The sequence below is a fragment of the Gallinula chloropus genome, assembly GCF_964237585.1.
Source record: "Gallinula chloropus genome assembly, chromosome: 5".
NCBI classification, from domain to species: Eukaryota; Metazoa; Chordata; class Aves; order Gruiformes; family Rallidae; genus Gallinula; species Gallinula chloropus.
Window position 1 is genome coordinate 40290605 of NC_140090.1, and position 143590 is coordinate 40434194.

Here is a 143590-nt window from a genome sequence, read left to right on the forward strand (position 1 = left end):
GGAGACTGCGGCGGGGGGGGCTGGGTGCAGCTGAAAGGAGGCTGCGGCGGGGCTCTGGGGCGGACTGGGCCAAGACGGGGAGCCCCCGGCGCGGGGAGCGGTGCCCGCCGGGCGGCGCTGCGGGGACGGACGGGCGCTGCCGGGGGCCGGCGGGCGGCGGCGCCTCCTCCCCTCGCAGGGCGGGGAGAGGCCGGGGTGCGCCCCGCTCCGCTCCGCCGCCGCGGCTTCGGCAAGGCAGCGTCCGCCGGCTCGGGGCGGGAGGCGTCGGGCTGCCGCGGGACGGCGGGCAGTGCCCTTGGGCGGCAGAGGTACGGCTCTCCCCGGGATCCCCCCCTGCCCTTTGTTGTGCGGGACCGGGAGGGCGGCGGGGCGCGGAGCCCTGTGCCCCGCGAGGGTCCGGCACCGGCAGCCCGGTGGGACAGGATGCAGACGGGACCAGTGCTGCAGAGGTTTGGGGTATGGGGGGGGATTCGGAGCCGGGTCCTTCGCGAGGAGGGGGCGGCGGTGCTGGGGTCTGCCGGCGCCTCCCGGGCGTCTCTTGCCGGGGCAAAACTGCGGCTTTGGGACGTTTTACAGGCGCTGTGGCGTTCGTTAGCATCTGGTGGATGGCTGTGGGCTTTGGGCAGCTTAATTTAGGCACGAATGCTGGCGTGTACACACGCAGAGATGGTCCGGATCTTGCCCTTTAGTGTAAGAATGTGTGTATGTGCTTTTTCTGGAAAGAGATCATGGCATCTGTTTCTTCTTGTCTTAGATAATTACCCTGTGTGCGCGGCTTTGCTTAATTCAAAAGAGCGGGATCTAGTATGAGGAGCAGAGGGGAGGACCGTGGGAAGAGTGTTGGTAACTTGGAGCGGGATGCTAAATGGGGTAACTTTTGGAGAAGACTCTTAGGGACGGGCTGTTCAGGGCAGGGTCCTTGTCTCAAAGAGCTGGCCTGAGGGCATGGCTTGGTGAAGCCTCCCGACTAAGATCATCTGTCTGCACCCATGGAGGCTGTGGCTGTCGGGGTTCAGTGTAGGACATCTGCTGCTGTTGTGTTTTGGGAAGGGCATCCCTTTGTTTCCTCGGAGCAGACAGACTCCCTCGTGCAAAACAATGGCCATCCTAGCAGGGCCTGCGGCGAGTGGGGCTGGCAGTGCCATCACGAAGTGCATAGGTGCAGCGCTGGCTTGTTTTGCCAGCAGTATCTATGTGCACGTCCAGCTGTGTGTGTGCATGCTCGTTGCTTTTATGAGTGTGTTAAACCTTTGCAATTTCAGATGATGTGATTTAAGTCAATTGCTATGTGTTTAATTAGGACCACTATCCTAAAGGGTAAATGTAACAGTAATGAGATAAAAGCTGAACTGCTTTTAAAACATATGTTGGAGAAACCATTTAAAATATATCCAGATTAGAAATTACCACTGGAAAATGTAAAGGTCAGGTAAAATGGCTGACTCTGCAATTTTCTGTGTTGAATTGTGGCTTTCCCATATCCGGCTGTTCTATTGTTAATTGTGAATTACGGCTGGCAACAAGCTGCCCATCCTTCCCTGTATGAATCATCACTTTGTCAAGCCCTGTGTCAAAAACAAGGCTTTCCCCCCAAGCGCACGGTGTTAGGGAACAGAAATAGTCCGACCCATCTGTTAAAGTTGAGTTCAGTGCTTGGCTGCTTCTGAACATATTAAAGGTAATGATGATGTTCTCTTCGTGAGTTTTTTTTTTCCAGTTGTCCTGGGCCTGAGTTTAAGAATGACTTTAATTTAGCGCTTAAGCGCAGTGTGCTGCCTCTGGCTTGAAGGCCTGGAGGTGTAATAGTTGCAGCATTCCTGTTATTCCCAGAGTAGCATACAGCGATCACCGTTCAGGTCGGTGTTCGCCATTGAGTAGCGATTACTGATGCGTTAGGTTACCACGAGTCTCTCCGAGTCTGTACAGAAAGAAGATGTTTCTGGAAACACTGAGGTGGTGTTAGGTGGTGTATTTGATGGACATCTTAAAAGCTCTGGTTCCATATGAGCACCATGAACAGATGGAATGCTCTTGAAGGTGAAGGTGACAGAACACATGAAAGCAGCTTAGATCACAGAAACTTGCCTTTTTTTCTTTCCGTAAGAGACCTTGTTAAATCACGTCTGTGGGGAGGAACTCCGTGAGGGAGCCATGCCAGGGGACGGTAGTTTAATTGAGCTATGTGTGTTAGCCCTTTCAAACGTTGTGCAAGACTTGATGTAATTCCCTTCAGAAGGGCAAACGTACATTGCAAGCTTACTGGTGCTTCTAGGGGAAGGGAAAATAAAACTCTGGCGAAAGAGGAGGAAGCGGGAGAGAGAAATTGGAAACATAAGCAAAGCCATTAATTTTTCCCACTGTGCATTTTTAAGAAACTGCTGGCAATGTACTAGAGATACTCTGCCTCATGGAAGTGTCATGGACTTGCTTCACATGATTCTCTGAGATCATCCGTTTTCTCTGAGCTCTGTGGGAACCGAAATTCCTTGTGTTGGAGCCTGATCTCATCTTCCTTCAGCAGCAGTAATAGCAGTGGCTTGGGAATTGAAGAGGAAGGTGAAGAAAGAGCAAGTGGGACAGTTTGGAGAACAGCTCAGTGCTTGTGAAGGCCAATTTGGACGCTCCGCGCTTGCCTGCTGTGGTCAGAGCTGGGTCAAATGCTAACAAACTGGCCAGAGTTAAGCGCTCTTGTAGGTGTTCTAAGCTTGTTTAGTGCAGCTCATGTGTTGGACTGTCCGGTAAATCTTACCTTATATTTCATTCATCCTCTTCATTGTGCTAATGAAGAGCAAACTGAAACGGAAAATGGTGACTTGAGTGATTGTATGTGTCAAGCTTTGGGAATTTCCTGAGTTTGATGAAAGGCAAAAGTAGAGGCTTCCCTCCCCCCCTCCCACCCCGCCTCTTCCCAGCAGCTATGTACTTAGTCTTTTAAACTCTTAGAGCCTTCTTACTTTGAAATAAAAGGTATATAAGTAGCTTCTCCTGTGTGGGGGGCTACTGGCAAAAACTTTTGGAAGGCTGCAATAGTGATGGCCAGCCCTCGAGTCTGTAACCTGATCCACAGCTTTTTCTCCTCAACTGGGAAAGGAAGTAACAGCTCCTATTACACCCTTATGTAACCTCCCCATTCAGATCCTCCAAAAAGAAGGAAACCAGAGCACGATATCCGATGTATAAACGGACATCAAGGCAGGCTTTGTCATAAAGAAGCAGTAAAGAATAACATTAATTTGCTTTTCATTTGCAATTAATAAAATGGGGGGGGGGGGAAGAGTAAAAGTAAAGATTTTTCCTTCTCATTGATGTGGTAGTGGAAAGGGTTGCAACTCTGTTGTGTGCTGTGAAGTAGATGTTAAACAGAATGCTTGAACTGCAACAAGGATCTTTTTGTGAGTTTCTTCTGGTGGGTTTGAGCACTGCTCTCAAAACATTCACCCTTTACAGTTATGCCCCACTTTGCTTGTAGATTTTGAAAATTTGCTCTTTCTGGTTTTATGACTCCAGACTTTGGGGTCTGAACTGAATGCAGAGACTGGGATCTGTTTCTTTTTTTTTTCCTGTTGGACATAAGCCCCATCTCGGAGAAGAGTGATGGGCAAAGAGAGATGGAGTTCTTAAAACCATTTCATGTGTTTTCACGCGTATAAAAAAGTATGAAAGTAGGTGTTTCTCCCTTTGACTCTCACCTATTCTCTGCTCACTGAGCAAACAAAGGTAGTCTTTCTCTGGGGTTCCCATCTTCCGTACCTCTTTGCCATGCTTCCTCATCATTTTTGTCAGTCGTCTCCTGCCAAGCTGTTTTTTCTCTAACCAAGCAGCCTCTACTCTGATGCCTGTCCCCCATCCTCCCAAAGCTGCTGGCATATCCTGCTTGTTGCAATCCGACCTTGTGTCTGGGGGGCGGGTAACTGTGAAATCTGTGACTTGATCCTTGGGGACCAGCCTGGCATGTGACAGGCTCTTCTTTTGGTAGAGCTGGAGTGTGCTTTTGGGTATGCATGGCTGTTTTCAGCAGCCCCTGCCGTTTGTGATCCTGTGCTCTGTGTATCTCCGTGTTTATCTCACCCTTTGCTTACCTTTGTTTAAGTAACTGTAGAGTCTTCTGAGTTTCCTGCAGGCTTGAGTTTTTAGACTAATGCATCATCCAGCCACAGGGCTAGAACCATCCAAGTTGTCTTTTTGCATGTGAAGAGATAGCAGCGTAGATTTTTTGGAGAAAACCATCCAGACACTTACTCTTTCCCAACTCCTTGTTACTGGGTAATTTCCCACATGGTATCAGAAGTCAACTTGTGTTAGTTTCTTGATCTATTGTAATTCCACTAGCAAAGTCACTGTGATGATAAAAGTGTTTCGATGAGACTGAAGTTTCAAAATAGGGTTTCAGAGATGGAGCAGACTTATGAAGTCCCCTTCTCAGATCCAGATTGGGGAATCATTCTGTGCAGACAGTGTAGCAGCAGTAATGGCTCCCAGAGGCAAGGGTAGCATCCTTTTTCTCCAGTGGAAAACATAGGATCATAGAATCCTTTTGGTTGGAAAAGACCTTTAATATCATCAAGTCCTATCACTAACCTAGCACTGCTAAGTCCACCACTAAGCCACACACACTAACGTTTGAGCCTTTGGGACGAAAGCAATCAAGAAGTGGCCTTTAGCCTAAGCAGCCAGACTTAGCATTTCAGCAGACCAGCTCAAGTCCCATGATAAGGAATCCAAATATGCAAAGTTGCAAGGCGAGAGGGTGAGGAACATTCACTGTCAAGAGATTTTCTCCCATGCAGGAGGTGGGGAGTGGGTACATCTTGGGCTTTGGCCCTGACTGTGCAGTGCTGCCACTGAATTCCATGGTGTGGGTGAACTAAGTTTGTAAGTTTTGCCTTGTTCTCCCTCTCTTGCAGATATGCAACAGTCCTTACGAGGGTCTTGCATTAGCAGAAATCCTTACGCTGTTGGGCAAGAGAACCATGAAAAGCAAAGATATCAGGAAGAAGCAGCATGTAGGAAGGAGAAAAAGAGATATTTATGAGGAATAGGTGCTAAGTAACAGAAGGGTTGGTGGGTACTGTTCCATCAGAATTGCTTGCTGTAGATGTCTTTATTTTCTAAATACAGGCAACAAGGAAAGAGTGGTTTATTTTTTTCCCTACTGTCAGCAGAAAGCAGCTTTTAAAAGTTTGTGACCGCAGCCTGGTCAGCATTGGTTCTTGGGCTCACAAATATGCTCTGTATGCAAGCTCTCTTGCTTTTCTCTCTCTGCTCCTTTTTCTGTAACTTTCCATACTTTTCATAGTTTGTACACTCTAAAGTGCTACTGGGGGTACTTTGAATTAGAAATAAGTTAAACTACAGGACTTACTGCAAAGGAAATTGAAACAGGTACAGAGTGGTCACATGCTGAAATGTTTCTATTCAATACATGTTTTCTTTATGGAGTCTGTTCTTCCTCGTGTTTGTGGGAGCACACTAGTGTTTGGATATCTTTGTAAAGGTAACCATGCTTTGCATATAATAGAGCATATGTAATGTCCTGAGACTGTGCTCTAACTTTTGCAGCGACCTTTGAGAATCCTGCACCTCAGACATGAAACAAGGAAACTACTTTATGTTGAATTCTGTATCTCAGGGAAGCACCAGCAAAGGAAGTGGTGCCTACTCTCTGTATGCCTTTGTGTTAAAACAATTTGCAGGAGAGTTAATGGTGCCTTTTTAGATCAAAGAGGTATCCTTAAAGTCCTTATTGCAGAAGGACTCTTTGGATGGCACTGTAATGATAAGATAGTTCTGCTTTTCAGAGAAGCTGTTGAAGGAAGTGATGTTGGTATTAATCCTCTGCATTGTTCCATTGCAGAAGCAAATAAGCAGCTTAACAGTGAGATCCAATTCTGGCTGCGAGATGAAGAGGTGCCATTTTTTTCTGGGACTCCAGGGACCAGTTAACTGTTCGCCAAGTAGTTTTGCTAGAGCTTGTTTCAGGGTGGAGAAATAAAGCTTGTTCTAGTGGGGCTCATGCTCAGATGTGAAAGAGGGAATACCCAGGTTGTCTAAGTTGTGGCTGGAGCAGCCCTTCCCCTTCTCATCGAGAAAGGCTTGGAGAAATGTCAGAAGATGGTAGGGGCTGAGAGGCAGATCAGTTTTGGGAGTATTTAAACCTACAAGCTAAACAAGTTAAACCCTACAGCTAAACCAGTAACCGATTAGTTACGGAGTGTCTGGAGACCCTTCCTAGTTTCTCCTGTGAGAGCAGGTCTGTGACTGATGGAGAAGTTGAGCTTGGTCACACAGGCTAAGCCTGGCAAGTGCTGATTCCAAGTGAAACATCAAAGGAAAGAGTTGTTGAGAGGGTGAAAATGAATCCCTCTCTCTTTGAAGGGATATTCCTGGTTGTGGGGAGGAAATATTGCTGCCACAATGTACTAGCAATTCTCTGTACAGCCTTGGTTAGCCCAGTTCCGCAAAGACAGGCTCAAATGGGAGTGGGAGCAGAACAGCTCTGCCAGAACGATGGAGAAGCTGTTGAGAGGAAAATGAGTAGTCCTGGCTATGCTTTATTCAAAATGAGGGCTGTGAGAAGATCTTCTCTAAATATTTTCCTGGGAGGAAGAAAACACATTTAAAATTAAAATCAAAACAAGCTCCCCCCCCTCCCCCCCCCATGGCATTAGCCCAAGCAAGAAGAAGTAGGTATTAGCTGACCATGAATAAATTTAGGCTAGAAGTTAGGCCCGTTGTGGTAACTATCTCTCAGGAAACATTAGAAGGCTGAAAAATCATGCTCTGGAGTAGAGCAGTGTAGTAATCATGATTGGATGATACAGTGGTTTTGGCACTGGCCTACAACCTGTGGAGCTGATAGAGCTGCTGCTGCCATTGTTCGGTTCGCAGGCTCAGGCTGCGGGAGTTAAAAGGGCCCTGGAGATTACCTTCAGCGATCAAAGAGTGCAAAGCTGCGTTAAAGCAAAGTTCAGTCGAGGAGAAACCCGGGAAAATCCTTTTGCATGCGAGGATAGAGCTGGAAATGCTCATACCTCCTAACAGATTTCTGCCACAGGGGAAGCTGCGTGTACACCCTATGAATGGATCTTGTCCTTCCTAAAGCTGTCAGGTGATCGTCCTTGCTGAAGCAGAGCAAGGGAAATTGCAGTTCCTGGGGGTGTGTGAGTTTCTCTGCCCCGAGACGGGCTGTTTCCCTTTTGTGAGAAGGAGGTGCTTTCTCTTGATGTTTTAGGAAGGTGACTCTCTCTAAATCTGTGAAGTGTTACGTTTCATTTGGAAATGCCTTTGTTTATCACTCTAGATGTTAATAAAACCACTTTGTGTGCTGGCTTCTAACATCACGGCTCTCTGGACAAGAGTGATTACTGTGCATTGACAAGGAGCCCCTTGAGCTGCCCCCATTGTTCCAGATATCTCTTGATAAGGCACACACAGCAGCAGCTGGAGCTATCTTGATTTAAAAATTGATGACACTTATCCTGTGATTCCAGGGAAGTGGTTGTTGGGAATGAAAATGACCTAACTGTGGATATCTAACACTTGAGAAAAGCAAATATGTCTAACAGTATGTGTAACATGTCTAAGCTTCCTCTGCCATTAAACAGATGCTTTTTTAGCTTGGGTTTAAGCAATTATTACTTCCATTTCCTGCACCACTTGCTTCTATTTTTTTAAAAATAATTTTCTTCCCTCCTGCTTTTTATTATAAATAGTGTTTTGCTGAAGAGAAATTGATGTGCAGAATAGATGGCTGTGGCAAGTTGTAGGTTGAACCCCTGCACTGTTCCGTTACCTTGGCAGCTAGTCCTGGGAGAAATAGGACTAATCGAGTCTGGCTTCCTATAGGCTTTTCTCTTGTGACAGATTGACTTGCAAAGAAGCAATAATTTCCATCTGAAGCTCTTCTACAGCTAGGGAATCCTGTGAAAACACCTTTGCAGTGGCTCAGTGGTACTTAACAAGGTGTTTGATTTCTTTGCAACCCACATCTCTGATGGGATGCTGCTGCTGAAATCTTCTCCCCTGCTTGCTGTTACAAATGTGCAGCTATTCTGTTGTCCTTCACTCCTCTCCCCTTGGAATGCAATTCAGCATAAGGCACGTATGACAGTAGATGCATAGACTGAGACATGTACAGCTTGCGTGAGTTGTCTTAATTTTATAAAATCCTAGGTTAAAAAAATTCCAAATAGTTTACAAATATTGGAAAAAGAACCTGTCACGTGAGGTTTCCGAGGGGAGTGGGGGAGAAATTGCAGTGGGCAAGAGTAAGATCTCTGGGGTGGTGTTTGAGTGGGCTTTCCTTGTGTTTTAAATTGAATAGGGACATGAATGGTGTGGCAATACACTGTGCTTTCAGCCATGTAAATTTGAGCTTTACTCAGACTTTGGGTGCTTGGAAGAGAATGTGGTGCATGGAAACTTGGACTTTGCTCTCTGTGTAACTGTGAGCATGATAGTGTCTGTCAGCTGCTCTAGGAGTTTTAAGTGCGCTTAGTTATCATGGGTGTGTTGGTGGTGGGTAGATGAGGGCACTAGCCTGTCTTCTGGGATCCAAATTTTCTAAAGCTCTTGATTAGCTTTGTGTTTGTTCCCGGTTCTAAGTCTGGTGTCTGGTTCAGTGACTGCTGTGATGACTTTCCTGTGGCTGCTTTTCCGTCTGTGCTGGGCAGCTGAGTGAAGCTGTTGTGTTACCTGTTCTGTTATTTCATAGCCTGCATATCTTCAAGGCTTATCACCAACTGCTTAACTGGGATCTCACACAAGCATTTGAGGAGCAAGATTAGCATGTGCTCTGGTATTTTAACCCTGTAGTATTAGGACATCTAATATCCATGTTACCGACACTGCGGTTGCCCTGCCATGAGTAGATTTCTTTTGCCTGTATCAGGGATGCGTGATTCATGTGCTGGCTGGAGGAAAGCAAGGCTCTCTGCCTGCAACCTTGTGTGGAAGGAAAAGTAAAAACCCTATTGTAATAGAAGTATAAATAAAATACATAGACTACAGTTGATTGCTGGAACACTCCCAAAGGAGTGAAACCTCAATTGAAAGAAATGTTTTGACTGCGTGAGAGCTGGGTGGTTTTAAGTACTATTTCATGACGATCTGCTAATAGAGGATCTTTTGAATGTGAGCTCTGGTGGGGTAGCAAGCTACCCCTGTGTCACATACAACAAACAAAGAAGATTCCCCCAAAATAAATAAGTGCTACCTTGGTTTTCCTGCCCCTGTTCTGCAACAGCCATGCAAACATAACCTTTAGATTGGGCAGGATCCCAAAAAATTGGCAGAAAACTTTAAGCGGCAGCTTGAAAGATGAAGATAACCAGTTTAAAATGGCACCCCCTACTTAGTGGAGTTCAGAGATCCAGGAGTAAAAGCAAATTTTTGTGGATTTTTTTTTTTTTTTTAAGGAATAAGGGCATTTTCTTTGTGTTCATGTTCCTTACTTTAAAAAAATAAATCATGTTGTCGGAAGAATGCTGTTAATCTGAAATCTAGTCTTTGGTTTAGGGGAAGAAGGCAGGACCTTTGACAACTTCTGTTTTTGCAGTCACGTTTTGCTCCTTATTTTGAAAAAGATCCAAAAAATCTTAGCAAGGTATGTGCCAGAAAGAGTCACCCTCTACCTTTCTGTGTTTTATCCCTTTCTGTAGATGTGGACCTGGAACGGTTATAAAACTCTGTGTTTAGACAGTGACTAAGAAAATCTTAAATGTAAGAAACCACCATGGATCCTGTTTCTGCTGAAGTCAGTGGGAATTTAAACAGAAATTTGGACTCAATCAGCCATGTTAGTGAAGATCTATTTCCACATGCATTCCGTGTTGCAAATGTCCAAGGTGTTCTCCCTGTCAAACCAAAATAATTTAAAAAACCAAAACAAACCCCCCCCAAAACCTCCCAAATTCAGGCTCCAGAATAACCATTTATGGAAAAGGCTTCTCCACATCTATAACCATGGAAATCTGTTGATACAATCCAAAATGTAAAGGGACTTTTGCAGGGTGAAAACAGAGCACCAAACACCTTTTGATTACTTTAAGGCTGGATTTTAGCAGGTGAAGGGCTGCATGATTCTCCTCAAGCCTAGCCTGACTATATGAACCATCCCCATGAGTTGAAGTCGCAGATTGGCTTAGGAAACATACCAGTGCCTGAGTGCAATTATTGTGGCAGTTGTGTTGTGGCTGCAAAATGATGATTAGAAGTAATTTGAAAACCCTATGCTTCCGGGAGCATAAAGGAGAACTAGGAGAATAGATACACCCTGCGGTCTGTTACGGCAGGTGGTACCTGTGGTGTCATTCAAACTAGTATGCAAAGGGACCAGAAAGCAACCTTAGAGAAATGCAGACAGAGCCCCTCACTCCTTCTGGCGTTATGAATCAGGCTTTTATAAGGGAAGAGCAGGAGAGCAAAGCTGTATCTTCTGCATACGTGGCTCAGGTTATTTTGGTTTTGTGGTGAGGTACTGTGCGCCTGTGATGTGATATCAGTGTAGCGTACGGTCTTGTGATGAAGCATGTGAACAGAGGCACGAAAGAGGCATCTCTTGCACTTTTGGGGCATTGATAACAATTCATTGCTGCTTAACGTTGATTGCAACTAAGCTGATGTAAAAATAAAGACCCTAAACTCACAACAAATGTTAAATAACTTCGACAACAGCAACCAAACCTCATCTCTCTGCATTTATAAAGGACCTGAGCCCTGTTAGTTAAGACAATTTCAGCCGCTGTGATGTCAGTAGGAGCTAATGTCCCAGCAGATATTTTGTACACTTCCTAATAAGCTCTAATTATTTCACTGCGGGTTTTTCTAAACTGCATTTCTCCATTGTTCAACTTCTAGAGGATGATACTGCTTCACCTGGTTGCTGCTATTTGTTCAGCAGTACTTTCAGTGGCCTGTTTCTTTCCTGAAAATTGCCCAGTCTTTCCCAGATGCTACACATTTAGCTAGCAGGAGCCATCGGGCCATTCCTTCCTCCGAAGGAATTCTGCTGGGCATAGCTTCTGCCATCTACATCGCAAGCACTGACGAGCAACCTAAGCTGATGTTGCTCAAGACCCGTTCCCATTCAGCTAAAACTGAATGCAAACAGTCCTGCAGTCCTAATACAAACAGAGTCTGTAATGCTGCATTGTACGTTTGCAGTTCACCAGAGCTGTTTGTTGTTAGGTACTCAAGGCATCTGGTATGGCTCTGAATTGTTCAATGCCTGCAGAAAATACAGGGAAGTTGCACAAAGCTTTCAAATAATAACTCTTGCTTGGTAGGTAAGACATGAGAAACGTTCGCTAATTCAGAAGCCCCAAAGCACAGACTTTTCAGTTTGGAAAACACTGATTTGTTCAGTAGGGCTGCGGGCAGAAAAGGAGTTCAGAAGATACTTGGACATTGGCCAAAACACAAGGAAAGATGGAGAGTCAGGGGAAGAGTTTCTAGTTCTTTTAGAGTGCTCGTACTGCTGCTGTGATACCTATTAACGTTGTGATATCTATTGACATTCCTGCCGGCAATCTGTCTGTCCACTTTCCTGAAGGAAGAAATGGTGGGTTGCAACATCATGATGTTTTATGCGTGCTCTTTTCTGCACCATGTTGATGGTGATGGAGCAATATCCATGAGCAGTCCCAGCTGGGTAGGAGGCTTATTATGAGCAGTATGAGATCGCTTTAGGCCCTTTTGGTTTTGTTTTGCTCAGGTAGTGACACCGTGCCTCTAGCTGTTTTCTGCAGTGTCCCCACTCTATGCGGGCTGATTGCTCCCTGACAGCAAAGTGAAGAAAAATAACGAGTGGGCAAGTATAATTACAGCCTGACAGGGGCTCAGGATCAGACCTGGGACATAAAATCAGTTTGAATGCCATTACTGAAGTACTGATGTTGCAGGTTGTCCCTGTTAACTTTTCTAAAACAGAAGGAAGTATGTTCTGCAGGAAGTGGTGGTAGTGAAACCGAAGGCTATTTTCCCCCCAGAACTTTCAGCATATCTGAGTGCATCTTTTGTGACAATTTTGATGGTAGGGAACTTCTCCTCCTTCTACAGTGCCACAAAAGAACAACACCAAGCAAGCCACCTCTGCAGTCAGTGATAATTCCAGTGCAGCAACTGCAACTGTGTGCCAAGAACTGCACACCTGCTGCAGCAGCAGCAGGAATCTGCTGACTATTGTTGCTGTTTTACTGTCTGGAGGTGATGTGGAAAACCTTGAACAATTCCATAGCATGCTGTATGCCAATAATGGGGTATTTCTTCATTTCCCCCTTGGAGGATGTGTGAATTTAATTGTAAAAGGCTTTTGGGGTTTTGCCTATTCTCCATATCATCTTCTATTTATAGTTTTCATTAGCTCTCATTTCAGACTGGCTGATGATAGGGCTGCTGGGGAACATTGTAATTGTTAATTTGCCATCCTTGTAGCCAAGAGGGACAGGAAGGTTTTAGATGCCACTGACCTAGCTGGATGGCAAGCCCAGGCATTGCGTGTAGTAGGTGCAGCAGTCTGTGTTGTGAAAAGGCTTCGTGTAACTGGGAGCATGTGGACAAAAGCATTATACACGTATTGTGCTCAGCACTTCTCCTCACAAGCATGTTGTCCAACATAAAACAGATCAAGCTATGAAGGATTATGGAATAATCTTTTTTTTATTTTTCTCAGAATGGAAATGTGTGTTGAAAGTTCTCTCGCTTGGTTTCATTAAGGCCTAGATATGAGACCACTGTGAGGAAGAACAGCTTCAACAAATGACTAGAGAGCAGGGAGATGTTCAGAAATGCTGCTGATGTTTGCTTTTAGAAAGGTAAATTAGGGAGAAGACCCAAGTGGTAAGTGGGTGTGGGGGAGATCAGGGAATGTTTAAAGAACAGTCGGATTTGCAGACTGCAAGTATTAGATGAATTTGTGGGGGTTTTTGTGAGCTAGTTTGCTGCTGTAGTCAAAGTTCAATAATTTGCAGCTGTAATCTTTATACAATAAATACTCTTGTTTTTCTTATGTCAGCAGAAAGACTTTGCAGTCACAAAGGCAATCTACTTGATAAACTGAGGCAGCACTACTTAGATTCTTAGGTTGCTTCTTATTGAACTTCCAGTTTGAAATAGAGCGAGCCTCTGTACACTGTCTCCCATCAGCAGCCTTCATTTCAAAATACCTCAGCGTGTCCTTGTATTAAAGCACTTGCCCATTCTGGTTCTTTCCTCCAACTGGATTCTGTTTACAGGTGGGTGCTCTCCTGCGCAGCCCTGGTTTGGGTCATTACTGATCTCTTGGGCTCTAGGAGCCCGTTTGGGTCCCATTCCTCTCATAGTTCTGGTTCTTGAAAACAGTTCTTGAGAAATGCTCATCTCTTTAGAGGTGTGTGATTACAGAAACATGTAGAAGATGCTTACTTAGCTGTACTCTTCCCCAAATTGCGGTGAGCATGTTGTCACAAGCACCGATGAAAAGATTTCCAGCTGCAAGGCACCTTTGAATATATGGTATATATACACATTTGGACATGGACTTGGATTGACTTTCTGAGCTTAGTGACTGAAGTTTACTCTTGCCGTGTAGCAAGGTGTTTGGTTTTATTTTTCTCTCCATGTGGTGAATTTTGTGGTGGTTTTTTTTAAAAGCTACTTTAACAATAACTATTTGGTATTTTGGCATTTCGAAATAAACATATTGATCTTCTATTAACTTCATCTAGTAGGTTAAATTAAATTACCAATTAAATCTAATGGTTTATGTTTAAGCATTGTTCTTTTCTTAGCAGTGCTTTCCCCCCACACACCCCCGTTACCTCAGATAGGCAACCAAATGATCCCACAAGCTGCTGGATTTTAGTTTGTCGTTTGCTAAACCAGAGCAGGGACTGTGATTGGATTCCACCAACGTGGGGGCTGATGACATTGCCGTGGCGGAATGCTCGAGTCATAGTACTCATATACAGTGTATGAGGCAATCTTTACTGAGTATTTTGCAAAGTATACGCTATTGCAAATGATTTTGAGAATTCAGTGTTAAACAAGATGGCTAGGCACGTTGACCAATTTTTTCACCACCTATGTTTCTAATATTTTCTAGCTCTCAAGTTAATGGAAATATTTTAACTATAGTATGATTAACCTTTGACCCTAAAATTGCACTTTTCTATTATATTGATATATGTTAATTAATATTGCCAGACAATTTTCTGATCCAGCTTTTAGTAGTAGATCTGGTGTCTTTGTGCACCTCTTCTGCAAACTGTGCCTATGAGCTTGGGAATACATGAATGTTCTTGATGGGTTTGGCTGCTCTTGGTCTTGAAATTCCCAAGCAGTGATGCATGAAGTGTGGTAGGTGGTATGTAATTTCACAATGGTAGATGAGGTATACTACTTAGAACTTAAATTTTAGGTTGAAATTGCCCATATTAGGATTTTTATGTTGGCTTTTTTTTTGGCTACAAACCCAATATTTAATAAGTTCCATACTTGTGAAGTACATTTTCTTTCTTTTCAGCTTTCAGAAATTATTCGAGCATTAGTTGACGTATGGGAAGTAATTAGGTCATTGAAACAAGAATGGTAGTTGAAAGAATTTGTCTTAATGGGATACAGAAGTTGAAGTGATACCTCTGAAAAGATTTTGTGAATGTTTAAATATTTTTTGGTGATTCAGAGAGATGAACTTTAAAGAGGAAAACTATGTTTCTCTACAAAAATATTTGTCCAATGCTTTTGTTTAAAATAAATACTCTTTTGTTTGTTTAGCAGAGTTGACTCAGCTTTGGTTGGTTACCATAGTTCAGCACTGTTTTTGCATTTCCATGTGAATTTCTAGTAATTCCCAGGCTTGGTTCAGGTTTTTGGGGTTCTTGTTGTATCACTTCTGTTAGCTGCCTGTGGAGCTGCGCTTCTCTTGGTTGAATTTGGAAAAGCATCAAAGACAAGTTAAGGCTTGATATAATACCCCTAAAATGTCACTCACTGCTCGGAAATCAAATAGCATGCAGTAGTAACACAGTGGCTGTGGACAGAAGCAAGAGATAAAAGGCTTTGCTTCTCTTAAGTCTGTTTGCTGATGGGTAGCTACTTCAGCAAATTAACGCTGATTGCAATAAGCTAATAGGCCTCTGAAAGATGTTTTGAAAAATGAGAAATTTAGAATTAAAATGTGCTGCAGTGACAGGGGGAGCAGGGACAGGTTGCTAGCATTTTCTAGCTGAGAGGTTACAGCTGACGAGGGAAGTTCAGCCGTTGTGTGTAGCTGCGTGGTAATCGGTTCTAGGTTTATATTATCAGCAGAGTTTTCTCACCTCTAGTTTCCAGTTTGTGGGCCACACTGCTAGTACTGATGACTCTTCAGTCTCATCATGAGAGCTGAAAGCAGTAACTCTGTGCCTGGGGTTCTTGAAGAGGTCTGTTAATCTTCTGTAGGGTTTGGATTGGAAGGATAAAAGGCTATGAGGATCAAATAGGTTTTGAGTTTTGGCCTGACCCTGACATCTTTATCTGAATTACTTCCTTTATCAGACTTTGTTACTTCGATCCCGGTCCCCTGCTTAATCCCAGCTTCTGCCTTTTGCCACTCCGGTTAGATAGATGTGGTCTCCACTTGTAGGCTGGACTGTTGCTGCCCAACAAAAATGTCCTCTTAAGTAATAAAATTACAAATCCGTGACTTAATTGATTCTGGTGAGGAAATGAAGTTATTCGGTAGCCTCACGTAACCAAGAGCAGCACTGTACAGGAATATAGGCACTCCAGAGTACTGGGTTTGTAGATCAATATAAAATAGTGTGGTTTGAGTCTCTGAGTGAGTTCCCTTGGTTGGTTTCCATGTGAAAGTTGATGGAGTTGGAGAAATACAAGTAAGGGTGCGAATGAACTTCAGATTAGGGTATTGACAAATTTAAACCCTAATTTGATACACTGAAGATGGTGATGAAGTTTTTGATAAAACTTGGGTTTGTGTACACTTGGGCTCAGTGTTGAAATCCTCCATAAAATCTGAATGTGATGCCCACTGGAATCTTCTTTGGTGTTTCTTGCAGTTTCGTAGTTTATGTATAGACATTGACAGTTAGAAGCTAATTTTTCAGAGTTGTGTGGGCAACCTGTGTAGATAGCATGACTTAGAGAATGTACCTTGGAAAAAATATTTTAAAGCAGTGTCATTCAACAGATGTTTAGCTTGGGTTCCATTCGATAGGTGTTTAAATTGTGTTCCTTCAATAGTGTTACTGGATAATGCCTGTGAATTATTAGATGAATTTGGACCTAAATTTGTTCTTTGGTTTTTTTCTCTCTTTCTCTCTTTTTTTTTTTTTTCACTTGGCAGGAGAAAATGGCCAAAATGGAGGTCAAGACGTCACTTTTAGATGACATGATAGGGGTTGGAGATATGGTTCTTCTGGAGCCGCTTAATGAAGATTCATTCATCAATAATCTGAAAAAGCGCTTTGATCACAATGAAGTATATGTGAGTATACTTGAACAAATAGCATCCTGCGAGGAGCTACGTTCTCATTTTTAAAATGCGTTTTTGTATGCCTGCACATCATCTGTTGTATTTGGGTTGTTTTAAACCTTACTTGTGCTGTAGTCTTCCCTGTACTGCATTGTTTGCATTTGATCTTTTCCAGCTGGGGTATATTTCCTTTTTCTTTTTTTCCTGTTGCACAGCATCGTGGACCTCTTACTTACATAAAAGACAGTTCCAGAAACTGGTGATGACTGTAACTTGAATAATTCTGTTGTCAGAGGACGTTGCAGTTAGAAATAATTCACTTAAGATGCTTCCAGGACGTTAAAGCAGGTTGATATAGAAACAGTATATGCATGGAGTATTCTAGGGTTAGCTTAAATGTTGCCCTCTATCTTTCTTTTGCAAAAGAATTGTATTTATTATAATGGCTGGATTTCAAACTAGAGACAGTGAGCTTGGCTGTATGTGGAAGTAATCAAAATCTTCAGGCATATTGATCTCAGTAGGAGAGATGTTGTGAACTGACAGTTGAAACACAGGCTGGGGATGAAGAGGCAAATTGGGAGTCTAGTTAAGCCTTTAATTTCCTGCTTCATCTCTCCTTGTTCCATTTTTGTTAAAATGTGCACGGTATTGTATCTGTTGCACTGCTGAGGCTGTGTGAACTTAATGATTTGTAAAGACTTTCCAAGACCACTAGTGAAAGATAAGTCTTTTATAAGAATGAAGCTGAAATGTTTAAGCCAAAGTATAACTATGGTCTGCAAACAGTTGTATTTGCAGCTTATTCTAATCAGATAGATGTGTTCTGTACTTAATTAAAACTTGGCCTTTTCCCCCATTTAATTTTTAGTGTTAATGTATTTTTCCTCCTTTACTAAGCATTTGCACCTTCGTACTTTTCCCTTCCCATCCTCCAGTGTGTGAGGATCTGTGTTGTTTCCGTTTGCATCTTTTATCCCTTGGTTACAGGCCGTGCTTTTGACCTCCACTATTCATTATCTACTGCATCTTTCATCTGGAGTAATTTTCCTGTTCAGCTATGCCTGTTCCCCTTTCTGTAGGCATTTACTTGGCAATATGCCGTTGCACCTATCTGCTATTCTATCACCTCCACCTATTTACTCCTTAAGTTAGGACTGACAAGTTACCCAGAAAATTGAAACAAGATGAGGACTCTCAGTATCTGTTAAAACCTTGTTGGAGAAGAAACCAAAACAATCCATACATCTCTAATTGTGGAAAGATTTCTTACACAGTGGCTAAAAAAAAAAAAAATATCTTCCTGACACTTTTGAAAGTTACATTTTAAAAAATGTGTGTCTTAAATTCTTGTTCCTTGAAGGTGTAATCTCTTCCTTCTTGATAGCCCTTAGTTGACACCAGCATGTAGCTATCAGACTCCTCCCGGCTGCTCTTTGATCCTACCTCTGCAAATCCTCCATATTCAACAGCTGCATTGGCTGCCTTTGCTGAGACTCAGAGGTTTTTTCAGTCAATGGCTTGGATAATTAACCTGTTTCACATCAGTTTTAGGGTGAAGTCTATATTTGTGATACTAACAGTAAAAGTGGATGATGCTGAGTCATCTCATTCTCCTTTAGCTTGAGAAAATAAGGAGAAGAGAATGAAAGGGAGCTATTTGCCTAAAGATTGAAGTACTGCCTTGCTCCATCCTTGGGTCATATTTGAAAGTGTTAAAACATTAAGGGATGAAACCTATTCTGTGCGAGTACCCTAAACTAAGCAGTCTCTCAAGAAGGAAAGCTCTAAGTCATATAGGAGTGGATTTCTAAAGACTTTTAAAATTGTTTTTTTTAATGTAAACTACTATGAATTGCAAAGTATTTAATAACATGTTTCTACTCAATTTAGACTGGGTAGCTTTTTCTTGAAAGAAATCAGTGTGAATGACAAATGAGCAATCTGTTTTGTTTTTATCTGCTATTACATGCTAGTTGACAAGCCTGTTCAAACACACGGTTCTCTGAGACAGTGACAAAAGCATGTATTCCCCCCAGTGTCTGATTCGTATGGGCCTGGCACTGACATGCAAAGTAATTAGCTACATTATGTGCTTTGGCAGGTAATAGGAGGTGTCACTTTTCTCTAGCGACCTGGGCTTATTTGCCTTGCAGGTGGGAAAGCCTAATACTTAAACACCTTCTGTTGAGAAGTGTGAACCGCTGTCAAAACCAGGGGATTTTTGTTTCATTGTTGTTGTGTCATGTTTTGTTGGTTTGTTTTTTTTCCCCTGAATCATTCCCCTGTAGTTTGCTGCATATCATTTACCCTTTTTATCTCTTGTTGAGGTCTTAAAGTACAGCTTGTGAATACACGCTATGGGGGTAAAACATTGCAAATCGTTGTAAGTATTAAAACATTCACTGCATCATAGATGGTTACATCTGTGCCACGTGCTCTTAGCAAGTGTGTCAGTTACCAAGTTTGTGACTGCATGGCTTTATTTACCAAGTCATTCCAGGAATAATAGCTCCTTTCTTTATCAGTTGAGTTCTGCTTGCTGCCCTGCAGATTTCATGCGAATTTAGAAAACTTTTATCACAGTAACAGATGCAAGGGTGCTCACAGTAACAACCACACTCGTTTTCAAGTGCAAGCTTTTCCCTTCTCCTTTTGCCCCCCACTTTCTTCTCACCAAACTTCTCTCATGAAAACTACACTTTGCATTTCTGTTTTTGGACTCAGGTGAGAACAGTGAAGCCTTTGTTAAGTCTGGAAGTAATGTTTGTTTTGCCATGTAAAATCCGTAGTTTGCATGCTATCCTGAGGAAACCAAATTGGATTGTTAAAGAGCTACTGTTGGTGCTGAGGGAAGCTGCGGATTTCTTCAGCTCCAACAAGCTCCACACGTTGACCTCTCGGGATCCTTTCAGAAGGCAGTAGGAATGGATTTGTCTTTTCACAGCTCAGTTGTGGGGTTAAGTTCACTCTCATGTCAGTGCCCCCTTGTAGATATTACCAGAAGTTGTGGCCAAGTTGAAACCAACCAAGTCAGACTGAAGCCATATGAGCAGATAAAACCGTTTCTATGAGCTCTTACCCAAGATCAGTTCTGAAGCAGTTTTCTGTAGACTGACGGCTGTCTGCCTTACACATGTTAGTTTTAAAATGGAGTTGCAGTTATAAGCTTTGAAAGGGTTTGTTGTGAGGAATGAGACTTGTAACTCCACTTGGAAAATTCTATAAAGTTGGCTGGACATTGCATAATTGTGTTAGCCTGTCTTGATAGGTCAGTGTGAGAGTCATTGGTGAGTTATTGAGCCATTGCTGAGGAATGCCAAATCTCTCCTCGTAGACAAGATGACAAGATAAATAGGTTCATTCCACTGGAAGAGAGCAAATTTTTGCCTTTTCCAGTCTCTTTCACAGTAGTTACATTTGACATTGAGTGGTTGATATTGGAGATACTAGTGCTAACTCCATTTACCCATTTGAACTCCCAGATCTTGTCCATAAGAGCTCCCCTTGCAAGAGCATTCATATCTGGATCCCCTGACTGTCCTCTTGTACCATCCTGGGCACGGCCACTGTAAACCTTTCAAGAACATGATCCTGTTTTCATGCCATGGTGCAAACAGGGCAGTAAGAGGACTCCTAACAGAGAACAGACTGCAGCTTGATTACCTGTTGTTCAGTTTTATGTGTATTTGATGGAAAGTTTAATGGACTTGGGTGTTAGGTTGCATACCAGAGTGCAAAGCTGGAGGCTGTGCCTATAAAAATAAGCATGAAGGCTGGTGGAGCTGGAGTTTGGCCAAGTATTCTACTAAAGACCATCGGATTCCGCAGCAATCTCATGCTGAGTGGCTTTGGGGGGAAGGGCTCATTGGGTAACACACACGTGTTAATTGGAAATGGGAATCTTGGAGTTTAGTCATGTCTGGAAATGTCTGGGGTATGTCTGACTAAGAAAAATCTCATTAAAAAGCTGCAATTGTTTATTATATTCTTCTTGCAACTCTGGAACTCTTCACTGATAAAGTTTACATTGCTTTTTTGCAGAAGGTCTTTTCTGTAAATACCAGTAACAAAAGCCAGTGAGAGGTTGTCTGTAGCTTCACAGAGTGAAATGAGGCTCGCAGGCAATGCAGTTAGCAAGTAGGAAAAAAACCCAACAATGGTGATTATTTGAAGGTTCCAGGGAGCCGGTTGTGTGGTTAAAATGTGTGACCTAGAGACTGCGTGGAAAACTTAGATGCATTAATAAAATTCAGTTTGTGTGTCACTGATGAATTCGACTCGTTCTGCTGAACTCACTTTGTGGACTTTTTGGTTTGAATTATTATTTTTTTAAAGTTGGCTGAAATATGCTCACCAAATCCAGCTCAGGAATTGTTTTTCCTCTGTATTTTTGGATGGTGACAAATGGCGGGGGAGGGCATCTCTCTATGTGTATTTGCAGTGACTCATGAACAGTAGAGATTTGGGTTAAATAGTAGCATATGTACTGGGGCTGAAACTTATTTTTGTATGGGTTTGATGCTTTGTGAGGTGTGTGGAAGTGGCCGGCGAGGTGTGAGGAGTCTGGAGGGGAGCACAGCTGCGTAGGCTCACAGGAGTCAGCCTTTAGAGGCCTGCTACAGCTTTATTTTGCTGCCCTGCACATTTTTCCCCACAGTTATGTTGTTTCTTGAAGTCTTCCCAAGTTTCTAGAGGTCAACATTTTGTTCCTTACAACAAAATGTTTGTTTGCTTTTTGTTCTCACAACAAAACAGAATCTTTCTCTGATGTCAGCGTTTAATTTGTATTTTCTGCACGTGGAGTTTGTGGGCTGCTTTGGGCAGAAGCAGTCTCATGGTGCTGAACACATGTTGTTTTATCACTGTGGTATTAAATATTTGGCATTCCAGTATAATAGTTCAGCGCTGGCTGTTTGAGGTAGCATCCCTGTGGCTGCCTGCTGATGGTGGGGCTATTGCAGTGTGCTTGTTTGCAAATGGTTGTTTCCTGTTCTGTTTTTTTGCTATTGTAGGGGTAGCCTTCTTGTTTCTGGCTTGGCTTTACTCTGCTTTGCCTGCCTGTATTATTGCTTAACTCCTTTTCGAGCTACCCTATGGTATTTAGGAGTTCACTGAGTTGCTGTCAGACATGATGTCTTTGTTCCCACTGCACTCATACCTGATTTTCCAGGTGGAAGAAGAGAGAGGAGGACAGAATTATGTGAATGAGACCAATTGTTTGGTCTGCACTGACCTCGTGTAACCATCCTTCCACATAACCATCCTTCCATGTAATTCTGTGGCTGTTGTGAATAACTGAGCTTTGTGGTATTGGGAACTATAAATGCAGCTTGCTGGGAAAGTCTTCCTCCTAGTACGACTTAGTGCACGTTGAAGTTCAGTTTTGTTCTCAATTTCCTTACCTTCTGATGTCATGCTGGTCTTTAGTTGTTTCTGAGTCTATCTGTGGCTCTTTTGAAGAGGATTGTTGTTTCCCATGGGTTTAGGTACGTGCTAGCTGTATGCATGGCTGTTGGTAGCAAGTCTGTGGCTTTGCTGCTCCTGCAGCAACAGGCAGAAGAGTCTGTGCCCCTGCCAGACCCGGCCCTGCTCTCTTGTACCTTGATGTGTTTACTTGTGTTTGTCCGCTGGTCTTCCTTTGGGAGTTGGAGCGGTGGCAGGTGTGGTGACTGAGTCATTTCTTAAAAGGCAGGAGGGTTTGAGAGCCGGAGTGAAGCAGCCATCCATCTGCCTGTGATGGGAGCCCAGGGGACCTGAGTTTCCTCAGATCTCCTTCTCTTCCTCCCTTGGGAGACGCCTGCGTTGATTTGAGCAATTTTCCCAGCAGTGCCTCAACCGTCTCCGTCTTTGAGGGAAGTCACTGAGTTGTAGTAATAATATTGTTGTAGCTGCCACAGGCTAGGACCTTGAAGCCTGCCTGCTTCTCCTTAAGATGTGAAGAATGGTTTGTGTGCCCAAGGCACTTCTTTTCCCGTGATAGCTTGTGGTCTAGGAAGTAGTGTGGTCTAAGTATTGTGCCTCCCCGTGAATCTTGTTTAGCTTGTTATCTAGATAGGAATCCCATTGGTCCTCTGTTCCTTTGCATCAGTCTGCTCTGGTAAAAAAAACTTAATACCTGCCCTGGAGTTGGGAGTAAAGATTTTTGCAGCCTGCAGGTTGGTTACTTTTAACCTTGAAGTGCTTTGTGGGAGGAGAGTTACTTATCTCAAGGCATTGCTTTGTTTCCTTTCCTTTTTGTGCGGCTCCCCTGAGTGCAGTGTTTGAGGCACTTACTTGTAGGGCTGTGTGCAGTATCTGCATGAAGGAGTAAGGAAACATGAGTAAGGACCACAGAGAATTAAATGCGTGCTGTGGGCTGTGTGTCTTCTTCTTCGCCACACATTCTTTCTTCTCTGCCTCTGATGTGACGCTTTCAAAAAAGAGAGAAAGGGTAGGAAATGCCTCCTGTAGGGCACTGGGGACTGCCACGGGGCTGGCTCTGCCCAAAATGTAGGGTGCTTCTGAGCTAAGGTGGTGATGCTTTTTGGGCATTTACTAGTGTTTTCAGTGTGTGGTATATGAAATAAAAACCCAAAGTGAAGATTAATGAAAGACTGGCAAATAGAAGTAGAAGCAAAACCGTCTAGGGACTGCAAGAACTAGGGTTCTCACCCTGAAGATCATAGGTTAGCCTTGGCTGTGGCAGGGCAGGAGACTCTTCTTCCCCCCACTGTGTGTTATTCATACAGAAATAATGAAACATTTTGGGATGAGGGCTCTCACGAATGTTTCCACAAGTAGTTTCTTGGCACAGACACTATCCAATCTCCAGCTACTGTTTGCCTACGAAAACAAGTCTTTATCTTTTGAAATGTGAGCAAGCATTGATGTTCTGAGGTATTTAAATACTCTCTTTAAAATTTCTTGTGTCTGATTTGGGTTCACTTCCTCATCGCTTACTTTACAGGCTTTGGCTGTAATTGTACCCTGTGCAGGAATTTTGTTTGTATAAAAACATCCCACTGCAGTCGGAGAGGCGGATGGCTGAGGTGATTAATTTGCTCTGTTGATAATAACATAAGAGCCTGTCATAATGATTGTGGGGTTAGCAGCAGTGTTCACAGAGCAGTGGAGACGTTTCTGCCCCCTCAAGAAACTCCGAAGAGACACCTGATAATCCATGCACGTGCGTCCCCTTTGAGTACTCGCTTCAACTTGCCAAATGGGTCTTTCTTGGCAAATGCTCTGCTCCTACTTCAGGGCTCGGATCTAAACCCAACTGCAGTATGATTTGGGGCTTGATCCTGATCAGTGCAGGTTACCTGTAGCTTGTTCAGACCGCTGCTGTTTGCGCAGTGACGTTAAGGCTCAAGCCCCTAACGAAGAGTATTTTAGCAGTGCTGTTATGCTTTTTGACATAGGTTGCCCAGGTCATGATTGTTTGATTTGGGATAGAGATGCGTGCTGCTACCTGTTGAGCTTTGTTTCTTGAGCTGTCATATCAGCCTTCAACATGTTTAGTACACGACTGTGATACATACTGATGTTGAATTTTGTTTCTTCTAGCCATAAAATGGTTTTGCCTGAACTGTGGATACTGTTGCTCTGTTTCTTCTTTAGCTTGATTTCCCCTCCCTCCTGGAAATTTCAGGAACTCATCCAGTGCTCCTCTCTATGTAGTTTTCTTTACAATCTTTACTCTTTTGTCCGGGTTTTACAAGGCTGCCTGTTAGGATTAATATCTGCATTAAGCACATATGATAGCTTACTGGGTATGTGGTTTATTTTGGGTTTTTTTACTGTTATAATGGACAAAGTTTCTAGGTTGTATTTCTGGGGCGACAATGCCATGTCCAAGAGGGTAGTCTTGAGCACGAGTTTTAATCACCATGGGGAGTAGCCTATGTTTGTTCAGAAAAGCCAGTATTATATTTCTTCATTCAGACAGATGTAATTAGAAAGGACTCCAAACTACAGTGAAAAATATTCATTAGTCTCAAGGAGAAGGGGAAGAGAAAGACATGGCGTATGAGGGTCTGGCTTGTATTTTCAGCTTACTGCAGACTAGGCTTTGGAAAAGGAAGTTTTTTAGCATTGACTTCCCTTCCAGTGAGGATGTAGAAGCAGGCATTTGCGTCTGTAGCATCTCACTGATTATTGCAGCCTGCAGATGAGGAGCTTTGGAGAGATTCTGTATTTCCTGGGAAAGACTAATGAGAGGGCTGTGTGATGCTGTGTGAGTCCAAACCAACCTCTACTGGATACAGGAAAATCCACACAGCAGCTCCTGTTCAAGGAAATAACATTTTGTTAGTTTCTGTTCTTTCCACTTATCGTTGCTCTTTGGGATGCTGGGGTTGTTCCTGCGTAACTGCTCACAGATGATACCTGGAGGCTGTTCTTGTGCTCCAAGCTTCCTGAGGCAGGAGGCATTGGCTGAATGCAAAATGCGGCTGTGTGGCCTGATCACAGGCAGAATTTATTTTGTATGTGTTGACATGAAACAGTGCAGGTAAACCCTGGGGTATTATGGGATGAAATCCTGGTTTGTTTGGGCTTTTCAATTACCCAGCCCATCCCTCTCCACCAAACAATAAAACACCTACATTGTAATACACAGTAATACAGTAAATCAAAGCCGCAGAAGCACTAATAATGATCTTTCAGTGGTTTTACTTTTAGTCTTGATGTTATTCTTTTCCTCATTCTTTTAAAATGTAGCCTTCTGCAACTTTGTGAGTGTTTCCAACCTGAAAAAACACGATGGACCAGAAGCAGGGTGCATTTAGCTGTTTTGTTGTGGTCAACCACAATGAAAAAGAAATTTGAGCTCACAGCGTGACAGTTCAAATGAGAGGTGATATTTTAATAAGGTACTGATCTGGTTGCTAATATTTATTAAAATGAGAAGCTTCATTCATAGAATCAGTGAATCATAGAATGGCATGAGTTGGAAGGGACACCAAGGATCATAGAACTCCAACCCCCCTGCCACAGGCAGGGCCACCAACCTCAGGCCTGGATCTATACAAGGTTGCCCAGGGCCCCATCCAACCTGGCCTTGAACACTTCCAGGGATGGGGCATCATTATTGAGTAACATCGTGGTATTAAATTTGCCAGGTTCTGTTTGAGTTTGAGACTGTTCAGGAAGTGGAACATGCAAGTACAGGCTTTCGCTGTGCCTGCCACCTCCTTGGCCTCAGCTGTTCTGAGCATGAAGAGACATGTATGGTTATGAGCTGGCAAGATCCAGAACCATAGTACTTCAGGCAAATACAAATGAAAATTAGTATTATGTTAGAAATATAATTTTGCATATATCATATTAAAGAACAAAACCCCAAAATAACTCTTCCCCTCCCCCTAAAACACTGCTGCTCAAGCCTTCGTTCTGGATTTATTCCAATGAAATCTCGTCACACTTCCCTTTGATCTTACTTCTTTAATGTCTCTCATTTCAGTGAATTCTTTCAGTGGTGTGATCTGAAACTCTTCAGAATCATAGGATACTCTTCAGAGTCATAGGAACCTGATACACTTGAGCTTAATCAATACTGAAGAAATGTGCGATATGTGTATCTGGGGTATTAAAAACGGTCTGCATAAGTGGAAGAATGAGTATGCACACTGGTGCTATTGTTTTACTAGAATTTCTTCATTTTCTATTTCTGTGCTCCAGCGTTTAAAAACTAAAGAAGTAGAGCAGCTTTACTGCAAGTAGGGAGTTTAGTGCACTGGCAAGGTGTGTTAGCAGCGGAGCTTTTTACAGCCAGAGCGACCTGTGTGCAGCAGCAACTTCTCTGGGTTCGTTAGAGGCTACCACAGGTAAGAAGCAGTGGGCTTGTTTGTAATCGGGCTGACAAAAGTGATGTCAAGTATGCTTCCAGAGGGTCTGCAGCAAATGGTGTAGATATTTAATCATATTTTAAGCTCCAGAAGGCTGCTTTGCAGAGGGTGCCATGGATCCAGAAAAGCTTCCGAGGGCATGAAGCAGGCTGTTACGATACCCTAGCTCCACAGCTCCAGTGCTGCAACCTCAGCTGCTGCCGCGATAACGTTGTCTGGCTTCTGCAGCTGCAGTCCTCTCTTCTGGGCCCTTGGTGCATTGCAAGACTAATTTCGCAAGGAGGAAAAGTAGCGTTATTAATATACCGTGTCCCGAGATGTAAAATACTCTACCATAAGCTCTACTAGTGGTCTTCTGAAAGCTCCTCCTTTTGAATTGGTCTGTGCTGCCTCTTCCCTGTGTATCAGGTTTCACCGCAGTGCTTGTGCGTCCTGGCTGCAGAGGTGTATGGGCACCTTTCCCTGGGCTCTCTGTAAGGTTTTTTGCAACCTCTCAGCTGAAAAGGTCCACAAGCATTTTGGGCAGTTTGCTAGCAATAGCTTTCCCCAGCCCTTGGCTGGGAAGAGGCTGCTGCTGGTAGGTTTCTTCTGTACAATGGGAGCTTCATGTTGTCTTGCTCTTTCAGGCCTCTTCTGAAGCCAGTCTTAGAGCTGCTTGGGTCAGGAAGGCCCAGGGAGCCTTGCAAGACGGATACAAGCTAGAAGAGGCAGTTAACATCTTGCCCCAAGCAGTTATATTTGCTTTCAGGCATCAACGTGTCTTGCATGTTGCATGTCCAAGAGTTCTTCGAAGTGATGTAACAAATACTCTTGGCTTTTCCAGTTGAGTTGTGATTTAGAATTTTCTTCCAACTCAGGGTCTTAAACCCTTTTCTGAACAGGAAGGAGCTGTCTGCACTGTTTGGGTAGAGAATGCAGGATGTGTTGTCACTTGACCCAATGGAAGTTTGAATGCTCTTTTCTGCGGATGAAATGTTTGTATGTCACAGTGTTGCTGTGCTGATAAATGACCAAGGAGAGTTCTTTTAGTTTGGGTTCTGGACAGACACTCCAAGGAGGCAGAATTTGCCTTTGTGAGTTGTAACAATAAACTAGAAGTTTGGGGGAAGGAATATTATCAAGAGTTTCTAGTTAGCAGAACTTGAGGAGACAGCAGATCTTGTCCGAACTCGCATAACAAGATCATGTCAAAGCCAGGAAAGAAATCAAATCCCCTGACCACATTCTGTCTGTTCATCATCATGAGGCCATTCCCCTGGGGTTTCACTTCTTTTTCCTTAAACAGGGAAAATGAAGGATTTCTTTAGTCCCTGGAGTGCCACGGTATGATTCTCTACTACTCTTGGGCATTCTTCTTTCAGCACTGGAATGTTTCTGTGCTTGTCGCTTCCTCAAGGATTTCAGCCATTTATTTTGTTTGTTTATAATAGAGTTCTGATGGGAAGGCAGATGTTATGTGGGAAAGCTATTTTCCAGATTTGTTTATCACCATTATGTGGAATCTCACAGACCACCAGTAGCAAGGAACTGCTAGGCATCATCTTTGAGATAGTGGCATTTTTAGAAGAGGAAATGGATCAGTTCGTGTAAGGAGCTTTGCAGCAGAACCAGTGATTTCTTGGCATGCTTTGGCTTGGTGTTTGAAATGGACATGAGTAGGACTTTGTTTCTGTATAGACATTTGACCTTCTGAAATATTGGTATTTTAGGAAATGGTCTGTATTTGTTCATGTCTTGACAATAAACAGCTGACTTGAATGCCCAAAATACATTGCCTAAGCAATACTTAGCTATGAAGAGATGGTTCTAAAAAAATCCCATTTGAATGCCTGTATTCAAAATTAAAATCAGGGTCTTTGCTTTCACTCATCTTCCTGTACCTTGGCATCTCAGGGCACTTCAAGGAACTTAGCAATTAAAGTGCATGCTCTTATGGTAGCAGAATAACTGAAAAGGGCAAGTCTTCAAGTTCAAAAGAATTCATGTTTCAGAATATGATCTTGAAGATCTGGCCTTTGTCTCTCTTCTGCTGACACTTCCCAGTACCGATTTCACAACAGGCTGAATCCACAAATTCCTAAGATTTAGGAGGAAACGATGTAACTTATTAATGTTTTATCAGGAAAGAGTCCTAATTGGGGTATGCATGCACTTGTGAAGACCAAAAAGCTTCTTACTCTTGGGTAGCTTTTATTCTCACCAGGAATCTGTGCAAACTGCCAAAGCCGCATGTGTTGAGAGCGCAAAGTAAGCACTATAGGAAGGCAGGTCTTGTATTTTCTTCTTCAGCTGAAGAGGTTGGACATAGATGGAAAAAACTTTCCTCCTTATGGGGAGGATGACCACAAGAACTAGAGCTTTTTCTAATTTAAAGAAAATATTTTTAAATGCACACTGTGGTGTGTATTTAAAAGAAGCAAAAATCTTAATTATTTGGGGATTTTCTCCACCCTTGGGGGTGCTTCCCTCAAGGTGTGCTGTGGGCCGGATGGGAGTTGTTCCTCTCGGGTGGCAGCCTGGCTGCCAAAATGCGAGGCACCTTCAGGCTTGCTCCCCCTTGCAGCACTATGCCTAGACTCTTACCTAGGTTATCTGGCCTGTCCTGGCCTCGAATGTGTAGGGGGAGGTGTTTGCAGAAAATTTCTGGCCAATTCCGAAGGAGAGGAGAAAGTGTGTGGGTTTAGAAAGGGTGAGTCTGGAGTCCAATTAGTGAGGTATTGTATTTCATCGTAGCAGCAGTTGTATGAAGGGTTGTCAGCAGCGGCTGCTTCTGTTTCATCCTGCGGGTAATAAACACTGCTAGGATGAACTATGAGAGTCTCTAGAAGCCTCATACTACTTGTTTTATCACTGAAGTTTAGTTTGTTCAACTCTTTTAAAAGGGACAGAAAATGCTGTGCGAGTTCACAGCTTGCCTGTGTGTGCACATGCTGTGGAAATGGGAAATCTTGCTCTCCCAGCTCTCTGCTTAGGACCAAATTTGGGTAGTATTTAGCAGAAAACTGCTTTAGATGTGAAAGGCAGGGAAGGGTAGCTGCACTTTGTATTGTTAATTTTTGGCTGCAGCTCTGGAGGTAATTCAGTGCTCTGCTGAATACGTTGGTGAGTAACTTGGGCTTCTTGTTGTCTCCGTTCCCATCTGAAAATGTGTATTCCAGCACTTCCCTGTAAGAAAAATTGTGGGGATAAGTCCAGGTAGTGATTGCCGTGTGCTAAGGTGTCACAGGGAGGGAGCCATTTAAAAAGCACACATCTGTGTAAAAAACATTGTTTTTCTTCAGCAGTTACAAGCAAGTGTAATCCAAGTAACAGGAACCTGTGGCTTTTGTGTGCAGCCTTTCTGCCTTCCGGGACTCCCTGCTTGTTGGAAGGCTGTGTTTCACCAGGTGTTACTTCTCTATTTTGTGGTTGTGGAAGGAGATACCAAACTCTCGGGATTTAATTGTTCTTTGATCGGTATCTGCAGGCAGGGTGGGATGGGGTTGTGGCATTTCTTGCCACTCGGGTGTATTTGAATACAGCCCCTGCAGCTGGAGGGGGGTGTAGAGAGCTGCGGGACATCTGGCAGTAGGCTTGATGAAGGCAGGTTGATTGTGTCATGTGCCGATGTGGTAATTGGGATCTATGGTGTCAGTCTTTATTCAGCTTGGGGGTGACTGGGACCTGACAGAGTAAAACAATGCATTGCTTTGTCTGCTCTCTACAGGTAATGGCAAGTATTTTAAGAATCGGGAAATAAAGACTGTGCTTCGTATCTTTTGAGGAGGAATCACTGTAGGACTGACTTGAAACCTGACCATAAACCTCTCTGTTGACAGAAACCTATCAGAGGATATTAGCCTTTGTGTGTCTTTGCTGTGAAGCTCTTCTGTGCCCAAGTGTTAGAGGACATGGCACAGAGTTCCTCCTGGGATGAGGGAGCGCAGTCCAACTCCAGCTTTGCCCTTATGTAGTTTTGTATGAGTGCAGGAGGGCCGCAGCAAAGCTCTTGTGACTTTTGCTGTGCAGAGGCAGTTCTTTGTGGACATCTGTGTCCTTTTCCCTTTCCCTTCCTCAACTGAATTGGTCACAGAAATATTGTACAATTGGGCTTTCTTTTAAAAAATGTTCATAAGAAGCTTTTGGTTATGTAGAAATAGCAATTTGGTGAACCATGGTGATTGCTGGGAGAGATCTAAAAGGTGCTTCAGGATGGATGTACATATTTATTCATCAGTACAATAAGACTTTCTGTTTTCTTTTGCATAGGTATTAAATGGGAGAATAATATATAAGCAGCAAAAGTATGTTAAAAAGAAAAATTCACAACATTTTGTTTTCCTTTGACAGACATACATTGGCAGTGTGGTGATATCAATAAACCCCTACAGATCTCTGCCTATTTATACTCCAGAGAAAGTGGAAGAATACAGAAACCGAAACTTCTATGAACTCAGTCCTCACATGTAAGTACAGCGAAGTTGTTTTGGCTTTCATTTTGTCCTGAAACAGATGGTGCCAGCTGTCTCTTCTCATCAAAAGGTCTCTGTTGATTAAAGCAAACAAAAAAAGTCACACTCCAAAATGAATCTTGATTAGTTCACCCTTACTTTTAAGAGAAGTCAGGATGAGTTGTTCTGTTTCATGTATTTAGATCCTGGTATGTGCATTTCAGAACATTTTCCTGTAATACCAGTAGCCTTTATTCCTGCATTGTAAAGTTAAGTAGTCAGTTTTTGAATAAATCTGTTTCTTTCAATGTCCAGATTGCCTTGTGAAAACCTCTAGGTGTTACAAGTGTTTGAGTCCAAGTTTTACCTTTGATATCTGAAAGAAACTCTTACTGGTTGCACGTGATGCAAAAAATGAACAGCCCTCATGATGAGTGCAGAAACGTATCGGATGTGTCTGAATGGTAACTGTAGGAAAAGAAAAGCTTGGTCTCCTCTCTTTTATACTGGGCAGAAATAAGCCTGTCGCAAGAGGGCAGTCAGAGTGCCACAAATATGACACCAATTTTAAGGCTAAAATATGTTGCATATATAGAGACGTATAATATTGCAAAATGTGATTTGCACGTGATGCCAATTCTGAGTCTAAACTTCAGAACAGAAGGCTGGGAAGTAGGCATAGTCTCTTACTCTTTCATTCACCTTCTGTCCTTCTTCTACAGGCTTACACATTTCAGAGAAGTCAGAGGCCATGCCACGGGGCTCTAGAGGGCTGACACAGCCCATACTGTTTGGGCCTGGGCAGAATTATTTGGAGCAATGGAATATGGTTAAACCCTGTTCATAACGGGTTCAGACTTGGGTCACGGGTGTGGGTGGTATGGCTAAAGACAAGGGTATCTCCTCTTTACAGTCTGTATGTTGCGGTTTTATCGTGTTAGATGTGACAGTGATAAACGTGAAGCCACCTGTTCCTCTTCTCTGCATAATGCTGAGATAGAGAAATGTTTCCAGTGTATTGTGAGGTTGCCACTTGACTTGGCAGTCACATGTTCAGGAGGCTGTCTTGAGTGAGCAGCGACTGGATGAGTGTCCATACGTGGCCATACATTTTTGTATCTTCACAGTTAGCTTTTAGGTTAAAAGGAAATGATGTCTGGAAAGTTTTTTTGGGGATTGGACCCAATGATCTCTTGAGGTCCCTTCCAACCCCTACAATTCTGTGATTTTGTTCCAATAGTTTTTTGCCTTCCCACTAAATCTGTAAAATATCCAGATGCATCAGCTGAAATGCAAACAGCCAGTTAATCAGATTGAATAAGCTTCTGACAGTTCTTGGCCCTCTTGGATCTGAAAGCTGGCTATGTTCAGGTTTCGTTCTTCACCGTTTTGTTTAGCAAGTTGGCTAAGTTGGCACAGTTGCTTGCTGAAAGAACTTTATGCTCTGCTAACTTTGTTCGGCTGCATAAAATTTGCTGTCATATGATTTTAAAAATAAAATCTGGGAGTTGCAGTTTGTCTGACGATCCAAAAGTCAAGGCCATCTACTTGGTTACGTGTTGAGTCAAGTACATAGTGATACATTGATCTCCACATTTTTCCATCTCACTGGAGAGAGATTTTTTTTTTTCCAAAATAGAAATAATCAAAAGTAATTCCTGTGTATGTATTATGAGAGTCTTAACTTGGTAGAAAAATGTTTCTTAAACATCATTCATAACTAATGACAATAATTGTATGGTCAGGCTGCCGTCTCAGAGAAAAGAACTTCTGGAGTCCACTTTAAGATCAGGAGTTTAGAGTGAAAAAATGTTGAATTCTAACTTATTTCAGGACTTCTTAACTGCGTGATAGTAATAGATTTCCCTTGCAAGTTTGGATAGAGTGCAAAGTCAGGGAAAGTGTAAGACTCATTTGTGTTGGGCAGAGATGATCTCTCCACAAATTTTATTTATTTATTTATTATTGCCTCTCTATGAAAATTTTGTCTTCTAGAAATATAGGGCTGTGAAACAACTTTTGTTATGGCTTTTACAGATACAGGGTTTTCTTTTCAAACCAGAAATATCAAATGATCATGTTTTATGGTGACCTTGTTTCCTTTCCCACCTGTTTGTAGATGCTTATGAGAACCACAGAACCAAGAGAATCACTTTTTGCCTCTGCCAAAATTGTTAAACTTCTCACCATTTTTAAAAGCTACTTTTAAAATGTAGTAGGTATCTAAAATAAGGGCTACGTAGGCTGCCTGACAAGCCTGAACAACTTTTCATCCCCTTTAATATATGTAGTGCCTTCTGCTGTAGCCTAAGGATTCATGCCAGTCCACTTATTCACTCTGTGAACATGGAGCTGGTACTTGAATGATGGATAATAGACCATGAGGTGAGCTTCTGGGGGACTGTACTGTCCAGCTGCAGGCAAGCTCAGAGTGATCACCAGTGGTGTGCTTGCCTATCTTGCTGGTCAATACAAGCCAAGGACTGGGTTTAGGGTGGAGCCAGCGTCATCCCAGCCTCGGGGCTTGCACCTAATTCTAGGGTTAACTGACCTTCAGAGTAGGAGGCCACCGTTAAAAGTAGGGTTGGGGCACATCTGGGGAGGTCACTACACTTCCAAAATTGTAATTTGTGGTAGTTCTTCTGACCTGGGGGTAAAAAAACCCATAGTGATTTGTGGAGATACACATACTTGTTTTTCTTTGATGTGTAAATCTCTGTTGTGCCATGGCCTCTTCAGAAGAATTGACTGTGGGTAAGCCCACTGTACCATTCATGTGTGCTTTGGGAGAAGACTCTGGATCCTATTGCATAATCCTGAGCAAAGCAAAACTCCTGACTGTTAATAGGAAAACTAATACATATGACCTAGAAAGTGTGTCTAGAAATAAAATGATATACAGTGTGTTTCTTGTTTCAGTGTCTCTTATGTACATGTAAATCAAGTAGTGTTACTAGTGCTAGCTAGAAAAATGTAAACAACTCATTGCAAGAGAAATTCTAGCAGTGGTTTGGTTTGAAATTCCTATAGAAACCATATCTGCATGGTACCAAACCTCCTCCAGGAAAAAAAGCACTGTCAGCTGGTAACAAGGTAGCCCATATTCTCCAGGGTCTGTCATTTTGTAGAGAACCTTCAAGTTTAGGAATCACAGGTTTGAAGTGTCAGCGTCTCTGAAGCAGACTGCCACGGGATCCTGAGAGCTCCATCTCTGTGTGGGAGCTCCTGGGAAATAAGGAACCTAAATTATGATTTTGCTTATTTTCCAGTAGTTTTGTATGTCTGTGGTCGAGGTAGGTGCAAGTTGTTTGGATGTGATAGATTGGGATGGGGAGGATATGCCAGTCTCAGTAAAATAGCAGGCTTGGTGAGCAGATAAACCGGAAGGAAAGAAAAGTACGTAATGACATGAAGATCAACCTGGGGAGGTTTTTTCCCATGTATGGACACCGAAGGAAATGAACCCCATGGGAGTGAAATATCTGTTCATGTGTTTTCTTAGCCCTACTCTGGAAGCGAACACCTTGTCATCTGCACTGTGCTTCATCACAAGCGTCTGCAAGAGTGACTGACGCCTTCAGTGACGCCAGTTAATACTTAATTGCAGGCTTGTGTTTTTTAAAAGGTTCCTTGGAAACTAAAGAGTTCGGGCCATGGAACTAAAGAGTAGGGCCTCGGGCGCACTTTGAATTTCTAGGATAAAGTTTCTGTTCAGGTGATTTTTGGGTAGTGTTAGACCTGATAAGGCTTGATAGAACAGATTTTATTTTAGTGGTTCATTCCTCTTTAAATACACTGCTGTTGTTGTGACACCGTGTAATAAAGCGTTAGTTTTCTAGGCCTCCTGAATGCTTGTTTTCACAGTATTTGCATAGCTGTAATAGGAAGTGAACCAAGCTTTTTAATTGTTTCTTTCAATGTTTTGTTAATCTCTCTGGTTTTATCTTTATCTGCAAGACAGGATCAAACTTGTCTCTGACTTGACAGGGCAGAGTATGACATTTCAGTATTCAGTTTGCTGCTTGATTTCTGCAGTCCTTACACTTCTGTTCTCCTCTTTCAGTCGATGTAATTACTATTTCAATTGATGTAATTGCTGTTTTGCTTACCTTGTGGGTAATGTAGACATGAGAAAGGACCAAGCTGTCTATCTTGCTAATTTACATTGGCTTCTGCCACTGACAAAGGCAACCGCAGGCATCTTCAAAGTGAAGTCGGTAGGAAATTAATGGCTTATTGTGCCATTTATTTGAGGGATCATGCTGTGCCACTGTCCCACCAGCAACAGCTTTGCTTTAAGGGTTTGCAGAGTTCGGCACTTCCTTGCATTTACTATCTTAACGTCAGCTCCAGGCCACTTGCAGCTCTCCGTCTCTGGGACTTGGGGGGGCAGGTGACTGTTTGCTCCCCTTCACATTCTGAAATGCTTTACCTGCTCGATTTAGAGGAATCGTGGAATATTTTCAATTTAAGTACAAAATAGGAAGTGGCAACTGTACTGCTGATGACAAGCTACAAGCAAGTAAGAGCTCAGAAATAGTGTGGCTTGCTGCTTTTTTAAGCTGTGCACTGAAGTATTCATGGTGAATAACTGGGACAGCATGAAAATATATGAAGGCTTTTGTCACAACTGAAGCATTCCATTCAGGCAATTTTGCTGTACATTTATGTACTTGTTATTCTTTAAGTTCAGTTATTTCTGAAAGGGGCAGTAGTTTTTCATTGAAAACTTTCAAGTTTAGAGAGACTTAAACTTTTGCAGGCAACTCCTGAAAACCGTCTTGCCTTTATATAGGATACAAGCACAAAGATCCCAACCTGAAGCCTGTTTAAATGCAAGAATGAGGAACTTAATGTTCACCATTTCGATGATCATCCCATTAATAATTATCAGGACAAACCATTATCCTGTGGACATCTGCAATTGCTCTGACAATAGACACAATTTTCTGTTTCCTTTTCACTTTTTGAGCCAATGAAAACAGGGAATACAGAAGTTGTATTTTCACTTCTGGGGTTTTTTTGGCTGATATCCTCAGATTGTGCGTGTCTTTGGAAGCACCAAGGTTACAGTAATGCTTTTTTCTCCTTGATTTAAAGCAAATATTTCTGTCTGAATTGCATGATAAAGTCCCAGCTGTGAGGGAAAGTTTTTGCCTATTTGTAAAACTAAGCTTTTCCCACAGGTACACAGTACCTGTCTTTATTTACTGAAGAAGGTTTACTGAAGAAGGGGGCAGTGGGTGAGACCCTGTGCCTTAATTGAGTGTCCATTGCTCCAGTGTGTTTATTTTACCATTTCCTTTTCAGTTTGTCCTGTCCTCATCTTCATTTGCTTTTTGTTGGGGGATTTATTTTAATGTTTGTTTTGATTTTTTTTTTTTATTTCTCCCCTTATGATTTGTTCACCTTGCAGTATCCACATTTTACAGGCCTTATGTTCTTATTCCTGACTCCTCCAGAAGCTCAGTCTCTGGACCTGTTCGTGTGGCTCAGCAGAGTGCCTCTTTCAGAAGAGATTTATAGTTGAGGGAAGGTGATCACTTTAGAGGTTACTCAGCAAAATGAACTGCTGGGGAGGGAGGGAACATCTATGGTGGACAGAAATCATTAATAACAATTAGGGAAAACCACCAGTACCTGATTGCTACCCTGCTGCTACGAATGGGTTGAAAGAAGTGAGGGGGAAAAAAACCCTACAGACGCTACTGAAGTCTTATTTTTGAAAGGGTCGGGCTTGTTACTCTGTTAACCTCTATAGTGAGGCAGTGCTTAATATGATGTATCTGTGAATGTACATCCCTGCAGCATGTAGATGAAAAGGGGATGAAGCATCATCATTCTTGCTTCAAGGACTTCATGCCTGGGAAGAGCCTCTTCTCTTGCAGGCTGCTGGCACAGCACACATGGGATGCAGATTTTCCTAAATTTTATACTTGGTAGGACAGCTCAGAAGTCCTTCAGAGAAAACAAGAGTTTGAGGAAGGCAGTTGTGATGTGGCCGCATTGAAATGGCCATCTGATTCCCTGAAGAGCATTTTGAAAGTGATTTGTGAACTTGAAGGCTTAGGCTCATAAAGCAACGTTTCTCTCGTGTGCAACAGTAACTGTACCTTTCTTCCAAAATTGGAGTAGGGATCTCTTAGTTGGTTTGGGTGGCACAGAATGCAGCCATCTCACCCTAGTGCTTCGGAGGTAAATAGAGCCTTAACGAAAAGAATGATGGTTGCTTGTTTGCTGCCAGTATTAGATTGCTTGAAATTTTGTAATAATGCAGAATAATAATACAGGAACTGGTTTGCAGCAGGACATCCAGTGGTAAGGAGGCTCAAAAAATGCACCTGACACCCAAGATGTAGCATAAAGGCGAATGTTGGGCTTTCTTTTAATTTTTAAATGGTCTGGAGTGACATTTAGATTGGATTCCCAAGTTCTCTGGAATGAGCCTTTCCCTCAGTTCCCTAAGTAGCCTTGCCCTAAATTAAGAAATGAAAAGGCCCTTTAAATTCTTTATGAATGGCACTGGTGCTGTATGTGTCTGGGACAGAGGATTTCCAGTTTGAAAACCCGCGAAGCTGTGTGCAGCCACAGAGTGTATGTAGACTACAGGGGATATAAAAAGTATCAAGACAAAACTCTTTCCCAAAATACCCCAGGGATTTTAATCTCTGGCTGTTTTGTCAGTTGCAGCTCCTCAAGTCCTGCTGCTGGAACCCCCCCCTCCCTGGGCAGGACCCACCTGGCTCTGGTGGAGCTGCTCATCCATCAGTCTCCCACTTGGAGAGCCATGTGACGGCCAAGTGATTTAAAAAAAAACCAGAAAAGGTAAAAAAAGAAACATTTGTGTGTCCAGTGGACTTCTTCAAGAAGCTTGCAAAGAGTGCAAGAATTGGGTACCTTTAAAACACAGTGAGTTTGTAAGGGAAACACTTCAATTCTATTCCAGATGCTTCTATAACTCTATAATTGTTGTCATGATGTAGGAAGGAAAATAATCTTGAGGCATCCTTCATGAATTAACTGCTGGCTTAGAGCCTCAATATAACTTTGTTTTCAGAACTGTTTTCAAATATTTACTTGTGCCTCTGTACACGGCATACTTTCACGTTTGAGTTCAGTCAAATGCTTTTACTTATCTGTGACAATCTTGTTTCATGTGTGTGTATTTGTTAGAGTCTGTGTTTACTTGTAAGCATAGAAAATTCAGGGTTTGGCGATATTGTTAGAGCAGGGATAATTTAATTTAAAAAGCAAAAAAAGCTTTAATATACGTTGGATAGTTGGAGATGTGTGTTAATGCTCCAATAGTCTAAATGGTTAACTTTTTTGTCAGATCCCATTTCTCCTGCTTTCCTGGAACGGGAATGTTGTGGCTAGTGTCCGTATTATGCCGTGGATATTTCTAGGACATGAAATGCTGAGGTGTTTTATTTTTAATTAATTCACACTATCACATAAAGTAGAACCCCTCTAATTGCCACAAAAGGCTTGGGAATCCATTCTGTATGTCTGACTGGATTTTGTGAATGAAGTGGTCACTCGGTTCAATAAAGGGAAGGACCTGCAGTGCTTGTTCAGTTCTGTAATGCAGCTCTACGGATTTGTCAACACGTAACTGCACTTTGTCTCTTCTCAACATTTCTCAACTGTTCTTCCAGCTCTTCATTTGTACGTCTAGGACAGAAATAAGATTAACCGCTTTTGTGCTGCTTAACAAAATGGTGTTCTTTGGATTAGAAGACTGGCTGATGTTATGAGAGCGCTTGGAAATAAAATCTTTTTAAAAAGCTTTATGTGGCCTTAAATTTAACTTGACTTTTTAAAGAAAGGATACAATAGCTTAATTTTTCTTTTCATTAGAGTTTTTGGACTTTTTGCACGCTGGGAAGCACTGAAAGGAAGGCACATCTATGTTTCACTGCTTAAACGCAGTCGGGGTAGGTAGAAGCCCTGTCGGAAGAGCCAGCAGTCCCGTTTTGTGCATTGAGTGTGTATGGACCAGACCGGCCATTGCGCTGTTCCCGTTTGGCAGTGGGGTACTCTCTCCAGAACTGGGATTTCAAATTGCATTTAAGAACAGCTGTCATCCTTTCATTGGAAGTGTGTCATTGTGGTTAATGGTTGTCTTTTTTCTTTTCTTTTTTTAAGCAATTTATAGCACACCAGGAAATGACCATCCGCTGTGCTAGAAGCCTTTGTCATGATTTTTAGTACAGCGTAAACAAAGCTTATGCTTAAAGCCATAAAGAAACTTCAGTACCATTCCAGGTCTTTTACCACCTTTTAGAGGGAGAACTTTTCCCATTCAGCTTTATGCAAAAGGCTCTGATTTCTTGAACTCTGGGTCCACCATGATTAATTTAGTTTGGGTTATTAAAGATAAACTTTTTCATGTTTGAATCAGGAAATGCAGTCTTAATATTTACTGTCTAGCACATTGAATAATCTTTTACTTATGCTTTGAATAGATAAGAGAGTTGGGACTGGGGTTTACAAAGAGAGATCTGAACTATAAAGACAGTTTAATTGTGGTCATTTCAGCAAGTTCAAATCTGCATTTTTCTTGTATTGACAATTTTTTGTTATGTAATACAGAAATTATTTTTAGTTGTTAAAGCTTGTAGAGTTCAAATTACAACTGATAATAATTACTCCAACATGATTCTTAATGAGGCTCTATCCACTGGACAGAAGATGTGTGCAGTTCACATTCTCCTTGAGTATCAGCAGACCAACAAGGGATGTAGATGAAGTACATTGTCCCTGGAAATAGTCCATGTGGGTTGAAACAAAGCCTAGTGTTTGAGGAATCAGAAGGCGGCTTTTTGTTTCTTGCTTTGACCATTCATAGAAGGAATATTTTTGATCTATAACCACAAATGTCACACACAAACTTAAGCAAAAACCATTTTGTAGACCGAATGGACATGTTAGCTTGATGTTGTACCCGAGCTAACAAGCTCTCAGAAGCTGAGATGAGCTCTAATACCTACTTTGTCCAGGGATTCATGAGTAGTACTTTATTTGGAAACGAGAGCTAGGAGGCAAAAAGAAGTTGTGTAAGGCTTCTTAACAACTTAACAACCTCACTGGTTTGTTAAGAGGGCTTAAGAGTTGCTTGCAAAATTAAAAAAAAGATCAGTAACTCCTCAGTGAGTCACAACATACCTCTGTAATTACATAGTGTTGATGTTGCCCATCAGATGCTTTCCAGATAACTGAATTACTTTTATTTGCAGTTTTGTCACTGCTGTCTCTAAACTTGGGCAGCTGTGTGATAGCTTTTGTGTTGCTGAGCCTAGATTTCAAATCTGATGATTAGCAACTTCCTTTAGCTTACACATAGCTATGAGGATGTGATGATGTGCCATCTCTGCAGCACTGTAATTTGACTTTGGCAATGTGCTCAGCTTTTATTCTGATGGCAAACTGTTGCCTTCCATTTCAGTCTCTTGCCTTAATGCATGGCTGATGTTTCTTTACCCTGTTTCTTCACCGGCCAGAGATACAGAGTCATTCCAGGATCTGGTTTTTAATGTGAGATGCTATAGCTGTTAGGTATGTGCAGGATATTGGAGTTTAGTTGTGCTGCAACACATTATTGTCCTGAGTTGAGACCTTTGAAGGCGTGTCCCTTTCTATGAAGTATGTGAAACTGGGCACCTCACTTCACTGTTTGTCCTCCCCTGAACACTTGAACATGTTTAATTGCTTTAGAATAAAGGCATAAATTTCTTTTTCATTCTCCGGTTAACAGAGCAGAGGCAGCCTGTCTTGACAGTATTGATGCTTCTGCAGTAAAATTATTTGCCACAAGAGAAGTCGCTGCATGAGCACATGGTAGCAGTGCACGCCTGTCGTGGAAGCCAAAGCTTGGTTTGCTGTCTCTCTTCTCTCATTGAAATGACTTATTTCTGCCCTCTCAATTCAGGGTGAGGCTTCCTAGGGCTGCAAATAAAAGCAGGGTTTTCTTTTTGCTAGGCAGGAATATGTTTTTTGAGGCCGCAGCATGGAGCGCTGCCTGTTTGCTAATCACTTTTCCATGTGAAATCATAAGAGCAGCACTGCTCTCCCCTCTGCTGCAGGAAAACCCTACCAACAGTACAGCCCTATCATGGTTTCACTGGAGAGATCAAAAAGTCACTGGCCTTTGTACAGGGAGCGTCTGTGCTCTGCTGCTGGTTTTTGCAAACTGAAACTAGAAGATACATTTTGTCAAAACTAAAGATATCTACATATTTTAAAGATAAAGAAAAGGAAAAAAGTGGCTAACAGTCTATTCCCATCTGTACTGGAAAAGCCAAGCTGCAAGGATTGCAGTTCCTCCAATAGCATTGTGCAGTCTTTCCTTGGAAGTATTTCACTTCACCTGCGCTCTGGGCCTGGTTTTCTGGAATAGCTATGGGTAAGTGTAGAGAGCTGTGTTCAGCCACAATCAGTGTTTTGAAAAATAAGGGATAATTGCTACTCAGGGTTTTGCTTCGAGGGAATATGCGTTATGCTGAGCCCCCTAGGTCAAGGTGGTTTTACTGGGGGAGCTGACTTCGAGCACGCTATTCACGCAGAGCAGCAGCGTGCTTTAAGCACACCTTGTTCTGTAGAAAAAGATTTCTTTTATGTAAAATTTTGTTGAAGCTGACGTGAACTTTCAGACACGTGCTGTATTAGGTACAGAAACTGATCTAATTTTTCTGTGAAATATTGAGAGTCTGGATGTTTCGGCACAGAAAGGGAATGACTCTTTTCCCCTTCCCTTTTTCCTCCCTGTTCCACTAGCCCTTTGATTCCACAGAGACGCAGGAGCTCAGAGGCGCAGTTGAAATCTGCCAGTAAGGAGATGAAACAGTAAACTGGGATTTTAAAACATGTTGTCTCCTCTAGTTAAACTCTCACAGAAGCCAAGCAAGGAAAATCAGTTTGCGTCTCTCTTTCGTTACCATCCCATTCAGCTGTCTGACCCCTTGCTGCTCCATTTGAACTGGGGACTGTGTTTGCTAATGGAAGAAACCTGAATTTTTACGAGCCTGACCTCGGGGACTGCAAAGCTTCAGAAGGCCCGTGGAGAAACACGAGTCTCTTGCTTCTGGCATTTCTGGTGTGCTGTGAAACTGCTTCCCTTGCAGGCTTGTTTAGTGCGGGCAGGCTGGTGGTTCAAGTGTGTAGCTTTGAACCCAGAAAATAACCACCAGAAAGGTTCAGTGTATACCACTGAGTGTAAGGGCTTGGCTGGTTTTAGGCAGTCAGTTGATTAAATATGGCAAGTGCTGATTTATCATAGGAAATAAGCTACATGTAATTAAATACACTTTTTAAAATAAAACAACAGGAAACGCTTCCTGTACTTCCCCTTGAAGATATTCTGGCCAAGTAAAATTACTATTTATTTGTAATCCCTTTCCCCTGAGAAAGTCCTTACAATGCACGGTACAGCAGACTGACCTGCTGTATGTCTGCAGGAGGCCCAGCCAGCTGCATCCTCCAGTGTGACGGTGTAGGAGCTGGTTGGCTGCTGTGGGGTGAGAGAGGTTGCTGCCGGGTGTGTGGGGTGAGAGAGATTGCTTTGGTGACAAACTCATCTGGTTAGTGCTGTGCCTTGGAAATAAATGTTACCCCTTCCTGCTAGATCTACGGGCTGAGTGAGCAGGTGAAGGTTACATGGCGTCCCCTGGCTGACGTCCTGTCAAGGAATGGCGGTAGTCAAGGCAGAAGCCAAGCCACGCTGCTCTTCTGAAAAACTCAGGACATGGAGACATTTGCTTCCCACCTGCCTTGCTTTATGCATATATTCACTTCAGTAGACAACGAAATGGGAGTTCACTATTTTAATTCCCTTTCTTAGGCAAACCAAGTCACAAGTGATGCCTGTTGTTTGCCTGCAGCTGCAGGTGTTTATGGTGTGTACAGCTGGCACTGGTCCATGTTAGTCCCAGTTGGTATACCCTGGTGGATTTTCCTTGGTTAAGCTGTTACCAGGATAGGAGGCTGACCTGTCTGCTTGGTTTTTGGCAGCACCAAAGCTCCGCCTGCTGCTCCTCTCTGCCCCCCAAGCTGGGGCCCACACTCAGGTTGTTCTCCTGACAGCCTTCTGCTGCCACCTTACAGGACTGAGCTGTGATGGAAACACGTTTCTTGGGGCGACAGTGTTTGCTAAAATTTAGAGGGAGGAGTTATTTTGTGGTCTGGATTAGAAAGGGGCACAGTCATCTGCAGCATCAGAGATCCAGTTTGGCACCAGTCGAAGGAGAATAATGCAACAGCTGGGTCATAGGCTCCTGGTAAAAGGCATTTGTTGTTTTTCCCTCATACTAATGTGCATCTCTAAAGAGATGCCTTGGAGGTTGTTGGAATAGGCAGAAAATCGTAGTCTGTGTTTTTGGCTTTTGTGTGCAGTGCTAGGGAAAGGTGCTGGAGCACCTCCTCTACAAAGAGAGGCTGGGCGAGTTGGGCTTGTTCATCCTGGAGAAGAGAAGGCTGCGAGGGGACCTCATTGCAGCCTTCCAGTACCTGAAGGGAGCAGAGAAACAGGAGGGGAATCAACTTTTTAAAGTTTAGACAATGGCAGGACAAAAGGGAATTGATTGAAGCTAACAGAGGGAAGGTTTAAATTAGATATTAGGGGGAAGTTTTTTACAGAGAGAGTGGTGAGGTGCTGGAACAGGCTGCCCATAGAGGTTGTGGATGCCCTGTCCCTGGAGGTGTTCAAGGCCAGGTTGGATGAGGCCCTGGGCAACCTTCTGTAGATCCAGGCCTGGAGGTTGGTGTCCCTACCTGTGGCAGGGTGGTTGGAGCTCTATGGTCCTTGGGGTCCCCTCCAACCTGTGCCATTTTATGATGTTGGTTTTCAAAAAATCACATTTTTTTGACCACCATTCAGTAAAGATAAAGGCATCAAAACTGATAAAGTCCCCCACTTGCTTGGAGGGGAAATATGTGCCATCCTGCGAGAGGGAGGAGGATCAGGGACAGACTGGGCTGTGCTGAGCGGTGAGGTTGTGCAGGCACTGTATTTGGGGAGAAGCACTGGCTGGGCCTCTCTGTTGGAAGATTTTCGAGGCAAAGTCAATTGAACACATCTGAAATCTGCTTCATCGTGAGAAAGACAAGATTTTCAGAAAGAACATTTTCTTCTTTTTATCCAGACCTCAGGTTATTGGCCTGAATCACTATTCTGCTCAACCTGCAGTTGAGCATCGACGGGTATATTATTTTCCCAGTCTACTGAACAGAAAATAAAATATCTCTGGCTTAATAATAAGCTGTGTTTTAAAGTGTCTTGCTCTTGAAAATCAACAGTGGCTTTGTCTGTCCTTTTCCCCCTCCCTTTGCCTCTCTCCTTTCCCTTCCATACATTATGGCTGCTTCTTAAAAATCAGATGGGCTCATTTACACAGCTTTGAGCTTTATTCTGCATCTAATAACCTCACTGTTGCTAATTCGAATAACAAAGTGGGGGAGCAGCAGGAGGCACCCTTCTGCTTCGCATATTAGCCACAACATTATATAGTGTTGTTGATAAGACAGGTTTCTTTGCTCACCAGGAAAATAAAATGGGAGAATGTGAATGGGAGCAAAGGCTTTCCATCTGTCTTAGCACATCTCTTTATCCTGGTGTTTAAGCATGTTTTATTTTTTCCTGATTGGCATTTTTCAGACAGCAGCTGCTTGCCTGTGAAGGTCTATCCTAGCTGATGCTCCATCAATTTAGCTTTTACTTCATTCACTCCAATGGCAGGCTAATCAACCTTTTCTTTTCAAGTGTGTCAAAGTGCCGAACATGAGACAGTTTGTAATTATGGAAAATGGGAATACACTTTTTATCCCTAGGGCAGTGAGATTAAATGATTCTGCACTATGAGCTAATACTATAAATAATCTCTTATGGTTGTTTTTCCTGAATGGTGAATTTTCCACTGAGTTTCAGTGCGTGGGGAGAACATACATAGCAAATAGTGATGATTTGCAATGTGAAACCTTCAATGCACTTTGTAAAATGTGTTTCCACTGTTCCTAGCTCAAGTTGTCAGGAGTTTTTATACCAAACAAACTGTGGTTCTGATCTGTTCCTACTTGGTATTGTGAGAGGAGGAAATAGTTTGTTTGCTCTTACTTGGTCACAGAGCACTTCTGTGCATTCAGAAAAGAAATTAACTGAAACTGTGCTTTTAATTGAACTTGAAAGAATTAATATAAATGACATATTGTATATACAATGTACATTTTACTGCTGTCCTTTTCAGTCTGTCATGGTGTGCAGTCTTTGGTAAGTGCTAACTTCTAGTACCCTACCAGTGTGTTTAAACTCAGTTGAGCAGAAACAAGCCAGGGATCTACTATGTGAAGAGCTGGAATGGTCAAGAAGAGCAGTTTTCTTAATTTCTAATCAAAGTAGCAAATCAGCCAGCAGTTCGCAAGCAAAAATGAAGCAGTAGGTGCTTTTAAATGGGGAGCAGGGCTCTCAGAAGCAAAGCAAAAGTCAGTGAAGATGGGATGAAGGGAATTGACTCTAGTGCGTGAGAAGAGCAATTGGAGGGAGTTTAAGATATTGTTAATTAATTCCAGCTAATTGTGAATGCTGAGGGAAATGAGAGGAAAAATGAAAATGGCAGGGGCAAGAAATGCTAATAGTTGGCAAATACTGATCCTTCTGATTTGGGCTGAAAGGAAAAAAGTGGTAGAAGAGCAGAGCTGCTCTCATGAACTGTATTTATGATGATGAGAGCAAGTTTTTTACTCTGGTGTAATTGTGGGTGCGATCTTGAGCGTTCAAATGAAGTGCTAGCAGTTGGTCCTCATTTTGGGGTGAGTGGGTGGGAACCTTGCTCCTGTCTCTCCCTGACCCTGATGTGTTAGAGCAGAGAGATGCTGTTGTGCAGCAGAAAATTGCTGGAGCGCTTTGGAAATCCCCCTTGGAGGCCAATTTGCTGTTTCCCTTTGCTAGAAGTTTTTGGGTTAGGACTCTGTGAGAGCTGTGGCCATCTGGAGCTGTGTGGCTGAAAAAGCCGTGCTATAAAAAAGCAGAGCCTTCTTACTGAGCAAGGTGTGGGTGGCGTTTTGATTTCAAATTGCTTCTATACTTAAGTCACGGCTAAAAGAGAACTCCAATAAATATTTCAGTGTTTGTTGTGGTAGGAGAACGTCATCTTCTTTCATGAAAACCTAAAAATCAAAGCAGAGTTTATTATAAGGTATGGTAAATGACACTGCTGACACACTCACCAGCTAATTCAAAACTCATGGTTTATAACTGCTTTTTAAACTACAGACTGTTCTAAAATTTTACTTAGGCTCTGTAATTGGGAGGTGGCTCAGAGTGGTATGCGGTTTAAACCTATTGTCTCAAATGGTGACTTTACAGAGCCATGCCTCTCAATGTATTCCTAAAAGGAGAAGAATGGAAGGGTTCTTTGTGGTCTACAGATCGCTAAAATGTGTTAAACTACAATGACCTTAAATGAAATTATTTTATATGTTTATTACAAAATGGGAATAGCATGATATTTTATTTTTGGAAGCAAAGGACAAAACCAAACTGAAGTTTGTTTCTATTTTTATCGAGGTAATAGCTAGGAAGGACTGTGAGGTGCAGTGGTATTCCATGAAAGTCAAAGTTGCCAATCAATGGATCTGCCTTTTTCTCTGAGTTATAAATATATTTGTTCAGTCATGGGCATAAATGTGTCTAATGCTGGTTATTCAATGCCAGAAAGACAAAGAAGTCTTAGTTATTTGAATACGCTCTTTGTTATGTTTTTCCCAGTTGAATGGTTGGAGCAGTGGTTGAAATGTCAGAGGTAAATTTTAAAACACTTTTGATGATTACATACACAAAACTTCTTTTGAAATGAATAATTTTTTTTTTCTTTTGTCTGAGGTAGATAACATTTGATGTACTTGTGAAGTATAATTCTTTGCTGGTTTGTGTAGGCTGGAGGCAAGGGTAATGTATGCTAAGCGTCTCTGACTAGATTGGCTAAACCCAGAACTGGATGAAATCCCACTCTCCTCCAGCTTCAGAGGTCTCGTTGCAATATTAGGCTCTCAATTTCTCTGCTCCGGGAGGAGAAAAAAAACATGAGTTGGTGTTCTTAACTATGCAGCACAGGCAGAGTTAATAAATACATCAGGCAGTAAAATATATTTTGATGGGCTGTTGGGGAAACCAGAATTCACTGTATTAGAAAAGATGAATGGTTACTAAGCTGATTAACTCGTAACTCAGTATATCAACAGACAGAATACTTTCTCTGTGCTTGATGCTGACTTCATTTTCTGGCGTGAAACTACTGCCCAGAGAGTTGTTTCAGCAGTGAAATACTAGCTAGTTGATTGCTGGGACTGTTTGAAGGACAGCAGGCGTGGAATCAGCCATCCAGTCTGTAGGTTTGAAAAGCACCTCAGAGTCTTGCCTCCCTGCTGAAAGCCAGTTCCATGAATTGAACCTGTGGAAACCATGGCATTAGTACGAATGTGCTCTCACATGGCCCGTGAATGCTCAGTGCAGTTTTTATTTCTTTCCTCTTCAATCTAATGCTTTTTTTTTTTCGTTTCCCCTTGCAAAAAGAAGCACGGTGTGTGCTGGAATAATCTTTCCTGAGCGTTGCGCGTTGTACTCTTCGATTTACAAGTATATCTGTAGCAGTGTTCAACAAATACTATTCATTTCCTAAATATGTCCTGTAAGAGAGTCTGGTAAAGTGTTATTGCTACTGTGGTTTGGATTCCAGACAGCGAAGTGGATGCCAGAAATTGTGTCATGGTCTCTCAGAAGCAGCAGAATATTTTTTTCCTAGTTCTCCAGCATGTTGGCCACATCACAAATTGACTTTGTTGTAATGCTAAAAACATTACAGTCTGCTACTTTCTCGTAAACACATTTTCACCTCCGGTTGAACTACTGAGTTCAAGTGCTTCAATCACCATAGCAGTATTAAGTTTTGAGAGATCAGTCTTAATTCAGGTTCAGTGGTATGTGTATCAAAAGGAGTTGATGACCTTTGGCGGGGTGTTGTTAAGCGGATGGCCCAACCATCTGTGCAGAGAGAATTGTAACCCAGTGCCTTAGACAGTGTAAGCTGGTGAGAAAAGCGGAGCCCTGGGCTGGACATGCAACTAGACAGGCAGATGTGTTAGGGAAGAGGACAGGAGGGAGAGAAGAAGACAGGAGGGACACACAGGCATCATTGGCAGGAACCTGCGACAGCAATGCATTTTATGTTGACTTGAGAGTTCGTTTCTATTTTTCATACATGGTTTGCTTGCTGTAAGTAACAAACAATATCCACTTCTGAGCACATACAAACACTAAGTATTTAATTCGGTGTGGTAACCTAACTCTCTATTGAATGGATCTTTATTTCACGAAAAAATATGCCGTGTTTGGCGCTCTAATTTTTTAAGTTGTGTGATGCAAGTGTGCCTTGTTATTTGGATTTTGCTTTTTTGTCCTTTTTTAGATACTGCTTGCTTAAGTTTTTCCGAGGGGTTCTAATGCTCAGTTTCCATAGTTCGTCCTTCCATGAAGTGTTAAATGCCATTGAAACAAAATCAATATTACTCTTTCCTGTCTCAAAATTGCTACCACAGAAAACTAAATATAACTAACACATCTGCATTTCTCCAAAATATATATTGCTGCATAGCAACAAAGCACATCTGGATTCAAATTGCAGCCCTGTAGTTTCAGGATGATGATGTTCTGAGGTCTGTGGAAAGACATTTTTGGTACAGGAAAGCTGTTGATTTTTGCCGTATTCTTTCATTTTGCTACATGACATGTTCTTGAGTTAAGAACACACTGGGAAACACTTCTGCATGTTTAATGCAAAAGCTCATCAGTACCTGAATGCTTAAATTGCTTGATGTTTTATAAGGCTCTGAGATGTCTTCATACTTTTCAGAGTAGAAATTGCAGCTTGTGGTGTTGCTAGTGCTAGTTTGTTCCGTTGATGCATTGACTTTTTTGCTCAGTGAAGAGTGTAATTTTGCTCAATGAAGAACACTACCTGAATTTCCCTGAAATTTTGTAAATTTGCTTTGAGTGTACTGCCTTTAGAGAAATGTAGAGATTATGCTTTGCTTGTTCCTGGAGAAAGTCTAAGCAAGCCACAGAGAAAAAGAATCCATTTTGCTTCTGTGGGTCTTTATGTTCTGAAAACTGAATGCTTCACCACTTACAGAACACCAGCACTTGGGCTTTGGGGTTTTTTACTCCCCTGACTAGATGTGAAGGACAGATTGTAATTATTGTTGGTATTTGTTTTATCTAATTCTCTATTGACTCTCCATTTGCAGCTTTGCTCTGTCAGATGAAGCATACAGATCTTTAAGGGACCAGGACAAAGACCAATGTATCCTTATTACAGGAGAGAGTGGAGCTGGAAAAACAGGTAATAAGCGGTTTTGATCTTATTAAAAAACGTTCATGAACTTACACAAGCTAGTATTTTTTTCACTTTGTCACTAAGATGCATGTTTAATACAGCATCTTCATCGGTATGTGAAGCCTTACTGAAGTAATGATGGTTTGTGATAGAGCATCCCAAGGGCCTGAAGGAGAACTTTTAGACTGTCCCCGTGGGAAACATGAAGACAGAGAAAACAAAATGCTCTTAGTCTTCTAGACTGAAAGACAAGCCTTTCATACTTCTGCATGTCTTTTAATAAATATATACACTGCAAGTGGATTATGTCATTTATCCAAGGAAAATAAATAACAGTAGCTGATCACTTTGGATATTTCTTTTGCGTGCTGTGCTCAGCTGCAATTCTAAGATTGGCTTGTGTACCAAAACGCTGTGTTTTGCAGGCAAAGCTGAAATTGCCTTCAAAATGACTGCTGATTTTTAAACTGGAATGGTAGAAATCAAGGGAGGATTGCATAACTGCAGAATATTTTAGGTAGACCTTAAAAAAGAAAGAAGCCAGTCATTTTCTGAAATAACAATTTAAGACTGAGGTGACTTGCAAAAGACACAGTGAGTAGGAACACATACATCTGTTTCTATGTAATTTAAAACGTTTTTCCTTTGAGTCTGAGAAAATGTGGAGCTTTCTATGCTTATACTGAGCAAGACTTAAAGTGAGTAGCAAGAAGTTGATTTCAAAGACTTTTGTCAAAATGTAAAGTGTAGGTTTCATCTTTGTTTCTCTTTGTCCAATTAGTAGTGTCTAATTGAAAGGTCTTGAAATCTTATAATCCTTTTATTCAGTTCAGTAACCTAAAACCATGTATTTATCCAGTAAATATAAATAAATAAATCCAGTAAATTCATATTAAAACAATCAAGTCCTTATTTATATGGCTGCTAGGGATGCTCTCTGGGAATTGAGACTTTAGAAAGGAGTTCTGTACTGGTACTGGTTAATGTCTTAATGTCCACAGGAACTGTGAATTACCAAGCACCTCATACAACTGAGGTCCACCTTTTATTCATTTCTTTATTCAATGGAGAGGTGTAGTGGTGGTTCGAGTCTCTGACCTTCTCTGTTTCTAGAAAATAATATTCTGGTAAATTTGTATAGAGATTTTGACTGTTCTGTAATTTTCGTAGCCACAGAAATAATTAGTACAGAATAATACAGGGTTTGAAATTCGAATTCATATTCAACCCTGAATCTGTGCTATTCTCTTTCTAATATTTGATAGAACTACTGTTGCTGAAATGATGCCTTTAGGTGGGAAGTTGGGTTTCCATGACCAAAATAAGGGGGGGTGAGGGGGTGGGTGGGTGGAAACAGGGAGGAAGTTAAGGAAGCAGACTTGTTAGTACAGATTCTATATAGCTCTGGTTTAGATTTTTGATAGCCAGAACATTTGGCATGTTTAGGCAAGAAGAATTGAAACTGGACTGCCATCAGTTTTCGGATTTGCTTCCAATTTTGTTCTTGTTTCACAGCATCATCTTGTTCTTGCATCATCGTGCAAGAAAACATGGTATGTTAGCAGCACGAGTGCTGTATTTGAATGTTTTTTTGAGGTTAAGGTGATGATGATTCTTTTCCTGGTGTCTTCATTGGACCAAACAGAGCAACGTTCCTAGTAAAAGAAAGGGCTTTTAATTTTTTTTCCCGCTGGCGACCAATGCCTATCTTCAAGTCATTGTGCATATTCTTAATGCCTTTTATTTTATGATACCTTATTTACTGCTTCAGTGCTTTCTTCTCTCATTGATTGAGTGGCTCTTCTTAAAGATGTTGACTGTTTCAGGAAATACTTCCAATCAAATAATTTCATAATTTCATGCTCTGAAGTAAACAGATTTTTTTTAAGATGAGCACTGGGTTCAAGGCACAGTTAAAGTGGATGGGAGGCAGTATGTGGATACACCCATAGTTCTTGTTCTTACGTTCCTCTGCTGTTGCAGGTTTACTCAGGTTTCTCTGCAGTATGGGATAGAAATTTAATGCTAGCAAAACAAATTGATCAAATTGGAGTCAAAATCCAAGAGAAATCTTACTGTTTGTCACTATTTTCCTGAAATGAAACCATTAACTTTGTAATAGATCTCTGAAGGACAAGTAATGGGTTTTTTATGACTTGTCTTGAGTTGATAGGGATTCCAGCTGTTGGTAATTACATTGTATATCAGCTGATATTGCATCAAATTTCACTATCTTTCATCACACTAAACATCATAGACTGTTTATAAGCAGAATCCTTCTCAGCTGCTCTTTGTACTGACCAGGAAAAACAGAAGGGTTGGATGGATTATTTAATATTCATCTCTGCATATGGGTGACTGACACCCATATGAACCCAGCTTTGAGAGTCCACAAATTGTTACAGACTTTTTGTTAGAAGGTTGTACCTTCAGATGAGTTTCATTTGAGTTTAAACAAATGCTTTGCTTTCTTTCTGATGCACTTTGAAACAGACTGCACAGCGTTACGTGAGGTTGAATTGCAGTTACTGCCTTACTTGTAGCGTAATTTAGAGTTGCAGTTGCATTTGTATAGTGTTGGATGTTTACACTTGTGTTATTGTGTATCTGCTGACATCAGCTGATGGAATTTTGTGTCTCAAAACTGCTCAGGCCTATTGTTTCAGGCTAGATTAAAGCATTTCTAACATGTCAGCTAGGGATAATGTGCTTTTCTTACTGAGGCTAAATGAGAAAGTAGAGAGTGGGTAATGTGCCATATCCAGTGGTGGTTTAGCCTGGGGGAGGGCTCTTTGTATTTAAGGCAATAGGGCTGCTGATGTAATGGCGTGGGCCGGATGAGCTCCTTCCCATTTCCAGATGGTACAGCAGTGTGGAAGAAAACTGAAATGAAGTGTGCTCACAGTTCCTGTCTGGCATGGTGCAAATGTGATGGAGATCAAGCCTGCAAATCAGTTTATGACCTGTTTGCCAATACTTATCACTTGTTTATTTTGCTTTTCTCCCAACAGAGGCAAGCAAACTAGTCATGTCATATGTAGCTGCTGTGTGTGGAAAAGGGGCAGAGGTTAATCAAGTAAAAGAACAACTTTTGCAGTCAAATCCAGTTCTTGAAGGTGAGAATCTCATAGAGCATGTACAAGAGTATTTCCTCTGTGTGTATCGGTGTTTCTTCTGAGCTGGTTATTTCCTTGTTTTCCTTCCATAGGAGGTGTTTTCTCTGCAGAGAGAGCGGCAAGATTTTATTCAGTTACAGAAGGGTTTTCTTGAGGAGAAAACTGTTTCTCTCGTGAAGGGAGAGCTTAGGAAGTTAGGTCATATTTCCCAGACTACTCCTGCTGCTCTCTGGTGTACCCCTTCTTAACCCTGCCTTCATGATGCTTGGCTGTATTAAAAGACTTCAGTCCCTCTGATTCATTTCCTTCCAAATTATTTTGTTAGAGTCTCTAGTAAACAAACAAGCTCTGCAAAGCATTATTTTTCTTCTTGGGAAAAAAAAAAAAGGCGGGGTGAACAGACAACAGATGTAAAGAAATGGCTCTTAGAGGAAATAAAGCCAATACATAGGCATGCTTCTTGTTCCCTGAGAGTTATTGTCACCTGGTCTGGTGGCTCTGTTATCCTGTCTTCCTGACAACTGCATTTCCTGCTCTCCCATGAAAGACTTTTTTTTCTTAATTAGTCATTTTAATTTAAACATGTTGGCTGCCAGAAACAGGATCTTCATTTTTTCCTGAAGGTACACGATCCTCAAAGCTTGCAGTTTTGTCCCATTGTCTAATAATTGCCTTCACAAGTGCCTCAGTTGGCACTGACTTATTTTGGTCTATTAGGCTGAGCCAGGAATCAGCACTTCTGCAGTTCTCGAAGCTGTTACAGTGCTGAGACAAATCTTATGGCTGCTGCTGTACCACAGGTTTGCATTATGGATGGATGATAGGCAGTGTCTGTAAGGCTGTTGAGTATCAACATCTTATTTATTGCCTTAGATACCTAGATGTATATATGATGATTTGGAATCTGCAGGAAGCAAGGGCTCTACAAGTCAGAACAAGTAAGGGGAGGAATTAAAAAGGGGAAGGGAATGCAAAAGCAGGCTGATAGCAGTGGTGAACTGGATGGGTAAAATGTCATTGGTCACAAATCAAAAATTGTAGGCAAAGAAAAGATAAAATGTTAAAATTTAAGAATACTAAAAATGGTGGGTAAGCTTTTCTTTGATCGGATATGTTCCACTTAAAGCTGAATGGGGGGACCGCAACCTTCCATTGGTTTGGATGCACAGCGAAGAGCTGTATCGCTTTTACCACTGTTTGGGGAGGCAGATTTCAGATGTAGACAGGAATAGTATGGGAAGGATGGAGGCTTTTCTTGCCAGAGCTATGTTGTCCCCGAGGGACTGCCAAACCTACCAGATTTCTTGTCGGTTTGTGAATCTTTGTTTTAATGCAAGAGGAATTGACTAAGCCTACAGAAGAGTGCCTTATCATTTAAAGGTGTTATTTGTTCTCCTCGCTGTGCTGGTAACTGCCTATTTAACTTTTGGAAGGTAGGACACTGGATTATTCCTTGAGGCCACTGAGCAAACCTGGCTGTTTATATAGATTTAGACAGAAATTAACCATTTAGACAGAACTTAAGCATTTTGTGGTTAGATTTATTTTTCTTTGGTTATGTAGTCCTGTTTCAGTCGAGCTGCAGTGCAAGAAAATGACATAAATGTTACACATACATAATTTATCTTAGGGGAATTATTTTTTTTAACTACAGTTGCTACTGTAAATTAACTTTTAGAAACAATGAATTTAAGGGAAAACTGAGGAATGCGTTTCATGCTTTATAATGGAACGTTTGTGCTTGACTCTGCGTGGTTATAAATGACTCTACTGTTCAGCACTGCATTTAAGAAAATGCAGCTCTGAGATTTGGTTGTTGAAAAGATGATTTATTGCAGGGCATAAAGATTTTAAAAACAATTCTTTCACTTATCCTTGGCCTTCAGGAGCAACAAACTTTTCCTTTTGGCTTCAGTTCTCTGATCAAGAAAAAGGCTACTCATGCAAGTTTGTTGAAGTCTAAAAGCATGTATTTATGTCGTCCAAAAAACATTGACTTGACTTGATCTTTGAAAACATATATGTCATATAAACAAACACTGGCATAAATAAAGTCTCCTGTTGTTGGAGTAGGAGCGCTGTACTTCATAACGTTGGGGACACTGCTGTTTGTCTTGATGTGCTTTGAAAATGTGTGATGTTTAGAGCTTGAATTGTCCTCCAGTCCGGGAGGACTGCCCATCTGAATGTGCCTCTGGGAAGTCATTCTCGGAGAGTTTTCATTGTTGGAAAACTTCAGCTAAAGAAATGAAAGCGAAACTATTAAAAAAACTAGTTTAGGTCAAGGTTTTGTTGTAAATCAAACTTAATGACACAGATTAATATTCACTTTGAGCTAGGATATATGTGTGGGAATAGCGTAAATAAATCTGTTTCAAGGCATCGATTGAACTGTCCCATGCAAACAGTTCTTAAGGTAATTCTCTAATTTCCCCAGTTCTGGCCTCAATCTTTGACTGCCTTCAGTTCTGGGCACCAAGGTTCATTTATTCCTCTGAATTGAAGAGGAAGAAGTATTTCCTACAATTATAGTTATCTGGTTAATAGCGTTTTAAATCTGATAATTCAAACCCCAAAGATATATACTCGATCCACGTGCAATTTTGTTTTGGAACCATTTCTATTGTATTTTTTTCTTTCACTTTGTCAAACAAAGGAAGCATTGAGATGAAACTTTTTTGGGCTTCCATAGGTGGTTTTCTCGGTTTTGATCAAGTCTGTCATACTCCATCAGTCCCCAGTAACTGATAACCATACAGTGAACAGGGTATTTTTTCTCAGAAGTCTGTGATTCCTTTAAATACATAAACAGTCTTAGATATTTTAGCATTTAAATATTTTTTCACTGATGGATTTGGTTGTCATATTTGTTTTTCTGCAGCTTTTGGAAATGCCAAAACTGTGAGGAATGACAACTCCTCTAGATTTGTAAGTATATTCTTCAAGACTGAATTTGCTTTCCTTTTAGGGGAGCATGTTCCATCATTGGTTGTTTCCGTGCTACCTTGTATCAGCCATTCAATAATCTGTAAGAAAGGAATGAATAATTTGGAGAAAGAACTTTCTGAAGACCATCGAGTTTGGAGAGGGCAAATACTTTCAGCAGCAATCAATATAGTTCATTTTGTGCATTCAATCATGTTCTCCTTTCCCAACGTGTTAGTAGTGCGTTATTAGAGGTCACAGAACTGTAAGGGTTGGAAGGGACCTCTGGAGATCATCTAGTCCAACCCCCCTGTCAGAGAAGGATCGCCTCAAGCAGACTGCACAGGACAGCATGCAGGGTTTTGAATACCTCCAGAGAAGGAGGCTCCACAACCTCTCTGGGCAGCCTCTTCTACCCCTCTTTTAAAAACATGTTTCATCTCCGTATCAGAAATCCCCTCGGTTTCTGATGTGGGCAGAGTTGAAAGTAAAGGAAGGGAAAAAAAAGAAGAGAAGTTGGGATGTGACAATCTGTGACTGTCTGAAAATACAATTGCAGTGCAGCTGGATTCTTTAATTTTCTGGCACTGGCGGCTTTAATGTCAGCAATTGTGTGCCTAGTAACTGGTCTGCTTAGCAGGTCAGTAGTTCTGAGTGATTTTGTCTTTCATGAAAATGCATACTTTTTTTTGGTTAAAATTGCTACTTCAGGTTCTCATTTTCTTTCTGTGGTGTTTTAAACTGTGTTCACAATGGGTTTGGGTTTCTTTTTTTGCTTATATTCTTTATAATGAACTGGTTGAATTGACGCTTTTTAGCATGAAACTGAATGTGAAATTACAGGAACTGGGAGTTGGCTCCCCTCAAATTAATAAGTGAGGCTAGAGTTGGGAAATGCAAGAGTGTGGGTACTCATCACAGTTTCCCCTGCTAAAATCAGAAGACTGAATGTCACTTCTTAGTTTGCTCGCTTGTGTGCAGAGTAATGTTGTGAGATGTGTAGACAACAGAAGACAAATTAATACACTGGGGAAGCACTGCTTTGTGAATAAAGTGAACAGAGAAAAGCCTGGGATGTCGTGGCATGAGAGAGCAGCCTTTTTTCCACATGGGTTGCTTCTCTCCCCTTCCCTTCTCATTCTCGAGGTCTGAAGTTATTGTTCCACATGGCTATGAACGCTCCTTCGACTGCTGTCATTGCCCCCACTTGTTAACAGAGCGAAAGTTCTTCATCCCAAAGTCAGGGTCAAAATTTGAGGCACTGTAGAAGATGTTTTTGATAGAAATGGTAGGAAAAAAAAAACGCAACAGCTGTCAGAGATGACGTACTACAGAAAGAAGGAGACAGCAAAGAGGTGCCAGTTGCAAACAGAAGTCTTTCCAGGACAAAGTGCAACCAACTACTATTTTGCCTTTCAAGTCCTTGCTTATAAACACAAAACTAAAAATACTTCTGGAAACATCCAGCTGGCCCACTCCTTGGGAAATTAAAATTTAATTATCCGATTTAATTCTTTATCTCAGAAATGTGAATCAGCTCAGAATTAACTTCAAACAAGAACGTACAAGTACTGTCCTGTCTAGCCTGCTTCAGCTGCCAGTGAGAAGAATAGAGCTGACATAATAGTCAAGCCAATCTTGACAAAATGCTCAGTAAATTAGAAAACATCTTTGAGGCAGTCAGTTTAAAGTGCTTGGGTCTTTTTTTTGTGTTCTGTAATGAAAATCGAGAGAGAAAGAAAACAAGAAAACTCTTCCTAAACAAGGAGGAAGAAGGAAGTATAAACATAAGGATTCTCTTTTCAATAGGTTGTTTTTGCCCTCTGCTAAGCGAGTACCAGAGCGGGGTGAGATCATTCTGTTCATGGTTTGCAGAATTTGGTTGAATTATTACTAGAAGTTTTAATCTTTCTAAACCTCCTTGCAATGTGAATTGCACTGCTTTTGCCTTTTCTGCACAGAACGACTCTCGATTTCTGTCACCGTTAAATGTAGCTGTTCCTGCACTAAATGCCTCTCATATGAATTAAAATGATGCAAAGGGCAGAGCGACCACCTGCAATGTGGAACAGAAATCAAGGAAGCACACTGCGTCAGTACAGCTAGAAACCACACTGCTTCTGCGGTGACAGTCTGTTAATTGTTGCCTCTGGTCTCCTGAGTTACGAAGCAAAGAGTTCAGTGGGAAAAATCCATCACTTTTACAAGGCAGGCACGTGCTTAGGGACAGCCACCCCATGATAACTAACAGTAATCATTGCCAGCCAGTCCTTAAAGCCTGTCTGCTTCAAGAGCGGCTGTCCTTCAACTGCCCCAAATCATGCTCTGAGATGAATTTACACCGAGACAATAAGTCTGCATGGAGGAGAATGTTCTTCCTGCGTTCTCCCATTAATGAGCAAGGCAGCAAATCTGTGGCCATGAGCATTGGTGTTCTGTTGAAGCTGTGTGTAATGCCTTTTTTCATCATATAACCTTAGAAACTGAGAAAACTGCTGGGTTGTGTTACAAACCTGATTAAGACTGTCCTCGTGCGAGTTTCTGGCTGTGATAACACAGTTGTCTTGGAAGCTCTGAATCATTTTCTGTTTTTATCAAAATTTGATGGAGTATTTTGTAGATTGCCAGACTGCTCTTTTAGCCTGTAAAAACAACCAACTAACTTCTTAAAAAATGTCTTGAGCAGTTTTTCTTAAACAGAACTTACAATCTTAAAATATGTTGCTTTCACAGGGAAAATACATGGATATTGAGTTTGATTTCAAGGGTGACCCACTTGGAGGAGTTATAAGCAACTGTAAGTATTGGTTGATTACTAGCATATTAACTTCTTAAAAAAAGGAAGATGGTTAAATAATTTAAAAGATCTGTTTGTTGTGTTTGTCTAATTGAATCTTTCTCCATTATGTGATAAATTCTGCTTTTTAATTTTACTGTTTTGGAGCTGAATAGTGTACCTTAGAGTAAGTGAACACAGGCTTGAAGAAGTAAACATGAATAATGAGAGTACTGTACTGTTTAAAAGGCACAGAGTAATGTTGTGTGGGTTCTTGTATTGTCTCTGAAGCTGGTAGCAGACGAATAAGGGCATCTGAGGGTATTTTTCTACCTGAATCCTGGGATCAGTTGTTACTTGATGGGTCATGGAATTATGGTTCTTGATGCCTGAGGTACGCTGTTTATAATTCATAAGTGATACAGAGTCTGCTGGAGATCGATATGAGGTGGGTAGGTTTATTTGGAATGAAAGTGTTCTGTCCTAATTTCAACACACCTCACAATGTAGGAAACAGTTTATCATGAGAGAAGATGAACAGCTAATGAGTTAGGGAGGCAAAGGTGGTCTCGGAGGTTATTACTTGACATGAGGATGCTGCTCTGAAATTGATAACAATTTAGGTATTTAACCAGCTCCCTGTTTGGAAGACGGAGGCTGGGAACAGAACGCCAGCCCAGGATGCTTTGACTTGTTTTCCTTTTGAGAGTTTAAATGCAGCTTTTGAAAGAAATTGCTCTTCCGTGCTATATAAAGTTGTATTTGTTTTTCTTATTTTTAAAAAAGGATGGAGGAGAGCACTAAGAAGCTATACTAGGTGTCACTGACCTAGCCTTGACTTCTCTTCCCACTCAGTCAAATTTGTTGCTGTTTCTAAAGACTGACTTTTGACTCCATTGGTATTTTACTGGTTGTGAAACAATTAGAATCATCCAAGGTGAACTGAACTCTCCTTATAGAATACAAACATTTAAAAATATGTGAACAATTTTACACATAAATACAGTTTTGGGGTTTTTTTCACAGGGCAAGCATTATTTCTGAATTAGGTCACCTTTTGGAGCAGGGCCTGAAAGAGCATGATTTTTGTGACTGAGTAGATCTTCAAACTCAAAGCAGTCACCATTTATTTCAGTGCATGTGGGTATCTATAAACTTTGACGTTTGGCAGTTGACAAAATTAGAGGACAAACGTACTGGGTGTGTTCGTTGGTAATTAAATGTGAACAAAAAGGTTCTAGTAAGCCAGCAGTGGTGTTTGTGTCTTTTTCTTTCACATTCAAACTAGACACAAAAATGAACCCTCCCCTTGTAGAGTGGGCATTCAACAGCTTGTCTTTGAAAGTAGTGCTGAGTCACCTAATTAAAGTATTGTGTCATATCAGAAGGCAATCCAAATAGTTACTCTGTAGTTTACCTGCCTTCTAAATCTTTGCATGCTGTAATTATAACATTACATGTAATTATAATGATGTGTTGACATAGGTAATCAAAGGCAGAGATATTTTTAGGTCTTCCTAAAAGATGCCTATTTTAGGCATTCTCCCTATCTTCTGACATTTAATAAGTATCTAATAGGAAAAAGATTAATTTAAATTTAAAAAAAAAATTAAATTTAAAAAAGACCCCGTTGTGGAAAAGATGTTACTCGTTGAACTATTAAACCCACCCTACTTGACAGGGTACGTCACAGGTAAATACCGAGTTCCTGTAGTTACATGTTAATATATCTCACCTTTGATTTGGTGTACACGAAATTTGATAGCCAGTGCATTTCTCTTTAAAAGAGCAATTGAATTCTGTACAGTTTTACAGCAGGTTTGCTGTCCTGCCTTAGAACTTCTTCACATGTCTGCAGCATTACACTGCAACAGAAATTCTTCTCTTGGGAGTTACCCTTCTGGAGAAACCGGGGGCTTTAATTCTTTTACACCGCTTACATTTACTCTGGTTTTAGTCAAATTTAGGATTTGTTATCTTAATTCATCAAGTAGTGCTGAAGTTTCCTATCCTTAAAAGGGAAAGTATGGTTAGTTTGTTCATAAATATTCTGTGCTTTCTGACCATCTGTTGGTTCGGTGTTAACATGATGTGAAGATGGTATCATAATATTTTGTTTGCACTTTAATAGTTGTATCTGATGAGCTCAGTTTCCAAACACCTACGAAGCTAGTGGTCTTTTTGGATCACAGCCTGTGTCACCAGGCTGTGTTTCATACTGTGAGTGGCTGGAAGCGGAGATGGTGAACATCTAGTTTATATGGGAGGCAAGAAAGGTAATGAAAACAAGCTACTAATTTTATCAGACTGGTAAAGATAAGCAGAAATCCATTATGCTAAAAGCTCGTGTTTGAAAAGGTCTGGTCTGTCCTACTCTGAAATGCTGTGAAGCTCTGGGAAAGGCGAGTCAGTCTTGCCTCTGACCCTTCACGTAGGGGCTGATGCGCTGCTGACCTTCCATTGGGCCATTCACTGTTGCCCTTCACTGAGCTCTTACTTCCTGATGACAGGGGTTAACCTACAAGTGAACCTTTCACAGGGTGGAGTTAGAGGGTGGAATTCCCCTGACAATGCAGGTCTGTCCTGTCTAGTTTGCAGTGAATGGATGTGTCCGTGGGACATAGCAGGAACTGAGAGATCTGAAAATGCATCATAAATGGAAGGGTAAAATTTGCACAGGAATAATAGAATGGAAGGGATTGTAATAGAAGAGGTTTGTATCACCTATTAAGTCCGAACTGGTATGCTCTCAAACTGAAGATAATTTGATGCTTGTCCAGTGTACAGTACATGCAGACTCCTGTACGTTACACAGCTGCTCAGAGCTTCTGTGTGCACTGATTTGTTAGGCGTTTGACATATTGCTGTATCATCATGTTCAGTCATAAAAGAAACTGAGCGTGGAAAAATTGAGATTGATGGGATTTGTGCTATCTTTAACTATACTATGTCAGTCAGGATTTTTTTCCCCTTACACTACAAAAGAGAGCTGATTTTAGGTAGCATGTGTGGTACTTGTTTGATCTTATGTCGGCAGCCACTGAGACGTGGAGGGGAACAGGAGGGTGAAGAAGGGCTGAGCTATGTGGTAAATTTGTGTTGTTCAAATCTTCCCTATATATAAGTTTTCTGTGAAGCTCCCAGCTGGTTTTCCTAAATGATGGGAGATGCTTCCTAAAGTGAGGCACACAGCCCTAAAGCTAGCTGACAACCAGCCTATCTGTTCACAAGCTGACCTGATTCATGTCTGTGGGGTTAGGAAGCCCAAATTACTCTTGTGAGCTCTTCTGATCACTAACCCCTTGCTGTATTGTCACCTGTGACTGGAGATATCCCATCCCTGTTTTGTTACAAAACCACCAGGCCTTGTCTAAAGTTACGCTGTGTATCTAAAATGCATTTACATGTGGGTAATTTGCATTTATGTTTTCTCTCACTGAATTGAATTTGAGGTGTATCCACTCATTCTGTCCTCCCACGGGGGTTTTATGGTCGCTGCTGTTGCAGTGAACACTTGTCAGTGCTTATGCGCTCAGAGAGGCTTTTTTTCAGAGCACTTGTGAAGAAAGGCGGTTGGAATGTTGGCTAATTAACTTTTTTCACCTGGGCATAATATTGCAGTAATAAATTACAGAAATCATCAGTGCTATTCTTAGTTTTCCATTTATTATATCTACCATGGTATTGGAAACGGGAACATGAGAAAGGTAGAAAAGAAACTATTTTTTTCCTGTAACTACAAAATACTATGTATTTTATGTACATTATGGGTTTTTTTTTTTTTTAAAGTAGTAAGCGCTAACTGCTGTAGTTTGTACAGCTCTAAAATTGGACTTTTTATCCACTGAGGCTGTGTCTGTCCCATATGCCAGGTGATGTTTGTGTGCACACTTGGTTCATTCGTTTTGTGTACACCACACTTTATGGTTGAAATGGTTTTGCATAATATGGTCCTAATGTTTCACACGGGCAGTTGTTTAGGCCTTTTCAAAAGCAGGGATCTCAGGATATCTTTCCTAGTTTCTCAAGTTCTCAGGTTTCACCTGTGATTTCCAGCTGAAACATAGGTAGCTTTTAGCATTAGCTGATATTTCCTCGTTTGCCGAAGCCCTTCAGGGATTTAATGATTAACGAGAAGACAGTGGTGGTGCAGGTGAAGTACAGTTTATGTAATGCCTGCTTTCGAAAAGCCATTTTTAACTGGCACAGTGTACTTAAAGTCCAAATAACAAGTGATCAAGGAAGGGCCCTGTTTCACCACCTTTTTCACAACAACATGAAACAAACCTATAAGGACTTTTGAACGCAACAACTTTTTTAAGGTACCAAACTGATGGTGATAACTTTACAACTTGTTCTTTACCACTTGTTTCTTCGTCTTAAAAGTAATTGCCTGTGTACTGAGAAATCAACAGCTTGGGCTGTTATCTTTAGTTATGTTATTAGTGTTAGTAATTTTACAGTTAGACATTATAGAAAGAGATACTAATGTTGGGGTTTTTTTAATCTTAACTTGTTCCAACATCTCCCTTGGTGTTTAACCCCCATTGCCACCATTTAAGCAATGGCCTTGACTAAATTAGGAAGTGTTAAAACAAGCAACCAACAAACAATACTAAACATTTTGATTCGCTCATTTTTAAATATCCCTTATCACTTGAGTAATCAGGATTTCACACTCGTAAAATTGTGCATTTTCACTGCATGTACTGCCCAGGTAGTCGTTTTTGTTTGATGCAATTATGGACCATTTAATTCAAAAGCATATTATTATAAACTTGATGGGGAAAATGAGAAAAAACTCCTGAGAAACCACTGCTGTATTTTCTTTTTCATCAGTGACTGGTTTTGATGACAGCTGAACAATCCAGGTACGAAAACAGATGATACAATTTAACATAATGTGGGTGTAGAGACAACCTTCCATGACTAGAAAATGTTTTGCAACTTTCGCTGAATAACTAAAGATGTCCTTGGTCGTGGCCTGGTGAAGAGAATATAAAATAAACTTTTCCAGGATTATTGAGAATGTACCAAGGTAGCATTGTGTCTGTAGTGTTTGTTTGTTTCCTTCTTGAATGTCAATTCAACTTCTAGTATACTTAGAGAAACAGAAAGATCCTGAAGTTTTCTGTGTCAGTTAAGTATGTGGGGTCAAGTAACCAAAAAGAGGTCCTGTAAATGGGTACATTTAAAGTTTGCAGAAGTATTCAGCATCAGTTTCTTTCTTTAATTATTTTTTTTGTCCTTTCATACTGAATTCAGTCAAGTGGTTTAATGGGCTGCTTACCCAGTTCTCTTGCACTTAAACCAGGGTTGTCTAGGAATAACAAATAGCTTTCAGATCCCGAGGAATGCAGATGGATTTTAAGTCATCTGAATCAATGGATATTCAAACAGTGTGATTTAAGAAGTGTTTCCAGGTTGGACCTTTCCAAAGTAATTTAATTTTTACAGTTGCTTTTATACACGTGACATGTGAAATGCTTCAGTTCAAGCAGAAACATTGTTAGATAATGCAGAAAGAGTACCTAATCCATAAATACACCATGTGTGGTTCTGTGTGTTCTCTCTAAATAATCCTGTATAGTGTCTATCTATAATTTATAAAGGCTGTATAACAAAACGTCATGTGTATCGAGTTTGGGTTTTTTTGCTTGTGTGGGTTTTCCTCAGGATGTACACCATCTGTCCACACGTACCACTGTAACCAGAATTGCCAAGTAGATGTGTGCAGAAATCTGCTGTGCCTTCTTTTTTTACTGCTCAGTCCACACAATTTGTAACTTGTACACGATCTGAGAGCGAGCACCAAAGTCGCTGGTTGTGCAGTAGTTGCTTTAAGGAAAATGTCTTTGGTCGACATGAAAATGCTAATTAGGGCAAACAAAGGGAAGAAGTTTTCTTAAGAGTAGGGCAGATGGTCTGGATCTTTTGTACCCGTCTGAGTTGAGTCTGCTTGTGGGCATAAAAGAAAAAAAGCAGAGAATGAATGCAGCTTTGAAAAGAATTGGTAACAGCTGCTTTGCTAAGGTAAATACCTGCTTTTCTGTCAGCAACTGCTTTCTGGAGCCTTTTTCCTCAACTATGAAGGCTGACAGAATATGGAATAGACTTCGGAAAGCTGACTGTTAGTTAAACTCCTGGATTCTAAAAACATATAAATAAAATAAATGGAGTAAAATCATAGAATCATAGAATTATAGGGGTTGGAAGGGACCTTGAGAGATCATCAGGTCCAACCCCCCTGCCAGAGCAGCTCCCTAGCTCATATTGCACAGATAGGCGTCCAGACGGGTCTGGAATATCTCCAGAGAAGGAGACTCCACCACCTCCCTGGGCAGCCTATTCCAGGGTTCTGTCACCCTCACTGTGAAAAAGTTCTTCCGCATGTTGGTGCAGAACTTCCTGTGCTCCAACTTGCAGCCATTGCCCCTTGTCCTGTCTCCACAGACCACTGAAAAGGGGCTGGCCAATTCCCCCTGCGTCCCATACTTCAGATATTTATAAACATTAATGAGGTCCCCCCTTAGTCTTCTTTTCTCTAGGTTGAACAGTCCCAGCTCACTCAGCCTTTCCTCATAGGGGAGATGCTCCAGGCCCTTAATCATCTTTGTAGCCCTCCTCTGGACTGTCTCCAGGAGATCCCTGTCTTTTTTATACCAGGGAGCCCAGAACTGGACACAATAGTCCAGGTGGGGCCTGACCAGGGCAGAGTAGAGGGGGAGGATCACCTCCTTCAACCTGCTGGCCACAGTCCTCCTGATGCACCCCAGGATCCCATTGGCTCTCTTAGCCACCAGGGCACACTGCTGGCTCATGGCCAACCTGTCATCAACCAGGACCCCCAGGTCCTCCTCCACAGAGCTCTTCTCCAGCAGGTCATCCCCCAGCCTGTACTGATACAAGTGGTTATTCCTTCCCAGGTGCAAGACTCTACACTTGCTTTTCTTGAACCTCATCTGGTTTCTCTCTGCCCAGCTTTCCAGCCTGTCCAGGTCTCTCTGGATGGCAGCGCAGTGTTCCTGCGTGTCAGCCACTCCTCCCAGCTTTGTATCATCAGGTACTTGCTGAGTGTGGATGCTATTCCCTCATCAAGGTCATCGATGAAGATATTGAACAGGACTGGACCCAACACCGAGCCCTGGGGAACACCGCTAGTCACAGGTCTCCAGTCAGATTCTGCTCCACTGATCTGCACCACTCTCTGAGCTCAGTCTGACAGCCAATTCTCAACCCACCTCACTGTCCACTCATCTATCCCATGTTCTCTCAGCTTTGCTATCAGGATGTCATGGGAGACAGTATCAAAAGCCTTGCTGAAGTCAAGGTAGATGACATCCACTGCTCTCCCTCCATCTACCGAGCCGGTGATGATATCATAGAAGGCTATGAAATTTGTCGAGCACGATCTCCCCTCGGTGAATCCATGCTGACTACTCCTCATGACCTTCTTCTCTTCCAACTGCTTGGAGATGGCATCCAGAACAAGCTGTTCTATCACCTTTCCAGGTGAGGCTGAGTGGCCCATAGTTACTGGGATCCTCCTTCTTGCCCTTTTTAAAGACCGGAGTGACATTGGCTATCCTCCAGTCTTCAGGCACTTCTGTTCTCCAAGACCTGTTGAAGATGATAGAGAGTGGCTCAGCAATCACTTCTGCCAGCTCCCTCAGGACACGTGGATACATCCCATACGGGCCCATGGATTTATGTGTGTTAATCCCTTTGAGACGCTCCTGGACCAGCCCCACCTCAACCAGAGGGAAGGTCTTCATTTCCCAAACTCTATTACTTTCTTCCAGTGTCTGTGGGTCCCGAGGGACCTTTGAAGTGAAGACCGAGGCAAAGAAGGCATTCAGTATCTCCATCTTCTCAGGATCCCCGTTACCGGGACACCTGCCTCATTCAGCAAGGGACCCACATTATCCCTGGTCATCCTCTTACTATTCACATATCTAAAAAAACCCTTTTTATTATCCTTTATGTCTCTTGCCAGTTTCAATGCCTTTAGCCTTCCTAGTTGCACCCCTACAGTCCCTGACAACATTCCTATATTCTTCCCAGGTGCTCAGACCCTTTTTCCACAGTTCATCAACCTTCTGCTTCCCTTTGAGTTCACTCATTAGCTCCCTGCTCATCCACACAGGTCTTCTGCCTTTCTTTCCTGATTTCTTGCTCAAAGGGATGCACCGGTCCTGGGCTTGGAAGAAGCACTGTTTAAACGCTACCCAGCTCCCACAGGCTCCCTTACCTTCTAACAGTGTAGCCCACAGAATAGTTCCTATTAGGCTGCAGAAGAGATCAAAGTTTGCTCTTCTAAAATTCAGGGTAGCTATCCTACGTTTTGGCTTGCTTCTTCTACTCAGGATCTTGAACTCTACCATTTCATGGTCACTTTGTCCCAAGCTGCCCCCGACCTTCACTTTCCCAATGAGTCCCTCCTTGTTGGTAAAAACAAGGTCCAGTACCCGCCGTCCCCTTGTAGGTTCCTGCACCATCTGTAGCAGGAAATTGTCTTCTACACACTGCAGAAATTGTCTAGACTGCATACGAATGGCCCTGTTGCTTGTCTCCTAAGACAGTTATTCTTCTAACTTAACTGATTTCACATATGCTCAAGAAACTGTTTGTTAGATGTGCTGAAGGCATGCATGTAATTAGAAGAAGGCTTACATATAGTATTTTTGCCACGATATGTAAGCTCAGCTTTTATGACAGCATTTGAGTAAATTTATATATACAAACTGCATTGCCTCAATATCCTTTGAAAATACAGCCGCTTCCTGAAGTGTGTGTAGCCACCACAGGAGCCAAAGCTGTTTGTTTCTTTAGGATTAAATCTGGTTCCAACACTTCACTGGAGAACCTTCACAGCCAGTGTGCCTCTCAACTGCACGGTGCTCACCTTGTCTTTCTCAGGCCATATTTTTGCTTGTATGGCCAACTGGCCTCTCCCTTGGAGTTAGGAGTTTAAAATGAGGGAGGATCAGGTGTCTGTTAGGTACAGGGTGATGCCGAGTTTGGACCACAGCTCAAGGTGAAGTCAGAGGTAGAGAGGTTGCATGCTAGGGTGATGGTGAGAATGGTGCCTTCTTACCTGTGCCTTTCTGACTTAGCATCAAATGTCAGGTGTTAGTCATCTGTCATCTAAAACAAAACCGAAAAAAGGTAATAAAATGGAAAAAGAGTGAGATTCCCTAACCTGCTCCATCCCAGCATAATGTGAGCTGCTGGTGAATGGGGCAGCCACTTGTTTGGGTGTATCTGTACTTGTCATCTGGCATGTGCAAAACTTCCTGGTGCTGAAACAGAGCCGCTGTGGAAGGACAGAGGCTGTGGGGTTATGGAGTTATGAAAACACAATTGTATGTTCAAATACAAAGTTCTGATGGGATCACACATTGTGTTTGATGGTGAGGAGGTATTCGTCTTCATGCAGTCTTCACTGGCCCTCTCAGAGGCTCTGCTTGGTGGGAGCTGTGTGTGCTGTCACAAGCTGCGCTGGTTACAGTTCTTCTCTTGGGCAGTTGCATGTTTGTGGAATAACATAGTTCAGCTGGTCTGTCAATGATTTGAAGCTTGCTCTGCTATAAGCTAAGCAGAATATTAATAATACTGTTGGAATTCTGTTACTGTTGTCACTGACTAATTATTAGAGCAGAACTCCATTTTTGAATCTGACTTGCTGTAGCTGGTTTGGAGGAGGGCCTTCTCAGGCTTATATAACATTGTGGGTTGAAGTTTGCTCTTTGGCTTCTGATCCACGAGAAGGGGTGTAAGCTTAGGAAATTACAGTGAGTAAGGCAGGCGCAGCGTGCTGCCTGTAGCTAGTGAAAATATGAGTACCTTCTGTTGTGTTCCTCCGTGCTCCTGGGTTGGTGGAGCCAACCCCAGGGCAAACACTCCCTCTTGGGCTAAGCCCTGGCGTACCAGGAGGCCAGTGAAGCCCGGGGGGCTGCAACCTGGCATGCTGGCATCCACTCCCCAGCTGCCTCCCTGTGGTGGGCCTGGAGCGGGCTTTGCAGCACGAGGGTGGCAGGAAAGTTGGAGCTGTTTACAAGGGTGTAAAGGGATAGGGCGAGAGGGCACAGCGCTAAACTAAAAGAGGGAAGATTTAGATTTGATATTAGGAAAAAATCCTTCCCTGCAAGGGTGTGAGGCCCTGGCACAGGGTGCCCAGAGAAACTGTGGCTGCCCCTGAATCCCTGCCAGGGATCAAGGCCAGGTTGGATGGGGCTTTGGGCAGCCTGGGCTAGCAGAGGGTGTCCCTGTCTGTGGCTGGGGAACTAGATGGGCTTTGAGGTCTCTGCCCACCCAAATTGATCTGTGATTCTGTGATTGTAATTCATCTCACTGAATATAATTAGCTTAAGAGAAACTGGATACTGGGAACTGTGGGTGCTGCTATCTGGAAAAATGGTGTGGAGCAATCGTGTGTAACCGAGAAAAGAGGGAAAAACTTTTTTTTACAAAACCAGCGAGTGACACTGATACCTGTTCAGAGGTTCTCTTATCCCTCTGCACACTCCCAGTGCACTGGGAACCACAGCCTTTCAGTGGACCACAGGCTGAACAACCTTTGCATTGTCACCTCCATAGGAAATAATGATGTAGAGTCTGAAGTGTTGCAGTGTACTGTATGTCAGTCTGCCCAGATACCTACCTTTATTCTTAAGGCTTAGAAATGTGCCCAACACTAATGGCTGTGGATGAAGCAATCTTCCTGCTACATCAGTGCAGTGATACTTTCAAAGCGTTGTATTTTATTTCACTTAAAATGTCTTATGATGGTGCTTCTGTCAGTCCCATTAGGAATTATTTCATAGTCTGATGCATGTGAGGATCACAAAGGGCTACATGATTATTCAGCTTGAATTCTTTATCTGACATCCCCCTCTCATTTACCTATCTCTGATGTGCTTAGTCTTATAACATTTCAGTTCTTTTCAAAACTTCAGCCACTCAATCGTTCTCACAAAATCTTCATTTTGTGGTGGTACCGTGAATCAGTCGATGCCTTTCGAGCACATTGCCTCCCTGGTCTGAGTTTTCTTTGTAACTCATAGACTGTGGTGTTTAGAAATCTGCCAGGCTTATTTGAGAAACCTGTGGTAGCTTGATATCACAGAATTGTAGGAGTTGGAAGGGACCTCAAGAGATCATCGGGTCCAACCCCCCTGCCAGAGCAGGCTCCTTAGCACATATTGCACAGATAGGCGTCCAGACGGGTTGAGATAAGGTTTGTGCCTGCCATTTATCATGTAATTTGCTGATGATAATATAAAGCAATGAAGTAGAAAACAATTGGGGATCATATTCATATTAATGTGTTTTGCCTCAACAATCTTTTCCTGACCTGTGAGATATTGTGTGTTTGTTTAGATCTGCTGGAGAAGTCTCGTGTCGTTAAGCAGCCAAGAGGTGAAAGAAACTTCCACATTTTCTACCAGATACTGTCTGGTGCATCAGAAGACTTCCTCTGTAAGCATTACCCTTCTGCCATTTTCGTTTTATGTTGAATGTACTGTTCCCTGCATATCTTCTTTTATTGGAAATGTGACATTGACTTGTTCTGTAAATTACTGGTGGTAGCGGCATTAGTAATACCTGAAGTAAAGATATTCTTACTCAGGAGGTTTATAATTAAAAGATCTTTAAAGGAAACTTAATTCTACTAATAATGACAGCTCTTGACAATACTGGTTCTGGGATAAAAGAGCTACTAACAAGCATGCTGTTACTAATGATATTTTTATGTGATTTATTAGGCAAACTCAAACTGGAGCGGGACTTCAGCAGATACAACTACCTGGGCCTTGATTCTGCCAAAGTGAATGGAGTGGATGATGCTGCCAACTTCAGGACAGTTAGGGTGAGAAGTAACAGGGCTTGGGCATAAGCAGCGAAAGGGCTCGATGTTGCTGCTGAGCTCCTGTGCCCTGCACCTGGCTGTTTGCGCTGGGCTGGGAAGGCCATCTTTTCAGAGTCATTTTCAGAGCGCTATGTATGCAGTCTTCATGCAAAGGTATAGTTGGTTTGCACAGGCAAGCTTAGGTACCAATGGAAAATACGAGGAATCAGCTTTCTGGAGTGTTCCAGTGGGAATGTAGAAAAGGCATCAAAAATTAAAAGAGGAAGAAGGGGCAGGTGGAAGCCCAGACCCCTTGATCAGCCTACGGGAAGGTTTATATTGTGCAGCTGCCTATGACAGCAAGGGCTGAGGTTCATGACCCAGGTGATGGTGACCAAGTCAAAAGGAAGACAGGGCTGGGATGGTTCTCAAGATGATTCAGTGTAGTGGTTTTGCCTGATTGCTTTCAGGGACAAGAAGAATAGAGTTACCCAGTGTCCGCAGCTTTGGATTCTAAAAGTTACTGGCTTATAGAGTAACAGCATGAACTGAGAAGACAGCAGTACCTGGTCATTTGACTGTGAAAAATTGGGTTGGGTTATGAACTAAATTAAGTGGCTAAAAAAAGAAAGTACTGCATTTCAGAAAGCCATAAACTGAAGCCCAAGAAGGGGACTGGACTAACATGTCAGCTCAGTTACCAGATCTTTGTTAACTCTTACTTATCTAAGCATAGTAATTACATCATATTCTTTTCTGTAGCAAAACATTTTTAGTTTATGCTAACAGAGATGAATAGGGAATTTTGCAAGTATCATCTGTTTAAATGTATATCCTCTTGTCTCATCATTTTATTCCCTTTCCAGAATGCAATGCAGATTGTTGGGTTTATGGATCATGAAACACAGTCTGTTTTTGAAGTGGTGGCAGCCGTTCTGAAATTGGGCAATATTGAATTTAAGCCTGAATCTCGCGTGAATGGCCTTGATGAAAGTAAAATCAAAGATAAAAATGGTAAGATGAGAGTAGTAATGGGAAAAAAAAAAAAGACTAATTTGTCTGAAGTCATTCTTAATGCAGTATCCTTACAGATGAACTAAATTAGATTATTTCCAAAACTCACCCACAGGCAAATATGGGTTGCATTTGGTGCAATTTCAATTGCTCTGATTGAAATTTTATAAAAAGATTATTTTCTTTTTTCCACTTTATTAACACTTTCTTCTGAAATGGCAAATGGTGCTGTGCATTTCTATAATTGCTTGGTTATTCTGCAGGGGAAGCTTTTTGTTCTTTTGTAGTAGGGTGTCTCTGCCTGTAATGTCAGATGTGTTTGGTCCTGGTTTTGCAGTTGATATGTTTTGAAAATTCATTTATTTTTGTCGTGAAAAGTAGTCTGCGATGAATGGAAGAAAAATTTCCTTACAAAACTAACCAAATAGAAAGTGCTTTAGAAATCAATAACGTTGTGCGTATTTTTAACAACTTTGCTTAGCAGAGTAAGGGTGAGAGTGTGGATGGGGATGTTTCTGTTGAAGATAACCTGCTTTGGGAGGGTACTAAACTACTTAAAAGGTAGTAGTTCAGAGGAAGAAAAAGCAATGATGTGAAAGGTGAAATTATATTTGTACTCTCCTTTTTCATGCTAGAACTCAAGGAAATCTGCGAGTTGACGGGTATAGACCAGTCTGTATTGGAAAGAGCTTTCAGCTTCCGAACTGTTGAAGCCAAGCAAGAGAAAGTTTCTACAACACTAAACGTGGCTCAGGTAAAAAAAAAAAAAGGTGTCCTGGTTTTACAGGAAAGAATTGTTTTCAATGATAATTTATTCTCCATGACTAAAACAGGAATGACCAAATAAAACCTGCAATTAATAGGCTATGCTGAATGAAACGCATCACTAGAATAAGTGTGGGTTTTCTTCGGTGGTTTCGAAGTGTTTAAATATACTGGATGTTTTAATGTGTGAATTATCTCAAATGGGGAATAGGGAAAAAGCCAAAAAGTTGCAGAGAATGCAAAAATAAACCAGTTCTGCCCAAAATACATGTTGAAAGTATTGTAACAGACTGTTTTCATTTAGAGCAGCTGGTGTAATTTCATTTGAGTCTTATGCCCTGGGCTGCAGAAAAAGTTTTGCTGCCAGTGTAACTTTATGTTTCTGTAACGCTGCAGAGCCAGTGTGATTGCTACCTGTGTCCCATCAGCTCAGGCTAGCAGGAATGTTGTTTCCCTAACCGCAGCTGTTTAAGTCCCTTTTCTTAGGATTAGGACAGGGGATGTGAGTCTTTAGAGGATATCCAGATGAGCAGGAAGGGAGTTGAAGTGTCTTGGTTGTGGCTGCGGTTCCAGCCAGGCTGCAGCCAGGAAGGCAGAGGGGTGCACCCGCAAGTTGATGCTGCTGCCAGTGTCCTGGCACCCCTGGTCTGGCTTGGGTGCCTGCTTAGACAGAGGCGTTGCTGCCTGAGCTGGTCTCATTCTGGTCGTAGCACCCGTAAAATACATCCATAACATAAAAAGTTTGGGATTAGCCCATTATGTATAACATAATTCTTTTTTTTTTTTCCTGTTTAGGCTTATTACGCCCGTGATGCTCTGGCCAAAAATTTATACAGTCGACTGTTCTCTTGGCTCGTTACCAGAATCAACGAGAGCATTAAGGTATTGTTTTGTGGCTGTAAAAAAACCCCACCAAAAATAGAAATCTTTTTGATTAAAGTAGACAGTAAAACTGTGTTTGATGGTTTCATTTTTCTGGTTATACAGTTACACTTGTTATAGGTGAATAACTATCACAGATCCACAGATCGCTGTCTGCTCTGGGTTTAAGCTTATGAAAATATTTGTTTTAAGTACATTTTGGGAAACCAAACTTAACAGTTGACAGAATTTGACATTCTGCTTTTGAGATACATTAGCTGTCTTAATTCCCAAGTATGAAATGTACAGATGACTACCTCAGTGTTTTTTGTTTTGTTTTTTTAAGGCACAAACAAAAGTGAGAAAGAAGGTAATGGGGGTGCTGGACATCTATGGCTTTGAAATTTTTGAGGTAAGACCTTTATGGTGGTAAACATTTCATGTGAGAGCTGTTATTAAAGCTTAATAGAGTAGTTCATGAATTTGTAATCTGAAATTTGAATCAAGTGTGTTATTCCTGACAAAACCACTATAAATGTAACACAAAGAGAAATGTCTTAGCATGTCTGGCAACTGAAACAAAAAATTACGAACTGAAACAAAAAATTACGAAAAACTTGTGTTTTTGCACGATAGGTAAATAAATATTTATGATGAGTAAACTAAATGTATTTTGTTGTGACACACACACTGAGCATAAGAAAAGCTCTGGCAGTGTCACTTCTGCCTTGAGGCATTTTGTGGATGTCTTTGAACAATCTTTGCAGCCTTTAAAAACCACAACAAAACTATACATCTTTTTCCTGTTGAAATTAAACAAGGAATTATATTCCGTTTCATCTTGTTTCTCTTAAATAATCTGTATTGATTCCTAGCTAACAATCTGTGGCTCCCTGCTGTTTGTTTTTGGTAGTATTTTTAGACTGGTGGTATTTTGAAAGAAAAACTATTGTCGAGGAATTTTTAATTGGATTAGAGAACACCAGGGAGAGGGAGTTTTCATAAATCTTATTCTGACAGTTTATTTGAAGAGATTTATAGATCTTGGTTGGAATCTGTATAGTGTTTAAACTAGAAATGCAACTGGGGAGAAAAATCAGTAGAAAGTGTGTGCTCCTTACCCACTTCCCCCTAGAAAATCCAGGGAGTTTGTTTAAACTGTGTAGAAGATGGAAATAATCCAGCAGGGAGTAATTACACGTGGGAGGGTGGTGTAAGTCTTGTTTCAGAAGCACAACATCAAAGTATGTGCAAATCATAATACTTCTCGGAAGAGGAAAACAAAGCTGATACTTGCTTCAGGGTGTCACGAAGCTGGGTTGTACTGTTTGCATTAAACATAAGAGCATATTTATGAAAATATATTGTGAGCAGTCAGGTGGCTCAATGAAGTGACAGATCTCTTTGGAGCTGGTCCCTGGCCTACCTTCAGAAAGCTGGACACTGGGATGGTACTGCTGGCATCTTCAGGCAGGACTCTAGTTTTCACTAGCTCTTTCTATTATGTAAAGAGTAAAGAAACCCAGATTTATGATTCTGAAAGATCCCACGCTTCACCTTCTGATGACAATAGCAGTCTTGATCTATTACATGTGATTTGAAACTTAGATAAATGAGATTTTTTAATCTGTTTTTTGAAAGATTATTTACTGTCCACTGCAATTTCTACAATTTTCTCTAATATAAGATGAGGTTAATTTGCAAAGCGACTGGAGGTTTCTTGACAGTTAACAAAGGAAAGATACTGGAGTATTGATAATGCTGGCATATGCTCTTTTGGGTTTCCACTAGTATTTTTGTCAAGGACAAACCCCGCTTTTCAGTCAAACCCAAAATCTATCCAAGGAAGCAGATTTAAGGACTGGGCTGTCCAAAAATTCAGATTAGGGAATTTAAATCTATCGATAATCCTCAGCCTCTGTGGGTTTGGCAGATGTCAACAGCAAGCTTGGCTAAACAAACCCCAAAATAGGTGCTGTAAAGCTGTGTTTATTTTTGAATCCTGCCATGCCCTTTGTGGTAAGCTGTGTGCTGGGACTGAATGTTTTGAAAATGAAACACTGAAATTTTGGGTGTCTCTGTGTGGATTGCTTATGGGCAAGGATTTAGGGACTAGGATTAGTGTGAAAATGCAGTCTAAAGGATCAGGTTAGATGTGTAATGCAGCTGGAGCCCGAGCGATGGGTTGAAGCCCGACACTAATTGCTCCAAGTATGTTTATCCACATTTTTGAAAAGATGCATGCATAGTCAGTTTGCAGTCTAGCCTGTGATTTGAGATGGGGCAGGGATGGTGATTGGTGGCACTGGGAATTTCAGAACCAGCTCTATTGCAGACCTCCTGGGGTAGGTTTAGGGCTGGTCCCATTTTATTCCATGTTTGATTCTGTATTTTTGGGCAAAAGTGGTTTCTGCGTCTCTGCTAAATGTTGGGGTAGGGTTGTGGATGGACTGGGGTTTATGGCAAAGAAATGAAGGCTGTATGAAGCAGATGGCTGAGGGCCTGGCAGGTTTCAACAGAGGTGAGCAGAAGACTCATTATGTTTAGTTTGGACATTCGATGTTGCCGTGTATGTTTCCTGTGCAGAGGAGGGCTTAGGTATGTAAAAATCAATGTCATGGAGCAGGTGTGAGCGTTTCATCCTGCCTAGCCTTCAGAGATAAAAATGCCTGTCTCTGCTAGTTGTCTTTAAGGCTCTATTCTGAATTTTCAGGCACCACTGTGTAGGGTTGTCCATATGAGGAAGCTAATGATTTGGAGTGCAGTTTTACAAAAGTTAAGGCTGCCAAACAAGGCTTATTCTTGAAGTTTGCCAGGCCTGGAGAAGACAGTTTGTAGTGTGAATGCTTTCTGTTCCGTCCCTTGGCGGAGCAGTTCGTTCCATGTGCTGTAGCCTGATGAGAAGTGCAGATGCACAAGGGAGAGAGCTGCAAAAGTAAAGGCTGCAGAAAGAGAGGGACCATCTCTGGCCCTCAGGCATCTACTCAGGGTTGATCCAAGGTGATGTGAACGCCTTGTCTTTGGGGACAGCATCTCACCAACTCTTTTTGCTTCATACACGAGAGCGTGCAAAGACGTGACAGCATCCATCACATTCTGCATAATATGTGCAGTAAATAAAAATGCCACCAGCAAAAGAGACAAGCCACCCAACAGTCTACCCAGGTCCCTTTCTCACAGTCTGTGATGCACTTTGGTAGTGCTTTTATTTATATATGGCAATTAGCTTGTCTGTTGTGTGTAGAAGTCCCTTGCGGTGATGGAAAGAAGCTTGGTCATATGATATGATTAAACTGTCACCTGGACATTGATAAAATGCAGTTTTGTTATATTAACATTTATAGTTGTGGTAATTATCTGGTTTTAGAGGGAGGAATCCCAGTAGGGCGGAGTAAACGCTGAAAATACATTTCTGAGATGTTTAAGGCATGAAAAAATTGCAGAGATATTTCCACTTTTACCGTAAACGTATAGTACAGCTTGGTCCAGGTGCTGAGTAGTTGCTTTGCCTTTTTCAATTGTGTTTGTTGGATAAAGGAAATTACAGTTGCAGAGTATGCTGAGCTTTTAGAGACTGGTGCTGGCCCAGAGGCTTCTTCTTCCTCCCAAGGGTGATTTTACTGGAGAAGGGACTAGTTATTTGCTAGAAATAAGATTTAATAGAGAGGAAAAAAAAAAGCATATGGAGAAAATGGGCTTCTTAGGATCTTTTATCTTTATCATTTAATATTTTTTTCATCCTTTGACGCTCTAGGGACCCCTTCTTCATGTCTTGACTTCAGCTCAGACTCAGCCATGGATTTCTGTTCTTGTGGTAGTTGCCTTAATCTCCTAGGCTGTAATTTCTAGACACCTTTTCTACACACTACCTTGCAATAGATTTCCTTTTCAAAATTGTTCAACTCTTTTCTGATACCCTTCAATATATCATATAGGAGGGCAGTGCCCAAATGCGCACACCCCACCCTCTCTTCAGTCAGCTTGCATAGGGTAAAGCACAATCTAGCGTGAAAGAGAACTGAATTCTTAAACTATAATTGGTCAACTACATCTGCTGGCAGCCATTGCAGAAGAGTGGAGCTTTACAGAGGGGGACCCTTGGTTGTGCTCCTAGGTGCTGTGGAGATTTTAACATACAGTTAAAGCAATAATTTCCTTAAGTGCTAGAGCACTCAGGAGCAGACGTGCATCCAAGGAAGTTAATCACCATTTAATTAATCACATTATAATGTAAGCATTTAGAGAGGCTTATTTTGCGAAAGGCGGGTTTATGAATTAAATCCCTTTGGCTGGCTGTTTCCAGCAGAGGAAATGTTTGAAAAGCTGCAGCAAATAGATACAGATGCACCGCTTTGGCTTGTGAGGGGAACGCGTTGCCCTACAGCAGCTGCTCTGTCTCCTTAGAGGAGTGGATATGATTACATAGTAGGTTTTTGCCTGTTTGTAACTCCTGTTGCTCTGGGACTGTAATTTATCAGGTTGAGTTAGTTGAAGTGATTCTACCTGGGTTTCCCCATGGATCACACATGCATGGGGTGCACTGAGTTCACCGAAGTTTTCTTGCCCTTTTTACCTCCAAATTTGTTTGGACCCATGTGCCTGGACACCACAGCTGAGAACAGGATGGATTTCAGGGTGGCCGTAGCATAAGTAAGGGCTGAAGTTGGGTGTGGATTATCCCTGAAGCTTTGGCATATAATATTTCTTGCTTCCATTCAGTACCCTGAAACACAGTTTGATTACATGTGCATGCAATACCTATAGTTAAACTATGCGCTTCTCTAGTTCCTTGCCTATAGAGATATTTGGACAAAAGCACAGAGCTTATTCTAGTTTACATGAGATATTTTTCATTTAAGTTTGATTACTTGAATGTTTTTATATGTGAACAGAAAAGTAAAAGAAATATTGGTAACATCTTCATTAACTTTTCAGAAAAATTCAAAGATCTTTATCACATGTATCACATCACTTTCTAGGCTAAAAATAGTGTCTTAAAATTTTCTTTAAACACATTTTCCCCATTTTGCTGGTTTTCATTTACTAGCATTTATATTTCTTAGTTTCATCTCATAAACTCGTATGCTCTGATAGTCATACATAAAAATCCCTATCCCCAGACACCACAGTAGGATATAAATCAAATTTGCTGGTTGGTTTCATCATTCATACCACCACTCATCTCAGTGAAGCGACTATGATGGTCTTCTATCATCGTTATTTTTGCCATCTGGCTTTTTCTTTAGGAGCCTCAGTAGTAGTCTAGGGACCTGATGGAACTATCTGGCATTGCCTGCCAGAGACTTCTGATGCTTGGAGCTGCATTGATATTAGAAAAAGTTGCTTTCTGGGTCTATATATGTTTGAGCCGCAGCATCAGTCTCCCAATATTGATCAAAAAGTTCATTTTGATGGCATCAGTTCTGTTGATTTCAATAGACAGTCTTGTGATTTGAAATGTTTAGGGTTTGGTTTAAATTATGCCTTTTCTTTAAATGCTTCTCCTGTAGTTTATTAGTTGTATGTGTGCATATCAGGAATTTGAAAAGGTGTTGCTGAAGCCTTTTTTGTAAGCGTGGTTCTGGACTGAGCAATATGCAGATCTTTGAAGTGGCACTCAGCCAGAACTAATGTGATGAAAGATAAAGAAAGAGGAAATAGGGGGAAACTCCTTGTATATAGGTGTGATACTGATGATACAACTACTTCTGCAGATTTGGATCAACAACATACACTTGATTTGGGGAAAACAGTGAAGCAGAGAGGACACAAGGAAATGGAGTGCCAAAACTAGGACTTTATTAGACAGGTGGAAGAGAAGAATTTATTCCTACTTGTATGGAAAAGTATTCAGTTTTCAGTACATATCTTAGTTGCCTCAGTATCTTTGGAAATCCCTGGAATCTGAGTACTCAAAAGTGAATATGAATTCTCTGTGGGGAGGGAAGGTTAGAAGATAACTAGTTTGCACAGGAAAACACCCTGGGTTAAATATTTTGTGTTTGTAAATCTAATGCAAGAAATGACACTCTGCATCAACGTGTGGAGACACATCTGCCTGAGACCAGTAGGAGACTTTTAGCCTAAATGTGTGGGTAGGAGGGGGTCTTTGGACAAAAATAGTCTGTTTGCTGTTAGTATTTTACTGGTGTAACACCTTACAAGCTCAGGAACATCCATGGCTGTTTTTTTCATATGATTTCATGATATGAGTAATCAGGCAAAATATTAAGGAACAAAAAATATCTTCCTTAGACTTTCAAGCACCTATCTGTAGATCATGTAGCAGCAGTAGTTCAAAACTAGAACTTTTTATCATTTCACAGTGCAGCATTGTGACCTATTTGTTTAAGCACAGTATTTTTGCATGGACAGAATTTTTTAGAGTACAAAAACTTGCCGCTGCTGAAATGCCACCCTGATGCCCAGTAAGTTGAAGGTTGGTAAAGAATAAAACTGTATGAGCAAGGCCTCATTATTTGTGAAGTAAAAAACATGGTGAAATAGGTTTTGATTTTTGTCAGTGATTTTTTTTTCTACTTGTCTAAATTTATTGTTAACCTGATAAAAGATGGAGAGGGTGAGCTGAGTGTGATCAGTTGGTCTGTATCTATAAATTTGACATGATTTTAAGCCTCGCTCAGGTGACATTCTGTTTCACAGCACTTTTCATTTAATTTGAGAGACTGAGAGGTTTTTTCTTCCCCAAAGGTTACGTTTTGTATTCCAGTAATTTCAAACATTTTTCCTCATTTTCTTTGCTGTAATTAGCTGTTAGCCTTTTGCTCTGTATTGAACGTAAAGACCACAATCGGTACTGCTCTTCAATGACTTTTTCCTGGAATAGCAATTTTCAGTGGCTTGGCAGTGCCAAATAGAATTTCATAGCTTAAAGTGAGTGATTTGTGAAGAACTCTGTGGGTTTGGTTCGCCTTCCTTTGGCGAACCATAAATATCACAGATACGTAGCAAATCGGGAAAGCATCTAGCAATTACTTTAATGTATTGTTAATGACATTTTAGTTGGATGGCTTACCTGGATTTGCCGTCCAGTTTCCATCCTCTTTTGAAGACTAAGACTGAATAATATGTGAGCAAAAAGTCCGGCAGTCTCTGTAATCAAAATAACACTCTCTTTGGGAGAAACAAGCTTTCTGCACTGCATGGATGTGCGGGGCCAAAGGATGCAGTGTGTGTTTTACCCTTCCTCTGTGCTGGGGTTCTGTGTCAGTTGGGGTCCTTGTACTTCATTTTCGTATGTCTGTGGTGATGGGCTTATCTGAACATGTCAAAATTTTGATCGTTCTTCCTCCAGTATCTCTCTTCCATTCTCCTCTCCCTTTACTGAGATTTGTCTGCTGGGGGCTATATAGACAGCTTTGAGACAAAAGAGATGTGGTGATTTAGAAACGTTGACGATGCAAGAATGCTGCTCTGTGTTAGACTCTGATGTGTCTCAGTCCCTTAGTTTGTTTGATAATCTTTGGGTAGTACCTGAAGATGTGCTCAGCTACAAAGAAGTAACACACAACTTCCGCGCAGTACCGAGTATTTTCAGCGACGTACAAATATGAGTCAGATAAAAATGCTGATGTACTTTGTATGCAAAGTAAATGCTAATGAATATGGTCTGGGTTGTTACGGAAGTAGTATGAATACTGACTGCAGTTTATGTAACTTCTTTTTGCAACAGAATGCAGTAAGTATGACTTGTTTGCAGTGCTGATTTTGATGCATGCCAAATCTCATCTAGAGCTATGCAAGTTTTGCAATCTCTGACAATTGCAGTTGGTGTGAGGGGCAGAGTTTGATGTGGCTGAGAAAGTTTGGTGATCAGCTATGATTTTTGCTTTATCTAAAACTAAAATGATACAAGTAATCTGTGCTACTTTGATATTTCCTAATCTGCTTGTGTGTTCTTAATCTCATTTTAGCAACCAGATCCTTAATTTGAACTGTTTAAATGATTGCAGTTGCCCTTAGTCATAAAAATTCAGTCACCATAACTAGAGCTTCACAAATACCGTACAGCAGACTTCTTTGATATAAAAAGGCACAGTGGCTTATTCTGCAAAATTTCAGGCTTCCTAAATAACCAAAATATTATTGATGACTAGTAATTAAGAAAGAATAAAAGGACAAGGGGGTGGGAAACCTACAGCCACAAAGCTGAGAAGGCCAGCAGCAGATAGCCACAATCACTCATGATTACAGTTCTTTCTGCAGACACATGTATGGAATCCTTCAGTATTAACAACTCTTTCAAGCACTGGATTAAACGCAGTGAAGCTGCTGTTTTCTTTTTCTTTGAAAGCAGTGCTTTAAGTTGGCCCTTAGAACTGGGCACCTGCCCTCCAAACTGCACTCATTTAAGATAATGAAGTGGGGAACCAGAGCTTTTACGCCACAGTCATGGCCCTGGTGATGTTAGCAGTAAAGCTTCAGTTGATGTGAGCACAAGGGCTTTGCCTCTGGCATTTCGGGGCTCGCTGCAGCCATCGTTTCAGTGCTGACAAGCATCCTTCTGGAAGTGTCACAGCCCTGCAGTGCACTCTGCTATGCAGCTGGGATGGAGCGGGCTGTCATGGCTGCAGTCACCAAGCAGCCTTCCCACTGCTCACCCCTCCTCCTCCTGGGGTCTGCTCCATTCCCTGTCCCTTCCGCAGAGGGTCACGTGCGTGCTTGCTCCCTAACCCAGTTTAACGAGTTAGCCTTTTAAAGGATTTCTGGTTGATACAGTTTTTAAATTCCCATCATTTCAAGGGGAAATTGCACAAGCAGTTCATTGGAAGGGAGGAGGTGGGTTGACCTTTGGAGTCAATAATCTCTTAACCCAGGCTCTGCTGCAACCAGAATAGCAGCTTGGGCCTTTGTCTATAGTGAAATAGGAGACTACTCAGTGATCCTGCTTGGAAAACAGCTAATGCTACCTTCATAATTTTATTTATCAGAACCTGCAGGGGAGTACATTTTACTCATGAAGACAGATCAGTGCAGGCAAAACTTTAGTTCTTTATTCCCTGACACCACAGGCCTCCTTATGGCTCATCCCAGGGAATCAAGACAGCGGCATTATGAGTGTAAACCTACAGAGTATCTGTCCCTCACAATGTAGAAAGTCTAAGGGAAGGATTTGGTTTAAAATTTCCAAACTAATCTCATTCTCCATAAAATAGCACTGAAACCATCCCATTGTAAAGCTGTATGGAGTAGTTAGTAAAGCAGCTTGTTGACTTGCAGCTGCTGCAGTAACTTACTCCAGCTGAGGTCCAGGGTGTTTACACAACAGCAAATACAAACATGTTTTCTGTGGCAGGACAACAGCTTTGAACAATTCATTATCAACTACTGTAATGAGAAGTTGCAGCAGATCTTCATTGAACTGACCCTCAAAGAAGAACAGGAGGAATACATCCGAGAGGTAATGCTTAACCAAGTCACTTTTTGACTACAGGCCTAGCACTGGGCATATTTTGTAAGATGCTGTGGTAGTTCCATTAAGCAAAGGGTTGGTTTGGGTTTTCTATCACATTATGAGTTCTCCATGTAAAAAACAGACCCAGCTCTCAATCATTGCCAACGATGACTGGCAGTTCTGAGTAATGACTGATTAACTTATTAGAAGACTAATACTACATTACTGTGGAGCCTGTGTTCTGGTAGCATCTGGGATACACTCCAACATTGGCCACAGCTAATCCCGGTTCAAAAGGACTTGGGTGGGTAAAACAATAGCATGCAAGATGAAAGAAACTGCAAATAGGTTTTGGCTCTAGTTTTCTGTCAGGTATTGAAGGGACCTGCATGAGCTTTACAGGTAAATTTGAAGATGCACTTTGAGACCCAGACTCTGATGTTTGATGTTACTCTGTGAGCGTACCTCGAGTTAAAATTTTATTAGGTTCAGACCAAATACCAGCTTGCAGATGCAGAAACAGGTATATGCTGTCTGTAATCAAATTGGATGGTACCATTTTGCTGGGTAACCAATTTTAAAAGGTGAATAAAAGTCCTGCCTTATAATCCAGAGGATAATATGAAGCTTTAGTGTGTCTTTTCTTTTTGCATTCAGTGGTGAAACTTTTGAAACACTATTACTGCAATTTTAAAAACTTTGGAAAAACTGAACTGTAAGGTATTCCACAGAATGCAAATTAAGAATGAAATTAATATTTTCTATTCCAGTCCTTTGCCCTACCCCTGTTACCTCCTGATGCATTGGCATCTCATCCTGGAAATTTGAGAAAATTAGGATATTAGGAATGTCTGAACAGCAGCCAGACTCTGGATTTTTCAGATGGACTCATCTAAATTTATCCCTCTTTCTTCTTCCCATTAAAAATAAAAATAAATTAAAAAAAAAAGAAACAACAAACAACTAACAACTGAGAGCTTAGAAATTTTGATCTCAGATGCTTGCAGAGAAATGGGCTCATTTCCTTCCACCGAGTGGGAGCGTGGGCAGAGCGGAGCTGGGTCGGGAGCAGCCTGGCCGGGTGCCAGGGAAGTGCATGGGAAGCTGACACGGGTGGGGGAAAGGAATGGAGACGGGGTTTGGCAGCCGCTCGGGGACAGTCATTTTGCATGGATAATGTTAGTAGGAGATGATTTCATCTCTTAATAAATAAAATGTTGGTAAGCATATGGAATTGGATTTGGATTTAATATCTTAGTTAGCTGGAATGTAATTTTGGTTGCCTGGAGGAAAAGCTCCCTTGTTTGTTTCCCTACTCATGTATTTGTTCTTTTTTTTTTTTCTAATAGGGGATTGAATGGACTCATATTGAGTATTTCAACAATGCTATAATTTGTGACCTAATAGAAAACGTAAGTTATATTCAATAATGTTTCTGAATGATGTTTTAATGCACATATTGAATTGAGCTGTAAAGTCTGTACGCATCCTCATGCACTTTGACTTCATAAAACAAGCCACTCGTCGTATTAGTCATCTTATTTCGTATGGTAAAAGTTTATTTGACTTAAAAGATTTCTGATAGGACTGTATGTTACCTGGTTAGAAATGTTCAACAGCACCTATGCAAAAAAACCCCAACCACTAAACAACTCTTAAATGTTTACATTTGATGTTGTTTTCAATAGATAGCATGTGCGCATCTTAAATAATATCTCTTCTTATACAGAAACTAGAAACCTCAACAACTTGCTACTGAGTTCTTTAAATACATAAAGTACTTGTATCTACTAAGGTGACTTCTTATGGACTTAGTGCAGCAAGAAAGATAAAACTCCTTAACAATTAGAAAAGAACAGTTTTTAAACTGTTAACATAAAATGTGTGCTGGTTTAATGCATACACTGGCTACTTCTGGTTAAGTTGGAGTTCCTACAGTCTGAGTAAATGATGCAAAATTCCAACATAAAGTTCAAGATTCAGATCTCAACAGCAGACCTTCAGAAACACAGATGATGATAATCTGTTGGAAATGAGGATTGGGCAAAGAGCCAAACTTTGAGATGGTCTGAAGGATGTTTTCCTGGGTAGAGAAAGTCAAACAGGAGAGGTTGGTCTCCTTTTTATGCCTTGATGGAAATGGGATGGAAGCAAACACTTAAACTCTTGTCTGTAACCTAGAACCAAACTGGAATCTTGGCCATGCTAGATGAGGAATGCCTGAGACCGGGAACTGTTACTGATGACACCTTTTTAGAAAAACTGAACCAAGTCTGTGCCACTCACCAGCATTTTGAGAGCAGGATGAGCAAGTGCTCGCGGTTCCTCAACGATACCTCCTTGCCTCACAGCTGCTTCAGGATTCAGCATTACGCTGGCAAGGTACCTGGTGAAGCGGGGAGTACATGGTGTTTGGAGGGTGTTGTACCTCTGTGAAGCCTGGGTTTGGTACAGGCAGAAGGCTCTTCATCTCTTAAATGATTTTACAGTGGTGGAGGAGAACAGCTTGAGTCAGTAGTTGATCAAAAAGTCCACAACTGTCTTAATCTTTTCCATTTTAAGTCTAAGATTTGGGATTTGGGCTGGAAGGTTTTCAGAGATTGTGATGCTCTAGTTGAAATCAAGCAAAGGAAATGGTGTCCCATGTGTTTTGGTGGTGAACTGCTTGTGCTGCTAAAGTCTGGAAATAAAAATGTTGTTTAGAATGATAGAAATCAGCATACATCTACAGGTAAGGTATTTTGGAAAACTATATTCTTTGTCACTGAGCTAGTTTAGTGCTTTAGTCACAGTGATCAGAAAGTGGAAGTTTTGTACATTTGAAGGAACTGAGTTTATTTTGACAGCCTGAGTGTTTAAACAGATGGAAAAGATAGCTATACAGAGGGCTGGCATGTGTGTTTGATTTTAACAACATAAGCGGTATGAATAAGTACAAATCTCAGAGTTTTTGATGTATAATTCAGTGTGATTTTTTTAATTAATGAAAATCACAGTAATAAATTTATTTAAGAGAGGACAAATTATTTTAAAATTAAAAGTAAGCATAGGGGTTGAAACTATACCTCCTGTTTGACTCTGCCAAGTCATGAATATTTGGGAAGTGTTTCATTTTGCTGGGACTGTTCAGTGCTTCGTGTTTTGGTTTGGGTTTTTTTTCTTTTATTCTTTGTTCTTAATCTTAAAATTCAGAATAGGTTGATAACCTCCTCATTGAAAATAGTGCTAGAAATGTCATACCTCCTGCATTTGTGGCAGCCATTCATTGCCTTTAGTTATGTTTTCCATACAAATATTTTGTAATTGTAAATAATCTATCAGGAATTAATACTCAAACACTTCTTTGCTTGTCCAAATTCCAAGTGAATTGAAAACACCCCAGTGCTTTGTGAAGGACTGCAAAGACCCTCTGCCTTAGCAGACAGTGGAGGGTCTTCAATTGTTATTGGCATTCACTCACCCAGTAGAGCTGTCAGAAAATTCCTCCTATTTTGGGAGGAATGTGGTTTTTTCCATCCTCAGCTGAGAACATTTTGACCTCGTCACTGGACAACAAAAGTTTGATTCTCCTTATATGAAGTATAAGCTACTGAATTCATATGAACAGGTCTCCTTGCAGTAGTGGCATTTACCACACCTGTCAGAAACAGGAATGTGTGCTCCGCACTAAAATGCCGCCTTGAGTTCCCAGTCACTCAGCACTGTATGAAATACAGCTCTGTCAGTTTTACTCCATATTCTGTGTGCATAGTACATATCTACATACAACTGAGAACTCATGAAGCTGAAGAATCTGTAGTACCAGCCAGCTGGCTTGTCACAAATAATCAAACTAATTTCCCTACCCTCAAAAATTATAAAAGCCAGTAGCAATCCGAGATCTACATGAAGTTCCCCTGGATGCCTCCTGGGTCTCCCGCTGCAGGTCAGAGCTTTGCATTCATGCTTGTTGTCGTTGGACTGTTTTCCCTGCAAAAGTCCTTTAAAATAACAGTTCCCTGGGGGGGCTGCATGGATAGCTGCTGCCTGCTGCGATATCAAGAGGCGATATTTCATATCTTGTTTTAGTTAGGCAAATAATGGAAGCATTAGTATTTTGAAGGGAAAGGGTATTTTTGCGATTGCAATTCAAAAGCAAAGGGATAAAATCTTTCAGCTAACAAAGGAGTGTATTGAAGTATTGGCAACTGGTAGTGTATTGGAGTTATCAGTGAAGAAGGGGTTTTTTTCCATTTCAGATACCAGAATTAATCAGCACATGGAACTGTCAGCAATGTGAGAAAATGCATTTTTCCCAGGAAATGTGTTCAAGGAAATTTTACCCAACAAAAAAGTCTTCCAAATGTAAAATTTAAAAGGAAAGCTGAAATGCCTTTTGTTTATTTTTGGATAGTGAGGAAGGAGAAATCAATTTCTTGGTTGCAGTTCAAAGCATGATCTGATGAGACTCTTCTGTATTGTTCAGGTTATGTACCAGGTGGAAGGATTTGTTGACAAAAATAATGATCTTCTGTACCGGGACCTCTCCCAGGCCATGTGGAAGGCCAGTCACTCTCTTATCAAAGCGCTGTTCCCAGAAGGCAACCCAGCTAAGATCAATCTAAAGAGACCACCGACAGCAGGTTCACAGTTCAAGGCTTCAGTTGCTACCCTGATGAAAAATCTTCAGACAAAAAATCCTAACTACATTAGGTAAATGAGCCCGTGACAAAGCTCTGGTGAATTTATGTTTGAAGAAGTTACAACAACAACAACAAAAAAATAAACCCAATGTTGATATCTTAGAATGAGCTATTGAAATCTATGGTTTGAACTCACAGTATTAGGTGTTGATATATACAGTGCTGCAAACAAGTGTCCCTCTTCATTTCCCTCTCCAGGTGCATCAAACCCAACGACAAGAAGGCCGCACACATTTTCAATGATGCCCTGGTGTGCCATCAGATCCGCTACCTTGGGCTTCTGGAGAATGTCAGGGTCAGGAGGGCAGGTTATGCCTTCAGGCAGGCGTACGAGCCTTGCCTGGAAAGGTACAAAATGCTGTGTAAGCAGACGTGGCCCCACTGGAGAGGGCCAGCCAGGTAGGACAACATCGCTGTTCTTACCTGTCCTGTTTCCATGACTGAAATTACTATATCCCACATGTTCTCATCTTTATTTATTTTCTTTATTTGTAACTTAATGAACTTGCAAAAATTTAAAAAATAAACTTAAAAAGCCAGTGTGGCTCAAATGTTTTGCATTTTCCTTAGAGTTTTGTTCCAGATTTTGGATTAGTTTATTCACTGGGAAATGTATACTTTCCAGTAGGGTAAAAATTACAGTTTCGTGGCAAAGGAGAGGATTTTAATCATTAACTGTGCTACTAATGGAAAACATTTTGAATGTGAGCAAGGAGGGCATGTCATTTTAGGGTATATTTCAGCCTCTATACTGATTCGGGCCTGAAAGAAAGGAGGAGGGGGAGAGAGAGATAATGGAGTGGAATCAAAATGCCAAGGAGGTGTGGCATGATCAGAAGGGCGCTTATCTTTAATAGCCAACTTTCAGTGTAGGAAAACCCATTTCTTTGAAGATGGCCGTGCAATCTTCCTCTGCCCTTTCAAGAATAATTTTACGTAAGGATTGGTGAACAGCTATGAGATAATACCTCTTGCAAATCAGTTGTATTAAATATGTAATTTTAAATTGCGTAGTGTTCACATGTATTTTTACAGGTGACGCCTTGCGTAGACAAATGAGCTTCCTTTAATTATTCTTACACATGGCCACCAATATTTCAGAATAGATTAATATCTTTAGCTAAAATTTAAATCTTTAGGCTATCAGTGTAACAGTGGAAATGCAATATTGGTAACGACAGCAGTGGTACAATCCTCACAGCATTCTGTGCAATTCCCCTCCCTTCTCTTTCATTGACATTTATAAATGCAGTTGGTAGAGGGTGGAACATTAGCATTTGTCAAACTCATCAGTCTTTGTTTCACATTTTCATGTTAGCATGTGAGCCCTTCCTTTTTTCTTTCTTTTTTTTAAAGTAAATTCATTATATATGCAAGAGGAAAAATAGGCCATTGCGGCTGCTGATAAATGAAAATTACTCTCTTTTCACCAAACTATTCTGAATCTTTACAGTGGTTATTCTTGCCTTTAGCTAAATAACCAGTGAGTAAATGAGTTAGATTTTCAATCTTCTTATGTCAAGCACTATTTAAGAATTTAAAATAAGCTTTCATATGTTTTCCATAAATTAATCTGTGAATATGTAAACTAAAAAGTTTTAGAGCTGGGGGTCATGTTTGTTAAGCTCATTTACTTCTTATTAGGGCTGGAGTAGAGGTACTGTTTAATGAATTGGAAATCCCTGAAGAAGAGTTTTCATTTGGAAGATCAAAGATATTCATCCGCAACCCAAGAACGGTAAGCGAAAAATGTCCTTCCTGCAAAATCAGCCCACATAACCTGCATAATTCACTAGCTGCTTACTACAGATTTTTCTAGATACAGTGCATTGATGAATTGCTGTGGAATATAGCATTAAAAAGGCACTTTTTAATGTTTGACCCACTAAAATTGGTGTGAATCAAGACTTTGCAATAGCTGTCAGCCTGGATTTAATTCAGCTTTCATACATTGATCTGTGGCAACATATCTGTCACAAACCCTGTTGCTGCATCTGCCCACAACTCTGAAGATGAATAAATCAAATATGTCTGAAGGGGGACTTGAATAAAGGAGAGATTGCTCTTACAGTAGTTGTGCTTACGAGTTTTTTGTTCTTTTCGTCCCTACTGTTTTTCTTCCAACATCAAACAAACCATAAAAAACTCCACACCCAGCTCTTCAAACTAGAAGATCTGAGAAAGCAGCGGTTGGAGGATTTGGCTACTCTAATTGAGAAGATTTACAGAGGTTGGAAGTGCCGCACACGCTTCCTGCTGATGAAGAAAAGCCAGATTGTGATTGCTTCCTGGTACAGGAGATATGCAGTAAGATAATACCTTTGCTAAATATGATTGGGTGGAAGGCAGGGGGATGTCGTCTTACTGTTGAATATGTTTTTTCATAACAGCTTGATATGGTATTTCATAAACCCACCATATTTATGGGATGAAATACCCTCATCTGGTTATTCCTTGATATGTATGGAGGAGTATCGATAGAATTCAATCTTATGGTAGTATTTAAATACCAAAACCATGAATAACAGAAAATTGAGTTTCTAGAGACCACTGTTAAGTATTTACTTCATGCTTGTGCTTTAGTAATTAAAAAGCTCACTGGAGTCCTTTAGCTCTGCGAGAGCAGGATTTTGTGGGCCAGCTGGGAAGACTCTTTTTCATTCAGCTAAAATGTTCTGCTTCCTGGCACTTAGAACGCTCTCAAAGCATATGGTTAACGTGTAAAAAAATGTTCAGTGATATACATGTGTAATTCTGTGGAATTCAGTCATTCCTAAGGCTTCTTGTATTTTTGCCTTATTTGGAACCTTTGCATTTGGAGCTCAGGAATGCTGCTTGGGAGGATCCCAAGGATTTATTTTAATTATAGCTCCTAAGATTCCTAGTTGATAGTTGTTACCGATAGAGTTCTGAAACAATTTCAAGCCTTTTTTTAGGCTGGGCGTTCTGTGTCATGAATTGAGCAGTGCTGGTTTATGACTCTTCCATGTCATTTTGTCAGCTAGTAAACAGCGATGACCTAGATGATAGAAAAATGTTTTATTGTTTTTAAGTTGTAAAACAATTCGTAAACATCTCAGCTGCCTTTTGTTATGATGTGCGTATCAGAAAGCTTGATATATTATGTGGAAAGAAAGCATCTGAAACTGGAATTTGCAGACTTGACAATCACCGTTTTTCAGTTGACAAGCGCTTCTGTTTATCATCTTGAAAGCCATTAGTGCTTTGTTTGGTTATCATGGATAATTAGAGAGAAGTATAGATCATTTGGAAGAATATGAATAAATGCTTTTTCACTGTAAAAACTCCCCTCTCTATGAACTTCTGTGATAGAATGCACCATTTCTGCATACAGCATCAGTACAGAACTGCATTGTGACCTCATACAATCTCAGTGAATTAAAAATTTAGTTACCACAACTAGATTGTCACAACTTTTAATTATGAAGAAATGCAAAAAAACCCAATTGTATGACCAAGTTCACATCATTGTTGATTTCTTAACTGTAGACCTTGACTGGTGTGCTGGTGAAACACAGCATCAATTGCCTGTGAATGCAGGATGAATTCAGATTTAGGAGTGATAATAGTGCTATTTCCTCAGCCCCTTTGTGTAGACTGAGGGCAGCGTTCTCCTCACTGTTGGGCATCATGATTTGGAGTCCCTTGCATGAGCAAAGCTTTTTGACATCTCCTTCTGCTGGAGGCTTGGCTAAAGGATCTGCAGACACTTGCCTGTCTGTTTCTTTGCGAGGCATGATGGACATCAGTCATGGCATGACTGTGGCCTAAAGGAGATTCTCTCTAGCGTGCTGGCAGAGATGTTCATTGTAATTGAGTGGGCTGAGTGTGAAGTCTAAAAGCCTTGTTGCACATTCTGTCAGCTGCTGTTCACTGGGTATTAAAGTAACCACTGATGTACTCAAGAGCTGAGCTTTTAAGAATGAAAATGTCCAGGAAATTTATTGTTCAAACTGGCATACTTGGATAATATTCCAGCATGTCATTCGGGAATCCATGGGTTTTCTTTTTTCCTGTTCCAAAGTTACCATCAACTTTTGTTATTATAAAGGGGCTGTAGGTAATAGGAACAGTACAAGTCTTATGAAAAGATGGTAAAAAGCTTAGCTGACAAACCTGAGCATTTGTGATGGTTTGTATGCTACTTTGTTGATGGGAAAGACAAATAAAGCTGTCACTGTTAGTATTTAATCCATGTCACTTTTGTGCTGCCGACCGTGTTCCTGTAAACAGAGTGACATTGTCCATGCAGCATTGTTGATGTGCTTTTGTTTCCCCTCGAGTTAAACACAGAATCTATGCTGTGATCTGCTTGGTCAGAAGTTGTTGGCTTTTTACGTTTTGTGCTTGTATCCTTAACCATGTTTTCAGATGTTGGTACTGGAATTTTATTATACAGTACTTCGCAGTTTCAATATTCTATTCTAAGCATCACATCTTTATTTCCAATACAGCAACAAAAAAAATACCAGAAGATAAAGAGTTCGGCTATTACAGTACAGTCTTACATCAGAGGATGGAAGGTGAGTTCCCTGTCACTGCAGCTATGTCTGCATGGTGAGGTAAGAAGTGGGGAAAATAACACTTTCCAGGTGCACTGAGCCTTCTGACTACCATGCCTTCTGCGCATTGAACTGTGGCTGTGCTGTAGCTGTTGTTTAAACACTCATATTTGCTATAGAAGAGGTGAGTTGGGGACATCTGCATGCAGCCTTGGCCCATAAATCCCTGCAAACGATGCACATGGAAGGCTGCAGCTGTACTAAACTACTTGGTTATCATTGGGGTGTCTTCTGCCAAAGAATTTGGAGAGAGGTGCCCTCTTTACATGGGCTGCGGTGTGAATGAATGAGTCTGGCATTCAGAGCTGACCTAGGTACCAGCTAACCAGGCACCCAGCAGCTCCAGAATGGTCTGTGACTGCCACGGGCTCATGAAAAATGTAACATTGGACTGATTTGGAAAGAAAAAAGTTGTGGTTGGTGGGTATTTTACAGTTAACAGGATTCTCAAAGAATGAAATTGAAAGCAGGCTTAAAATAAAAGAGTTTGGGTCACTTAAGCAGTATGTTGCTTGGGTTGAATCTTCATTTCTCCTCTGTGAGCTAAGCAGAGGGGTGAATGTTGTACAGTATTCAATTTGCATTGAGCAAGTACTTTATTGCTGTTTGCTCATCCTCTGCCTCAGTTTGCTGTAATTCTGCTGCTTCTCCAAGATATTTGTCCTTTGTGAAGGGATAAGCCTGCAGCCATGGTAGAGGCTTCAGGAATGATGCTCTAATAAGAAGTAAAAGTGAGGTTAACAGCTCACATGAAACCAGCCACAGTGCTTAAAGCAACTACTTCTGTCCAGCTTCAGAAAAAATGTCTCTGGGCACCTCTGTTTTCTTATTAACCTTTCTCTACCCTGCTAAATGTGTCTCTTCTATCCAGGGAAGAGAGAACTGCCTTTAATTCTGGAGCCAGTTCCCTTCTTGTCAGACAGGAAAGGAAGGGGCTGCAGTTACTAGCTATAGGTGTAAGCAGCCCTCTCCTGCCCAGAAGGTTTTAAAGTTTGCCAGCAATAAGTTAGCATAATTTGATTTTACTGGGTTTTTTTGATTTTTCACTTTGTCTTTATTATTTTGCTTAAATGAGTTAAAAATACACTTTCAGTCTAACTATTGACATGCTGTCTTTTCCCATGAGTGCTATTTGAAGAAAACTCGGTAAAAGCATCATTTCATCTTGAGTTAGGGTTTTCTGTTTGTTGCTGGAGAAACATGCTCTCCTGCAGTAGCACTGCGGCGGGTAAGAGCTGAGTATGACAGCAGCCTTTATTTAGCGTGACCTACAGCCAGGCAATTTACTTGTGATTCATCCTTCATTGCCGTCTAAATGGGTAAGACACATATCCTGTGGAGGAAACATATTGTTCCTGGATGTATAGATATCTCAGGTGATGCAGGAAATCTGGGAGGGAACTAAACATTGAACTAAGGTGCCCTGACCCACCTGTCCCAAGCTCTCGCTTGTGCACAGAATCCTCCCTGGGACAACAGATTTCTGGCTGCATAGCATTTATGAATTGGTTTGCTTGGGGATTTGGAGGCATTGAGTTTGGTTTTGTCTAGATTTTACAGGTTGCAGTGCCTTAGTATAAAGTTGTGAAGGAATTTATAATTGTTATTTTGAATAAAACAATGTTTTGAATTGTTTACAGGCTCGGAAACTTCTTCGGGAACTTAAGCATCAGAAGCGTTGTAATGAGGCTGCTACAGTAATTGCTGCCTATTGGCATGGTACCCAGGTAAGAAATGGCAACAAATTATGTACTTCATTGTCTCTACATAAAACAAAGGTGGCCTCTCAGGATAAGGTTATCTAGAAATATTTTAAGTAGCTTAAACTGCTAGTTTTTATTTATTTTATTTTTTCTTTTAGTTTCTCTTTGCTGCTAACATGTTTTAGCTGGTGCAGTCTGGGGAGCCGGGACACGCTTTGATATTTGCTGTTCGTAGTGACTGGTTTCTTTCTTTCTTTCTCGCACCGTTGGGAACTTGCAGTAACCTTTTCTTTCCTAAGCTTTTCTATATCCCATTTTCAAATGCATCACAGGCGCGAAGGGAACTGAGACGGCTGAAGGAGGAGGCTAGAAATAAACATGCTATTGCTGTTATTTGGGCTTACTGGCTTGGATATAAGGTACTTCATGCACATATCACATGCCCCCCTTCATTACCCAAAAATATCAACAATTAATCAGTAGTAAATAGTGAGAATTAATGACTAATACAATTGACTTAAAAATAATAGAGCATGATCATTGATTCCTTCCATTTCCATTCATGCCACATTTAATAAACCTGACAACATTCTGTGTGTCAGTTTTTCAGTAGGGTAGGAAATCCTTTGCATGGCAACCAATTAGTGATTTGCACTAACAAGCCGTTAGACTGGATTAAAAATTACTAGACTACTGTATTTTCAAATTAGGAAATGCATTTAACTACATGTAAATATGCAAAGCATGGTTTGCAGGGGGAGAGAAGGTTGGGGTATTTTGGTGTGGGTTTTTTTCCCCTAAAAAGTGCTTACAGTGACGCCGTGTCAGTGATGCAATTGGGATTTTCACCAGGCTGTATATTCTGCGCCCTGGACAGCCTTCATTTACAACTTCAAACCAACGGTATTAAGCTTTACTGTATTTTAATTCAAATTGGTTTAATTGAGTCTCTGTCTGTGGTTTGAACTGGTAAGAACATTTCAGTAAGTACAAGTAAAGCACAGCTTTATGACCTGTTCCTTTAGTAGCAAACTATGTTAGTTTGCAATTCTAAACTTACAGCCCTAGAAAAATCCCAGGAATTCCAGCATCAGCTGTTTGTTTTCAGAAGCAAAGTCCCACTGAAAGATTCTTGCTAATCCCCAGCCTGCAGTTGTGGGTTATATGAACATTTGAAATGCCGTTCATGAGAGGTCGAAAATTTACTGGTTTCAATTACTGAATCCATAGTTCAGTTGAAAATCATTTTCAGTAAATAAAATTAAGTTTAAAACATTTTCCAGCTATTATTTAGGTTGGAGGGGCAGTGTGGGGATGTTGTCAGAACACCTTGCCAGTTAGATGGAGAAACGCACTCAAATTACATCTGGAGTATAATGCTGAGTTTGACCTTTGCTATTTTGGTATAAATCTATTAGATTTCTAATGAAGTGGCAGCCCTGGGAATGCAAACAAACACGTACAGTGTTTCCCTCAGACTAGAGAGACTTCGGAAGTTTGCAGTTCTGCCTGATATTTAGGAAGCTGTGTATTTTGACAGGTGTGCTGTTTCATCTACATTTGTTAAATACAATACTTCGATAATTTATTTTTAACCAGTGTTCCTCTCACCAAAAAAATTGCTCTGTCCTGCAGAAGTGATAGTTACTTTCCTAGGTTTAAGATGTTCTTTAGAATTAAAAAGGACACATCCAGAGAGTGGATGCAATACTCTTAACTGTATTGGAGCTCCTCATTTAAATACTTAGTAGATTTGGATAATTTTAACATGTTTTAACATATTGTATATTTTTTAACATATTTTTAACATATTTTTAATCAGTTGGCTCACGGGAATTTAAGGAAAATTGCCTTCTTATTTGTTAACTAGAAATAATCTAAATAATACCTATATGTCTCTGAGGATAATAAATTGAGGTAAGATTAGAAAAAGAATTACAGTTTCTGATAAGAGGTAAAGCTTGCTGTTGGAGCAATGGTTTATCATGCCCCAGGGGAATATTTAAAACAAAATTTTCTGAATGTTACCATCAGAGATCCCTTGTTTTTACAAAACCAAAACAAACAAAAAAAAGAAGCACCTATAAAAAATGTTCTAAACCTCAAGTATGCAGTTTCCTTCTGTTTCACACGGCAGAGAAAACCTCAGCTTTCCAGAGTCCTTGTTCTTACAGTGCTCTATGGTAGGGGCTTTTGTTCCCAGCAGATGAATGAAGCCATATTCTTTACAAGGGACTGCATCTAACGCAAATTAACCTTTCTAGCTACATCAGGCAAGTGTAGCTGGCACAGGCTGGGACTGCTCTTGCACAAGTCTGTTTGACAACATGTAACTTGAACACTGCAGATCTATCGCTACAGCTGCTGTGGCTGACCCTATAATACTGGAACTCTTTGTTTTACTTGACTTTTATCGTCAGTTATTGTCAGTTAACCGAGTATCAAACATCCCGGTCCTCTCCTAAAATGTGAGATTCCGTTGAGTTGTCTACATACGCCTCTGTGTTTAGAATACTTTGTAAATTGCTTTTGCAAAATGGGCCTGATGAATCAAGTGTAGCTAGGTGCCTATTTCTTTGTATATGAGGAAGGCACTAGGTTTGGATGGGGGTGGGAGGGGGCTAACGCCTTCATTCTGTAAAGACACACATAGTTTACTGGGCTGGAGGATTTTTTTAGAAGTATATAAACATGAAAATAAAACCTCCAGAACAAAAGCCCTCAACAGAGTGCCAGTAGTTCGTCATTGCACACATAGCTTCAGAGTTGATTCTGTTCTGCCCAGGCACCTGCCAGTGGAAGAAGTGACTAGACAGTGAAATTTTAGCAAGTTTCATTTTTCCTAGGCATCATTCTGATCATGCCACTGCTGGCAAAGTTCTCTATTAGAATCAAGTTGCAAGATACTTGCCACTGATTGTGAGGTATGCACGGAGGAGAAGATGGAAACACTGATAGCAAATAAAGAGCCAAACAAAATTCTTATTTGTATGTGCCACTTGAGTAGCAGTGGAGGCTTTTTTGACCTCCTGTGTGTCTTTACACCCATGCACACTGACACGTTGGGTTTTAAAGGTCAAATGCTGTTCTTCCATCTCTCTGTGTCTTGATTGTAAGTTGGCTGTTCTGTTTGGGAGAAGCCTTTTCCCGGTCGTTCTGCTGTCTGCATCGGGCTGTCTCTTTTGTTCACTATCTAAACCTTTTAGGCTCGAAGGGAATTGAAACGCTTGAAGGAGGAGGCTAGGCGTAAGCATGCTGTTGCAGTCATTTGGGCTTACTGGCTTGGACTGAAGGTACTTTCTCAATCACTCCTGTCTGTCAATATGAACTCAATAAAGCGTGGCATCTTACTAACACTTAATAAACAAGCTCAACGAGCAGGGGTGATTTTTGCACATAATTATGGTGCTTAATTTTGTCATGGGCTTAACTGAAAAATTCATAAGGTAAAAATGCCTCATTTACAGCAATATTTAGGTATCAGGTGTTTTTTGTCATATGAGGAATATCAGTTTGAGTGAAAGACAAATGCCAGATTAAAGGGACCCTACTATGGCTACTTTAAAAACCTGACCTACATTGGCAAAAATGCTATCTGGAAAGATTACAAGGATGTATTTTCTTATTGCAACCTCTGCTTGTTTGAATGGGAAGTAGGGTAAAGCTGTTTGACTCTCACTTGCTGCTCAGGTTAGAACCCTAACCTCAAGGTTGAGAGCATGACATAAAGCTAATGATAACGTTCTGTTGCTTCCATCAAGCCTTTTCAGGCTTGTGGTTACCTATGGCTCATGGCAGCCATGAATTCCCCCCAAAACTAAGATGTAATGAGTCTTTTGTTTTCTGCCCCTTGCTTTCAAGGACTGGTTGGCAAAAGAAAGCACATTTGTAATCTGGAAGAATGTAGTTCTGCTCTGTAAATAGACTATGAAAATGGCATCTTGAGGTGTTTCAGGTCTGTGCCCAAATTATTTACATAGTACAGTTTTCAGACATGGTTTTACAGATGCAGTCCTGAAGAGCTGCGAGAATCTGAACCAGTTTTGTTTGGCTGGCTGTCACTTTTGCCAGTAGGGCTATTTGGGCTGCAGAAGTGTAGAAGGGAACAATTTATTTGATAATGCAGAGTAAAGTCTCGCACTCTTGTTCTCATTCTAACAATGATGGAATGGAAAAAATTGATAGAAAACATATAATTATGCATAATGTATTTTTAATATATCTTAAAAAACCCCACATTACAGTACATATGTTGAAACCAGAGCTCGAAATACAAAGGCGCCATTTGAAGAAGTCATTCTGCAGATCAGAATCATGCTTAGGTGCCACTGCCAAAGTGGGTCTGGTTTAGTGGTTTTAAAATAAGAATATATCCCTCCTGAGAACTCAGAGGCTGTCTTATATCGAACAGCAGCATTTAAATGACAACCCTTAAGGCATGTTACAGCAGGAATATGCGTCTGCCTGTCTGTGGTGTTGCTTTTCAGTGTGCTTTTTAAATAGTGTAAGCAGCACTTGGTCTCACCCGAAACATGCAGGTTTTTCTGAATAACAGCAAAGTCTGTTTTATATATTTATAAATGCACACACACAGAGAGCACTGTTACCACGGACAGTTCTTACTCATCTGATGACATTTTCACCCATGGCATAGGGAAGTGAAGATTTAAACTTGGTATGACTGATCAAGATTAAACCATTAATTGCCGAGTCCTTTTTCATAAGTAGATTTTAATAGCCTTGGTGGTAGTTTCCAGATGTAGGCTTTTCTGGAATGGCTTGCATTTCTCAGTGCTTGCTTTGCAGCTTCCCTGCAGTGCAAATAGGATGTGTGGGTGTATATTAGTCCCTCTGTTCCACATTAATTTGCACACCTTGCAGCTCACAAAGAATAATATAAAGCAACATCGCTAAAGAGAGTCCATGAGAGCATGGTGAGACTTGGGTTGATTGAGGTTGAAGTAGCTCTGAGTGTGTTAATTTCCATCCCTGAACAATAAATAAAGGATGTACAGTAATTACAGAGCTCTATACCTTACAGAAAATCAGTGAATAAGAACTCCAGTATTTTTTCTTACACTGTGAGGAGGAAAAAATCGTGCTACATTTGCATAGAATGAAGACAGCTGAATGCTGTTGGTTTTATTGAGGCATCTTAATGTGTAATTAAACAAAGCCTGCTTATCTCTGGAGTTTTTTTTTAATCCCATGATGGTGACAGATTCTTGTTTTCAAAATGCTGGCTTATCTTAAAATGCATGACACTCAGCATGGGGCGGAAGGTGTGCCAGGATAAGCCAAGAGAATGTTTTTTGTGTAAGTTGATGTAGGTTTTTTCCTGCCTGGATTTCCCTTTATTTTCTGCACCACAGAGTGAGTTAGGAAAAACCACGAAATTGGCTCTGGGGTAAATTATGCAAAGCCACGATGTTTTCCCTGGTTTTTGCCCAAAGCTTTTAACAGGTGTATTGCAGGCTGTGCCAAAGTTAGGAAGAAGCTGGGGGGCGGCGGGGGGGGAAGTGGTTCAGCTAACTTGGTGTGAGCCTGGGCTTCCCATAAAACCCCCAGTCAGTTCTGTGCTCTCACATGGAGTTTTCTAAAGAGACCAATTTAGATACTAATTTGCACTGACAAAAATATCAGGGGCAAACAAGTATTCTGCAACTTGCATTTACAATCATGTATTAAAATTTAGTATCACCTGTAAAAATGCTTCTCAGTGCTCACTTTGGAATGTTTGGGGGGTTTTTAAAATTCTAGTAGCAAATATCAAGCTTGCTGACATTAAGCAACTGCTGGTTTTATCAAACACACAAAACATATTCTCCTTTTTGAAAGAAGGCTGTTCTTGTGAATAGTTTTCTCATGCATAAGGCTGCACTGGAAAAAGAAGATACAAAAATCCCTTTTAATTACAACAAACTCTATGTATTAAGAATCTTAAAGGTGAAAAACCAGATACAGTCTGTGAGTTAACTATGTAATTAGCATCAGGTCAGCCTCTCTTCTGAGCCAACAAAAATGTGTATTACTGATGACAGCTCACTTCTTCCAGTCAAGTTTTATGCAAAAGCCCATGAAAATGGATTCGTGCTGTAATTTCAAGAATATTTTAATATTTTGCTTTTGCAGAGGAAAGTTATTAAAATTGTGTGTTAAATTTGCAAATGACTCTACCCGAGGTCGACTAAGGTAGCTCTCTGACCTCTCGGTCCATGGTCTGGTTCATATATTTGAATGTAGCAGGTTTTCAGGGAACACTTTGCATGTGTGTATGCTTTTTTCACCTTATTTTCTGCCATTGAGCTATATAAAAGGCTACCTGTGAAAACAAATTAATTCCCCGTGTTCACTTTGAGGGTTTGTTTAACTTTCAGGTCCGTAGGGAGTACAGGAAATTCTTCAGAGCCAATGCTGGAAGAAAAATCTATGAATTTACCCTTCAGAGACTTGTATGTATATATCTGTACAAAGCACGTTGTACATTTTCTGTGTTTCATACCTTTGTTTTCTAGCAAAAGTGACAGCTGTATAACAGCCATGATGGTCCTTGTAAGGAAGTGCGTAAGCTAGCCCCTATAAAATTGACAACTAGAATTCCAATGTTGTAATGAAAGGATTGTAATAGTATTTTGAAGGTGTGGGAATGGCACTAACTGAGCATGTGCAGTGCTTGTAAGATACCTAAATCTTCATTTCTCGGTATACCTGGATTTTTAAAATCCATATTCAGGTTTGTTAGATCTGAGAGTTGCAGTTTAGTAACTGTGCTTCTAATCACAGAGCATCTGCTTTTCCTTGCTTATTTCAATAACTCTGGTATTTGAACGTTAATAAAACATCTTGCTTCAATTTTCTCACAGATGCAGAAGTATTTTCTGGAAATGAAGAATAAGATGCCTTCTTTATCACCAATAGATAAAAACTGGCCAGTGAGACCTTACCTTTTCTTGGATTCAACTCACAAGGAACTAAAGAGAATTTTCCATTTGTGGAGGGTAGGATACACTGTGGTCCGATCTGTACACAACTTCATCACATGATTTTCAGTGGTTTTGTGTTGTTCGTGGAGGGGCTGGTTTTAGGATGTATTTATTCCCATTCCAGACAGGATATTTTGTGCAGTATTTCTTTTGATCATTGTCTTTGGCCTGCGAGGGGTATAACTATCCTGCCCCCTCCTTTCTTGGGCTAGAGAGAGAGGATCACTTCTTGCCATCACCTTTTAACTAAGCAGTAAAGCAGTATGCCTGTTGCCTGTTAATTGGTAGCTTGTAATACTTGTGTCCGTGGCCAGGACTGGGACTAGCTCTTAGACCAACATTGGAAGTACTAGATGGAATTTTTTACTTATGAACTGTGGTTAGCTGAAATTTGTTTTGGATCTTTGGATGGAGAGAGCAGCAAGAATCTGTAGAATTGCTGATGAGGCACTTTACTGATCTTACAGGCTATGTTTTCTGTGAATTGTCAAGGAACAGTTTTTCTTTCTGAGCCTGCAAAACTCATCCTCTGAGATGTGTTTTGTTCTTGCTTTCTGTGGGGCTAGATATATAGATACAGATTTTTATGTATGTATGTGTTTTGGTGAGCCATTTTAGCACAGTCTTTCAGTGACTGACATCAAATAGATTAAACTCATGTTCAAATGCAACATGCTTAAATGAGATGTTTTAGATACTGTTTTGGGTGTAATTCAGAAGTATTTAGAATAGGTGAGGAGAAAAAATACCTCTGCTGTTTGTTACTGTGCTAGAGTGGTGCGTAGGATGGAGCTGAGTCACTTCAGAAGTATACAAAGAATGTGCATCTTGAGCAATAAGCAAACATTAGCCTGTGCTGCTGCGGCTGCTTCAAATCTGATCAGGAAGGATAATTTGTTTGTTTAATGTATCATGTTTTGCAGTGTAAAAAGTACAGAGACCAGTTCACAGATCAGCAGAAGCTTATATATGAAGAAAAACTGGAAGCGAGTGAACTTTTTAAGGACAAGAAGGCTTTATATCCAGCCAGGTAACAACTGCTGTTTTTAGTGCACAATAAAGTCAATATCCTTACATAGGTTTAGGAAACCAAGTAAGATTTTGCTTTTTATCTTAATCAGGAAAGTGCATGTTCCTTGTTTGACAGTGTCCCTCCATCATTTCAGTTTACAGTCCTGGAGGTTTTGCTTCATAACTTAGATGTTCATCTTAGATGTTTAACTTAGATGCTTCATAACTTAGCTGAGAGAGCATGGGATAGAGGAGTGGACGGTGAGGTGCGTTGAGAATTGACTTTTGGACCAAGCTCAGAGGGTGGGGGTGATCAGTGGAGCACAATCTGACTGGGGACCTGTGACTAGCGGTGTTTCCCAGGGCTCGGTGTTGGGTCCAGTCCTGTTTAATATCTTCATCGATGACCTTGATGAGGGAATAGCATCCACCCTCAGCAAGTACCCGATGATACAAAGCTGGGAGGAGTGGCTGACACGCAGGAACACTGCGCTGCCATTCAGTGAGACTTGGACAGGCTGGAAAGCTGGGCAGGGAGAAACCAGATGAGGTTCAAGAAAAGCAAGTGTAGAGTCTTGCACCTGGGAAAGAATAACCGCTTGTATCAGTACAGGCTGGGGGATGACCTGCTGGAGAAGAGCTCTGTGGAGGAGGACCTGGGGGTCCTGGTTGATGACAGGGTGGCCATGAGCCAGCAGTGTGCCCTGGTGACTAAGAGAGCCAATGGGATCCTGGGGTGCATCAGGAGGAGTGTAGCCAGCAGGTTGAAGGAGGTGATCCTCCCCCTCTACTCTGCCCTGGTCAGGCCCCACCTGGACTATTGTGTCCAGTTCTGGGCTCCCTGGTATAAGAAAGACAGGGATCTCCTGGAGACAGTCCAGAGGAGGGCTACAAAGATGATTAAAGGCCTGGAGCATCTCCCCTGTGAGGAAAGGCTGAGTGAGCTGGGACTGTTCAGCCTAGAGAAAAGAAGACTAAGGGGGGACCTCATTAATGTTTATAAATATCTTAAGTATGGGATGCAGGGGGAGTTGGCCAGCCCTTTTCAGTGCTCTGTGGAAATAGGACAAGGAGCAATGGCTGCAAGTTGGAGCACAGGAAGTTCCACACCAACATGCGGAAGAACTTTTTCACAGTGAGGGTGACAGAGCCCTGGAATAGGCTGCCCAGGGAGGTGGTGGAGTCTCCATCTCTGGAGATACTCAAGACCCGTCTGGACGCCTATCTGTGCAATATGAGCTAGGGAGCTGCTTTGGCAGGAGGGGGTGGACCTGATGATCTCTCAAGGTCCCTTCCAACCCCTATAATTGTATGATTCTATGTTGTTGCAGCCCACTAATGCTGAGATTCTGAGCACTTCTTCCACAAGTCATGATGTCTTCTTGTTGTAACCCCTCGGATCCTGTTCACATCGTAAAAGTTTGGGATAAGTTGTAATAGGGAGTGACTCTCACCCTTTCCTCTAGTTTCCATCACGCTACTGCTATCTGCAGAGCTAACGTTACTTAAGAAAGTGCAGTAGTATGTGAGTTTACTTAAGGGATGCACTCTTTTTTGCATGCACTAAAGCTGCCAAACGAGATCTAGATGAAAATAAGTTCAAAATAAATTGAATTGGATTTTTGAGAGTGAATGTGAGATTAGAAATTGCATTTTTTCTCCTCTATCTCAGTCAAGTTTTCTTTTAGAAGCCACAGTCAGTGCTGAGCAGGAACAAGGCACTGTAAAGCAAGAAGCGAGGTTCAGTAGAGGAGAGGAGTGGGAATCTGCAAGAGTTGATGATGGCAGTTCTGTGCACGGACAAGATCTGCTTATCTGCTTAGAATCACAGAACATTAGGAGTTGGAAGAGACCTCGAAAGATCATCTAGTCCAAAGATGATTGTTTGTATGTTTTATTTGGGGCTTTTTATGTCTTTTTTTCTTTTTATTGAAGCACTTCCTTTTTTTTTTAGTGGGCTTAGTATGTGTTTCTCTTTCTTCCCTTCCATAAATCAGTTATTTATTGGCTGTATATGTTAGGTTGTGGTTTGTTCCTTATTTGCTTTGGGCTATCTTTTTATGGCACTGAGAAAAGAGAAGGACACTGCCTTTGGACTTCTCTGGAAGCAAGCAGGGTTGCTTTGCTTTGAGTCAGTATATATCTGATAAGCATAGAGCTCCTTGGGAAGGAAGGAATTTTATTTATATCCCTGCCTAGGTGCTTTTTATACCAAGACCGAAAAATGAAATACAGGAAAATATGTATCTGAGCTACTTTTATGCAAGTGGTGCATGTGATAAAGGGTAGCTGTGATTTATTTCAGTTTTAGCGTGCAAGTCGCCATTGTTTGATTTAAGGACAGAGTCTGCAGAGAATCTACTGGTTTGGTGACTATGGTTTCATAATGCTAATTAATAAAACGAAAAAAAAAAGCTCCAACATGGTAGAAAGTCAGAATGCTTTCCCCACTCTGCTCTCATTTAGAAATGTTTCCATCTCATTTTTGTCTTGTCTTCAGAGCTGATTAGTTCCTATTAGAGTTTTTTATTGACCTAAGGGTGGAGGAAATTACTGTATCAAGTTTCTGATTAGTTAGTATAATGATTCATAGGATGTGGCTAATCTTCTGTGTGTAATAGAATTATTTAAGAACAGAGAGGGAATTCTTGTGAGTCTAAAATACCAGTACCCTTCCCATTCTCCCCCATCTGCCTGTGGGCCAGAGATGCAATTGCAAAGGTGCTATTGCGCATAATACATTGGCTCCTCTTGGGCTCTAATCTTGGCAGAGCTTTGCATTAGGACTTGGGCTGTAATTTAATTGAAGTGATTAGTTAAAGTGACTTCTGAACAAAGCAAGCAGCAGCTGTATTCACCAGTTCTTAATTGATAGCACAGCTCTTACCATGTAACCCTGAGGTGGGTAAGATGGGGCGATTTGCAAGTCTTGACGCCTTGCTGTGGTACACACTTAAAAAGCAGCAGATCTGGAAGGCAGATTCCTGTCTGTCACACTGAAATGCTGTGAGAGAGCAGAGGAATCAGTCCTACTCATGTTTTATTTCCTCTCTTTCCACAGAGACTGCTAACTGTGATCTTGAATCAAAATTGATTGCATATGCAAGGATGTACTTGTGTCTGATACCTATAGCAATTTGGCCCATTTAATTGGAAAGCGTCTCCAGAGCAAAGGGGAAAAAAATAATCCTATTACTGTCTTTGGTGATAAATTCCTTTATTCACCATCCCTGTGCCGTTTGTGTACATGATTCCGTGCCTAATACGCATACTGTTTATCACCTCCTGCTCCTTCCCTCTTTCCCCTAGGATAATGTGCCAGGAGATATATCCACAATACTCTGTAGCACTTCCCTAGTTATTTTCAGCTGATGTAGTATGCCTGCAGAGATTAATGCCACCACCACCACACTGTGCAAATGGGGGTACCAACCTGAAGAGCCTCAGGGCAGAGGTTGGGGGCAGGCTCTAGTTTTCGGCCTCTCAGAGGATGGAGGACAGTTACCCACTGTACGACTTCCCTGCAATTCAGATGTAACTCGTGTTTCTCTTGTCTTTTTGTTGGGCAGTGTTGGGCAGCCATTCCAAGGGGCTTACTTGGAAATCAGCAAGAACCCCAAGTACAAAAAACTTAAAGATGCCGTGGATGAGAAGATAATTATTGCGGAAGTTGTCAATAAGATCAACAGAGCTAATGGGAAGGTAATAAAATGGCATTGCTTTATCTGGAAGGGTAGATCATTTTTGGTAGAAACAAACTGTGGGAGACTTCGTTTCTGTCACATAATAGTCTGAGGATTTTAAAAACTGCCTTTTTTAGCAAGACTGGAAATGCTGGTGTTATGTAAACTGGTGATTTTAAGCACCCTTTTTAAATTTACATAAAGGTTCCTAAAATCTTGCTTGTGTTGTAGTTTGCAGTGACTTTCCCAAACAAAAATGGCATCTCATCAACTGGTAACAGGATGTGTTGCTTCACAACTAGATGCAGTCTCTGTACCAACCTTAGATCTTCTGTGTGCCAATCAAAGAAAATTAAATATTTAGCAAACACTGTTCTTGTTCAAGTATGTAGAACACTTAACCTTCCAAGGTTCCTGCTGTTGTTCAAGCTCCCAATCATCACATTTTGCTGTGTTTTAAAATAGTGAGTACTCTGCTTGCTTTGCGTGTCTTCTGACTCATACCAAAAGCTTTTTGGAATAAAGAGGAGAGTTTGTTGTATCATTTGAATAAAGCTGTTAAATATCCTGGGTACTTTTTTATTCTGCCAACACAGAACTTGTTTTGCATTTAAATTATACTTATTAAATCAGGAAGTATTATCCTCCCTTCGTAAATGTAATTTTTTTCAGCATATCTGTTTGAATCCTAGCAGTAGTAGATCTCAGCATCTCAGATGTAAATGTCATTGATGCGTTTGTAGGAGTGAAATTAGGTTGCCTGTTGTTGGCGTCAAGTTAATTTTCCAGTTTAGAAGAAACTAATTAAATTAAGACAATAGCTTTCCTGTACTTGCATAGGCTACAGCTCTTGAGATTAAAATAAGTTAATAATGAGCTATGGATCTGTATGCTTAAGACAGCTGCTTCTTAATTAGTAACAGTTAAAATTTTATTCTTCAGATTTTTACAGAAGAAAAAGATACATGTAGATTAAGTTCTCGTTTCTCTTTCTTACCATTTTCTAAGACAAATTTAAGAACACACATTCATGCTTTAAAAGTATTTGTCACTTGAAAATATGAATGTGTATCCTCCCAAAGAATAATTCCAACAGAAAAAGAGGGGAGAACATTACACTGAAAATACCTACATGGTTTGTGTTGTTTTGCAACATAGTTTTGGTGAATAACAGTGAGGCTCAGTCCTGGATTAGCTGTCACTGCAAAGGTACGTTGGCTTTCCTGGAGATAGACAGAGCATGAGGAATGAGGTTATCCTGATTTGCGTAGCTTCTAAGTTTGTTTCTGAAATTTTTAACTGTGAGCCGGTAATTGAAGGAACTGTTTACATCTAAGCATATGTGCCAAAATGAGCTAAGCTTTTCTAATCTATAATTAGGCACATAAATAAATTTGACCTGATTTTAACCGATCTGCAGCTTTTACCGAACATGAAATGTTTGTGTTTCCTGATGTGGGCCAAGCTCATTAACTCTCTGAACTGCTTGCAGCCTTCGTGGGTGCTCAGTAAAGACCATTTCTCTCTCTGGGTAGGTAATGGGTTGCATTTCTCTATTTTCACAGGCCACATCCAGGATTTTCTTACTAACGAAAAACAACGTTCTTCTGGCGGATCAAAAATCTGGAAATATTAAGTCAGAGGTTCCACTGGGAGATGTTACCAAAGTGTCCATGAGCTCCCAAAATGACGGCTTCTTTGCAGTGCACCTCAAGGAGGTTGGTTACCACTTTATAATTTAGCAATTATAAATTTACCAATTTATAATGTGACCTTCTTACATGCAGTGATTATAAAGATTGTTTGGTAATTACCTTGTAGTGGTTAGCCTTTGGGTTTACAAGTTTCCGGAACTTTGGCATATTTGCAAAAATTTTCATTTAAAACTACTGAATCCAAATGAGAACAGTTTTTTACATTATGAAGAGTCATTTAATTGTGAAAATCAGACTTTATTTCACTGTGACCTCTTCAGTATTGGAGTTTTCCATTTGCAGTATGGGTCTTTAATCCAGTTCAGGTACCTTGTGGCAGTGTTTTCCTTTTTAGCTGCTTGTATAGTTCTTCCTGACCCACTGGCAAAATGTCTCTCTTCTTTGTGGGATACTAAGGAAGTTGATTACTCAATTCTAAAGAAAACATTGCAGTGCTGTATTTCCTTCGTTGCACTGACACCGTTGCTCTGCTGAAATCGTTAAGCTGGCATTTGTGTTCTAACTTAAATAGATTGGAAGAGCATCATATAGAGCGTCTCTTCATACTGACCACCTACATCCTAATACTGGCATTGGTTCCTTTCTGAAAACGGTGTGAGTTTGCTGTGGTGTAGCCAGAAGAGGGATACAGAAACAGTGCCATTTTGTAGGACAAATGGAGATGATCCTCCATTAGAGGCAGGAGCGTGTGTGTGTGTGTGTGTGTGTGTTTAACCTTCTCAGCAGGTTTGTGGTTTATTTGAGAGGGAATTGCATTTTGATCCTATAGACTTCCCTGCCTCCCTAATTAATTTAAAAGATGAAAGACTGTTGTTTCATTGTGCTGGGAAGAGGAGACTCCTTGTAAAGCCTCCTGCTTGGCTGGCATTTCATGTTCTTCGTATTCTAGGTTTTGGTAGTCCTAATAAATACTTCCCTTTCTGTTTCAGGGTTCGGGAGCGGCTGGTAAAGGAGATTTCCTGCTCAGCAGCGATCACCTTATTGAAATGGCCACTAAGCTTTACCGCACTACTCTCAGCCAGACCAAACAGAAGCTCAACATTGAGATATCTGATGAGTATGTTTCTTTTTTGCTTAAAAGTACAAGTACGTCAAGGACCTAATGTTAGGAAAACAAAATGCTGCTGTCTAATGAATGTTTCTTTTCTCTTGAAAGAGTAGTTGTAAATAAGGATCCAATTTTCAGTGTGTGCTCATTTCTAGAAATCATTTTGGCTCTTACATCCTTGAAAGTCATTAGAGAAAATGTGCTTTTCTTAAAGTAGCTTCAGACAGGGCTGTGGAGCAGAATTGCTGCTGTAGGAATAATTAGAAGACATTACATTTGTGGGAATCGTTTTGTGTGTGGCTGGAAAGTTCACACATTCCTATGAAACGTTTATAGGTTGGAGTGAACAGTATGTGCTGAATTTTAGTGAAAACAACCAAAACAGAGCGAAGATCTCCTTCCCAAACACACTTAATGATGGTGCTAGTAATTCAGGTCCATACAGCCCTGTCTTCTGAAGATTCCTGCAGATGATTTTTGAACAACGTATTGTTATCCTGGGTTTTTTTGGTTGTTAAAAAGCTTTGTTTGACAAAACCCTTGCATCTCAAATTAGTATTTCTTTGTGCTTGGTGCAATTTTGGATTTTGGCCTTAAGTAAGGACTGCTCTTGCAGTGTTTATAGTCACAGGATAAAAATGTGGTTTTGTGTGTGTGTGGGAACTCCTAAAGCCTGATGAATAAGAGCCCCTGGCTCAGTCCATTGCTGTGCGCTCAGTTTGTGGTGTGAAGTGCCCCCTGATTTCCGTAGTGTTGGCCTGGTGGGTGTGTTCGTTGTGAATAAAGAAGAAGATTTGGAAATCTCCTAAGAATAGTGTAATAAAGTTTCTGTAGGTGAAAACAGAACCTTTTATCTGACGGCACAGCACTGCTTCTATTCTAGAGTCATGATGGAGAGTACAGTTTGTATCTGGTCAGATTTGAGGGTTTATTCAAAGGCTAATTTTGCTCTTTCCTTGAAAATTATGTCTGCCATTTCCCTTTGTTCTGTTACCAGATGTGATTTCATCTACTCGATTTTAGCCTCTACAAGAGCGTGGCTATCCCCAGCAAGTTTCTAGTTTAATGATGGCGACAAAGGAATAAACTTCTGAAAGTTTAAACATGCTTTGCACTAGCCTGGGCTGCCTGCCTGCCTTAGGTCTGTCTGTAAAGCAGTCTGCTTTCTGGGAGTCTTGTATTTTGGGATGTGGTTTTGTTTCTCATCCTGCAGATTAAAAACACTGAAGTATGTGTTGCTGTTGGGTTTAGCCGGGCTAAATAGTTTTTAAGTTGTCTGCTTCTTCTTTAGCAGTTCCATTGCTGCTGATGGTGAAGCAGTACTCTCTTCTCTCTGGTAGAGTTCAGATGTGAGCACAACGAGGAACCGAGGAGAAAATGTGTCCTTGCTTTGGCTGCTGTACACTCCTTTTTGGGAAGAGAGTTTATATAAGTAAAAATGCTGTTGATCCAGGGGTATGTCTGATAGGAGACATACTGTTTATCTATAGTAGTGGAGCAGTGGGTCTAGGAAAATGCAGGCTTGGTTGTAAGAGATGATGACTGTAAGACCTACTCATGCTTTCTCAATGCTTGCATGGCTGGGAGCACTGAACAAGTTAAACTTCTGAGTGTCTGGGCTGTTCAGCAGGGAAGTGGGACCAAAGGGCATCTCAGCGCAGGAGAGGCCGCTTCCTCCCCTGAGTTCTGCCGTCAGCTTGATTTGTGTTTTCCGGCTGGAGAACAAATTCTTTGAAGTTTTTGGCCTCTGCTGGAGGACTTTTTAAGGATGCTAAAAGGGAAAATCTGCTGTGTTACAAGGGACTTTTTAGGTCAGCAGCTGCTGCATGTGAGCCAAAAGGCAGCACTGCCTCTTTATGGCTTTTAATCTTGCTGTCCAGATCAGTGAGAAGTTTGAGGCTCTGCAGGAGCCTGTTGGGCTGGGGTTTGTTAAAAGCAATACTCCACATTCAATGAAATTTCTCTTGCAATAGAAAGTGCAAAGTCAAACCCAGATTAATTTATCCTGGACTGCAGGAAATATGGGGATGTGGAGATTGCTGGGAAGAGGTGAATTTTCCCAGTTGCTCAGCAGGGGGACTGTAAAGGTTAACGAAGACCTTAGACGTATGCGAACTGCTAAAGTACCAGATATACTAAATTAAGCATAAACCAGAAGTGCAGCACTTCCAATGTTGCCATAGAAGAATCTAGCTTCCTTCCATGAAAAAGAAAACAGAAAAGTCGCTTTGGAGGACGATGGTGAAGCAGCTGGAAATAAGTCTTTGCAGCGTTCCTGGTACATTAGAAATTCTGTTTTAAATTGCCATCTTCCTAAAGGAATAGCAAATTAACTATTGTACAAGGTCCACGGTTACAGGCGAAAGGCAGTAATTAAGAGGTGCTACCTGAAGGCCACAAAAGCCACACCATAACCTATGCTGTCTTTTTTATTACTCCCCAAGTCTTACTGTTAACACGGACCTGAAAACAACATCTTTTGGAGTAATGCTCAAAACCAACAGGAAAAGTCTTCTGTTCCTCATGTAGTTTTCCCCAGCTGTTACTAAAATGTATCTTTCTTCCTCTCCTAGGTTTCTGGTCCAGTTCAGACAGGACAAAGTGTGCGTGAAGTTCATACAAGGCAGCCAGAAAAATGGCAACATCCCAACTTGCAAGCGAAAAAACAATCGGCTTCTTGAAGTGGCTGTCCCCTAACTGCAGCTGGTGACTCTAACCTTTCACGGACTTGTTTCTTTGTAATAGTGCAATTTTAGTTGTCTGGTTTTGCTATTTTTATGCCTTTCTGGAGCTGTTGACAGCTAATAGCTTTAGAAACCCTTGGCAAAACATTGGATCAATCAACTTTCTAATTTCTTTTTCTTCAAGCCAGAGTTTTAACCCTCAAAATGCAGATTTTTGCCCAGCTGGCAGGTATCTGTCATACACAAATTGTTCTCTTTGTTTAGCAGTCAATATTGTAGCGCAGCATACCATAAACCCACACATTAACCAGAAAATTACTCATATGCCTTAGTCTAGAGATCTGCTTTATGGGAACTATACATGGCCTTGATGCCTTTGATGGCCATGTGTGCCCAGTGTCTTTTTCTGCCAACATGCTGTGTGGTTTGGGCGAGTTGCTTGCTTGCCACGGCCCAGAACGCCAACAGGACAGCGACTGATACACTAACTCCTGTACTTAATGCTAGGACCTATGTAGCTCAATCTTTTACTCAGTACAGCACAGGAACATGTAACTCTGCTAGCCAGAAGGAATATATGATTATACAAGCAGCATATATGCATAATTTTATAGTAAAAAAATAAAAAAGAAGACATTTTGAAACAGGATTTTAATTAGGTCAGATGTTTTTAATGACTTTATACAGTAGAAATCAGTTAAAATTCAAAAGCTCGTTTCTTTCACAAAAGCTATATGGCTGGAGGCATATTTTCTGTTCTTTTTTTTTCTTTTAAATTATCAGTTAAGTCTGGAGCCTGAAAAACACAATAGCATTCATAACATAAGCAAATGCTAGGTATTTAAACAGTTAGCTATCAAACGGAAGGTGTGAGTGAGCCTTTCTTTTAGATATTGGCATGTACAATGTGCAATAAAGCATACATGACATTTTGGGAAGAATTATTTATAATACATTTTTGTGTGCGAGAGACAAGATTTGGTGCAGCCTGCATAGACAGCGTGGGGGTTAAAATAGATTTGTGTTGTTAACTTGCAGTTTTTTAGCGTGTACACTACAGTTGTCAATTTGGGAGGAATACTTAGAATTAAAAAAAAAAAAATCCTTGATTTGGGATCTGTATATAAATTGGTGGGATGGTAATAAAACCCTTCTAATTCTGTGCTCTTTGGTACTCCTATGTTATAACCGTATTTTTGTACTCCGGACTATTTTATATAACTTGCGTGCCTGATGTAAATGTGTGCACTGGAGATACAATCAGGAGCTGCATTGTCAACTTTCAGTGTAACTCATTGCACTTAATCTTTTATAAGCCAGAAGCATTAGCTGGAATCCTGAGGAGAAGAGACTCCTTTTTAGGTAGAAGTAACTACTCAAGTGAAGGGTTGTTGGATGTGATGCGTTTGATTTGCTGATGCAAGGACAGTTGAGAAAGCATTGTATTTCTGCAGTCTGATGTAGGACAGCTTGAAGAGCCTGGGTATCTGATGTGTGGTGCTGGAAGTCCAAGCATAAATAAAGGAAAGATAAAGCAAAGTTCAGAGTCTCATTACTCTCCTGGCGGTAAAGCGATGTAGTGCTCCTGGCTTTGAAGGCTTCTCTGGGTAGTTCTTGTTCACGTCGGCTCTCCACGTTGAAACTCTGTGTACTGCAATGGCAGTTCTAGTGCTAATGGTCACCTCTTGTCGGTCTGATAAAACAGCTGGTGGTGTGGGTTTCACCACCTTTTGCTCTGGGGTTAAAGTAAATGATTTTGCTAAGATTTGGGCACGAAGCGTTTGTTCTAACTGGTTGCTTAGTGTTGCTGTTAAAAGACCCTGCAAGTGACCTTGCCAGGGTGGGAGTAATCAACAGAGGTATCTTCTAAACTGTGACCGAGAGTTGCCTCTTCCTTATTGTCTTAGCTTGAACCTTCCTTTTAATTACTGAGTCAGGTTTAATATTTAGTGGTGTTGTACATGTATTAGTTAGAGATGCTTACAAGGGAAATCGTAGTATCGATCTGTAAAGCAAAATTGGGATTTTCCCATTGCCTTAAGAAGACAACACACAGCAATGTGGTGTTCAAGGCTCCTAAATCCTCTGTCAGAGTTGCTGCTTCGTAAATACTGGAGGGTTTGTGCAACCGTTCGGTATCATGGAAGCCTTACTGTAAGTAACACGAGGGGCAATTTTTAAAAATTAATACAGAAGTAAGGAAAGCAAACATTTGAAGTCTAATATAACCCTGCAGTTGCTTGCAGATTGGAAATGGGGGAGTTTGGATTCAGTGCACATGGACATGTAGCCCATTATTATAGGATAATACTAGGATATTTGATTCATCCCAAGCAGAAACAGTACACGTCCCTTTGATTTTGTTTTTGATCTTTGCAACAAGCCATGGAAGCCATATCTCCAGAGGACTGGAAGAGGGGCTTTGGTCTCCGTTCTTTCATTGCCTTTTCTGGACCTTTACAACTTTCACCCTGCCTGTTAGCTGGTACATCGTGATAGTGATCGTTTGACACTTAAATGTTTCTTAATGTACAGAGCAAGTTTTGCTGAATGTGAGTGATTTACATCTGTAGATGAGCCATGGTATCTCGATGTTTAGATTTAAGTATCTAGGATGTTGAAAATAAAAATGCAAGGTCAGCTAGTTGGGCTGGGTTTTATTTTTCTCCTTTTCCTCTGTTTTCTTGTATAGCCTTCTATAAAATGGAGTTACAAAGAGAACGCTGTTCCTCCTATGGTGCTAACCCTGTGCATTCTTCTACCTGTACATTTTAATTTGTCATCTGAACACTGGGCAAAGCTCATTTAAAACAATGAGATTTGTTGCATGATACTTTCCAGAATCGAATAAAATTCTGTTCCTAGTTCTATACTTTCTCTATATCTGTATCTTCCTTACCGCCTTCAAATCTCAAAAGTGCAGAGGGTGGGATTTTAGGTTAAATATACACACTATGGGGAGAGGAGAAATGTTATTGATTCCTTAAGGGGCAGCATCATTTGCAGTACGATTCTTCTGCACGAGTCCCTTCCCTGAACATTCTGCAAGCTCAGCTGTCCTAACAATACATTTGGACCGGTTCTCAAAGAGCTGTATTAATAGCCAGATTCGCCCAAATTTTAATGAATGCCTTTGAGCCCCACACCTATCATTTTCCATATATTCAGCCTTGTGATCTTTCTCTCTTTTTTTTACCCTTAGCAATTTTCTCCTGATTTATGTAGGTTTTATTTCATTGTACAAACTATGGAAGAAAAACTAAAATGTCAAATAAAAAAAAAATCTTCAATTTTAATCCAGATTTCTTTTCGTGGCCAAAATCAGAGCCAAATCAAATGAATTGAAGAATTGACTCCAAATTTTGATAAGAAATTGGGTAATTTTTAACAGTTGGCATACATTTCACTGATAATTCTTAAGCTTTTGGATCCTTAATCTTGAAGAATGCCATCTTTTCCACCTGCTGTAGGAAATGGTGGCAGCTGGTTTAAAACATGGCACAGCAGCGTGGTGGTGATGAGCAGGAGGGAGATGGACAGGTCTACGCTTTGTTGGGCGTTAGAGCTTCCCAGCGAAAAGGCATTTCAAAGATGGAACTGGAAGGGTTTCATGGGGATGCTCCCAACTTATAGCAGCATTGGCTAGCGTGAATGGACCATGAGCAGGAGGGACAATTCTTCACCAATGTTTGTAAAACCCCTCGAAGTGATCAAAATTCTTGGGATACCACTTTTGATCATGTGGTTTAAAATGACTGCATGTTATGTCACTGTGCCGCGCCCTTCCAGGTAAAGGCTGTTGGCATATAGCACCATCTTGTAGCCATCACGGCCCAGCATTTGCTACTTTGTGCTGCAGACCTATGTGTCTCATACAGTGCCATCTGTTACTGAGGAGACTTAATTCAGGCAGTGACACCTCCCTTGGTGGGCACAGCATTCACATGTCTGTCCCAGATAACACTGAGTCTTTCCATTTCACGACTACCTGGAGCTTTTCCTCCTGGAGAGGTAGGTAAGGGAGTTTTGGTGTATGGAAAAAGCCCCAAACAGCACGTTGCTGGAGTTGGTTGGCACTAGCTTATGCTGAAGCATCATGTGTATGAGTGGTCGGTGCTTTAAGCACACACCAGGGGGGGGTTATATCTATATATATTCTGCATGGCAAAGCCATGTTCTTCCCTGCAGGATAATGCTGACAGCTGTGCTTGTGCATTCGGCAGCACCGAACCTATCGGTTGTTCTGTGCCTTTGATGTGGAGCATGCAGAGGGTGGGGGGTTGTGGTGAGTTTACAGCTGCTGTTAACTCTTCTGACAACAATCTGGGCAGGTTTGGTTTGGCCAGTCTCAAAAAATAATGAACTGGAATGCCAAGAGGAACAAAGTGCTGCAGCAGGAATCGCATCGCTCATTCCAGTCTGGCTCTAAGCGAGAGCTACTGAAAGGGCTGGGGCTGTGAGAGGAATATCCAGCTTCATCCCACCTATCAGCTAGAACCAAGTCTGCTCCTGTTCCCTCACGCACAGGGGTGACTCGGGTGTTCACTTAAGGTTGGGAGGGTTTGAGGGCATTGCCATTTGCTTTGTTTATGGACAATTGATGAAATTCTCTCCTTCATCCTAAACTTTTAAGACATCTGGTGGTGAACTGACGAGGAAAGATGGGAGTATGAAGCACATGAGCCTTTTTCATGAATGGAAAGAAGCTTTGAAGAGTCTGAGTATCTGTTCTTAATAATTCAACTGATTTCCAAGGCTGCACCTGGCCCTTAACCCAAGGTAAGGATCTCTTTGCTGTGTAACCTTTCACTCTTTATGGTCTTTATTAGAGACAAGGTAAATATTCCTCTGGCCAGGGAATCTTCTCCCTCAAAATAAGGCAAAGCCCTGGGGGACTCCCTGCAGATCCCTGGCAAGAGTCCTTGCCCAGGCCCCTGGGACTCTACCTTCACCCTCTGAGACCTGGAAAGTTCTCTGAAAGGGGGAGGCTTTTTGCCCGGACGAGGAGTGATTTTCACCGGCTTTGCAATGTCCTCTCTGGACACTGCGAGTCCTTTCCCCACCAGTATTGTGATGCTGGGTGGCCTTAGGGATGCTGGGTGCCTTTCCCACTCAGGCTCTGATCACGTCCTCATTTCCTCCTGGCCCTGTTCCCTCTGACACACTCTGCAGTGACATTGGCAGGCATATGTCTCCAGGGCAAAGCGGCAATGTATTCTTTTAGGTTATCTTCTTAACCACTGCATCCTGGCACCTTGATCTCACCTGAACATGCAGGAAACATCATCCTGCTGAACATGCAGCGCAAGCTGGAGCACAGGAAGCTCCATGTGAATATAAGGAGGAGCTTTTTCACAGTGAAGGTGACAGCACTGGAACAGGCTGCCCAGAGAGGTTGTGGAGTATCCTTCTCTGGAGACATTCAAACCCCACCTGGATATATTCCTATGTGATTCAGTCTAGGTGATCCTGCTCTGCCAGGGGGCTGGACTAGATGATCTCCAGAGGTCCCTTCCAACTCCTAGCATTCTGTGATTCTGTAATGTTTTGTTCCCTTCTACCCAGGAGCTGTTTTTAATGAAAGATGTTTTGCTCTCTTTTGAGTTAACTCGCTGGGCTCCATCAGTATTGAGACTGTTTCCCAGAACTCTGACAAGAAGCAAAGCTGAAGACTGAAACATGGGAAGCTGCTGTTGCTCTGCTCTGTCTCTTCCTGTCAGAAGAGAAATCTGCTTGAAGGGATGTGGTGATGAAGTCGCTGCTGACTTCATTCACTGCTCGCAGCCTTCAAGGTTGCTGTGCGTGCTGCTTGTAGCCTGAAAATGAATCCATCAGAATGCAAAATGGGTAGTTCCTAACCGTGGTGCCGAAAGGGGCAAACCCAATTTGTGTTCAGATGTGAGTGAGCAACATAACACACGCTTTTAGTTGCTGGTAAGCTGCTGTAGCTATCGAGAAGGGACCCTGGCTACGTTTAACCAGGAAGACTCCGATTGGAAGTGTTCAAAGCAATGCTGTCTGACCAAAATCATAGAATGGTCTGGGTTGCAACGGACTGATTACCATTTGTTATTTTAGTAATGAAGTCCAAAAATTGTGGGATGAGCTTGTAGTAGAGGATCCTAAATGTTGACTGCATCCCAAACCTCTTACTTGTTGTATGGCGATACTGTGGCTGTGTGGTGGCAGAGCCGTGATTTTCCCTGAGCACAGGGATAATGAAGAAATAAAGAATAACAAAGCCCTGGCTGTTCCTGGTGTAGGAAAAAGGCACATGTTTGAATCTAACAGCAAACTCATTGCAATGTAAATGACGGGTTGTTTCTAGCTTGCAGTCCTGTTACTGCCATGGAGATCTTCTCCCTGACTCAAACGCTGCGTTTAGAAAGTGTTGGTGTGCTGCCATCACCTGATGTCCTGCACATGCCTGGATGCTGAGCATCAAGCCGTCCAGAGATGGGGGTTTTGATCCAACCTGGTGTTTCTCTCCCTTACATCAAGGCAGAGGTAAGATCTCTCAGGGGAAAACAACCAAACAAACTGATCAGACTGGAAAAGAAAGGGAGGGTGTGAGCCAGATTCATGCTTTGAGTTTCAGCCCCATCTTCAGGCTCATCTGAACAAAGCAGGTGAGAAAACCCTTTCCAAAGAGAGGAGAGCATCTTCTCCACCTGCCAGACCCCAGGATGCCATGGGTGGTGGGGGCATGTCTTCTTCCAGCTGTGGTGGAGCAAAGCCTGTAATAGACTTGATGTATTTTTGTGTTTGTGCTGTGCTAATCCTGGTCTGTAGTGTTACTCTGAGGCTTCCCTTGGTGTGGCTTTCTCCTCATGCTCGGATTTGCACTGCCAGATGTTCCCTTCTCTCACACTACCCCAGTGCGTCTTAGAGCCCCCTTTTGCCCAAGACACCTCTGCTTGTTTCTGCCAGGGCTCCAGTGTGCTGAGGGGGAACTTCTAGAAACTGGTGGGACTCAAGGGGGAGTGGGAAACCTCTTCTGAATGGAGAGCACATCAAAAGTGGGGTATGGGTAAGAGGCATCTGGAAGAAGTGCTTTTGATGCGAGGCATCGGGAGCATGTTAGTGACTGCTGAACCTCAGGCTTCAGCTGCTTTTCCTCTTCAAGCTTGAAGACCCGGGTTCCAAAGAGAGAGTAAGGGTCAAAACAGCAAAGCTCTTACTCATGCTTCACAGGTAGCTTGGGAGGGTCAGCGTGTGGCTCTTGGAGTTTGTAGTCCCTCCGTTCAATACCAGCGACAGCTGTAGGTGGTGGGAAACGCATTTCCTAGGACATAGCAGGGCAGCACTGAGGACACCATGACCTCGCTGTGGGACTTGCAAAGCTGCTCTTGGTGTCCTCAACCAGGGTGTGTGAGCAGACGTGCTTCAAGGGAATGGAAACGTACATGGTGTGTGAACAGCTAGGGCCTGGCACAGCCACTGGACGCAGTTCCTCATGGTCCAAGGCATTTGTCCGCTTTGTTCCTTGGAGATGATGCCTGGTCTCTTGTGGAGGCGTTAGTCCAGGCTGGGATGGTGGTTGTTGTTGGTTGATTTTTCTTTTTTTGGATTGTTGCCTTTGCAATGTGACATAAAGGTCACTGTGGCTTTAAGGGTGTATCTCTTTATTAATGAATAAAATGTAATTTAGCACAGAGAAACAGATGTCCTCCTTTTTTGGGGGGGATGTGGTGTGAACACAGTACGGATGGAGTAGAAAGCAGTGCTCATACAGAGAACCAAAATGGATCCTAGTGACTAGTAACAAGACCTGTATCTGTAGCTATTTCTTTCCTAAAAACGTCTGGAAGAGAAAAACCCGAGGCTGTGGTTCCATGAGCCGAACCCAGGTGTTTCACAGAATCACAGAATCATAGAGGTTGGAAGAGACCTTGAGAGATCATCGGGTCCAACCCTCTGCCAGAGCAGCTCCCTAGCTCATATTGCACAGATAGCCGTCCAGATGGGTCTTGAATATCTCCAGAGATGGAGACTCCACCACCTCCCTGGGCAGCCTATTCCAGGGCTCTGTCACCCTCACTGTGAAAAAGTTCTTCCACATGTTGGTGCAGAACTTCCTATGCTCCAACTTGAGGCCATTGCCCCTTGCCCTGTCTCCACAGAGCACTGAAAAGGGGCTGGCTGATTCCCCCTGCATTCCCTGCTTAAGATACTTATAGACATTAGTTAGATGCCCCCTTAGTCTTCTCTTCTCAAGACTGAACAGCCCCAGCTTATTCAGCCTCTCCTCATAGGGGAGATGCTCCAGGCCCTGGCCCGTCGCGCCGAGTGGCCTGGCTGCAGCTGTGGTTGTGCCGCCCTGCCCCTGTGGTGAGCTGGGGCCATGTGCTAGGCAGGCAGAGAAGTCACCCCATGACAGGGCCTCCCTGGGCGGGGGATGCAGGTCCCTGTGCAGCCCCGTGGGGCTGGATGGGGGAGAGAGCATCTGGGGAGCTGGGAATTCGGCTCAGACATGATGCGAAGGCACAAGCTGGGGTAGCAGCTGTGTTTTCTGCAGTCGCAATGGGCTTCAAGGGACCTCATGAGCTCTCCTAAAAGACGCTGTGTGCCAAAGCCCCAGCTTTGCTACCTCTGGGAGACACAAACGTCCCCAGACTTTACCAGCTGTTCTTTGAAAACCTATAAAGAAGAACAGCCTGTAGAGAAGAACGAGAAGCAGATACGGATCCTGCTGAACACCACCGGCCCTTTACGAAGTGCTAACTTTCTTGTCAGAACCCAGGATGTACAGGGGCTTTGGCTCTGGAGCACTGGCAGCACCACAGCACCCATCCTGACGGGAAGCCAGGCAAGCGAGGCAAGAGGGGGTGCAAGCACAGGCTGCACCCTGTAACATGAGGGCTGGCTGAAGAATTAAGCATGAACGCGAAGTTAAGTGCTGTGTGAAACCTTCCCCCTGCTCTGGCTGATGACACTGCTCTCCTGGCTCCACGAGGGCCCGAACCTCTCCCAGTTCTCACGCAGGTTTCTGCGCAGACACGGCACAGACCCTTACAGACCTTCCAGCTGGGACCGTAATGTCTTTTTTGCTGCTGTTTGCCTGGATTCTGCTTCTGTGTCTTCCCTTCCAAGAAGTGTTTTGTGACTCCACAGCTCACGGGCCAGCGCTCTCTGGTGAGCGAGTTTCCCAGGGTGGCTGGAGACATCTGTGCCCTAAACGTGGAGGCAGTGCCTCCTGCAGGAACAGAGCAGAGCGTGTGCCTCCTTTTCGGCTCCACGGATGCGATAGGCAGCACTGCTCACTTTGGCATGAGTCCTCTCACTGGCCCACCCCCAGGCCACGAATCACATCTCCCACCCACGGGGTACATGACGTATAAACCACTGCTGCTTGGCCGTGCTGGGAAGGTGCTGCCAGCAATCCCCAGCTGTGCTCCTCTTCAAAGCAGGCGGTGTCCCCTTTCCCCATGCACTCATGGTGTGTATGGAGTACAGACATATTTTCAGGGCCTTTGAGCTTTCCTTCTTGTCCCACTTTCTACACGCTGCCTGATAGTGGATGGTAAGATGGAAGGAAGAAGAGGAAGAAATGTGGCACAGCAGCACAGTGCTGGCACGCTTTGAAAGCTGACTGCTCCATTCCAGATGTTCTAAATCACATGTGGAGAAGTGTTTGTGGTCAGATGCTGCTTGAAACCGATTGTTGATAGTCTCCTGAGACAGCTCATGACAAATTGTATAATAAAAAAGCTAAAAATAGCATAGTTATTCCCTGGAAAAGCAAAGTTCCCACAATCCAATGAGCTGGGAAAATTGTTGAACTTTCTTTGGACACAACGTACTCTTACTGTGTGTGTGCTCTCCAGCCTTCCTGGGGTCTCTGGACTTTTTTCTTATGACCCTTGCTCCTCCCACCAGCTCCAAGCCACCATGCTTCCAGCCACCCCAGCCCCAGTAGCAGCTGACCTGGCTGCTAGCCAACGATGTGAAAAACATCTGCACCCCCTGAACCTCATAGCTTGCTCCTCAGCATCGCTGGTGGGTGCGAGTTTGTCTTGGTAGAAGTTTTTTCCAACAGTGTAGTTCACAAGACGTAGCGATAATGCCAAGAGATCTTTACTGCAATAGACCATCCTTGACATCAATGGTCCTCCACTGACCATGCCTAACCCAGGTCACCATTGATTTCTTCTCCATATTGTCTGCTGGCAGCACAGTACTGACCTTCCTCAGTGCGTGGGTGGCCACCACGCAAGGGTTTTGTAGTGTCTGTGGTGGCCCCCATACAGAAGGGTTGAGGCCAACAGACGTCCTAGGGATCTCCTCTTCAGCAGTGCTTGGTGAGGCAAGGTCCTGGTCAAGAACTTCATAGTTTAATGTGTGGAAGTATGTTTTTTTCAGTGTTGAGAAGGTCCATGTATGCTGCAGTAAGGAGCTGCAAATCTGATGGCAGAGATGATAAAAGCCGTGAGGACAAGCTGTGGGAATGGTTGATGTGCCTGGGGTGTGATGCTGTGTGCTTTGCTAGCTGGACAGCCAGTTGGAAAGACCCAGCCCGTTCTCATTTGACAGGCACCAAATGCATACGAGTGCCCCGAGTCTGTCTACTACTGGAAAAATATGTCCCTGCTACAAAAGCTACATCTGTGTGCCGTTTTATATCGCTGGTACTGTGGACTCTGCTCTGCTCCGACACGCGTTGCAGCTCTGCAGCCTCAGGTACTCATTTAAGGCTTTCTGGCCAGTGAAGTCAGGGGGAGATCCTGGGAACACGAGCTCAGCTTCAGCCACGCATCATGACGGCCTTTCGGTGGGTGATGATTTCAGCCGTAACGCGAATGCTGTGATGTGTGTTACCTGACTGCTCATTCTGAAGACCAGTGATGTTTCAGCTTTCAGGAGAGTTAATAACTGGAGCAGTCAGCGGTTTAGCTTACGCGTCTGGGTAAAGTCCCAGTCCTACGTGCCAAAGTCTCCTCCAAGGCTTTTTGCTCAGTGGGAAATTCCATGTACGCGCCAGCCCGCTTCCCAAAGCCTCGGTTTCTCCCTGCTGTCCAGCGCATCGCCAGCTGGTGCCCGTTTCTGTGCCCTCCCTGTCTGCTGCGGGGCTGGGAGTTGGACACCAGAGCTCCTGTGTCCTTTGCCCACACTGAAATCTGGGGCGTGCAGATTTCAAACCGGAGGAGCGGAGCAGTGGAGAACACCAGTGTTTCAGAACGAAATGCGGAAAGGCTCTGGTTTCACAACGAGATGAGGTCCCTGCTGAGCTGGTCAGAAGTTTAGAACCCACATGATGTCTTGAGAATAACATTTGTAATAAATTTAATCTGCTGACATGCCAATGCTCCGTCCCAAAACCACCAGCACAGTTGCCTACATGAGCTCCATCCTGCCAAGTGCTGCCTGGAACAGAGCCTCGCAAAAGATGGAAAGCTCCAGTTCCTTTTTCTGCCATGAGGATGGAATGAGATCTGTGGTGATGAACACGAGCAACCGTCCTGCTTACCCAGGCTGTCTGTGTTCTGCCTCCTGCCTGCAGCCGTCCCGCTTCCCTGAGGCGTGCTGCTCCTCATCCTCCCTTCTTGGGCTCGAGAGGTCTACGCCTGGGCCACCCCTCTGCCTGGCGTGTGCTTCCTTTGCCAGCAGTGGCTTCCTTCTACTCCGATGCAGTGGTTTGGAGATGTGTGGATTATGAGGACTTGCTTTTCGTATTTCCCCCCCCCCCCCCCCCCCCCATTTAGAAAGATATGTTTGCTTATTTGAAGGCTTTGTGGATTTATTTGAAAGCTGCAAGTGGGTCCACCTGTCCCATGGGTACTTCCTCTGGCAATTCCCTGGATCCATCGCTAGTAAATAAACACAGCCCTCGGTAACGGGTGAGATAATTGGCTGTGTAACGCACACAGCGCAAAATTGCTTTCTCTGAGATTTATTCATGGATCGCGGGTTGCCCTGGGTGGCACTGTCTGAGCCTTTTTCTGGGCAAGCGAGAAATATGTCAAAGGGACAGAGAGGGAGCTATCGTTATAACAAATTATTGAGTGTCTATGTGCATGACTGTGCTTTAGGTGTTCCATAAGAGGTATCCTGTTAACAAGTTAACAAACATGCAAACAAGGAGCCAAGGATTACCATTATATTTGAGACAATAACAAGTGCTTTGGTTTTTTGCTTGTAATTAATGAGGATGTTGCCTGGTTGGTTTGGTGTCCCCTGGGTGAGGTTGTTTGTTCGCTGTGCTCTGCTCGGAGGACGTGGCAGCCAGCAAACTGTGCGAGTCCCGTCTCTCCTCTTTGCAAACTCCCTTTTGGCTCCCACCCACTAAGCCAGGCCCTGTACTTGTGGTGGGACTCTGATGTCTCAGCAGCCTTTGGGCGCAAACCATCCGGCTGGAGATGCCAAGGGCTCAGTCAAAGCTAAAGCTGAGTCAGCTGCAGCAAATGCTCAAGCTGTATGTTTAATTAATGCTTTTAGTGGAAATGGTGCATTTTGTCCCTCTCCAGAGAACACGCCGGTATGACGGTGCTGTGCAGAATACGATACAAAAACCATTGCTGCCAGTTATGCTTCCAGTGGGTAAATACAGCACATAGAGCGTGAGCAAGGCAAGCCTACGAAGGAGGAGTGGTCAGAGATTTCTTAAGGGCTTGTCCGGTGGCACTCGGTTCCCTCAGCTGCTGGTTACTTTAAAACCATTCGGTAGGGCTGGAGAGCTCTCGGGACCTGGCGGGATCCAGCCTCTTTGTAAATACGCTGCTACGAGGATGCAAGGTGATGCGTGAACCTGTCAGCTACCATGCCGACTGACATTGCTGCTCTCGACCTTGTCCCATTACTGGCGTTCATCTGGTTTGCTAAGAGACATTTAATTAGTTTCATGTATTTGTTAGTGGGAATGACACATGCTGTAAAGGATGCTGTCAGCCACGCTGCCCAGAAATGCTTCTCTGATGTAATGCACGAGACAAACAGATCACTGTGATGTCCTACCATCCATTCCCTGTGATGCCACCTACAGACTCCATGGCCCAGGAGAAGGTCCTCTCCCGTGGCCAAGGTGCTTCTTATGTGAGATGTGATCTTCCGAGGCAGAGATGATCAATAACAAAATCTGCATGCAGGACCGCTGCCTACAGCTCTCCTGTGATGGTCTGGGACCTTAGGTGCTACCTGAATATAATGCGCGTCTATCAGGTGAGAGAAAGAAACAACACCGTGTTTTCCTAGGAATCTGCTGGTTACTGCTGTGACTGATAATAATGTGAGAACAGACACCCCACCCACCCTTGTACAGCGCTCAACTTCAAAGAGAAATGCCTAACAACCTCTCTCACCCCATGCTTTGTCTTTGCAGGCACTCTGGATGTGTTGCCACGTATAAGAGAAGTCAACAACAGCCAAAACTTCATTGGAAGAGGCAGGCATTGCTCGCTGTCCCACACTGTCATGGGTCTAGAAAATGCAGTTAGGTATTCCCTTTGCAGCCCAGCTCATTGGGAAGTCTGAAAACCTGCAAGACACAGAACAGCTGTCACCTTGCAGCAGGATTCAGCATCTGTGAGACCACAGGGGAACTCAGGTGTGAGCAGACCTTGGAGGTCTCATGTCCAATGTCCTCCCCAAGGCAGGGTCAGTTCTGAGACCATGGTGTCCAGAATGCTCAGGACTTTGGCCATCTCTTGGAAACCCCCAAGGATGGAGACTGTTCAACTTCTCTGGGCAAGCTGGGCTCATTTTACAGCCCATGGCGTGGTGTTGCCTTGACTATTGGGAACGGGCGTGTTACGCACAGTTAAAAAAGCTTCAATCCCTTAGTCCGTGTGCCAAAAAGAAGCTCTAGCCACCTGTTTTTGTAGTGTATTCCCTTTCTTTCATTCATGAGATAAAATAAGATTGATTTGGAAGCAGTGTTGGTCTCTCCAGGCCATCAAATGCTGTTGAATCTATTATCATTTCAAGGCAGAGTCATGATCTGACCAGGGAGGTAAAACGGGATCCTCTTGGCTTGGGGTAAGCCACTGAGTCTGCTCACACAGGGAGAATAATATTTACCGCTTGGTGCTAGCATGGGGATCAATGTGTGCTGGGTGCTGTGGAAATGGAAATACTACTCACAGAAAGCCTTCTAGGCAAGTTCTGCACACAAAGAACCTCTGGAGTCCATCCTTTGGCAAGAACTTCCCGTTAGCATTTCGATAATTACGCTTAAGGTAATCAGATGGCTCAGGATGTGAAAATGGTTGCCCCCTTCCTCCCTGTTTCTTCAAATGGAGAAATGTGGAGTCCCACAGAGTGATGGACTGTGGAAAGAGAGGAAGAGGAGATGTTACACCAAAGAAGGGTTAAGATGCACGCAGGAGCGTGGAGACCCGTAACTGGGTACTGCATGGGGATTGGAAAGAGAGAGGAGGTCGCCGGGCAGCTGGAGGAAAGGCTGCTAGCATGGAAGGCTGTGATTATGGAAAGGTTAATGCATTCAGGCAGAGTGAGGTGTATTTGTTTGCTAAACTGCCAGTTGAAAGCTTTGCCTGCCCAGTGAGGCAGGTTCACTTGGGTACAGCCCTCCCCCAGCCCACCTGCGCTGGCTGGGCCACGGGTAATTGAAGCAGGTCATTATCGGCAGTCTGGGCAGCCCGGCTTCACCACAGGCAGAAGCGTACGGCCCGAAGAGAGACGGCTCCTGAGCACTAAGGCACAAATACGTGAGCTGTTCAACTGCCCAGCAGCATTTTCACACAGCCCGCGAAGGTACTTACCCTCCAGAGTCTTGTAACGTGGAGACCTTCAAATAGCTGAGTCCTAAAGCTTCTCCAGGCACATCAGCTGTGACCTAAAATCTTGAAAGCGAATTCTGCTTCACTGAAAAAGGAGCGTTAATGTTGATGTGCTCTCTTCTCCTTTAATTTGCCTGAAATAAAAACTGCATTTCAGGCAGGGTGATGCTGGATTTGGACAAGGGAGCAGTGGGAGGAAAGCTATACTGAAAGTCTGGAAGATGTCTTACTCGCTTCTCAAATGGGGAAAAATTGCTTCAAGATGCTTAGAAAATATCTGGAGAAACTATTAAGCACACCCTATTCTGGTAAGTGTCATTTTACAAGTCCTCCCATTGATTTCAAGACATGAGTTCAAAAATCTGAAAGAGTAAGGCCGTTGGGTGACACAGGGCTGACAAGAGCTGACACTGTGGACGGGGTGATGCTCCGTCCATGTAGCAAAGCCGACAGGAGCAGGATGGTGGCAAACTGCAGAGCTGCCTGCTGGGGTCTCTCAGCATCTCCCTTCTTGCCCTGGAAGGAGGACTGAGGCGTATTTGTTGCGTGTCTTGCGTGGTGATCAGCTCACCCCCCGCCCCGAAAGTTATTTATCTGGTGCTGATATTTTAGGCAGGACTCTTTGCTGCTGGGTCGCAGTGTGCCAGTATGTCACAAACAGCCTGAGGAGCACAGAGTCGCGTTGCAGAACCACTCCAGCGGGTCTGACTGGGGTACCAATAACCCGGGGGGGCTGTTTATGCCTCCCATGGGTGCTCGTTCAGAGGTCAAGAGCTCTCCCTTTGGTGTAGGGCGCTGTGATTCGCAGCCATCTGCCAGGAGTGAGGAACAGGGCATGTCCCTGGGCCGTATGCTTCCCAGAGCAGTCCCAGAGCACTTCTACTTCCAGAGGAGGAGGTAAGCCCAGGAAGCAGCAGGCTTAGCACGCAGAGACCTCAGGAGTCCCTGCGGCACAGGGGGGAGCAGAGGGATACTGGCAGAACAGTGCCCCTGCGCTGCCTCCCCAGCCTGCTCAATGCCTCTGCTTCTGCTCTCCTCCAAAACTGATTTTCAATTGGTGCAAATTAGGTAAGAATGGGTTCAGAGTCTTTAACTGTGATTATTTCTTTTTAATTTTTAATCTGCACAATTAGATTTGTAATGGACTCAGGACTGCTCTGAGGTCATTAGTTCTGGGCCCTGTGAGATTGCCATCTGCATGGAGACTGAGAGGGCTGCGGGGCAGCCTTACCAGCCTCCTGGGGCACATGCCAATCACTCACCGCTTGAACCCCAGCTGCTCCCCCCCAGCCACTCAGGGGGGTGTAGACTTTGCAAAACATGAGTCATCTGTCCCCACCCATGTCCTCAAGAGATGCAGTTGTTTGGGAGAACATGGTGCTGGGGGGAGATAACAGGGTCTGGGCTTTGGAACAACTTGGTTTGTCTCTACTTCGTGGGTAATGAAAGGAAATGTGAGTGGGTTGTTGCACAGAAAGCAAAGGCCAGGCAGCATGCCCGTTCTGGGTCTCTGCTTCACAGGTTGTGGGGATGTAGCTGGAGGTAAGTGAGGGCTGGAGTGAGGCAGGGATGGAGATAAGGAGGTGCCTGGGTAGCCTGCAGTACAGGGGGAGCTCTCCCTAAGGAAGGGGGTGGCTCTGTGCAGGGATGAGGCTTGAGGTGTAGTTGGAAGGCAAGTAGGAAAAGGAGAGTTGAGCCTTGCTGATAATCTCACCACCCTGAAATCTGCCTCCTTGCTTCCCACATCCCTACAACTGCTGTCTTTCCGTCCCCAGCATCCCCCTGAACCTTCCCACACCAGTTTCCCCAGCCATGGTTGTCCCCAAGACACCATCCCTATCTCCACCCATCTACTTTGGACTTTCCTTCTGCTACGAAGTTTTATCTTGTAGCTGCAAGGAGGAGGACAAAATAAATCTTTTCTCTAGTGGTGGCAAAACTCACTGTAACCCATATGCTGAAAAGCCTTCGGCTGCCTCTGCTGCCACATCTTGTTCTACTTAAGCTGCTGCTTTTAATAGACCCAAAATGTTTGCTTTACCAAAGACATTTCCTTCTCTTCCAGCAGAACCATGCGCACTGGTCTGTTCATGTAAGACCTCGCCTGGCTGCGGGAGCTGCTGCCACCCCTGCTCTGTGTCAGCTCGTGTGGCACCAGCGACGTGAAGACCACCCAGCTGGAAGCCTTCTGTCTGACTTCAGTTTTGGTGGCAGCCAGACTGGAGATTGTTAAAAGGGGATTTGAAATGTCTCGTGACAGCACATTTTGGATGTCAGCCCCTCCCTTTAATCAATCCTTTGACAATGGGACTTGCCTGTAGGGATCTGTAGTAGGTTTTGGGGGTTGCATTCAGCACAACTGGTAACTTTCTACACTGAAGCTGGGCAGAGATATTAGCAAAGCAGTTCTTCTTTGTATCTTTCTCTCTTTCCCCTTTCAGGTTCTCCATGGCCAGCGGCATTTCTTTCCCATCAAATACCTGTTTCCAATCAAATACCTCTTGGTGGAGATTTCAAATGCTGGTAAGAACTGGTATTTGAAAACTGTAGTTGAACGTTAAGGAGTGGATCTCAAACACACCCCCAAGGCTTTGGCTCCATAATGCTGTCCAGCCGCCTGTAAAGACCCACATGAGAGCAGCTTTGCTCTGCAGTGCGGGCAGTGCCCCATGCAGAGGCTGGAGTAGCAGGGAGGGAGTTTTGGTGTTCCTCACGTGTGCTAGGGAGCTGGCAGGGCCCTGCTGCTGCATGTTGCACCTTTCCACCCTGCCCTTGCCATACTGGCTCTGTGGGAGAGCCTTGTCCTGCCTTGGTGAGGAGGGGGGAGGATGGTGAGGTCCCCTCTGCTGCAAGCAGCCCCTTGCTTTGCTCCTACCGTTGCCTCAGCATGGTTGTTGCATCTTGAGACCCAACCCACAGCAGGGTCATACGTCTCCTATGTGGAGGGATCTGACCACCTTCTCAGAGCACACAATGTTGCCAGTGCTTGAAGTTCAATCAGCCCCACATGCAGGCACCTCGAGATACAAAATAATCAATAAACCACAGAAATGCTTTCCCATTACAGCATTGATTGCACTGAAGTGTTTCTGCTCTCCCGGGGTCTCAGGGGAGGGCTTCCTCGCTCAGATGTCCCCTTTCAGCCAGCTGTTCTTGGCCACCTGTCCCACGCAGGGCCGGGAGGCCGGACTGAACTGCAGCAGTTTGGCGATGAGGGCTTGGCAGGGCTCCGGCAGCGGGGGCAGCCCCTCTGGGTACTCCACCCCTTTCTTCTGCAGCTGGGGCATGCTGCAGATGTGGGTATCATCAAAGGGCATGCAGCCTGTCACCATCACATACAGCATTACCCCTAGGCTCCACATGTCATACTTCTTGGCATCATAGGGGATGCCCATCAGCACCTCTGGGGAAGCATAGGCTGCTGACCCACAGTACGTGGTGCTCAGGTCAGGGTAGCTGGTGGCCTCCTTGCTGAAGCCAAAGTCACTGAGTTTGGCCCGTCGGCCATCAGCAGTGAGCAGCACATTCTCACACTTGAGGTCCCGGTGTACCAAGTTGCGGTCGTGTAGGTAGCGCACAGCCGCCACGACCTGTGCAAAGATGTCCCGGGCCTTGGGGACGCAGGGCAGCTTCCCCAGCTGCTGCACGAGCTGCAGTAGGTCGGTGGCTGCCGCCTCCATCACGATGTAGAGCTTCCCATTGCAGTCCTCGATGAGCTCGAACACGCGCACGATGTTGGGGTGCCGGATCTTGCGCAAGATGGAGAGCTCCCGGGGCAGAAACTTGTACACAAAGGCTGTGGGTGCTCGGTGCCGGTCCACCACCTTGATGGCTAGGGGCCCCTTATACTTGTTAGAGGTGGCTGCTTTCACCTTGGAGAAGCTGCCCTCCCCTAGTGTGGGACCCAGGCTGTAGCCCAGCTCACAGAGTAGCTTCTCTCCTGCATCGGTTTTTGGCATGGTGTGTGATCCCGATGGGCCGGTGTGTTGCTGCAGGGCCAGAAGGGTTTAGCATTTGGTGCAGTGCAGATGTCAAAACTTGGTCTCCCCTGTGGCCCTGTGGGTTGCCCCTCTGGGGCTCCAGAGCTCACCCTTCCATTGTGATGGCATAGAGTGTTGTGTAGTAGTGCCTTTGTGAGATCTCCTGGGTGCCTGGTGGGTTCCCGCCTCTCACAGGCGTCCCAGGCATGCCCACACAGGAAGAAAACTCATGGGGGTGGATATTTTAAGTAGTTTTTAGCTTTTTTTTGTTCCCTTGAGTTTTCAAAATGGGGCTTCCTGGGGATGAGAGTTTAAACGTCAGCTTTCTGGGATGAGGAATCCATTTGGGGACCTGTACTCATTTTCTGCAGGCTATTATATTAAAATTGGAACTTCAGAGAGTGGTACAGAGGAGTAATTTCTGCTGTCCCTAACCACAAGCCACCCAGGCTGGCTGTAAGTACTTGGGGTGGGTGGGGGGATGGGAGATGTGTGTGTTATTATAATAGGGGAGAGACCTTTCTTTTTCTAGGTAGGCTTTCAGATTTTGTGTGGTGTGGATGGGGAACTCCAAATGCATCTTTCAGAAGGAGCTTCTCAGTTCCTTGAACTTGGAATCACGCTTCCTCTATTTTAATAGGAATTATATTTCAGGGGCTATGGAGAAGCAGGAGACTAGAGAGCCTTTGGAGAGCTTTGTGATTTAGACTTTCAGTCAGTTTTAGTTGCCATACAGTGATGGTCAAAATGAAGCCCAGGGCAGGGGCGGGTGGCAGCTGGGCTGGGTCACAACATCCACTCTGGAGAGAAGCATCCTTCCCATTGCACTCTGCGTCTCCTTCCTCCATGCACTGAGTCCTTGGCTCTCAACAGCAATCATTTCTGGCTCATACTGGGTTTTTTTTAAGCTGCTCTTGCCCTTCTGGGGAAGCCCACATTTCCTTTCCAGCTGCGCCAAGGAGCCTAAGACCACAAAACGTCCATCTTCCTAAATACCAACCCAAATGCCACTTTCACCTGTTGAATACATGTTTCATCCCACAAGCTGGACCTGAAGAGGAATAGGATTCAACAAAAGACTGAAGAAAATCTTTCTTGTGATCCCATCTCGTCACTGCTCTCAAGCCACTGTGTGCGCTGGGGGCCAGCTTGCCCTGGCTCTGCCAGCCAGTCATCAGCATGTTGAGTTTTAGCTGCTCTGTAAGCAGGAGGACCAAACCAAACTGCTTTCCCACTGCAGATGTTATTCCTACAAGCAAACAGAGGCATGGGGATCCAGTGTGTGTGTTTGAGCCCACGGGGCGAGGTAGGTGTATCCCCAGGTGCGCTGTCAGAAGGCCAGGCAAGCAGCGTGTATGTTGCACGGTGGAGGATTTGTTCCCTCACAGGGGATAGCCCTCTCACCCCTGAGGAACATCCTTGGTCAATCCTTATCTCCTCTGAAGAGAGCGTCCCTTCCCTGCTTCCTGCCAGTGCACGTCTGGAAGATGCTGCCGTGGCTTGCTCTGGCAAGACAGCAAGACGTGTGTGCAGCTATCTGTAGGGGTCTGACTGATGCTCAGCACATCTCTGAGAGCAGGAACGGGCTCTCATGCCATAGACATGTTCCCAAACATGTAAAACCCTCATTTACAGGAAGCCTCTGTCCTGGTTCTGGCCAGGCCAGAGTTAATCTCCCCATGCAGCCAGCACAGGTGAGCTGAGTTAGGCTGAGCTGTTTTCCACACCACCTGACACCACTTCCCCATAAAAGCAGCTGGTTGAGGAAGAACATGGGCTTGTTGCCTCCCAGACAGTCTGAGTGCAGCTAGGGCATTGGGTCAGTCAGTCAGTCAGTCAGTCAGTCAGTCAGTCAGTCAGTCAGTCAGTCCGTCCTTGCTGTCAGGCATCACTCTGTAATCCCCAGGTCAATAATTACAGAGGCCCCAGTGATAAGATAACTGGAAGGGGTAGAAAAACTGAAGCAGTGGCTCCAAGCCACATTGAGGTGGTAAGGAGTGATGTTGTGGGTTCCCATGTTGCCGGTGACTCCCCGTCTGTCCTATGGAACTTGCTGCTTTTGGGAGGTTTTCAGCCAGCGTGGCTGAGGTGCAGGTCCGGATGCAGCAGTTACTCAGCGAGTCCTCCTCCAAGCCTGGAAAACGCGGTGCAGAGGTAGATGCTGGAGGAGCATCCTGGGGGCCGAAGGGTTTGTGCCGTGCCTTGAAGGAGGTGCGGAAGAAGCTCTGGTGAAAATGGGGATGGAGTAGCTGCCGTGGCAAGCGCTCCCCTTCCTATACGCTCTAGGCTAAGCCCCTGTGAGCTGGCTGTGCCGGCAGGGCTGCAGGCATCTATCACCATGCTCCGGACCCGCAGCGTGGGCTGGCACCGCTGCACATCGCTCCAAAGCCAGACAGCAAGCAGCATGAAGGAATGAGAGGTTTCTGTCCGGCAGGCTGGGCAGGAGGACAGAGATGTGGGCTCAGCTTTTTGTGCTGTGTTTACATCTCAGCCAAACAGATTCTTGCCTCGTGAGCTGCGGCCTAACATTTATTGGTATAAAAGTGTGCCAAAACCCTCTTTTGCTTCCCATCCCTTCGCCTCGGTCACCACTACCTGTGACGTAAGTATTTAGGTCGCACTGATACACTTTAGCAGGGTACTTGGCACTAGCACATTGCAGGATGCTGAGCTGTCTGGGACATGTTTTCTATATCAAAGCTGTGTTTGCACAACTGACTTGTTCTGTTGCTCTTGTAAATGAGATTAATTAGAAATCAGGCAGCAGTTACTGGTTTGTTGGGCCCGGTACTGTGAGCAGGAGGAGCTGGTCTGCAGAGGTATAAATTATTGGAGCTCGCCATCAGGGTTTTCATTGCAGGGATGTTTCTGACCATTGGCGTGGTTGTGCATCAGCCTGACACGCAGTCAGCTCCTCAGATCAGCAAGGGTGATTGCTCCCAAAGGACCACCCATGGTGCTGCCCATCGCAGGGGCACCAGAAAGCTGCCAGGTACCCCAGAAGCTACTCACCCATTTCAAACGCAACATAAGCTGACATACCTCCCCAGGGTAAGTTCACCCACAGTGGGTCCTGCATTGCTTGGGGCTGGACTCTGACCCAGTGCATCAGGGCAGGGCTGTGGGAAGTCAGGGTGCTGCTGATGACGGTGACACTCTGGGGCAGGCATCTCTGGCATGACCGAATGTTGTTGGGTGTGTAATATGGGTGCTGTCAGCACAAGCATGCTAAAATGGAACTCCCCTCAGTGCAGGTGCCCAAGAAGCCAAAACACACTGGTTTTATACCCTATCCCAATGGCTGTAAGTTACAGCATGCAGAACGACGTCTGTGGTTGCACGGAGCTCTTGAGATGTCTGTGAGTAACTCAAATCTCATACAAACTGCAAGATTGTGACTGGGCAGGGGGTAACTTTCAAGACTGGTCAAGTAATTCCTGAGTGCCCCACTCTGTGGCCATTCATGGCCAAACCTTATTGCTTAGCACCCCATAGACATGGGAACGGGCCAAAAGACTGCACAAGAAGTAAAAATAACCAATGTTGATGTTTTTTCTTGACTACCTAGTTACAGATAGTGTAAAGAGTAACTGTAAGAGCCAATACCAAAGTCATCAGGGTTGTCTTGCCAACAATGGGTAAAAAAAGCTCTTTAAAAGTAAGCTTTTAGTGTTTCATCCTACATTTGATTTATATATATGGGTATATATATATACACATACACACAGAGAGCTGTTTTACAGAGAACAAAGAAGCTCATTGCTTGTAGCACTGTTTTCCATCCCTCTGGCTGTTGGGGAGGAGTTGGTGCAGGTGCAGGAGGCTGGTGAGAACGTTGCAGGCTGGAGTTGCTATGTAGTCCCATGGAGCTATGCATCAAAGAGAAACCCAAGGCTGGCACATTTCTTGTGCCAGAAACATCTCTTCACATAAGTGGGAATTTAAGTGGTGTGAGGGACACAAAATGGGCTTGTGAGCCACTGGAGGGAAGGGACACATGGCAATGGGCCACACCACTGCCCCTTGGGCAGCCTGTGAGGGCCTCAGCAGGTGCCAAAGGAGATGAAGGCTGGAGAGAGTTAACGGGCTGGTCTGCAAATAGGATTTTGCAGCTGGCGTAGCCAGGCTGCACCTGCCAGTAATCTCAAACCTGAAGGCAATAAGCTAGAGTGGAAAGGGAGACAAAAGGCACTAAAGCAGGCTTTGGCAGGCTGGTTGTTCTGGGAGCAGGAGGTATCCCTGGGCAGGCCTGCTGTTGAGAGGCTTCACACCAAAGCCTCCATGGAGAGAGAGAGAGGGAAGGAGGGAGATCTTATGCCTCCATCCTTGTGGTAAGTGGAAAGCCATGCCTGGCTCACCAGAGCTTATGAAAGCCAGCTGCACAGGGAGCCTAGTTTTTCTTTTCAGTGCTGGGTTGCCTGCTGGGTGCAGGGAAGGCTGGGGGCAGAGAGGGACTCGGCTCTAGGAGTTCACCACATCCCTTTCCTGGCTGGAGGTGTTGATTTTGCTGCTGTCATTCACATGGCTCCTTCTCACTACTCCCTTCTGAGAGCTGGGAAGCTTTTTTTCTTCCTTGGTGGGTGTTGCAGACACTTGGTTTGTCTGATTCTCTGTACACCTACCAGAGAGATCCTCCAAACATCCTCGTGAGCCAAAGGCAAGGGCAGTGCAGCATCGACAGGCTGCCCAGACAAGAGATGTGTCTAAGCTTGCTCTTTCTGCCCCTCCTTGAGGCCAGGGAAAGAGCCCAGCAACCTGGCTGAGGTACCCCCTGGGCACCGGACAGCTGGCGAGAAGGTGTGGGTAGGAACTGGGGCTCTGTGCTGCACATCTCCTGAGATCTGGGAACATTTCTCTGCTCCCCATGTTGCACTGGCATCAACAAATCTCTTTTCATAGTTGAAAGGTTAAAAGCCTACTCCAGCTGTTGACTTGCTTACAGTATTTGTGCGCTTCCCACCTCTGTCCCAAGGCAGAGCCAGCCGGTGTTCTGTCACAGTTGGCTGTGGAACGGGTGGGAGGGGGCTTCAGGAGAGGCTGCCAGCAAGGCAGGGGTTTCAAAGGCTGCAGCAAGTACCTCTCGGGTTGGCAGAAATGGAGACGGAGTCGGGTGTGACACAGGTTGAGAAAGAAGATGAGAAATGAACAGCTCTTCTTACCATGTCACGTGATGGCCTTTAAATCCAAATACAATTAAGTTAGAAAAGCAGGTAAGTGTTTTGTGGTCAGCTATCACAAACGAACAATACTTGAATTTCTTCTTCACGCTGATTTGCTTACCTGCCCGTGGAGAACTTCATGGCAGAAAGAGATTTAGTTGTCTGGCACCTATGGTAATTAATTTGTGGCCAAGCAAGGACTGCAGAATTTGGCCTGTAATTAGGATATGACAGCCTATGGTCCACAGCTTTGGGAAGTTAATGGCCAAGTGTTATGACTGTGGGGCAGATGTTTAAGTGAGAGTTGTCAGAACCTGACAACAAATGGGAGTTGTCAGAGCACATCCTGAAGGTGCTCAGATAACCACTGAGGTGGCTTCTCCCACAGGCCTGGTTGGCCCTGGGTGAGCCAGCCCTGCGTGAGAGCCTGGCAGGGCTGGAATTAAAGGAGAGGAGGGCTAGACATGCAAACAGAAAGCCTCAGAGCTGTCAAGACTGATGAGAAAGCTCAGCCTGAAACTTGGAAGATCAGTAAAGACAAACTCTTAAGTAGCAGAAGGGCGTAATCTTGGAGCAGATAATGGTGTTGGTATGCACATACCAAAGAGGGAGGCAGGCAGGTGCTCTGGGAACAAGGCTCCAGGCATCTATGGGACTTCTTGAAGATCTGTTTGCTTAAGTCTGCTCCATCCAGCATCTAGCTATACAGGGTTTTGTGGAATTTGAAGCAACTGCTTAAGAAAGCAAGAAAAAAACTAGCTGTGACCCTGAGAAGATAATGGCCAAAGCAAACCGAGGCTTATCACATAAAGGACCGGTAGTTTGGATGGGCAGCAAATACAGATCTGCTCACACAAGTAGCAGGAAGCCTTCCATAATGTTTCTTGGTTTGCTTTCCAGAAAATCGAGCTTTTAGATGCTTTTCTTCTTGTGTGCTTACCTAGAAAGGGAAATGACTCCATCAAAAGCCGAAGCCAGGCGTTCCCCCTTGGTTTCCTGACAGACTGTCATTGCAGAGGGGAGAGTTCAGGCTGGGAGGGAGAGCTGGGCATGCTTGTGCCTGCTGCCTGGGTGGCGGGTGCTTGCCAGCCATAAGCGTATGTATAGTATCGCATTGCCCTCTTGGGGCAGGTGCTCACGGGAAACAAGCCTGTCTGGGCTGCACGCCCCGAGCTACAGTCTGTGCGCTGCCTGGCTGAATCATGGGTCTTCCCACCGAACACTGCCTTTTCTGAGGGAGAGTTCAGAGTTTCAGCTCGGATGGGGGGGGGGGGGGTGGGGGTGGGGGGTATAATTGTTATTTATTATTATTTCACTGTAAATCCATTCTCTGCTGCTGATCTGTAGTGGCAAATCACAGAAGCAAGGAGGGTGAGGAGCTCTGGAGTGAAGATGGCAGTCTGCCCTCAGAAATGAAACCTTCCTTGTTTAAAAGCTTTCAGCCCCAGCAAGAAACAAACTGTTTTAACAACAGATTTAACTAGCTGGCATTTGTGTTCCTTCGCAGCGCTTTGTGTCCCAGCGTACCTGCTGGCAGACCTGTCTGAAAGCCCTGGTGTCTCCTGCAAAGGAGTGGGAAGAATGACTGAAGCCTTTAAAGGAAGGCACGGGTAAGTGGGGGCAGCCTGGAGAGGAGGGGAGCGAGACCGATCTCTTGTCTCTAGCTTTTGTAGTGCCAGCTCTTGTTAAAGGGTAAAGAGAGACAAAACGTGAACAAAAATACGCCGCTTCCAGAAAATATTTGGGATGATCCCATGGAGCTGAAACTATGAGGCAGCTGATATGGTGCCCTGCTGTTGCCTTTAGTGCTCTGAACATGGGATGCTTGAGACCAAAAACTGTTTGGTGGTAGCTGCCCTGGGCTCTCTAAAACCAGCAAACAAACGAGCAGAAACTTTTGTTCTAGGGCACACCTATCGTTTCCTCTGACTCCTCACGCTTACAGGGTTATATAAGAACCCCTGTTTCAAGGAAGATGGGAAATGGCAAGTCTCTGATGTTTGTGGAGGTTTCTCTGGCATATATACATGTGAGACTGCATGTGTGGGTTTGTGGTATTTGGGAGGAAGAGTTTTGTTGGGGGTTCTGTCATTGTTGTTTGGGGTTTTTTTACAAATTCAGCTAGAAGCCCATCTGTGGAAAGGATTTGGTTGAAAAAGATGTGCTACTTGGTAGACACGCCCATGCCCCTGAAAGCTGGTTTCTCTGAAAAGCCACTAAGATTGATGAGGACTTCCGTATCATTTCCTATTTCTATATGTATTTTACTTCATGTCAGATGTAGAATTTCCCTAAGTTCCAGGTCTGAAAAGTTGGTTGTGTGCTCTGGCAGTCACTCTTGTGTCCTGCTGCTTCTCTGCTTCCCTCTGTCCATGCTATTGGCTCCCCAAGGCCGATGCTGTTATGGGGCAGCAGGTCTCATGTGTCATCCGACTGTACCAGGCAGCACACAGTCAGCGTCATCGGTAGGGAAGGCAGAGCATGGGCAAATAAATCATGGCATGAAGAACGTGGATCCAACTAGGCATAGCTGGGAAATGCTAGGACGGATATCCTTCTGCTTTCTTTGCTTAGGCAGCCTTTCGTTAACCGGGGCGGGGGGCAGACACTCCTGCATTTCTGGGTGCACACTGCTTCATGTACTGACGCCCCTTCTTTGCAGAGATGGCCCGTGGGCTCTGCAGTTTCCTGCTTTTGCTTTCTAGGCTCCCAGGAGGTAGGACACAGCAGCTCTTCTGCGCTTGTCCTCTGCCAGCACAAAGGCTGCTTCTGTTTTGCTACTTAGTGGCCCCTTCTTAATGGGACAAGGTGTTCAGTTGCTGCTTACAGGATCCTGCTCCTCCCTTTTTTGTCGCTCTGGCAAGATTTCGCTGTGTGGCCTGAGCTGGCTTGTGCGGTTGGGCGGGACTGAAGCTGAGTGTTTTAGAAAAGTAGTTGTATTTTTGTAAAGTGTCTTTTCTGTGGGCAAGGGAAGAGGATGAGAAACCTCTTACTTGAAAAGCTGTGATAGTCTGGAAGGGCAAGGCCTTGGCATCCGGGGGAATGATGGCTCCTGCTGCGGATGTGGCTCACATCTGTTCAGTTCTGGCCGGCTTGCGAGTGTGTGTGATTAGCTGAGCCCAGCCAATGCCCACAGGCAGCAGCTCCAGGCATGGGGACTGGGGCCAGTGTGATTGGGATCCGTTCCTGCAGCGCTGGCGCTGGCCCCCAGCGTGCTCATTTATACAGCTGTGCAGGTGTATTTAAAGTGTATTGGGGGAGTGGGGCTGGCACAAAATATTTGTGGGTTCTCCCTCCAATTCCCGGCTTCCAGGCAGAACAGCTGATCTTAATTTATTTTTGGCGTTGAAACCCCATTTTGGTGTCCCACCAAGCCTGTGTCAGCAGGCTGTAAGAGCATCACAGTACGGAGAGTGCGGTGCTGGCATCTCTGGGCTCTCAGGGACGGCTGGGATTCTGGCAGTGGCACAAATTGGCACCACCAGTTTGTCGAGACAGTAAATGGCTTTTTTCTCCCAGATACTTGGGTGGCACAGAGGTGTGACAGAGAGGCACCGGGGTAATCAGGAAGATGGTAATGTCTCTGGCATGCTTTTCCTTCTCTTGGTGTCCCTCCAGTGTCCTGAATGCACAGGGGGCACAGAAGAGCAATGAGGCGAGGTTTCACTTGTACCTGTCAAATGCAGAAGTTAAATAACTTGAAGTGATACAAACCTCACTCAGTTTGTACCCGCTTGCACCAGCCGTACCTCCTATTTATGCAGTGCCACGGGAAACTGTTTTTAAATGTTAACATTTAAATTAACACCCGGTCCTGCAGGCTAAATCTGTAACAAATGATAACATTTCCACTGAAGTTTGTTTTGTAGCACCTCAAGAAAACCAGCTCATTGGAGTGATTTATTTTCACTCTTAGGGGACAAAATAGCCTCGGAATCTTTGTGAGCTCCAGAGGAAAGGCAGCCACAGCACTGGGCAGGTGGCATCTGCAGACATGGAAACAACTGATAAAAAACTTTCTCATCCATTCCCTGACAAGTTTTTGCTATAGGATGCAGCCATGAAAGAGTCTCTAGGGTCCCTCTGCTCTCTGTGGCAACACTATTAACAAGGCTGCGTTGGCTGATGAGGTTGTAGGAGGTGCAAGGCCATGGGAATGGGAGGGTGAGAACCACCTGGGACTGGGAAGGAGTGGTATATGGGGTGACTTACATGAAGGTCCCCAGGCTGTCTGCAGGGCGGGCCCCCTTGCATTGCATTCCAACCCAGTAAGTGTGAAGCAAATTGTCACTCTATGCACGTTTAGGCGTGTCATGTCTGGCCCATGGGTCAGGACTGTGCTGATCCCACAATTCTCAGTGGTATAGACAGAGCTGGACATCTGTGCCCAGGGCCCAGGGTGATCTGGAGGCATCAGTCTTAATGACCCTTGCACCTCTTTCTCCATCCAGACTTTGTGGATCAAAACAGAAATGGTGGTACTGAAAGGAAGCGGTAAGGCCTAAAACAAGCCTTTGACAAAATGACCTTCGCATCTCTCTCCAGCATCTCTTATTCAGTTCGTGCTGGTGGACAGCAGATGCAGGTGCATGCCAGGGCAGGCTGGTTGGTCACAAAGGATATTTGGCAGTCCAGAGATGTGTCAGGTCATGGTATTTCACCAGTTCCCATGTATGCTGCACAGCACCAATGACAAAGTCAGACCACCAGTCAGATTACTTTCCCATGCGACATAAATGTGTGAAGTTGGTTTGACATCATCTGAGAAAGCCCCTGAGGGCCAGTGAGTAAGCAGATGCTGCCAGTGACTAAGACCTTCCTGCTGGTGTGGTCAGACTGGTGGTGGAGCAGCACAACACGCCTCTGGGACCAGCAGTGTGAACTGCAGGGGACCGGGTCCAGCCCTGGCAGGGAAGATGTGCCACTCTCAGTGTGGGTGCTGGCAACGGGTTCAGGCTTTTCTGCTGCTTTCTTTTTTCTGTTTTAAATACTCAGGCAGCACTGTCTGTTCCATGCATGGCGGTCAGTTTTTCATAAGGCGTAGATCCAATTAAAAAAACACCTACCACTGATTTACCTGCATAGGTATTTCCTAAACCAGGTGGGATTCTGTGTGAGCAGTTTTACAGCAGGGAGGAACCTGGTGATGGGGACAAACAGCCCATGTGGTCTCTTTCCTACTAGTTTCCACAGGTTTCTTGTGTTGCTAGGTGAGATGCACCAATCCTTTGCAGATTTGAGACAGGCCTTTGAGACAGGCTGTTTGAGGGAGAGTTTCTGGGTCAGAATTGCTGAGACCAAAAGTCTATTTATGAGGAGGGGAGAACATGTTTCTCATGTCTTGCTTCCCTGCCTTTTCCTGCCAGCAAAATGCTCTTTACCCTTATAATGAAGGGTAATTTCCCACCTAAATGCCTTTGCTTTCAGATTGGATGTTTCACCTCCTCACTGGCAGAGGCAGCTGCTGGTTAGGAAGAAACCGCTCCTTCTCCAGAACACCGAGCAGATCTGGTATGTCAGGCTTGGTTGCAAGGTGCTGATCAGGCATTTTGGCCTTGGGCATGGGAAAAGGCCCTGGATTGTGAAATCTTCAATTATTCTGCTGGCAAAACTTTTGGATTCTCCCTGCCAGATGTCCTCCCCGGGGTGGTCAGAAGAGCATGGCAAGCCATCACCAGAGCCTTTCAGGCAGTGTATTCACACTTTGTAGCCTCTCTCCCTGGTCCCTTCCAGGAAGATCTGATTTTAGGCACTCTGGCTGCATTCTCCTAACTCGGTAAATAGGCGGCTCTGTCTAACTGCTTAATGTTCTCTGGGTGCGTAAGCACAGGAGCCAGGTGAGAAGAGCATGCTGTGGTTCTGCTTCCTCATCTCTTTTTATCCAGGACTTCAGCTGATTGTCCCATTGCCATTTTGCTTTGTGTGCATGACTTCCAGTCTGTTTCACTGCAAACCAATCATCCTTTTCCGGCCCTGTTCAAGCTTTCCTGCTTTAAACAAGGAGAGATCTCGGTGCCTGGGCTGGGCTTCCTGATGTAGACATGGGAAGAGGAGCAGCATGTCCTGCCAGCTTGCTCCCCTGTGCCTGCCCACCAAGACATACGCTTGACAGCATAGGCTGCACTGGGAGGTTTGCTAGGGTGTGCTGGCTGGGTGGGCGATGACCACACTCCCCCCAGTGCCTGTCTCTTCGGCACGCTTCCCCAAGGCATGGGGACTTTGCAAAAGGCTTCCTTGTACCAGAGAACCGCAGCTCTTCCTTTCGGGTCAGCCTCAAAGGGCGTTTTTGCTTCCACATTTCCTGGCACAGGACTTCTGCAGGGACACTGGCATTTCCAGCCCCCTGCCATACATCTTGGAGGGAGGCTTTGGTTCCTCAAATCCTTGGATAAAATATTCTGGGGAAGTTTTGCTACATGCTTTTCCAGTCTCTGTGAGGTGGTTACAGCCAGGGACAGAGAAAATGACCATGAAGACTTTCCCTCTCACCCAGCCTGACTGCTCTTGCATTTGTCTTGTCCTGAAAAAAAAATCTGGGTGTTGTCATGGCATTGCCTTCTGCTTCCCATTCTGCTTTGCTCTGTGTGAGCAGATGTCCCTTGTTTTCTTGTCTGAGGTGGCTGCAGCCAGGGCTGTGGTTCTCGGTTACTGCACAAGACCCTAAATGTCTCCATTTGCTGGGCATTATGACTTCCCCATCCCTCACACAAATGCAATCTCCAGCAGCACTGCCCATCTGGGATACAGCATCTTACAGCCAGCCTTTGTCTTCCTGCCCTCACTCTCCACAGAAACAGGTATCAAAGGTCAGAGCCTTTGACTAAGCCCTGTCAGGAATGATGTCTGCACCCCTGTACCAGTGTAGTGCCTCTATGGAGACCTGTACCCAGCACTGGTGCAGCACAGGGGCTCTGCAGAGGTCAGGTGTACCCATCTGCTGCCAGTGAGCATTGCTACCTACTGCGGGAGGTTTCAGCTCCGTTGCCTTTCCAGGGGTTCAGGAGCAAATTTTCTCCAGTTATCCAGGGGCAGTGCTCTGGTGGAGGACACCCTGGGTGTTGTGGAATGGGCTAAGGGAGGTCTTGCCCCATCTGGCAGCAGAAATGCCAGCTAGCTATGCTGAGACAGCAGCAAGGCAGGGGAAGGGACTGTGAAAGAAATAAGAGTGCGTGGTGGAGAAAGGATGCTTGTGGCTGGGCTTCATGCTGTGAACCTGCATGGAGGGTTAACATTTATCACTGCTCCTTAAGAGCCTGCTCTAACTGCACACCCACCCCACCCCTTTTAGAGAATCAAATCCACTTCGTAGTTTGCAGGGTTTGGCCTTTGTAAGATTAATTTTTCTACCAAACTCTGGTAGGAAAGGAAAATCTAGGGCAGGTGGGTAGCTTTAGCAAGTATCAGCCTCTTGAACCAAAACCAGGTTCTCTTTATCTCCTGTTCTACATCTCTGTAGCTTCTCCGGTGACCCTTCTGACAGATCCCCAGGAAGCAAAATAAACACTGGGTTTGGTCTAGTTTATTCTGCAGAACAGCTACTTGCAAAATCAATGGTGGGTTGTTTTTCTTCTCCTTTGCTGAAGCTAGAAATAGGTCAAGCAGCAAACCAGTGCTTCGGAGGCAGTTGTGACTGCTGTACGTAGGTGTATTTCAGAGGGGGCCTCTCTCTGGGGTTAATGTTCTCTCCTGCCTAAAATCCCCACAGCTTCCCTCTGCTAGAAGGAGGAAGTGAATTGTTTGCAGCAGAGAAATGAAACCACTTAGATTTTTCTTGAACAAAAGTGGTAGGTTTTTCAACCTGGTACATGCTCCTGTGATGCACTTGCACCCATGGCACCCAGCTTTGCTTTTCCATGGCTGTCGACTGCACTTGGGAGCCTCACCCCTCGCTAAGACCCCCGACCCCGCCTTAGCACCATACCTTGCCTGTGGCTGGGCTGCTTAAGGATAACACCTTCTTAATGGAAGTGGGTGCAAGTGTCTTACAACATATGAAGCTATTTCAGATCACATGTGGAGTAGCCAGGTCTGCTTTAATCACACAGATGTTAATTTGGTCACAGCAAAGCAACAATATTCACAGTATTTTAGCTCCAGCTTTTTCCATTCAGTAAGCTTGTCCCACTTACATTTCCCTTGGAATATCCTGGCATCAGTGATGGGCTTTATTTTCTGCAGATTTTTCGGATCTTTGCTTGCCTCTCTTGGAATACGTGGCAGCATTTTCAGTGACCCAGGCTGTAACAGAGCACCATGAGGCCTTTCACAAGCAGTCTCTGCCTTGGGAAAAAAATTAGGGGTGTTTGTTTTCTCGTGTGCCATGTGCCCCCCTCTCCCCCACCCCGAGTATGAAATCAGCCCTTGAACACCCACAGCCAGGCTGCGAGGGTGAAAGTCCACGGACTGCTCAGTATCGCTCTTAACTATTGGAGCAGCAGATGAGCAGCAGTTGTACAGATGTGGTGCTCTGTTTCCTCTCTCTGCAGGTTTTCAGATCAAACTGGCTTGCTTGAAAGGCTGAGATCTTGCAGCCGAAACCGGGGAGACACAGGGCAGCTGCTGTGCACAGGCTGAGAACCACTGAAATGTTCCTCTCTCCACTTCCTATGAGCGGTCAGGTCAAACAGCAACAGTCATTTCTGGGCACTCTTGGGCCAAGGTTGTAGGAAAGAATTTTAGAAAAGCAAACAAGCCATCAACCTATTTGGGAAAATGCAAATGAGAAACCTGCTTTATCACAGCATCTGAATGGGAGCTGCTCACAAGAGAAGCCAAGCAAGCCAGAGATGGGAAATGACCTTCGCAAGTGGCTCAACATCACCAGGGACTGTCCATTGGCACAGCCCAGGAGGGTCCTTTCTCCAGCAGCTTCCTCACCAGTTCTTTGAAGTGATCAGAATGTCCCCGCTCAGGTGTCACCTCTTCCACTTGTGCCTGTTTTCTCTCCTTCCACCTAAAGGTCTCTTTCAAACACCTCCCGTGGTGGCTGCCACAGCCTCTTTCCCTCTAGTCTCCTAGTTCATACAAAGCTTCCCTCCAATCTAGAGAATGCACAGCTCAGTTGAGCTTTCTCCAGAGTGATCTTATCACTCTCCCTCTCCTTCAGTTCCTCCAGGGCCAAGGCTGTGCTCTTTTCCAGTTTTGAGGTCTTTCATCAGTCTGCTCACGGTTGGGTTTTGCTCCTCCGTGCTCTCTGGTGATCCAACATTGCCTATCTTTCTGTCCCTGAGCAGGAGCTCTGGTATTCTTTTTTTCTCCTTCCCGTTGTACCTTTGGGTACTTCGGTGGCAGTCTCTTACAATCTCCACCATCCAAAATGTCCTTGGCCTTCTGCAGTCAGGGCAGCAGATTGTATCACCAGTACCTCCAGGGACTCGGAGCCAGCTCAGCATTAAATTAGAAGCCAGTCTGGAGTATAATTAAAATGGACTTGCGTTTTTACAAGCCAAATGAACTTACAGACTCACGGAACTATGTTTAACTCTGAGACCTGGAAATAAATGTGCTCTGCCGGGGAGCTGGAAGTATCGGAAGCCTCTGATGGAGCATCTTCAGAACTAATTTGATGTACACTTGGGTCTGATATTTATCCAGGCTGAATTGTCTGTGATGTTTTTGTAAGTTGCTGATCAAATTCAGTGTCAGAGAGAAGCTTGTTTCCTTAGCTCCATTCCTGTTTGGCAAGGTCAGCGTAACATGGCTTTCTTTTTACCGAACGCGGAGGCTGCCTGTGTATGGTATATGCAAACAGGAAAGCTTTTACCTGCTCTTGTCATTAATGATGGTTGTTGGGGCCTGCACCAGGATCGGT

General features: G+C 43.1%; 2 protein-coding genes across 2 annotated transcripts; one reads left to right on the top strand and one right to left on the bottom strand.

Annotated features, from left to right (window-relative positions):
- The first annotated feature begins 226 nt into the window (after window positions 1–226).
- Window positions 227–109928, top strand: MYO1B (myosin IB). Its single transcript, XM_084265741.1, has 31 exons — window positions 227–308; window positions 16322–16462; window positions 30610–30725; window positions 49002–49096; window positions 52102–52206; window positions 55088–55134; window positions 57865–57928; window positions 69290–69388; window positions 69676–69779; window positions 70625–70772; window positions 71408–71526; window positions 72333–72419; window positions 72745–72810; window positions 81715–81819; window positions 83163–83225; window positions 83995–84195; window positions 86279–86505; window positions 86694–86894; window positions 88140–88233; window positions 88653–88802; window positions 90971–91039; window positions 92719–92805; window positions 93114–93200; window positions 95988–96074; window positions 99159–99233; window positions 99645–99779; window positions 100688–100794; window positions 104345–104477; window positions 106024–106176; window positions 107103–107230; window positions 109795–109928. The coding sequence occupies exons 2-31, from the start codon at window positions 16328–16330 to the stop codon at window positions 109916–109918; spliced, it is 3411 nt and encodes a 1136-aa protein (XP_084121867.1). The 5' UTR covers window positions 227–308; window positions 16322–16327; the 3' UTR covers window positions 109919–109928.
- Window positions 109929–127765: 17837 nt separating this feature from the next.
- TSSK6 (testis specific serine kinase 6) lies at window positions 127766–128599 on the bottom strand (the record flags this gene model as incomplete). Its single annotated transcript, XM_084265115.1, has 1 exon — window positions 127766–128599. One exon carries the CDS (start codon window positions 128597–128599, stop codon window positions 127766–127768), a length of 834 nt encoding a protein of 277 aa, XP_084121241.1.
- Between the last annotated feature and the right edge of the window lie 14991 nt (window positions 128600–143590).

Bases quoted from the DNA above. Each gene is read 5' to 3' on its own strand.
- MYO1B (XM_084265741.1), top strand. From the start codon at position 16,328: ATGGCCAAAATGGAGGTCAAGACGTCACTTTTAGATGACATGATAGGG. The intron at 72,420-72,744 runs GTATTGTTTTGT...TGTTTTTTTAAG, and splicing joins GAATCAACGAGAGCATTAAG to GCACAAACAAAAGTGAGAAA. The intron at 106,177-107,102 runs GTTGGTTACCAC...TTTCTGTTTCAG, and splicing joins TTGCAGTGCACCTCAAGGAG to GGTTCGGGAGCGGCTGGTAA.